Source organism: Chelonoidis abingdonii, chromosome 9, assembly GCF_003597395.2.
Source record: "Chelonoidis abingdonii isolate Lonesome George chromosome 9, CheloAbing_2.0, whole genome shotgun sequence".
Taxonomy (NCBI): Eukaryota; Metazoa; Chordata; order Testudines; family Testudinidae; genus Chelonoidis; species Chelonoidis abingdonii.
Window position 1 is genome coordinate 36,254,396 of NC_133777.1, and position 104,349 is coordinate 36,358,744.

The following is a 104,349-nucleotide window of genomic DNA, read 5'->3' on the forward strand; positions in this document are numbered from 1 at the left end:
GCAGTGGTACCTGGACACCAGCCAGGTCAAGGCTCCATTGTGCTGGGCGCTGTACAAACATATAGAAAATGACAGTTGTCCATGGGGTTTGCTTTAGAACACTGCAGCAGTGAATGTTGATGGTAGGTTCAACCTCTGGCATGGAAACAAATGTGAACTGCTGCTCAGACACTAGGGTGATGGGTGCAGTGTGTAGCAGGAATCAGCATAGATTGATGGATAGATAATTAGTGTAATGCTGATTTCTTTCTAAAAGCTCCAGAGGCGATTTTGGCAATTACAGACTGGTTAGCCAAACTTCAGTACCAGGCAAATTGGTTCAAATTATAGCAAAAAACAGAATTATCAGACACACAGATAAACACAACATATTGGGGAAAAGTCAACATTGCTTTTGTAAAGAGAAATCATGCCTCACCAATCTATTAGAATTCTTTGAGGGAGTCAGCAAGCATATGGACAAGGGGGATCCAGTGAATATAGCGTACTTGGACTGTTAGAAAACCTTTGACAAGGTCCCTCACCAAAGGCTCTTAAGCAAAGTAAGCTGTCCTGGGATTAGAGGGAAGGTCTTCTCCTGGATCAGTAACTGGTTAAAAGATAGGAAACAAATGGTAGGAATAAATGGTTAGTTTTCACCAGGGAGAGAGGTAAATAGTGGGCATCCCAAGCACCTGTACTGGGACCAGTGCTGTGCAACATATTCATAAATGATTTGGAAAAGGGGGTGAACAATGAGGTGGCCAAATTTGCAGATGTCACAAAGTTACTCTGGATAGTTAAGTCCAAAGCTGACTATGAAGAGTTATAAAGGGAACTCGCAAAACTGGGTGACTGGGATACAAAATGGCAGATGAAATTCAGTGTTGATAAGTACGAAGTAGCGCACATTGAAAAAAATAATCCCAACTACACATATAAAATGATGGGCTCTAAATTAGCTCTTACCATGGAAGAAAGGGATCTTGGAGTCATTGTGGATATTTCTCTGAAAACATCCACTCAATGTGCAGCAGCAGTCAAAAAAGGGAACAGAATGTTAGCAAGCATTAGGAAAGGGATAGATAATAAAACTGACAATTTTGTAACACCTGGTACGCCCACAGCCTGATTACTGCATGCAGTTCTGGTCATTCTGGCTCAAAAAAAAAAAGGGCAAAAAAATGATTAGGGGTATGGAACAGCTTCCATATGAGGAGAGGTAAAAAGACTGGAACTGTTTAACTTAGAAAAGAGATGACTAAAGGGGGTTATGATAGAGATCTATAAAAACATGAGTAGTGAGAAGAAAGTGAATAGGAAAATGTTATTTTCCCCTTCTCATAATACAAGAACTAGGGGTCACCTGATTAAATTAATAGGCAGCAGGTTTAAACTCTATATGGGATCTAGACAGCATGGGGAGGGGAGAACTAGAGCCATCCAGCTGGCTGGATGAACAGGAGGTGGCCGGGTGGGTGATAGTGTGTCGTAGGTGGGCTGTGTTGGGAAGGAAGTTGTGTGAATGCCGTGAGCCTGTGATGTGGGACAGCCCTGACCACCCAAAGTCAAGCCAAAGGGGAATAGCCTGTGCTGTAGCTGCTCAGCGCAGCATCTCCTGTGTGAGCAAGGGCTGGGGCTGGCAGCTAAGGAGTTAAACTTTCCGCATGAATCTGGAGCTATTAATACCCGCACACTGGTTTATCTGTCAGAGCGAGCTGGCTGCTCTGTCATCCAGACAAGCCCCGCAGAGCTGTGTCTCGGCAGGTCCAGAACTTTTCTTTGTGCGAGCTCGTGTGTGCCCGCCGGCCTGGGCTGCTCCCCCAGCCCTGGCTCCAAACGCTGCCAAGGAGTTCCACTCCCCCACGCACACTGCTCCCCTCCCGACCCACGGAGCCACAGAGAGCCATGGCTGATGCTGGCTGATGAGGAGATCGGAGGGAAGGGGAAACTTTCCCAAGGGCAGATCGTGCTGCAAAGTCCAGCTGAGGCTGAGTGCTGGGCACGGAGGATCTGCCTTTGAGCACCGGCACCCTCCATGCTGGACCAGCGACAGCAGCTCCACTGATCCAGCCACAGAATGAGATCCAGCACCGGTCCCTGGAGATGGGTGGCCATGCTCTCACACTTTCGCCTTTGAGGAGCAGCGGGATGCTGTGGGGTCTCTGTGCTGGTGCATCCTACCCAAACTCCTCAGCTCAGGTTCTTCCACCTCATGCTACAGACTGGGCCCTCCTTGTCCTTCCCCAGCTGCCTGAGAAGGGAGTCCTTCTGAGGGGACAGCCCCATCTTGCCCCACAGTGAGAGTGCGACAGCAGTGGCCTCAAAGATGGCCATCAATGGGAGCGAGAGTGCAGGGTCCTGTCTGGCTGCTGAGTGAGGACGGCGTGGGATAGGAGTCACAACGGCTGAGTGGGATCGTGCTGTCCCAGTGCGCTCCCAGTCAGACAGGCCGAGGGCACAGGATCACTTCAGAGGGCACGAGGCAGGAGGAGCCGCGACCTCTCCCTGTCAGAAGGAGTGACGGGTAATTTGGGAGACAAAGCACACAATGACGCTTCCTGGAAAATGGTCCAGGAGACCCAGGACCTGCTGACTCTGGCTTCACTGGCCTCCGGGCAGACTGGTGAGGAACAAGAGGATGCCAACACCTATGCGGCGTGCCCAAGCCTGGAACTGCCCCCACTGTGGTGCACTGGCTGTGGGAGCAAGGAAATGGATACCTTCTGCTTCGTTTGCTTCCAGAAAGAGGAGCTACAGCCCTTGCAACTGAACAGGTCAGTTCAATACTGCCTGCTCTCCCTCCCTCCCTCCCCCGCACCCAGGGCCAGCGACCGGGCTGGAGCCATGAGTCACTCAGAGCTTGGGCAGGGAAGGGCTCCTGGGCATTCTCCGAAGGAGGGGTGTGGGCCTACATGTGGGGAAAGCCAATGGAACTGCCCAGCTGATCTAGGGAGGGGATGCGTGAGTGCCCTGGGCGCAGCAAGGCCAGCTCACAGGGTGTTGCCCAGGAACAGGCCCATAAACCTCACTTCGTCAAAAGTTTCTCTCAAGCAAGTGCCCCATCTTCCCTCAGGATGTGGCTTCGAGCAGCTGGGACCTGGGCATCTTTCCAGCTGGAACAGGGGAATCTGCAGCATACGGGAGAGAAGGGAGAGGTGTGTATGTGTACACACAGGTCTGTGCAAGGGCATATCGGAGTTCATGTGTGTGAACATCTCTGTGTGTGTGCACATCCAGGCTGTTTGTACAGAACTGCCTGGGTGGGTGTGTCTCTCTCTGGGTGTGCCCTTCCCAGGCTGTCTGGGGGTGCACATGTGTACATCTGGGGAGCACTCACATTCAGGCATGCGGGAGTGTGTTTGTGGACAGGTACATCTCTGTCTTAGTGCCCGTGTGTCTATCTATGCATCTCCTTGCCATGCATAGGGTCAGATGTTGGAACAGGAGCCCAGCTCTGGGTGTGGCAAACTATGCTGGTCCTATGTGGAATTTATCTAATGCAGTGAGTGTCACCTTTCTTGTGCGTGTCAATGTCTTCCCAAGGCTGGGACAGTGATCCCTGTTCAGGGCCTGATCCTGGGGCATCTCTGGCAAAGTGGCACCTGGGTATTCAGAGGGCCTGAGCCAACACCTTCCTCAACTCAGGACTGTATCAGCTTCTCCTCCTGCCATTCGCAGTGCCCAGGCAGACAGACCTGAAAGTAGGGGAAGGGCTCTGACCTCTGGCCAGCCCCTTCTCCTCCATGCAGGTCCCAGCAGTCTCGCAAGGAAACTTTGCAGGGGTGACTGTGCCCGCTTGTTGATTAGATCCAACCCAGTGTTCCCCCAGCCTCACCCTTCCTCCACACTGAAGCCTATAGTCACTTGCCACCCCCTTTAGGATGTGCCTTTTGCCTGGGGGCAACTCCTGCAAAGCAGTGCCCACTGGGCTGTGCCACGAAACTCTGCTCCTCTGCGCTGCAGCCTGGCTTCAGCACTGTCCCCTCTGCCAGCGATGCAGATGGCATTGTCTGCTCAGCCCCTATGCCACTCTCCAGCCTGCCATGGCTGTCCTGGAAGGTCCTGGCCTCAGACAGGGCCGGGAGGTTACTGAGGGAATGTCTAGGTCTGTGGTGCTGGCTTGCTGACATAGCAGAAGTCAGGATGTGTTTCCCAGGGTACTGCGGTTGCATGTTATCTGCCAGGCTAAGTGTATTCCAGACAGCTCCAGCCTTGGTTTCTCCAAGTATGGTGGTTGCTTACTGTGGATTTACCTGGTGGCAGGTGCAGCTTGGTAGGAGATGGGGGAAATGCAGCCTCCTCCAGGCTGGGATGCAGCAGCAGCTGTTTCACAGAGCATAGCCAGCTAGGACAAGAAGTGGAGAGACCATAATCATTTGCACCAGGCTTTTAGGGAGGCAGAGTGTAATCAGTCCCAATTAGATCTGGGCTAGGTTAACCCTCTCTTCCCTTGTGAAAAGCACCGTGGGACTCTTAACCACTGCATGTGACTGAGGCTGGAGTTTCCCATCCTACCCACAAAGCCCCATAGGTATAGGATCAGTACTGATTCAGGGGCAGGAATCCGCAACCCTTCTGATGCCCCTAGACTTTCCTCTGAGGTCTCCCATCTAAGGGCTGAGCAGGCCTTGACCTCCGTAACAGGGGAGAGGGGCGGAGAGCCCAGCTCAAGGTGGTGAAGATAAAGCACCAAGCAGCAGAATGGAAACAAAGCTGGATTATGGGTAGCAATTAGCATCCTGCCTCTGCAGGGGGTTGGTGTCAGGACCTCGGTTCCATGCCTGCAGGCGCTGTGCTCCAGCAGGCCCCACTCTGTGCAAGGGGTCCCTCTGTGTGCTAGGGAGTGGGGATCCTTCAGCGCACACAGCTGGACCCGAGAGTATAACCTGGCCCATGTCAATACCGCCATGGGAAATTCCCCAGCCCAGGAAACAGCTCCCCCTACAGGCAGGGCCCCGAGATTCATGCCAGACTGGAGGAGCAGGGCAGGGCAGCCCAGGGAGAGGGCTGCTCCTGGCCAAACAGTGCTCAGGGGACAGAGGGAAGCAGGGTTAGCTGACACTGTACTGCTCTGTGGATGGGAGGAGGAATAAGATCCTGCCAGATTCATTGCCTACTCGTGTTGTTAGGGCTTACAGATGACCTGCCCATCAGCCCTTGTGCTGTGGGGCCCAATCAGCGGGCGACAGAGATGTTGGGCAGAGAGGTGTTATCCTGCGGGTGCCACTGCATGTTCACAGGTGGCCTCTAATTACTGAGGCACCAATTTTCAGTGCCTATGCGAGATCCCTGGTTTTCAGAGGTGCTGAGTGCCCACAGTGCACATTGACTTCAGTGTGGGACCTGGAAGCTCAGGCCCTGGCCCCAGCCCCCCAGGCCCTGGGCACCCAGCATGCACAAGGCTGAGCCATCAGAAAGACTGCACAGCCCCTGATGGAGCCAGCACACCGCCCCCCACACCCTCCCTGGCACAGGTACATAGCAAAGCTACAGCAAATGGAGTAACCCCTCTCCTTGGGCAGCTCCAGGCCCCACCCAGCTTTGCCACAGGGTGCATGCTGGGCCCACTGCTCAGGATCTGGAGTGGGCTGGCCACAGCTTTGGGGGGGGGGGTCTGGAGTGAATTAGCTGTAGATTGTATCCCCTCTGCTCCCCCCCCCCAGGACAGAGATTGCACTGCTGGATGATGGCTGCTGTTCATTGTCATTGTCAGATTCCAGCAGTGCCCAGGGGGCTCCAGCTGAGATCAGGGCCGCACTGTGTTTGGGGCTGCAACAGAGTCCCTGCTCTGCCCTTACAATCTCAACAGACAAGCCAAACGGAGGGGGCAGAAAAGAGGGGCTGTTTTTCCCATTTTACACTGGGGACCTGTGGCCCTCAGAGACTGGGGCTGTGCTTCTCTCCAGCCAATGGAATGCAATTAACCTCCCCAGAGCTTCTCCCAATCTACGCCAGTGTGACTGAGTCCTAAGCGACGTGGCCAAGGTCAGGCAGGAAGTCTGGCCCCTGATCCCCCAAGTCCCATTCCCCACTCCTGAGCTGCATCCCCTCCAAAGCACTACCCCAGATCCTTCCCCTCCCTAGGGTTACCTTTCTCTCCCCTGCCAAGGGTCACCGCCCACAGCTTTCCCTTTCCATCTCCAGTTGCTTTGCCACCCCATGGGGCATAGTCAGATCCCCTGCCCACATTGCAATCAGAGGAGTTACTCTGGGTTGATTTCTGTGGCAATGAGATCAGAATCGGGCCCCGTTTGTGTTAAGGAGGTGATAAATGGGGAGTGCAGGGATGGAAAGTAAGCGCATACCTGGCTTTCTGGCCAGAACCTGGTTCTGCTTTCTTTGACACTGCTGTTAACTCAGAATGAGTGAGGCTGCTCCAGACAGACCCGGGTTAGGTGTGTGGTGAACTCCCATGGCTTCCTGGCCTTGCAGAGAGCTAGTCACAGGCTAGGGAGTGGGGGTGGGGCTCCCTGTGAGCAGGCACTGGGCTTGGGGGTATCCGTTTCCCGGAGGATCTGGCGCTCTCCTCCCTTGTACTTTCCACTCTGCTGCTTTGGGAATTGTTTCCTCCCGCCCAACTGGCAGCTAAGCCATGTGCCCCAGCTCCCTAGCCCCCAAATTAGTGAACCAGATGGCGGGGATGCAAGGTGCGAATGCAGGCATATGCCTTCCCCAAGCTGCTTCTCCCAGGCAGCAGGACTCACTGGCTGGCAGGAGCTGAGCAGGACCAGGTGTATGTGGGGTGGGGGCATCCTTCCCTCCCCCCGCCATGGGAGCTGGCCTACAGCCTGCCGTTTCCCCTTAACTCCCCGGCCCCAGCATACCTGCTCCTCCCCACACCGGTCTGTGGAGGGGACAGTCACTGAACCAAGGGCTCACTTCTACCTGGCGGAGGGGGGAGATATGTGCAGCTCCAGTCTTTCTGAGTCCTTCACGTGACATTGGCCCCTCTCCAGTCTGCATGGGGTGGGGGGCTGCATCCCTTTATTTTCATCACTTTGCTGCTCCATTTCCTCAGACTCTTGGCTGTCATTCCCCCCAACACCCCTCCCCCCGCCTGACTAAGAAGGAGACTTTGTGCCCATAATGTTGGGGAGCTATTGGCACTGGCAGGCATCAGCACTTTCCCTCATCCACGCCCCGCTCTGCCAGTGCCCCTCAATCCTGACCCACAGCCCCTGGCTACTCCAGGCCTGCCCTCCCCACCCTCCACTCTGCCAATGCTCCTCACTCCTGAGCTGGAGCCCCCTGCCTATCAACCCAGCACCTTTCACCACCATGACAAGCCCTGGGCCTGGGAGATCTGAGTCTGGGAGATCATCGCTGCATGCCAGTAATACATCTCATGCTGGTCACTTGACTCCGGTGCTGGGGCTCAATGGGGCTAAGCTGAGGGTGGCCAGCTCCCTGCCAGCCCATGCAGGAAAGGGAACAGCAGTGACAGGGCTGAGTCTGGGCTGTTTGCTTGTTTCTGATGAGGCGTCAGGAGAAATGCTGAGCTCTGTGATGCAGGCGAGTGGAAGGGTCACGCGCTGTCCGCTGCAGCCTGGGGTCCAGCGTCCTTGCTCCAGCAGGCAATTACAGCCATCTTCATGCTGCTCGCCCTGGCGCGTCCGCTGGGCCCCAAAAGCTGATGGAGAGTTTCTGAAAGCTCCCCAGGGGCACCACTGTCAAAGGATCTGTTGGGCTCTTTAGACAGCAGGGGATGCAAATAAATGTCTGCCCTTCTCCAGTGGCTCCATGCTGAGATGCTCAGCCCTGCCTGGAGATTCACACTCAGTGCCGGCTACAACCAGCTGGTTCCAACATTGGAAAAGGGTCAGCTAGGCAGAATAATGGTGCTTGGTCCCACTTCCCCCTAATTTTGATGGAGCATCACTGCAGGCAGTGTGCTCAGGGGAAGATCTAGGCAGTCCAGCAGGGTCCCTTGGCAGGGGGCACGAGTGTGGCTCAGCTACACAGAGGGGTGTGTGTGTGTGTGTGTGTGGAGGGGGGGACAGAGCTGTGCAAAAACAGACATGGCCGAGTTGAGAAATCTTTCCATCCCCACTACCAGCACAGGGAGGATTTGTGGGTCACACAGGGGCCTGTGGAGTGGCCCTGCCTCTGGGTTAGGATAGATTCTTCCCCTTCCCTGGCCTGGCTGCTCAGAGCAGGCCAAGGCTCCAGGCTTGGAGCCCAGCGTTGCAGCCCATGAGGTATGCACAGAGGAATTGGGCCATGGGAGGGGCCTGGTGAGGCGTTGGTCCCTAGCAGGCAGCAAGGAACCCCTGGGGGAGCTGAGCTGGGCTTAGCTATTTTCAGTCTTATCTCAGAGTCTCAGCAGCCAGCGCTTCTCACCACCTCATCTGCCACACCACCACATTCAGCAGAACAGGCGCCACTTTCCTCAAGGTCACGAGGCCTAAAATTAGACTTGCCAGCTGCTCATTGGTACATGAACCTGCCTGCCTGCAGCCCCATCCCCTCTGCTCCGATCATGCGAGCCGGGTGTGTGCTTGTGGGGAGGGATGTACAGGCCTCCGTGCCCGCCAGGGCTCTGGTGGCATAGGAAGGAGGTGTATCTACTTGCATACCATGCCTGCTCTGTGTGTGCCAGGGCCAGCAGACCGTGAGGCTCCCTGGGGTTGGGCTAGGGTGACCAGACGTTAAGGGGAAAATATCGGGACTGTCACAGGGAGGGCACTTATTGTTTTTACACTCACCTGTCTGGGAGTTCGGCAGCGATTTGACGGAGAGCCCGTCAGTCGCGGATGGTCTTTGGTGGTATTTCAACGGCGGATGCTTCTGTCTTTGGCAGCAAGATTTATTACCCGCTGCTGAAATACCACCAAAGACCGTTTGCGACTGAAGGACTCTCTGCCAAATTGCCGCTGAAGATCAGGAAACAAAATATCGGGACAAATGGCGCCCCGACCGTACTCTGGTCGGGACGCGGGACAACCTCCTCAAAATCAGGACAGATGTCTGGTCATCCTAGGTTGGGTGGTGGAGCCAAGATGTGGAGGAGGCTTTCATTCTTGGGGAGGTATGTGTGAAATTAATCACAATCGGGGGCTTTTGAAAATCCCCATGGCTGCCCCTTCCACCAAGGAGTCCTGAGCATCTCTCAGCCTTTCATCAATCATCCTCCCATGCATGTGTTCAGTGTAGCTGGGCAAGATCCTGGCCCCCCACTAAGGCTCCTGTATGAAAAGATCTAGAATGCCCTCCAGAGAATTCCTACAGGACAGAGAAAATATAGGCAACCCTATCACTCACTCACTCACTCATGCCCGTCACCCCAATCGGGATATGGGCCGCCAACCACAGATCTCCAGAGTCCTCTATCCTGGGCCATTCGCTCTAGCTGGTTCCAGGTATAGCCCAACCCTATGTCATCTATCAATCCATTCATCCCCACTGCTTATCCGATCGGGTAGGTGGAAGGGCAGGGCCAGGGCGTGTTGGGAACTGGTTGGAGAAGGCAGCTGCCATTCTCTAGCGCAGCATCCAGGCTGCTCTAACTTGCATCCGGCCAACAGAGCAGTCCTGAATTAGGAAGGCATAAAGGTGACACACAGCCCTGCCCTGTTCCACACCTGCTGTGATGTACAACACAGGATCTGGTCCTTGCACCCTAGAGGCACAGACTGGGGAATGGGACCTGTCTGAGCTCACATAGCAGGTCAGGGGCTGAGCCAGGAATAGAACCCAGGCATCCTGTCTCCCAGATACTATGGCAATGAGTGCAGTATAAGAACCTGCACAGAACAGTTCCCTGCAGTATCCACCAGACCAAGCTGTTAGGGCTAGGGGTGCCCAGGGCCTCTTGCCCTCGTGTGCCCACTATCCTTTAGCACTCCATGCGTTGTCAGCACACAATAATCCTGCCTAGACACTGAGAGCTTAGTGGCTTCTTTGCGGTAAAGGGCACAGGTGCCAGCTCGCCCAATAGTGGTGGGCCCATCACACCTTAAGCAGGAAGCCCCTATCCTGTTCTCTGTATCCCAGCATCCCGCTCAGTCAACTTGCCAAGTGATCCAGTATACCAGCCCTCCCTGCTCAGCCAACAGCTGCCTTCCCAAACAGCCCCCATCTTCCTCTGCGCACCCCTTGGTTTCACTGCAAGGAGGGCCTTGTGCCCATCCCATATAATCCTTTGAGCCTGCAGCCCAGGGTATTTTCCCAAGATTGGCAGAGCTATAAGTGGCTCACTGCACATTCCTTGCACCTAGCATCCTCCCTAGGCCCCTGGGAGAGTGGCAAGTCTTGTCAGAGAAGTTACAGCTTCTTTGAAGCAGGTGAAGATGGAAGAGGCTGGGAGAACAGAGCAGCTGAGCATGGAGTCAGCAAGCCTGGGCTGGCTCCCTTCCCAGAATGTAATGACTGATTATTCCAGGTTGGCACTGGGACCACCTCCCATACCTGGCAATGCTTTAAATTTCAACAGGCAGATGGAAGGGAACAGGGCCGGCTCTCGCTATTTCGCAGCCCTGAGCACGGCGGCACGCCATGGGGGGCGCTCTGCCGCTCTCCAGTCCTGCGGCTCTGGTGGACCTCCCGCAGGCATCCCTGCGGAGGGTCCGCTGGTCCCGCGGCTTCGGTGGACCTCCCGCAGGCGTGCCTGCAGATGTTCCACTGGAGCTGCGGGACCAGCGGACCCTCCGCAGGCATGCCTGCGGGAGGTCCAACGGAGCCACCTGCCGCCCTCCCGGCAACTGGCAGAGCGCCCCCCGCGGCATGCTGCCCCAAGCACGCGCTTGGCATGCTGGGGCCTGGAGCTGGCCCTGGAAGGGAAGCAGGGAGCAGCCAAGCCAGACAGCGTTCGAACAGTGCAGGCTGAATGGGAAAGCAGGGCAGCCAGTCCTAGGCTGGCAAACCAGCCTCCCCCAGGTCACAGCCAGACAGGACCTGACTTTCCTCTGAGGGTCTCCATGTGCTATAGGCACTTACTCTTTTAGCCTTCTGCAAGCAGGGCTGCCTGGGGGGGGTGTAAGTGGGGCAATTTGCCCCAGGCCCCGGCCCCACAGGGGCCCTGTGAGCCCTGCCTAGCGGCGGTCCAGGTCTTCAGCTGGCATTTCGGTGGTGGTGGGGCCCTTCAGTGCTGCTGAAGACGTGGAGCGATTGAAGGGCCCCCTGCTGCCGAAATGCCACCAAAAACCCGGACCGCCACCAGGTGAGTACCAACGCCACAGCTCCCCTGCTTTGCTCCAGGCTCCCTGAATCCTCTGGGCGACCCTGTCTGCAAGGAGAGTTGGTATCGTTATCCCCAGAGTACAGATGGGGAAACTGAGGCACCGAGCAGAGGCGTGACCTGGCAAACGTCGTCCAGCAGAGCCAAGAATTCAGAGTTCCCTGCTCTACCCAGTAAACCAAGCCCAGTGAAGGGCCCAATTCCAAACTGCAGTACAGCTGCACTCAATATGGCTTAGGAACTGTAGGGTCCTTCCTTTGTGACTCTGGATTCTGGGGCTACATGGAGATCAGTCCGGTTCCTGGCATTAGTCAGAGCAGCCTCAGGCTCACACCCCTTGCTACTACCCCAGCTCTAGGCCACCTGGAGATTCCCCAGTGGCTGGTTAAGCTGGGTTTCAGGCTTCCTTGCACTAGGGTGACCAGATGTCCTGATAAAATTGGGACTGTCCCGATATTTAACTCTTTGTCCCATGTCCTGACCGATGTACGATCAGGACACCATTTGTCCCGATATTGTAGGGTTGCTTGTCAGGTCTTCGGTTGGTGCAGGGCTGGCAGGCTCCCTACCTGGCTTGGCGCAGCTCCCCAGAAGTGTTGACAGCTCTCTGTGGGTCCTAGGCACAGCGACAGCCAGGGGGCTCTGCGTGCTGCCCCTGCCATGAGCACCTGCTCCGCAGCTCCCATTGGCAAGGAACTGTGGCCAATGGGAGCTGCAGGGGCGGTGCCCACCTGGCTGCACTTCCACCTAGGTCCCAGAGGGAGCTGTCACCACTTCTAGGAAGCCACCTGAGTTAAGCCTCACCCGGAGCCCGCCCCATCTCCCACTCCCCAAAACCTAGCCCTGAGCCCCCTCTTACACCCAAACTCCCTTCCGGAGTCAAGTATCAGAGGGGTAGCCGTGTTAGTCTGAATCTGTAAAAGCAGCAGAGAATCCTGTGGCACCTTATAGACTAACAGACGTTTTGGATCATGAGCTTTCGTGGGTGAATACCCTCCACCGAACGCTCATGATTCCAAAACGTCTGTTAAGATAAGGTGCCACAGGACTCTTGCGCCTTCCGGTAGTCAGCACCCCAAATTCCTGCTGTCACCAACCCCTTAATCCTCCAACCCCTGAGACCGCGCCGCCCTTTCAAAGTGGGCCAAGCCGGGGCATCGCACACCCCAACCAACCCATCAATGTGGTGGTCGGCTTGCAGTGGACTGCACTGGGGCTGCACTGGCGGCCATGACCTCGATTTACCTGTCATTTGTTGGTGGGGCAAAGTCTGGGTATGTACCCCCAACCCACACTTCTATGACTGTGCACCTCCTTGACTCAGTGGGGGCTGTGACCTGGCTGCCCCCCGGATCACCTAGCCAGTTTTTGAATATTTTATTCTTGCAGTCTGGTCACCCTAGTCATTACAGACAGCGCCAGCTGTGTGTTGAGCGATGCCCTGCTCTGTGTGCCAGCCCCACCCTGCTCTTCCTGGGTACTATTTGCTGTTAGGCTTGCTCCTTTGTGTGTCTTCCTCCTAAGCATTAACAGGGATGGGAGGACCCTGTGAACAGAGCTCTTGTGGGGGTCTGTATCCATGCCCTTCTCTCCTAGTCCCCACCTGCAGTCCAGACTCCCTGGGAAGCAGCGTTATTGACTGGGTGTTGTTTACTCCCCAGCTTGCTCCGTCCCCAGTGCTATTAAGGATGCTCAGAGCCCCTGATATCGATAGGCATCTTGGAGCAGCCCAGCTCTGCGGTCGGCCCCATTAGCTCTGTTTGCTTTTGACAGCATGGTAATTATGAGTCTCTTCCTCACCCCCTTCCCCCGCTGCATTATTTACAGCTGTCGCGGTGCCGTTGGGCTGGGTGCATGTGCTCACCCCGCATCGCCTCATCTCCTGGGAGATTTCTGCCTTATTTGTAAAAACAACAACAGAACCTTGGGGCTTCGACTGTACCTTATGTACAGCCGGTCTCATGTTCCGCCCGCATGTCTTTCGCCAGACCCAGGCTTCGATCTGCTGCAGCCGGTCCCCCCGTCCGCTACCCTGCCAAGACCCCACTGCAGGGCTCAGCCCAGCTCAGGAAGCTGGGGGATTCATTCCTTTAGTGTAAATCCTATTTTTTGGCACCTTGATCGCCGTGAGTCACCGTTTGTGATGACAGTCCTGCCCAGGAATAAACACCCAGGTGGCTGTTTGCGTAGGACAGGGGACGGCATCACTCTAGAAGGAGGCAGGTGCTTCCTAAGCGAGGGCAGATCATAAGGACATGTGGATCCCAGCACCTTTGTGTGATCTGGGGCTGAACATTGTGGTTCAGGCCTGCCTCTGATCCTTGCTGCACCTAGAGTTGCCAATCCTCCAGGACTGGCCTGGAGTCTCCTGGAATTGGCAGAGATCTCCCAATGATTATTGAAAGCAAGCTGGGAGATTTTAATAGGATATTTTAAGAAAATGACATTACGTCATGTTGGAAAAAAGTCTCTCGGAATAGCTTCCTTCAGAGTTAGCAACTCTAGCTGCATCCTGGGCCAGACACTTTTACCTGGATGGTTGCTGCCCCTCGGACTCAGATTACACGGTAAACTGACCAGCTTGGATGCTGTGAGCCTGGGGAGGAGAGGACGGCCCGCTTCCATGGAGTTGTGATAGCTAACATGGCCTGTGCTCTGAAGGGCTTAGGAGCCCAGGATCTTCCCTGTAGGGAGGGGGTGGCCTAAATTATTGTTCTCAGCGAATGTCACCTGTTGGCTCCTATCTTTCGTTTCTCTTTTCCCACGCTTTCTCACTCAGAGGCACCAAATCCATGGGTGCTCTGGGGCTGGAGCACCTATGGAAAAAAAAAAGTGAGTGTTCAGCACCCAGCAGCAGCCAGCTCCTCCACAGTACCTCCCTTCCACTGGCAGCCCCACCCATCAATTCCTGCCCCTCAGTGCTTCCCTTCCACTGGCAGCCCTACCCATCAATTACTCCCCCTAAGTGCCTCTCTTCCGCCCGGCAGTGCCGCTGATCAGCTCCTCTCCCTCCCTGCCACCCACCATCATCAACTATTCAGTGTCATGCAGGAGGCGCTGGGAGGGAGGAGCAGGGATGGAAAGGTGGAGTAGGGGCAGGGTCTGGGGCAGAGCAGGGAAGGGGGAGAGAGGTCAAGCACCCTGCAGGATTTGAGTAAGTCAGCACCTATGCTGTCACTCCTGGTGCCTTTCTAGAGGCCTCATGCGGTTCATTTCCCCTACGTGTTTAATTCCAGTAAAACGCAGGCGACAGGCAGATCTTCAGCCTCGCAGCCTCAAATTAGTCATAGCATAGGCTGCCTCAACACGAGCTGCCACTCTGCCATGCCTTGGGCCTTCCATTTCCACGGCCAGTCGCGGTTGTGGCCCTTCCTTTTGGGGACTGCTAGCAAGGGGGCTAATGGTGCAACCTCTGACCTGGACATGGGTCCTCCCAGCCCTGGTGTAAAGCCACCACCAAGGCCAGGATCAGCTGTTGGCTGTAAATGGACTTCACCTGCTACTGGCCTGGGCTGGAGTTGTACTAGTTGTCCTTACACTCCCTCTTATTTAACCCCCCTTTAGCCCATTACCATTCTGGCCCCATCACTGGGGACTTGACCGCGTTTAATGGAGCTGAAGTGGATCCGCTTTTGGCTCCTTCCCTGCGCTAGTCCCCCAGCGGCATCTATGCTGCCATCCCAGCTCTGCAGCCATGCTGCAGCCTGTAGTTAAGTCCTTTCCACAGGACGGCCAGAGAGATTAAGTTTGAAGAGGACCCAGGCTGCCACTGTGATGCTTGGTGAAATGGAGGGCAACAAGGCTCCAGACCAGGGATTATCTGGTGCGTTGGGTTGCTCCTGACAGCATATTCCCTGGGGGTTTGTCCTGCACAGGATGTGTCCTACACACTGATGGTTCTGCGGTTTAATGGATCTCACTGGCAGGTGAAGGTGCTGCTGCAGTTGCATCCATAGAATCCCTGTTGGGATCAGGCCAAGATCCCCACAGGAACAGCCCAGGCACTGAAGATATTTCTCTCCTCTCCTTGCTCTTCGCAGCGTTGCTCTCATGTGAGATAATCCCCTATCTGGGGATTACAGGTCTCTAGGCTGGCCCAAGGCAGAGATTAGCTCCACACAGGCTAATCATTGCCGCCTGTCACGCCTGGATGTTCAATGAGACACAAGCGCACATGCCTTGTCCTGCCACTATCGCAAGTGGGCTTGGCTGTCTACTCAGCAGGCATGGGAGGTTGCATTTCCAGTCCTAGCAGAAGATTTAGCGGAGGGCATCACCCTCTGTTTAGTCCTGGCTCCTCCCTGTAAAGGGATGGTGATCATGTTTCCAAGGCCAGCTGCAAGGAAGCCCTCAGGGAATGGGGATGGATGGCCTTGCAGCTGAGGGTGCAAGAAGTCACTGAGTGACCGACCCTCTCTATGCAGTGGGGCTATTCCTACGGCCTGACCATGGGTGATCCAGCAGCTGACACAATAGGCTACAAATCAGGAAGAGCAGGTTCTAGGCCCCACTCTGCCACTGAGTGGCCTTGGGCCTATCACTTTATGCTCTGTGCTTCGGTTTGCTCACTGGTGGAAGGGGGATTGATTATATCCCTCTGCCCTTGAGCTCCTCTGCCAATAAGTGCTATGTGGGTGTTGTTCGTTAGTGCATCTGTCTCTTTAAGTAGCCAAGGCCAAGCCAGGCTCTGATTGAGCCCCATATGCAGCAAGTAGAATAGAAGCCCAAGACATCATTACACATAATTAGAATTTGTAGATGGCCTGCTGTTTGCTCAGTGCTGTCCAGGACACAGACACACAAGCTCTCTGCCCTGAACACAGTTAAACACACGAAGCCCTGGGCATGGAGCGGTTAGAGAACAATGGATTTTGTTTTGACTAGAATAGATGCTGCAGAAGCAGGGTGAAAGGTGGCACTAGGCATGCTGAGTTAGAGAGGCCCACAGCCAGGAATGGGACAGGATGGGGGCTGGTGAGCCATGCAGTGTAGTAAGCAACTTGTTCCAGGCCAGACCCCAGCTGTGTGGGGTAATTACTGTGAGAGCCACAAGGTCTGTCTGTGTCCTGCAGAACCAGTAACCAATGCTCATTAGTCACCCCAGAGAAGTCCTGTCTCTTCTCCCTCACCAGGGGGCACTGGTGGAGCTAAGGAAATGAGCTGGGGAGTGGGAACAAAGGGGATTGGAGACACAGGCTGTGGCAGAGTCCTGGGGTGAGAGGCTTGAAGGGAGGGGAATAGTAAAGGGATGTAGCCCAAGCAGCAGCAGCAGCTGGATCTGGCAGAAAGCAGAGGCACTCCCTCCACTCTGGGCCCTGCAGCTGGGAAGGTGCAAGTGCCTGGCTATTTCTGGGCTGTGAAGTGATGCTTGCCACCTCTGTTGAAATAAAACACCACTTGTTAATGGGGCTTGAAACTAAGTTAAGCAGCTGTTTTCTCAGATCCTGTAACAGAGCCTCCAGGACCAGGTGACTCACCATCTGCAGTGCCTGCTCACAGCTCCACTCACACTCCAAGAATAGCTGGGGATTCCTGTTAAGCACTAAAAGAGTTAATAGGGCTACCAGCATGAGGCCTCAGGGTGAACACCCCATTGGGATGAACAGGAACAGCTCAGCACTCTCTCAGAGCTATTGTTTCAGGCTGCCTGCAGACTCAGGTCTAGTCTACAATGACAAATTATGACAGCATAGCTACATCACCTGCCCCCCCATGTCAGCCTGACCCCCAGCTTAGGCACAGCTATGGCAAGGGAAGAATGCTTCTGTTGAATTAGCTATTGTTGCTCAGGGAGGTTCCTACCCCACAGGATAGCCCTTCTGTCAGTGCAGGCTCCATCTACACTCCAGTGCTATGCAGGAAGAGCCTCCCTAGTGTAGCCACAGCCTCAGACAGGCAGAGCTGCAGGAGGCCGGCAATGGGACACCACCCTCACAGCCACCCCATGATGACCTTGAAGTTGCATTTTCCCAACCTCCCTCAGTGACTTATTCAGACCCAAGTACTTCAAGCAGAGACCCCCTTTTGTGGGGCTCTGATTTATGAACTCCCAGACAGAGTCTAAGCACCTCTTTTTCAGACCCTCAAGTCCCAGCTCCTCCTTCAGTTCAGCTTCCTCTCCCACATTCAGTAGCTCCTCAGGGTAGTATGCTGTGTACCAGACAGGCAAGTCCCAGTGGCTGGGGTAGTCTGTCTCTCAAGGAGCACCCTCCCTTAGTTGAGCTACAGCATCTTTTTATCAAGCCCAGGTGCTCATTAGTCAATTAGCTGCCAAGCAGACACCTAGGCAGTCAATTACTACAGGCTGGCCAAGATGGGCTTGTTCTCTCTCGTCACCCCCCGGCAGAGTCACATTTGGAACCAGCCAGTCCTGGCCTAGTCTGACCCAAAAGCCTCTGTCACATGAAGTGGGGGAGCCTTCCATGTGCAGAGCTCTGACTGCAGGACTGGGTCACAGTGGGTCATTCCGGTGCCACAAACTCCAACCCCATATGCCCATGAACCCCCTTCCTTCCCCACCTGCCCACCTCCTGTAGGACAGCCCATCACAGAGGGTTAAGCCCCTTGATCCAAGGCTGAACTGGCAGATGGAGGGTTGTGGGCACACAGATCTCACCCCTCCTTCAGAGCTCCGGGGAGCCCATGGACATCTAATCAGGGATAAGGCCCCACCCTTTGCCCTGGGAACCCCTCCATGACTCCTCTGGGACTGGGATGAACTAGGACCCATGCACATGCCTGTGGGGAATCGCCAGAGCCTTTAACCTGAGCTGGGAGGCAGGAATGCTGAGATCCTCCCCAGCCCAGGTGAGTGGAGCCTGGATAGTCTCTGGCTAGTGCTTTCCCCTGCATGCAGCAAAGCCTGCTCTGGGAGGTGCTGCAGTCCCTGACCCAGGGGCATTGCAGAGCCGGAGACGGGCAGGGCTGGAGCTGCCTGGAGCACAGGCAGAGCTCTGTGCATGGTATCCAGGGAGGATGAAGCTTTCCTGTCACCTCTCTGTACTAAGCCTGGCTTTCCTGAGCTGTCGCTCAGTGACCCAAGAGCCAAACTTTCCATAACTTCCCAATTTGTACAGCAAAGAACACGCCGGCTTTTGGCTCCAAACACCAGGAGCGCTGGCTGAGCAGGCTGGGAGCACAAGGCCACATTGCTGCACGGCAGGATGCAGGATGCACACTAGAGGGCGCTTCAACCTCAAATTCCCACAATAGGAGAAGTTGTGTGGAGGAGCTGAGCACGTGTTGCTTTACTGCAGGCATCTCCTCTGCCCACTCATTGGGGAAGGGTCAGTGGGTGCCCCAGCTCACCAGAAAGGGCAGGCTCATACCATGTCCTGGCAGAGGGTGATGAAGGCAAAAGCTCCTCCTGCCAGACCAGGGTGTTCTCCATTTCCAGAGCAACCCTGGCTCTGTGCTGGCATCTGGTGCTTCTTGCCTCTGGTGTTAGGAGCTATCCTGGGGCCAGGGAGCGGCCTGGGCATGGCAGGGGCAGGGCAGTTTGAATGTCCCACATTTTGCACATGCACCATTCCGGCAGATACATCTGCTCTCTAAATGGTGATTGGCCCCTCCAGCTCTCTCCAAGCTCTTCAGAGACACTGACCTCTAGGCTGGAGGTGCAAGGCACATACAGACAAATGCCTCCCTGGAGGCCCAGCAATCGCCCACCTGGCAAGCTCTCCAGGCACTGTGTTCTCTCCCAGATGAGCTGGGGGCTGTAACTGTCAGTGTTATGGCCTGCGGAATTGTAACACATCTAACCCGTTTTATTCTTTGGCTGCTGGGAGTTCTCTTCCTTTGGACCAGATTCTGCCAACAAGATGCAGAGCGTTTGACTCCAGGGTTAGTGTAATAGAAATCAATGGGGCTCGCTGTAGAGTAAGATGCCACTCGAGAGGTGTAAGCATGTCAGGATCTGGCCCTTCATTCATTCTCTAATCCTGGTCTGGAACTAGCCTGTCCATGAGATTCTATTCAGTTGTAAAGTGACCTGGCATCTGAAGAGTTAACACAAGGGCATTTGGCAACTAGAGGGGGCTCTAGCAATGGTAAGTAGCAGGCAAAAGGGCTAGTTTAACCCTTTAAATTCCAAGCAAATGGACCCTTTCCGCCCCCGAAAAAGTGGTTGAGCTCAGCAGTTATTTTCATGGCTAATGAAGTGGTTTAAACCTGAAAAAGGTGACTGGCAGCTGCATGTGGCAGTTCTGTTGGAGTCTGGGGGCTCCACAGACACACTTTCAGGAGGTCTGGGTTCTCTCTCCCTGTGCCCCCTAGACTAGAGGCCCTGACCCCTCCCAGGCCACACAGCTTTAGAGCAGCCAGGGCTCTGAGGGCAGACTGGACTGGCTGGCTGTGCAGAGCACCTGGGGCTAGGTCAGGGCTGAGACATGCATAGCTGGTAACAGGACAATTCCGAGTGAGTGGCTGAACTGGAGCTTCCTGCCGATTATTTGGAACTGAAGATCATGTCACATGTTACTGTGCGGTAAAGTTTTGGATCTGTTCTGCTACCTCAGGATCATGCTGCTAATGGGGCTGGACCAGGGTCCAGCTAGCCCATAGTCTGCCTCAGCAAAAAAAAAGCCAATGTCCATTTAAGCCAGTGATTCTTCAGAGGAAGGCATAACCCTCCCCCCACACACACACACACTCCATAACTATACAGTATACCATGGGCAGGGCCGGTGCAACCATTTAGGAGACCTAGGCAGTCGCCTAGGGTGCTAGGATTTGGGGGGCGGCATTTTCTTCTGCAGCGACCGTGGCAGCCAGATCTTCGGCCACCCCAGTCACTGCCGGCATTTAGGAGGAGGGAGCTGGGGCACTGGAGTGCGGGGAGGGCTGCCTGCAGCAAGTAAGGGGGGGGCCACACAAGAGAATTCCCTGCCCCAGCTCACCCCTGCCTCGCCTCCTCCTTGAGCACGCCATGGCTGCTTCACTTCTGCTGCCTCCCAGGCCTGCTCCGCCTTGGAGGCGGGAGAAGTGAAGCAGCGACGGCATGCTTGGGGTGCTTGTGCTCATGCGCAGAGCAGGGGTGAGCTAGAGTGGCGGGGTGCCTCAGGGCGGAGAGTAGGGGTGAGGAGCTGCCATGGGGGGGCGCCTCAGGGCAGGCGGGGAGCTGCTGCGGGGGGCAAGGGGCACCTTAGGGTGGAGGCTTGGGGACGGGGGAGGGCGCAAGGTGGAAGTTTCGCCTAGGGCGTGAAACATCCTTGCACCAGCCCTGAGCATGGGGATGGGGGTCTTCCTGACTTCAGCCAGGGATCAGCCTATGCCCTGAGGCATGGGGATGAATTTACAGTAACCCTCAGCACTGGCATGGCACCATTCATCTGTAACCATCACAGCACTTTGCAAAGGTGAGAATCCCCATTGTATTGAAGGGAAAACTGACCCAAGAGCGGACACGTGACTTTCCCAAGGTCACATAGGGAGGCTGTGGCAGAGCCAGGCAGAGAACCCAGATCTGTGACTCTCCAGCCACCTAGCCCTATGTCCCATGCACTGAGCCACCCTGCCTTACATCATAACTACCCATCAAGCCCTCTCAGCCTGTTCTCCCTTGAAACACGCAGGTTAGTGCATCGTTGCACTAAAATACCAACCAACCATTTCCCTTTAGCCCTTGGAGATGGGCTGCCTCTTCGTGTGATGGGGAGGGTCGATACTGAGGTGGTGGGGAGGGGCACCCTGGTAGAGATTGGGTGAGTTGGTGGAATTCTGCAAAGGGCCCACTGGCTGTTTGGGGTTGGGTCACTGAAGTGTTTTGCAGGCTTTTCTCAGCTCCCCTCCCCTCCCCACCCCACGTCTGGGGAACAGTGAGCTCAGGTGTGGATCTGGGCTGCAGCATGACCAGGCTGTGCTCGCGTCTGCTGTCCCCCACAGTTCCTATAAACTCCGCTCTGCACCCATCTACCAGTGGGGCTGAGCTGTCATCTGTAAGCCGCTCCCGTGCTGCGGACTCATCACCTGCTGCTGCTTTCTGTGAGCGGGAGGCAGAGAACCAGAGTGAGTAATGGCTGGAATAGCAAAGCAAACCAGCTCAGTGCTGTCCTGGTCAGGAGGCTGCCCACAGCCCACCTGCAGTCACATTCCAGGAGATGCTGGGGTGAATGGTTTGAGACTCCAGCACCAAGACAGGTCAGACTGGTTTCTATCAAAGGGGCATAAACAGCTGCCAGATGGGATTTAAAGTTAGCGCATACAAGTCTCCACTGGTCCCCCAGGGAACATGGCCTCCTGCTGGAGGTCAGTGGCACTGTCCATGGGACACCGCCCTGCTCTGGAGGGTGACTCAGGATTTGCATCCTGCCTCGGCAGTGCTGAGGCCAGGGATAAGGAGGGCAGAGAGGCAGGTGATAATGAGTCAGCCTTAGCGGGGGCACGCCAGGAGACATGGTGATTCAGAGATTCCAAGGCCAGAAGGGTCAGTCTAGCCTGAGCCCTGGAGAACACAGGCCAGAAAACATCTCCAACACGTGCCTTAGAAGTGCTGAGGAGAGGAGGTAGCTAGATCTGACGTGAGCAGGGCCAGAAGGGGGCAGCTGGCTCTGATGCCTCAGGACACAGGATGTGGAGCAAGCGAAAGCCCCCATCATCTGAGTGGGTGGAGCACGTTGGGCTGGCGTCCAGTCACTCTTCTACTTGGTTAGGCTGTGCGGGCTGGGCAGGGGCTGGTTGCCAACACTGTATTTCAGAAACTGTTTGCTTAGCTTCCCTGCTCCACCCCTCCCCTGATATTGCTATTATTATTATCATCGTTATTAGTATTAATTCCAATAGACAGGACTCACCTATGCTCGCCAGGGCTATTTCTTGCTGCTTTCTGCAGCACTCCGCCACTCCTGGTCTTCCTGCATAGAGAGGAAGACATAAGAGACGTCCCTTGTAAGGGGTTGTTGGCTGCCTTAATGCAGGGGGATTGTTCAACTGGAGCTGGGCAGCCTGCAGCTCCTGGTGAGCATCCCTCGCCCAGTGCAGCAGATCAGGGGCCACCACTGGCGGAAAAGGGAATGACCACATCCAAGCCCAGACCCCATCCCAGCAGCACCCTGGCAGGGGGAGTGCCTGGTGCTCAGAGCAGGGGCCTGCCTCCTAACTTCCATTCCTGGGGCTGCCAAGGATGCCCTGGGTGAGGGCAAGTCGCCTGGAGCCTGCTTTGCAGTGGGGAAAGCCCCTGGAGCTTCTGTGAACTCTGACAGATTTAGGGTGCTCAGCACCCATGAAAACCACACCCTCTTCCCCTCTCGATTCCCACATCAGCAAAATGGGGGAAAGACACTCACATCCCAGGGAGGCTGAGAGGTTACTGCAGGTTTGAGATCCTCAGAGAGGAGGTACAGAAAGAAAGGTCGGTGAGCAGTGGGGACTGTTACAAAAGGCTAAGTGTGATGGCTGCCACCTCTGCTGGTATCAGGCACCTCCAGAGCTGAATGCACTGGTCTCTACTGCTTGCCCTGAAGCGCTGGGACCTGTGATATACTCACAAGCTCTACAGATCCAGCAGAGAGTGGGATGCATGACAAACACTGGCCAGCGGGTTCTATAGCTAACATGTTTAATCCCATGCTTGCTCAGAGTGGTGCTCTGACCCCCTCTCGTGATGGCTTGGGCCCCTAGAGCAGGGGTGGGCAAACTATGGCCTTGTGAGCAAACTATGGCCCACCAGCCATTTTAATCCCACCCTCGAGCTCCAGATGGGGAAAAGGGTCAGGGGCCACTCAGCACAGATCCTGGAAGCAGTTGCATAGCCCCACCAGCTCCTATGTGAAGGGGCAGCTCAGGGGCTCCGCTCTGCACACTGCCCCAGCCCCAAGTGCCACCCCTGAAGCTCCCATTGGCCAGAAACCATAGCCAATGGGAGCTGCAGGGGCAGTGCCTGTGGATGGGGCAGCATGCAGAGCCACTTGGCTACACCTCTGCATAGGAGCTGGAGAAGGGACATGTTGCTGCTTCCAGGAGCCACTTGAGGTAAGCACTGCCTGGAGCCTGCACTCCTGAGCCATCCCCCACCCTCCAAATCCCTCAGTCCCAGCCCAGAGCGCCCTTCTACACTCCAAACTCCTCATCCCCACACCCTGAACGCCTCATTTCTGGCCCAACCCTGGAGCCCCTACCCCCAACCATAGCCTTCACCCCTTCCTGGCTTGCACCCCAACCCTAATTTTGTGAGTATTCATGGCCCACAATAGAATTTCTATTCCCAGATGTGGCCCTTGGGCAAAAAGTTTCCCCACCCCTGCTCTAGAGAATGATGAGCCTGCTATAGACTTTGCTAACAGACATGTTCTTTATAGCTCATGTGTTTAGCTCCAGGGGTCCCAGGTTTGATCCCTGCTGCTGACGTACATGTCTGGGTCGGCATTACACATAGTTCTGATGTCTGGGCTGAGTTACATGTAGGGGAAATTCCCACTGAAAATTTCCAACAGGTTCCAGTTGGCCAGCTAAGTTTTGGGATAGAGCAATGAATCTATGGGGCTACTGGGGTTCCTGGTTCCGCTAACAGAGATCCGCCGAAGGACCTTAATGGCACCTACTGGACTTTCCCTTGGGGTGTTCTCTCTCCCATGTGTTTCCCCTCTAATCAGTTTTAGTTTATACAGCCTCTGCCAGCTCCCTTCCCAGCCCCACTCCTGGTCTGTGCCCATCCCCATCTATTTAAGGGGTAGCTATTCCTCAGCCAGGGGTATTGTAATATACCTGGCAGTTTTCAAATTCATTACTAGAACAATGGATAGATTTATTCCAAGAGTAACATGCCTTCTATATTCCTTGGTACAGATTCACTCCGAGGTCATCTGTCTATCTCGTTCCATGTCCCTGGGGTACTGCCTGTGTTATTACCAAGGCTGAGGTCACTACAACAGGTGCCAACTGACTAGCAAGCTACCTTTAGGTTCTGTCCATACCATGTCTTGAACCTTGATCAAAGTTTCAAATACCTGTTTGCTAGTGCACTCCCTAACTATCAACGCCTAGGACCACTATTGCTCCCCCAGTGTGGGCAGGAAGTTTCGTGAATAACTCTACTGGCTGAAACTGCTGAGAGACTGTACTAGAGTCTGGGTTTTATACAATGGTTTAGGGGCAGTCTCAAACTGTGTTAGGTGGAAATGTGTTTGAAACCGTACTGGCTTCATGACCGGGCCCCTTTCATCTCTTTGATCTTAATTAGTTAATGTTGTAAAGTGCTTTGAAGATGGAGCACTCTATGCAAATGTTAAGTGCTGTTATTATTATTATTCAATCTATGCATGACCCACATGCCTGCTCCATAGCAAAGTATGTTGTGCAGGATGACAGCCCCAGCTGCTGCATGAGAGCTGCTCAGGGGAGAAATTGCTAAGCTGGCCAGGGCTGAGCTCCGGTTTAATTGCTCTAAATGAACTGCTTGGCTCTGCAACCAAGAATTAGCCACTTCCTGGAAAGATTCTGGTGCCCAGGAGAGGCAGCCTGCAAGGCCTTTGTCTGTGAAGAGTGAGGAGGGGAACGTGTCACTCAGCATGGGGGTTAGCCAGCCTGAGAGACACCAGGACGGCTGGAGATGCAGGTGCAGTGGATTCACTGTCTTAAACTAGATCAAACCATTAGTCTGGTAGATGCAGGATTACTGGGCAGCTGGCTAGGTGCATGCTTGGCTTTGTTCACCATCCTCTGTGCAGGGGAAAGATGCTTTCCTAACCTCTGTGGGGAGGAGTTTTTGGCTATAATTACTCTGATCTTATCCTTGTTGTGACCAATATCACATGAACCAAGATCAAAGCCTCTTAGTACTCCATGCTGTTCACGCCTAGTAAAGATCACTGCAGGCCCTGGGGAGCTCGCAGGCTGAGTAGAGATAAGGCACAGAGAATCACAACTTGCCCGAGGTCACACAAGAAGCCTGGGCAGAGCAGGAAATGAAATCTGGATTTCCTGAGGGCCATTCTAGTACCTTCACCTCAAGGCTAGCTCCTTTTCCAGCATGCTTGTATACACAGCTACTCAGACCTGAATTAGAAACAGCTAAACACTTCTTGATCTAGAAACAGCTAAACATTTGGTGAAACAATCATAGCCACCCCTTGAAACACACCAGAGGAGGAGGCTTATGGCGGCACAGAATGGGGGAACAATTATACAGAGGTGGCCAAAAAAATAAAAAAGTGGGCCTCTTCCCTCCGACCTAGGGGTGTCTGGCATATTTCTGTGCTGGGTCTAAAATAATTTGATCTTTCAATTTGCTCTCCAGAACTTTATTATTTTCCTTCCAAGTAGCAGACAGGATGATCTTCATTCAAATCAGTGGCTGAGAGGGGACCTGAGAGGCTGGTTATCAGCAGAACATTTATTGTCTTGTGATTAAGAGCAGGTCCTCAACGAAACCATTTTGAAGCACTTGGAGGAGAGGAAGGTGATCAGGAACAGTCAACATGGACTCACCAAGGGCAAGTCATGCTTGACCAACCTGATTGCCTTCTATGATGAGATAACTGGTTCTGTGGATATGGGGAAAGCAGTGAACGTGATATATCTTGACTTTAGCAAAGCTTTTGATACGGTCTCTCAGAGTACTCTGGCAAGCAAGTTAAAATAGTATGGATTGGATGAATGGACTATAAGGTGGATAGAAAGCTGGCTAGATTGTCGGGCTCAGTGGGTAGTGATCAATGGCTCCATGTCTAGTTGCCAGCTGGTATCAAAGGGAGTGCCCCAGGGGTCGGTCTTGGGGCCGGTTTTGTTCAACATCTTTATTAATGATCTGGATGATGGGATAAATTGCACCATCAGCAAGTTTGAGGGTGAAACTAAGCTGGGGGGAGAGGTAAATATTCTGGAGGGTAGGGATAGGGTCTAGAGTGACCTAGACAAATTGGAGGATTGGGCCAAAAGAAATCTGGTGAGGTTCAACAAGGACAAGTGCAGACTCCTGCACTTAGGAAGGAAGAATCTCATGTACTGCTACAGGCTTGGGGCTGACTGGCTAAGCAGCAGTTCTGCAGAAAAGGACCTGGGGATTACCATGGACAAGAAGCTGGATATGAGTCAGCAGTGTGCCCTTGTCGCCAAGAAGGCTAATGGCATATTGGGCTGTATTAGTAGGAGCACTGCCAGCAGATTGAGGGAAGTGATTATTTCCCTCTATTTGGCACTGGTGAGGCCACATCTGGAGTATTGTGTCCAGTTTTGGGATTTCCACTACAGAAAGGATGTGGACAAATTAGAGAGAGTCCAGTGGAGGGCAACGAAAATTATAAGGGGTCTGGGGCACATGACATGAGGCGAGGCTGAGGGAACTGGGCTTGTTTAGTCTGCAGAAGAGTGAAGGGGGATTTAATAGTAGCCTTCAACTACCTGAAGGGGGGTTCCAAAGAGGATGGAGCTCGGCTATTCCAGTGGTGGCAGATGACAGAACAAGGAGCGATGGTCTCAAGTTGCAGTGGGAGTGGTCTAGGTTGGATATTAGGAAACACTATTTTACTAGGAGGGTGGTGAAGCACTGGAATGGATTACCCAGGGCGGTGGTGGAATCTCCATCCTTAGAGGTTTTTAAGGCCTGGCTTGACAAAGCCCCAACTGGGATGATTTAGTTGGTGTTGGTCATGCTTTGAGCAGGGGATTGGACTAGATGACCTCCTGAGGTCTCTTCCAACCCTAATCTTCTATGGAAGATGGTTTAGTGTGTGTGTGTGGGGTCTTTTTGCTTCAAATTGCTTTAGTAGCTCCCTCAGGCAGGATCTGAGCATAGAGAGCATAAGGGAGGCTAGTGTGGTTTTACAAGCCCTTATCTTGTATATATTTAAGTGCAGAGAATGTCTTCAATGCCAAGCTGCCTTGCAATTTTGCCTGTCTCTACAGAGGGATAGAAACAAGCATTTGATCTGCAGGGTGAAGCAAGTGTATGCGTTTGTCTCTGCTTCCGTTTAAGGTGCCTAGTCATTTGCCTGCTGTATGAGTCCGCTCTTCAAGCATGGATGGCACATGAACCTCCTGTTTGGGGAGGCTAGTCCCCAGCCCTGCCCCTTCTGCCCAAGGCCCCTCCCCCTTTCCCCTGCCCTTCCACCTCCCTCTCCTGCCACAGTCCTGAGCCCCACCTCCCGAGGCCACCGGCTCCCCTTGCCCCAGCCCCAGGTAGCCCCAGCACTGGCCCCCACCCTCCAAGTCCTGGACCACAGGCCAGCCAGCCCTAGCGCCAGTCCACTTCGGGGAACAGGAGCAGCCTGCCTGGACTGGGACCTGGAAGCAGGAGCCTCTGGGTGGAGCGTGGGTGGGGGCCACAGGTGGCAGTTTTGGGAGGTTCAGCCTCCCTTGGCCTGCGATACCCTTCGCCTATGGAGTCAGGCCATGGAAATCAGTGGTGTCAGGATTTGGAGTCAAGACACAAATTAGATGTGTTTTATCCTATGGATGAATTCCATTGGTATCCGAGCTAGGCACAGGCTCTGCAGCAATGGGGGGTAATCTTGGCTTGGTTGGAATCAGTTTCCAATGGTTGGAACCAGCTTCCAGTGGTGTGGGCAGAAATTTGGGTCAGAGTCCCAATCCCTATGTCCCCCTATGATCCCAATGCTACAACCGCTGGGCCTAGAGTCACTCATAGTCAAAACAACCAGCTGCTCTTAGTCCAGGTGTGGCAGCCTGTCTATGTGTGGAGGAGGGATAGTGGTGGGGTTGTGGCATTGCTTACACTTACTTTGACAGGGATGGTCCTGAGGCTGAGGAAAAGGCATGGGTGTGAGAAGTGGGTTCTGTCCCTGGCTCTGCCACAGACTTCCTGTGTGACCATGGGCAAGCTGTATAATATCTCTGCCATCTGTGACATTTCCATTGTCCATGTCAACTGTGAGCTCCTCAGGGCTGGGGCGATCTCTGGCTAAGTGTTTATATAGCACCTAGCACAACAGGGCCCTTGATCAGATGCGACTGACATAGAAATAATAACAACAGATGCCCATCAGTGTGGCTTGGAGCAGGGGACTGCACAGTGGAATGGAGTGAAGGGGACTGACTGAACCAGAGAAATCATGAGGCTCCTGACTTCTCAGCTACACGGGGGCCAAACGATTGCAGCTCTTAGTTCACAAGGGCCTGGGCTAGAAGCCTCATCCCAGCACAAGCGCTGCATGGCGATGCCCAAGTGCTGAAAGCGCCGAGTCATCCAAGAAATGGTTGTTTGACAGCGCCTCTTTTGCCTAGTGCAGACAGGCCCTTGGTGTCATATAGCAGCACTTGGCAATAAATTAAAGAGAAGTGTCAGATCTTGATTCAGCCTCTTGGTTTAAAGTCACTCATAAAAAACCTAACTGCTCTGTGCATTAAACGAGATTTGGATTAGAGCTGAGGGAGAGAGCTCCTGCAAGCTTCGGATGCAGGAGGGAGGTCCCAGAATGGAAAAGCACATGCCCCCAGGGTGGAGTTAGGGGGAGAAACTCCCTCCTCCCCTTCTCCAGTAGGGTCCCTCCTCCCCTTCTCCTCTAGTCAGGCTGCTTCCCTTAATTCAGGTATGTCTATGGACATCGCAGGCCTTGCCACAGTGTGTGGAACAGTGAACGATTTGGCTAGGAAATGGCTGAAGGGCCAGACAATGAGAATGACAAAGGAACCATGATTTGCACAATACATGCGCTGGGAGCCATCCGTTTAATTATTCACTGGAATTTGGATAACAGGCGGAGGTCACAAAAAATGTTCTCAAAGCCTGAACATGTCAGCGGATTTTAACACCAGTGATGTTCCCAACACTCCTGTGGCGAAGTGCGTCATTCGTTGTCAGCCATCCTCTTGCTTAAACCATTTCAATCATCCAACTGGGGAGGGAAACAACACTATGCGCATTAGGGGCTGTCATCAACTCACCGTCCTGCAGCATCCCCCATGACATAGTATTTCAGCAATTCTGCCTTGCTCTCGTCTCCAGGACTTCAGTGGTGAGCTTGTCCTCCATCAGGTCACACTGTGGTTCCATCCCATTATCTGTGTCCCAAAATAATGGCAATCAGCACAACATCTTCAAACTCTCTAGGGCCCCTCGTCAGTCCCAAGCTTCTTCCAGGACACTGGCTAGCAGGTCCCTCGCAAAACCCCCAGACCAGACGAAATACAAACTAAGCAACTTTGACCCATCTCAGACTTGAACCTTTCATCCATCTCATGTTCCTCCCAGTTCTCGACTCTTCTACTGAATGCTAACCCACAAGGCTCCCTCCCTGGAACCTCACTCCTTGTTCAGGGCCCATCACAGCAGCTAACACTACTCCTGTACATTTCCCCACAGTTCTTCCTCCAGCTGGCTTCAGTCAGGTCCTTCCCATAGAGAAGGCACTCCAGGCCACCTCACTCCTGGGTCTCCACCACCCCACCACTCTCTGCTCCTTCCTTTTAACTCTACCCTGTGCTTGACACACCCTCCAGGTATAACAAGATGCAGCTAATAGAGCTCTCAGGCCTTCTCAGGTGATGTGGGGTTTATATACCCCACTAAGAGAGACCAACCATTGAATGTGAATAATGAATAGAAAATAGTTGGAATGAAGCACTTGTGGACAACACATGGCGCGAAAATGATTGGTCCAATTTTTTCAGCTAATACTTACAAAGAGTGAGCTTTCAAATGAGTTGCAAACCAAACACAGCTCTGCATTTGTAACAGATCCAGTACCATGTTCTCAGTTGGGGAAAATCCATGCAGCTTGACTGACATCGGAGCAATGCCAGTTTAAACTGGTTGAGGATCTGACCCATTATTTGTAATGAATAGTTTGACCAGATCTGTCAGTTATTCCAAGAATGGTAGAGTGGGAAGGAGATATAAAAGGAAAGAGAGGACTTGTCTAGGGCTTGCTCAGGAAGGACTATCTAACTGCCTTTCATCTAATCTGTTATCTACATTTATAGGCAAACCTTGTACTACCACCTTTAGTTAAGATTACCGTTATAAAAGACCTTCTTGTCGGCTCTTTGAAAACTTTACCAAACTTCAGCTGTTTGGACTGAAATTTTCCATGCTGGGTGTCTGCCTCAAGATGGATTTTCTTTTCAAGGTCCAGCTAAGATGTTACAGTCATTTCTAAGAACAAAATTAGGGGAAAAGGTGTTGTTTTGCTATGTTAAAAAGATCTTTTAGCTGTTTGGTTGAGAAGCTTGAGAGAGTGGGTCATCTTTTTGCCATTCCTGCAAAAATCTGCCCAAATTTGGGCAAATTATAAATGTTTTTAGAAAAAAATCTCTCTTTGCACATGCTATGTAGAGACTTGTCAGACTCTCTGAAGAGTCTGTCTGCATTGAGCATGCTCCAGCCCAGGGATGCAGCTATTGAATAGGTCTCTCCCTGCAGTTGCTGCTCCCAGGTGCTGGGGTATGCTGTGGCACCAGAACTGGGAAACCGTTTTTCCTGTGCTCTCAATGGTCCCCATGCAAAGTATGTCTCTCTTCCCCCTTTTAGTGCAGATCCATATAAAGGATGACAATTTATTACTGCTGCAGATTACGCCTGTAGCTGAACTGGCAGAGGTCTGTTTGGTGGATCTAAAAGTGACCATGTGATGAACCACATGGGAGTGTCAGCATCATTTTACATGATGGAATTTGTTCAGTTTGCTTTTTTAAAAACCTAGGGAATTACACACATAAAACTGTATTGAAAAGTCACAAGTAAGGTGGCAAAGTCAAGCACTCAAAAATTAGGAAATGCCATAATTAAGGAAGTCTGTGCAACCTTAATGCTGCCTCCTTGTGTGTATGCATTATGCTAAAGTCTTTAATGACATAGATTCATAGACTCTAGGACTGGAAGGGACCTCCAGAGGTCATCGAGTCCAGTCCCCTGCCCTCATGGCAGGACCAAATACTGTCTAGACCATCCCTGATAGACGTTTATCCAACCTTCTCTTAAATATCTCCAGAGATGGAGATTCCACAACCTCCCTAGGCAATTTATTCCAGTGTTTAACTACCCTGACAGTTAGGAACTTTTTCCTAATGTCCAACCTAAATCTCCCTTGCTGCAGTTTAAGCCCATTGCTTCTTGTTCTATCATTAGAGGCTAAGGTGAACAAGTTTTCTCCCTCCTCCTGATGACACCCTTTTAGATACCTGAAAACTGCTATCATGTCCCCTCTCAGTCTTCTCTTTTCCAAACTAAATAAACCCAATTCTTTCAGCCTTCCTTCATAGGTCATGTTCTCAAGACCTTAAATCATTCTTGTTGCTCTTCTCTGGACCCTCTCCAATTTCTCCACATCTTTCTTGAAATGCGGTGCCCAGAACTGGACACAATACTCCAGTTGAGGCCTAACCAGCGCAGAGTAGAGTGGAAGAATGACTTCTCGTGTCTTGTTAACAACATGATCAGATACTACTTTTCCTGGGGCCCCTGCCTCATTCAGAGCACAGGATGGACTGTGAATGGATCAGAACTAGGTAGTGTAGGAGGCTGCAATCTGTAGGACTCCTGTTCCTTTGTTGCAGAAGCTGGAAGATGTTTGGTGACTGAGGCAGGAGACTGTAGGAAGAGAAAGGAGGGCCTCATGGTTAAGGAACTTGAATCATAGAAATGTAGGGTTGGAAGGGACCTCAAGAGGTCATCAAGTCCAACTCCCTGCATTGAGGCAGGACCAAGTAACCCTAGACCATCCCTGACAGGTGTTTGTCGAGCCTGTTCTTAAAAAACACCAATGACAGGGAACCTGCCTTGGAAGCCTGTTCCAGAGCTTAACTCCCCTCATGGCTAGAAGGTTTTTCCTAATATCTAACCTACATCTCTCTGGCTGCTTTGCTTCTTGTCCTGCCTTCAATGGACATGGAGAACAATTGATCACTGGTCTCTTCATAATAGCCCTTAGCAGATGTGAAGATTATTATTAGGTCCCCCCTCAGTTGTCTTTTATGAAGACTAAACGTGCCCAGGTATTCAATTTTCCCTCACTGGTCAGGTTTAATAAACCTTGTTATCATTTTTGTTGCTCTCTTCTGGACTCTCTCCAATGTATTGAGTTTCTTTGACTGTGGTGCCCAGAACTGGACACAGTGCTGCAGCTGAGACCTCACCAGAGCTGAGCAGAGCAGGACAATTACCTCCTGTGTCTTACATACAACACTTCTGTTAACACACTGCAGAATATTAGCCATTTTTACAACTGCATCACATTGTTGACTTATATGCAATTTGTGATACATTATAACCCCCAGATCCTTTCCAGCAGTACTATTGTCTAGCCGGTTATTCCCCATTTTGCAGCTATGCAATCAGGGTGGATTTGCTTTAAATCAAATTGATTTAAATCATGATTTAAATTACTAGTCAGGAAGACTCAATTTAATCATGGATTTCTATATAAAAGTGTATTCTTGTTGGTTGGTATAACCTTAATATATTCTTCACAACTCAGAGATAGATGTAGGTTTCATTTTTAGAAGGTACATAATATACATTTTAAAAGTGATTTATTTTGAAAACTTTTCAGATTAGTTTTACAGCTATATCAGAAAATGAATGATTGTTTGGTTGTTTCATTTACCAAAGGTAATTGAAGCAGATATTTATGAAGTCACTGGGAGGTGAACTATCTCCAGTTCAACAGGTTAATCATTAGATATAGCGGAGGATTTCTTGCCAGCTGTATTAGGAGGAGAACATGCACCAGAACGAGACTTTAAATGGTTTTATTTAACTAAAAACAACTGTTATGGTATTGGATTTTTTCTTCAACAGAACACACACATCAAATATTTACCACACAACAGATAAAACAAAATTATTGCAAAATTATTAGATTAAACATCAAGTTTTTTACAACAATCAGGCTCTGTATTCCTGTCTAAACGTATTGCTCTAATAATAGTTAATGAATATTTAAGAAAAAAAATTAAATTGACTATGTCAGCCAGGTCAACATGAGACACTACAAATTAGCGAGACAAAAGGGCAGTGAGTGAAAGTGCTTAAATGTGGCTGTGTACGGCCGGGATATGGTCATCTACCATTCTTATGATACATTGTACGCGCCCGTTACTGGCACACTTGCACACTGCTGCTAGGATGAAATTTCATCAGGACGCCTGATAGATTGAATACATAGTAACTTATTAATAGTTTTAAACTGTTCTTTACTATTTTGGCTGCATTCTTGTCTTATGATTAATGTTTGAGTAATCGTGGTCATACAATCCGGTTATAGTGAAAACTAAAGCAAAATCAACATTAAACAGCCTTAAGCTTAATTACACCAGTCATCAGTTTTAACTTCCCTACTAAGATAGAGGACTTATGACTGTCCAGTCTTATATCTGGCATCACCTAATGAGTTAACACGGACACTCTTTTATGCTCTTTTTGTCCCTTGCCAGCTCTAACTCATTTGGGCGTAGTCTTTCAGATTAGTCGCAGGTGCTATGGGTGTTGCTATTCATCTTCTCCAGCCATTCCTTCTTTTCCACTTTCTCATGGAATATCGAGGTTGGAGGACTCAGAGGTCATCTAGGTCCCAACACGTGCCTCAATAGCGCACATCCAGACAGATTTTTCGCCCACGATCCCTAACATGGCCCCTCAGGCTGAATCTACAACCGTAGGTTTAGAGGCAATGCCTCAAAACCACGAGGTACTCCTGTTTCTTGAATAACTGTCCCCCATACCTTGAGATTCTGCTCCCCTTCCTTTGACGGGGATCTACTGCCTGAGAACCGACCGCTCAACCATATGGCCACTGTCAGACAGCCACTGGGTGGTAGCTCACGCAATCTCTCCATGGGGCGAGGAATGCTGGCGACACCTGCGCCCACCAAGAGGTGTCCTGCAGAGAACAGCCGAAGAGCATTCTAAATCCTTGCTCATTGAGTCTAAAAGAGTGAACCGTCCAGCAGAAACAAACCAGCGCCCGATAACCGCGCCGGTGAGCCAAAGGCGACCGGGATTGGCAGCCGATCCAGGCGCGTTTGTGAACCTAGATCTAGACGGGAGGATGGAGAAGAAGGCGTGCGGAACAGCAGCGCTAGGACCGCGGCGGCTGTCCGCGGGGGCTGGAGTCTGGTGCGGCGAGGAAGCGCGTGTTGAGCTTCTCAGGGAGAGACGGGCGGGGAATCCCCAGACACACGCACCGAGCCAGGAAAAGCGGGAGCTGGCGCCTGGCTGGGCGCACGGCATCCGGGGCGAGGCGGCTCGGGCTGCTGGGGATGTCTAAAGGGGCGGGGGACGCGCGATGGAGCGAGAAGCGGCGGGTGCGGGCTGCGCGGACGGCTGACCGAGTCGCGGGGACACGAGGACGCGCGGGCGGCAGCTGTAGCAGCCCCGGGCGCTCGCCGCGCCTGAGCCGCCCCCTCCATCTCCGGCCCTCCGCGCTCCGGACCCGACCCGGCGGCAGCCCCGTGCACGGGGCCATGAGGACCAGACCCCCCTAGCGGAGCCAGGCGAGCGGCGGAGGGGGCATGTCCCAGCCCCCCAGCGAAACCAGGAGAGGCGGAGACCGAGCCCCGTCCGGGGGCCCCCCAGGGGCACAGGGACAGAGCCCCGCCCGGGCACGCAGGGGCGATCGTCGGCGGGCGAGGACAAGGGAAGGCGAACGTGTGTGAGGGAGCCGGGGGCTCGCCCCAGCCCCCACCCAGGTAAGGCCGCGCTCCGAGTCACCCTGGGGCTCAGATCTCCCCTTCGCGGCGTGGGTGCGGGTCCAGGTGGCGCCCAGCCGGACAATGCAGCGGCAGCCCCTCCCTCCGGGCCTCCGGGAGCCCCCGGCCCGGGCAGGGCCCTGTTAGGGTAAGGAGGTCGCTGGAAGACTGGAGGACCCCCCTCCCCTCGGGCGGTCTGTCTGTCCCCCATTGTGCAGCTGCACGCGGATGCTCCGGCCGGAGGCAGGTGCAGGGAGGGTTGGGCTCCCCTTCCGCAGCTCGCTCCAGCCCCGTTGTTCCTGTGAAGGGCCCTTTCCTTTGTGTGTCTCCTGTGTGCAAAGCCTAGTCCCCCCCTCTCCTCCCCAATCGCTCCCGGGGGGGGGCTGCCTGCGGTCGACGGCACCAGCCCTAGGCCGGCCTTCCATAGGGGCTCTGCATGCACGCCCTAAATGCGCTAGATCAGGGCTTTGCATGGGGACGGCGCGAAGCCTCCCCGCTGATTGTCCTGCTCTGGAAACCGCCCCCCCCCCCCCACTACTGGCATGGAAATTGACATGGTGGAGAGTGGCGGCGAAACAGGGATCCAACCTCTCCTTTTTATCAATGGATGTCGATCCCGCCTAATTCTGATTTCCCCCGTTCACCCCAGGTGTCCCTCCCCCTGCCCTGTAATGGGTACTGGAGTAAATACACAGCAGCATCGGGTATGGCTTGGTTCTGGCTGTGGTTCTGTCAGGCCGTTTAGGATGTCAGTGAGCTGGCAGCAGCACCAGGAGCAAATTCTATTGTCCCTCCACCCCTGAGCTCTCGCAGAGCTGGCACAACCTCAGTGTTTGAATTGGTCTCTTCCATCCACACATTGTAATCTGTTAGTACCTGTGTATCCAGGGGCCAGTGTTTGAGGTGACAAGTTCCCAGCAGTGTCAAGATCCTACATATTATGCACACCCGTCTCCCACAGCAGCTTTCCTCTTTGCCACCTGTACTTCCCCTGTGAGTTTAGGGTCCTTGTAACCAGTTCTTAGGTACAATCTCCCCCCCACCCCCGTACCTCCCCTTGTTGCCTTAAATCCTCACTGCTGTTCTAGGAGGGAATCTTCAGCGCTACCTAGGGCTACTTATTTGATCCCTTGTTTACCTCCCTTCTGTGAATTGCTGAAACTTTCTGTCAGATTGCTGCATGGATTTCAGGGCTTGGCTTTAGGCAGTATGGGGGGGGGGAGGTGAAGAGCAGGAGGAGGGATTATATTTGGAAGTACCATATATCATGCACTGCCTCCTCTGAGGCTTTCTAATGCTTCCAGAAGTGCTCCAATGCCAGAAGTGCTCCAATGTTTGTGCTGTGAAACCCTCCTGGAAGAATCTTCTGCCATAGGCAACCCTGCTTTAAACACTGTCCCAAAGATGGCCTGTCCTCCACCCCCAGGTAGGTAAGTCAAAGTGCTGAGCTTGCAATCTCTCTTGGGGGAGGAGTGCTGATTTTCAGAAGGTGGCATATCCCCTCTATAGGTGCAGAGCAATATCTCCATCATTACACACCTTGAGAACTGGCCAGGGCTGTTTTCTCCTGGCAAACAACATGCTGTAAATACTAGTTTATGGAGCCATTTAACAGCAGCGGTCCTTGTGAGCTGAGCAGATAATATCTTGTCCTGGTGACATCTGATGTCATTGGCCTTAAGGGGAGGTGTGGGGGGTGGCGTGACTCACCTGCCCTTTGGGCCTCCCAGCACCTTTTTTAAGCATGGCAGGGTGATCACCTCCTGGGACATGTGTTGTAGAGCTAGATAGTTCTTGGTTTCCTCTCACTTGGTTCTTGGGCTCAGCCTTTCCAGGTGGCCCAGCTATTCGGTTGCTTGGGGTAGCTGGTGAGACAGGGAATGCAGCTGGTGTGGCTGTGACGTGCGTGGCCATTTATTTTCATTTCTGCCTGATGATCCTGCTGTTGCTGGAGTCTTCTCTTCCAGCCTGAGTGTGCTGCTTGTCATTCAGCATTGCCTGTACCCTAGGGATGGCATCCCAGGTTGGGAGGGGACTAGAGCCCAGTTGCTTGATTGTGCTGTATTGTTAAGGAACCAAATGATCTCAGCAGGGATCAGTTCCTGTTGGTAGCTTATAGAAACTCTGAACCAGAGATGGAAACAGAGTGAGTCATGCTTGAAAGGAGTTGGAGCCTGAGTGGCAATGGAAATCCAGGGGTAAGGACTGGTGAAGTTTAGTGGGCTTTAGTTTTCTAAATGTGCCTTTTGAATAGTCACTGTGCAGCGGAGCCACAAGGGAGAGCGTGGCTGTAATGGCGCCTGAGGACAGGAGAGTGATTTTGCTCTGGAGTGATTGGTTGAGGACTGTGAATAGAGGTGACTCTGTTGACTTGACGAAATTGATTGCTGGGATGGAGCTGATGGATTGGGCTAGAAAAGGCAGGAAAAATAAAAAGAGAAAGGGTAGCAAGAGGCCATCTCCAGTGGCGAGATCAGAAGCTAGGTAGTGGCAGTCCAAGTGGCAGGCAGTGAAGGGGTGAGCTGCCCACCTGAACTGGACAAACAGAGGGGTGTGGCAGGAAAGGTGAGAGCTGATTGGGTTTTGTTCTTTATCTTCCTTCTGTGGAAAGAACCTGTCATTGCACTAGGGTCTAGCTCAAGAATCAGCTATGCTTTAGGAAGGGTGAGAGTGACCCAGTTAAATACCCATTGACCACCTACTCACCATATGGCCAAACTGTGTCTGCAGAGGGTAGAAGCAACTCAAGGTGCTCAGAGGCCAGGGTTGCTGACCTACCAGATAGACAGCAGGGTGCATGATGTGCCTGTATGGGGCTGGATCCTCAGCTGCTATAAATTGGCATAAGGCTTTTGTTCTGATTGCTGTACTAGCTGAGAATCTGGTTCATGGCATCTAGAGACCTGCTGGAATGGGCCTGCCAATTACCTTCAGTTGAAACCAGTGTTGGGATGGAAGGAGATGAAAGAAGCATGACAAGATGGGTCCAGGGAGCCACCATCTGGCATAGGCTGAGGAGGATAATAATTCCTCCTAGACTGAGCAAATCCCTCTGGGCAAAAGAGAGACGGTGCATTGGATGGATGTTGCTTTTACCAGGCATAGAGAGAGCTGGGTGTGGGGTGATCAGAGAGGGGATGATGGATCTCATGAGCTGTGTAAAGTCTCTTACAGAGACTTTGGGCATTGGTGGGCATGGTAAATGGCAGCACTAGTGGCAGGCACTAGTAGGACATGGCACCTGGGATCTGCCTGTAGATGCTTAGAAACAAGGCTGAGGTTAGGGACTTTGTGCGCTGAGATTCTTGTAGTCTCACATGCAGGAGGATAGAAGAGCCACAGTTTGTGGCTCAGGGGAGGGACCGAGTTTATTAGGTTGTGGGGAAAGGAGGGCTTTTAATCACTGCTGGCAATGACAGCAAAGAAGAGTTTGGAGGCTGTTTAAATTGGGCAGAAGAGGGTAGGGGGAGGGGGAAAGCTGGCAGGTATAGAGAAGCTCTCTAGTCAGACAATGGACATCATCAGCTGGGGACATCAGAGGTACAAGTTCCACTGCAGTATGTATCCAGTAGAATGGGCTAGGATTGCCCTGCAGGAAGGGTAGGGTGAGGACAAGGAGGAATAATCCAATAAGGTATAACAAGAGTTTTGGCAAAATGGGCTGTCCTGTTACAAATCACAGCTACTATCAGCTGTAGATCAGCTGGGATGTTTGAGACATACTTGGGTGAGCTGGAAAGGCTGGGATTGGGGTAAGATCTCGTCACCACTGGCATTTCAGTGGTGGGAAGGGAATGATTAGCAAGATGCTCTGATGAACTATACATGGGGAGCAGGGCTATAGCCAAAGGATCCATGCCACAGAGACTGCTTGAGTGATAAGAGTAGGAGACCCAAACCCATGATGCAGGTCACAAGAATACACATCTGGTAGTCAGCCTCCACATCAGAAGAGTTCTGGTGAGGTGTCCTGGTCATCAGTGCATATAAAGAAGAGGTCAGCTACCCTGATGCTCCATCACAGAAGATGATGGGCGAATACCTATCATGGGGATATTCTTCACGGGTGGTGAAAGTGAGACATTGCCAGAGAAGGTGGAAGAATTGGGGGTGGTGGGGTTGAAAGAAGACTAAATGATTGAGTTCCCATAAATCACCAGCACTGGAAGTCACTCTTCAGAGTGTGCTAAAGAATGGAGAACTGAGCTAGTAACAAAGATTCGTAATTTATCATTAAAAAGTGCTGAGAAGCTGGAGGACTGGAAGGCAGCCAATGCTGTGTCATCTCTGTAAAAAGGTTCCACACTAAGAGTGTGCTTGAAAATAATAGGCCAGGGAAAACAGTAGAGAAAAGCTATGGAAGAGAGAATTGCAAAGCATTGAAATGAGTGTAATGGTTTAGGGATGGCTTCCATAAGAAGAAAGGTGTTTGCCTCACCTGTTAGCACTGAATGATCAAACTAATGGGTAGAGCAGAAATGGTGGAGCTCAGTTATTTTCTCTTTCCAAAAGCTTCTGGGGAAGAGCCTCATAAGATGCTATTCAAGATCCCTGATAACCATGCGGAGAATGATGAAGTCCTGTTGCTGATTAAAAGCTGACATGAGACATGAAGGGATCTCATTGGGGGGAAACATTACATATGGATGCCCTAAGGGTCTGTACCAGGACCCGTGTCCAATATATTTATTAACCTAGAAAGGGGGGCTGGGTTCCAAAGTGGAAAAAATTGCTCCCAACACAGAGAGCAGGACGGAGAGCTCACATATACCACTATAATTGCATTAACTACAAAGGAGTCACACCAGATTTACAGCGGTATATGAACTGAATCAGGCCCTATATGATTTAACTTAGTTCAGAGGCATTATGAGGCTGGCTCCCCAGAAGAATCTGGAAAAATCAGGTGACTTGAAATTCAGCATAGAAAAATGCCAAAGTTGTGCCCATTGGAAGGAACATAGGACAGTGCCCTGCTATCACAGGCAACCTGTGATTCCTGTCAAGGGATCATTGAAACTACTCATCCACTCCTTGAGGATCTGAATTGGTTGTAACTTCTACAGAGAATTATCTAGGTATCATTGTGGACAACACAATGAAGCTGCCTGCTCAGTGTGCAGTAGCCATGAAAATGGAGTGGAATAGGTGTTAGCATGACATAGGAAGGGGATGGAGAATGATGCAGAAAACATTATAACATCATTACCTTGAACAGCGTCACATTCAGATTTAGTTTTGTCTAGTGAGTGCCACGTGCATGCTCCTAGTTCATCATCACATGAGAACAAAAGGTCACTGGAAATTAAAAGGCAGTGTACTTAAAGTGGATGAAGAGAGCTGCTTTTTGAGGGGAAGTTGTAGAACTTCCTGCTGCAGGATATCACTGAGGTAAACAGGCTAGAAAGATTAAGGCATGATTAGACCTTCATACAGGGTGAGGAAGATGGTCTTAGAATGAGACTCAGTCACCGAATAGCCAGTCAAGCTATCTAACTTCTGTTTCTGGCTCTGCCACATGCTTCCTGTGTGACCTTAGTGAAGTCACTTAATATTTTGGTGCCTCAATTTCCCATTTGTAAAATGGGCATAATACTTCCCTGCCTCCCAGGGGTTTTTTGAGGATAAATCTTTTGAGTTGCTCGGATATGAGTGACAGGAGCCGTATATGCACCAAGGCAGATAGAATAAGAATAGCAAAGTTTGTGACACTGATTATGAGGAGACTCAATCTAAATGCCTCATGACATCAGCTTGGGTCAGGAAGAAATATTGCACTATGGGATATTGCGTCTGTAGATGCTCTCTTTGGGCAATGATGGTTATACCATCCTCTGAGTTACCTGATATTAGTGATATGGACTATTTGTCTGCTCCAGTGTGGCAATTCCTATGAATCAGCCTCTGTACAAATATTGAGTCTCTGCTGAGATGCAGTCTAGTCATGTTATCTGTATAACATGACCTGTCCTGGTGAGTTACTCTGCTGCCCACTGTACTGCTCATGGCCAGCCAAGCTGGCCATTAGGATCCATGACATCTTAGTGACCGGGCTTTCATGATACCATAATTATGAACTGAAGGGTTTTTTTCTCCTATGCTCCTAATCAGTTAATTAAGTACAATATCCACTGAATGCCTATGTTTTCCAGAGGCTATACTGCAATATTTATGCTTATGATTGTTTACATTGCACACATTCTAATCTGTGAGGGTCTATTATGTGGCTGTTAATTTTTGCTTTTGGGATGAATCCTATGGTACAAAAGCCTTATCGGAAATTACTTACGCTGATTCCAAGTTACCAGAAGAAGCGGTGTAGAAAATGGTATTGGCAAATGACAGGTAGAGATCCCATAATCCATGAGCAGGAATTGAACCCAGATCCAGTGGCCAGGGAGCTAGCCTAGAACTCAAGGCATGTGGGTTAAATACCCTGCTCTGCCACAGACTTCCTGTGTGACCTTGGGGAGGACACTTAATCTCTCTGTGACTCAGCTGTTATCTATAAAATGATGGCACTTCCCTCCTTGGAGGGGTGCTGTGAGCATAAATATATTTAAAAATCGTGAGATGCTCAGGTAAGGGGCCGGATCGGTACAACAGACAGTTGGCGTGGCCTACCCAGGGGTGGGTTAGAGCAGGATCTTTGAAATCAGGCTTGCTGGTGGCCCCAGAGAGACCATCATGGTTGGGAGTCAGTGAGAAACCAAGGGCCAAATATCCTGCTGGTTTAAATTGGTGGAGCTCCATTAACTCCCACCAAATTGTGACAGATGACAGCAGCTGAGACTTGCCCCCAGGAATCTGTCAGCATGGAGATGGGGCTGGAAGGTTCAGATCAACATGTCCGTTGGATAAGGATTTAGGGACAGAGAGGGACAGTCTTGGGGGTTTGGTGGCAGGACATAGTATGCTGAATCTGTGCCTTAATTCCCTCCAGGAATTGCTGTCATGTAATTTTTGCAGATTACCAGATTATTATTGTCTGTATTACAATATTGCCTCGAGGTCTGCACTGAGATCAGGGCCCTGTCGTGTCGACTGCTGTACAAACATTTAGGCTATGGCTACAGGCCGCTGAAAGCATAGAGTACATACTCTGCAAACCCAGCTAGCACGGGTGTAAAGAGCAGTGTGGAGGGTGAGGGATGGCTTAGGCGAGTTAAGCAGAGGTCCTACTTGCCTGAAGCCAAGGATATATACCCCACATGGCTCTCTGCATGCCCAAGCAATGCTTCCCTTGTCTACACTACTAGTTTTAGCTACGCAGTGCCCCACTGTCTCAGCCTCTCCCTGCTGTAGTGAAAGACTCCAGCAGTGGGGAAAGGCTCCGGCAGCTCCCCGCTGCTGGAGTCTTTCACTGCCGTGTATACCCATAACAGTGAGTGTGGACTCAGCCTGCCTTTCACTGCAGAGCATAGCTCTATGTACCCTACCTGTCACCACATGTAGACAAGGCCTTATGGAGGGACAGTTCTTGCCTCATGGACTTGCAGTCTAAATAGACAAGGACAAGAGCAAGAGGGGGATATAGAGGCGCAGAAGTGATGCGACTTTCTCAAGGTCAGACAGCAGGTCAGCAGTCCCAGTACTCTAGTCACACCACACTGCCTCCCTGATATAGGCATATAGTCCTTTTCTTCCCCACATTGTAACAACAAAATAAAGTTGTTTTTATTAACAAAGCAATCAACACTAAAGGTTATAGCTGCATCCATGGAAAAAAGAGGATGAAGGAAAAACACAAATCATTATACAAAGAACAGATATGCTGAGGTGACCTATAGTGAAGGTTGCTGCTGAAAAGGAAGGAAGGAGGGGATGTGATTTAACAAATGGAGTGGCACAGCAGGACTCCTGGGCTCTGCTTCTGTTTCAGCTTGTGACATTTGTGAATGACTTTGCCACTCTGGGCCTCAGTTTCCCCATCTGCAAAATTTAACCTAGCTGTTGTGAGATAGAATTAATTATTATGTGTAATGAGCTGTCAGATGGAATTTGCTAGGGAAGTGCAAAGTATAATTATTTATTTGTGTGTGTCTGTGGGGCGGGGGGGCGGGGGGGACGGGACCCATCTTTGTGGAGGGCTACGTCAATTATCCATGTACAAACCTACCTAGCTACTGACTGCCTCTTAAGACAGAAAAGAGCTCAAGAACATCCAGCAGTAAGAATATGAATGTAACTAGTATTTACATGGAAAAATTAATAGAGCTAGTTGGAAATTTTTCATCAAAGTAGTTTTTTGACCAAAATATGTGTTTTTTGGTTTGAAATCGAAACATTTAGAAAACTCTATTAATTTCAGTGAAATATTGTTTAGAAAACAAAACAAAGCATTTTGATAATATCAAAACGCCTGTCCCATCCTTTTTTGGACCATTTTGGGTTTTTTTGTTACAAAACAAAATCAAGGGGGTTTTTAATATAAAAAGATTTTTAAAAGTTGAAATTGCAGTGAAATGTGTGGATCAGCCTGAAATAATTGTTTTTTTTTTTTTTCCAAAATTTTGTTTTGCAGGAAATTTTGAATTTTTGAAATATGTTGTTTTGGAACTTAAATATATATATTTACAAAGAACATTTCTCCCAGGAACACTTTCCCTAGATGAATTGTTGACACTCCCCATAACAGCAACAGTCACTTAGGAGGAACATAGCAAAAGGGCACAGATATGTTGCTACTAATGAGGGTCTACTGCAGGGGTTCCCAATGCGGTGCCTGCGGGCACCATGGCGCCCGCGTGGACATCTTAATGCGCCCGCGTCCTGGCCCCCAGGAGAGCACCTGCCGAAATGCCGACAAGTGATGTCATCGAGAGGTGTCGCGGCCGAAATGCTGCCGAAATTCAGCGGCATTTCGGCGGGTGCTCCACCACCACAGTGGTCCTTCGGCTGGCGCCTGCCAGCCAAAAAGGTTGGGGACCACTGGTCTACTGTATTTCCCATATTTCAGAGTAGCAGCCGAGTTAGTTTGTATCAGCAAAAAGAACGAGGAGTACTTGAGCACCTTAGAGACTAACAAGTTTATTTGGGTATAAGCTTTTGTGGGCTAAAGCCCACTTCATCGGATGCATGTAATGGAAAATACACTAGGAATATATACGCCTCTACCTCGATATAATGCAACCTGATATAACATGAATTCGGATATAACATGGTAAAGCAGTGCTCCAGGAGGGCGGGGCTGCGCACTCCAGTGTATCAAAGCAAGTTCAATATAACACATTTTCGCCTATAATATGGTAAGATTTTTTGGCTCCTGAGGACAGCATTCTGTCAAGGTAGAGGTGTATATATATATCTAATGGTATGGCAAAGGCTTACTCACCTGCACATTTACTAATATGATGTATGCCATCATGTGCCAGCAATGTCCCTCTGCCATGTACATTGGCCAAACTGAACAGTCTCTATGCAAAAGAATAAGTGGACACAAATCAGACTTCAAGAATCATAACATTCAAAAACCAGTCGGAGAACACTTTAATCTCCCTGATCAGTCAATTAAAAGTCACAAATCTTCAACAGAAAAACTTCAAAAACAGACTCCAACGAGAAACTGCAGAACTGGAATTAATTTGCAGACTGGACACCATTAAATTAGGCTTGAATAAGGACTGGGAGTGGATGGGTCATTACACAGAGTGAAAACTATATTTCCCCATGCTCATTTTGCCTCTACTGTTACTCGCACCTTCTTGTCAACTGTTTGAAATGGGCCATCCTGATTATCACTACAAAAGTTTTTTTTTACTCCTGCTGATAATAGTCCATCTTAATTGATTAGTCTCTTTAGAGTTGGTATGATAACTGCCATTTTTTCATATTCTCTCTGTGTGTGTATCTCTCTCTCTCTCTCTCTCGATATATCTTCCTACTGTATTTTCCACTGCATGCATCCGATGAAGTGGACTTTAGCCCACAAAAGCTTATGCCCAAATAAATTTGTTAGACTCTAAGGTGCCACAAGGACTCTTCATTCTTTTTATGTGTCCCATATGCAACTGTTGCTGTTATGGGGAGTGTCGACAGTTCATCTAGGGGAAAGTGTTCCTTGGGGAAATGTTACTTGTAAGTGTTGGTTGCACTTACAAAGTGTTGCTGCAAATAAGTGTCAACTGTAATGGTATTTCCCACAAAGTGGAATATCCAGTTTTCACCCATCTTTCAAAATTAATGGTGGACTAACTGATTTGGATCAAACAAAGCTAAACTGAGGCAGGGCGATTGGAATTGGAGTCAGGAAAGCTGAGTTCTAATCCCACTTGTGCCTCAGATCTACAGTGTAGCTTTGGGTAGATCACTTTGCCTGGTCCACCTTTCCATCATTTGTTTCTCTTGGTGGTTTAAACTGCAAGATCTTTGGCTCAGGAACCATCTCTTGTTATTTGTTTGTCTGGTGTCTAGTGCTGTGGAGCCCTAATCGCATCTCAGACCTCTAGGAGCTTCTGTAATACAAACATATATATTGATTATATGTACTGTGATGGAACCCAGGAATTTCAGAGGCCTGCGATCCCCATTGTGCTAGGTGCTGTATGGACACAGAACAGACAGACAGTCCCTGCCCAGATAACTGAATCTGCTTGGAGGTTTGACATGGGTTATATTTTTTCCTTATTGTTTCGTTTGTGCAGTTCTTGGTTCCAGTCAAGACCGAAATCTGGAATCTAATCTGGTCTCTTTGTCTAATCTCTCTATGGTCTGACTTCACCGGTTCCAATCCTGTTCCATATAGACAAGCAGTTCCATAACTAAAACCAACATGCAGGCATTGGTACTGCTGAGCAGCTTTAAAGGAGCCCAAGAATGCTGTGGCTAATGGGATGAGAAGGGCTCATTCTCCAACCTCTGGGTCCCTCTAGGTCAGGACTGAGGCACTGGCAGATGCTGGTGTTGTGTGAAACATGCCCTGCATGTGTTGAGAGAGACTTCTCCAGACACTCCAGGGTGTTGTTCTGGCAGCTTTCCTGAACACTCAGCTCACACAGACACCCAAATTAAATACTGATTTACACAGCCCTGCTACCCTACAGAACAAGGACTCGTGCTCCAGGAGGTGAGCTGTGTGATAAACTGCCCTCGGTCTTTCTCGTTTCAGCAGGAAGCAAAGGGAAATGTGCAGACAGCGCCAGGTGGGGAAGCACAGCTGGGAAGCTGGAAGGGCTGCCTGCTTTGCCTGTTATTTCTGGGCTCTGAGCACTAGGAGCTGTCCAACCCCAGCATGAGAGACAGCCCTAAATAGACAAAACAGAGGAGCAAAGCAACTTGCTTCAGATCATGCAGTGGGTCAGGGATCAAACTGGGACTAGAACTCACATCTGCGGAGTTCTAATCTAGTGTCCAACCCCCTAGGCTAGGCTATGCACTCCCTTCCCTGTCCCAGTGGGATCTGAAGTTGTGCAGCAAATACCTTGTAGGTTCCCAGCTTTTGTTGGACTGGGTTCAGGTCAGTCACTACAAGCAGATGCCCTGCCCGTGAGTAATCAGTGGTGGGGCAGCTCTGAGAAGGTGCGTGAGGCTTGTATGCACCTATCTCAGGTTTGCTAAGAGGGTTGGATCGCTTTACATAATCCGCTGCCTTTCAGATCCACCAGGTGGGGCTGCAGACCAGCACCTCTGGGGGTCACGCTGATGGAGGAAAGCTTCTATCTAAGCCATGATCATGGAGCAGCCTGATGCACAGCTGGTCTTAAACAACAGGCAGGTGCTTTGTTTAGATACCCCACAGGGAGTGAAATTCACCTGTGCAGAGGGCCAGCACCAGGCTGGCCATTTGGAAGCTACCCAGACACTTCAGTGAGTACAGAATGGAGCTGCCCACTTCTGCCACTATTCCACTGTCCAGGCCCCAGAATGGTGCCATCATTTCCACTTGCATTTAAATAAAAACTAATGGGGGACAATTTCAAAAGCGCCCTGGAGAGGTGTGGCACTGACCCACTGAAAGCCAAGGGGAGTTAGGCACCTGGCTCTAGTTTTCCACAGAACTCATCCCCGACAGCTGTCACTGCTCACCTTCAGAGCTTTCCTGCAGGCAACTTTCTATACTCCCTCCTCTGTTCTCAGGCAGCTCTCTCCTGATGCTCTCTCAGCCTGTCTGTCTCACTTCTGGATGCCCAGATGAGATCTCTTAAGTCCAGTTAGGGGACAGATGATGAATCACAGGTGTACTGGTCCCTCCTGCCTTTTACAAGGGGTTAGTGACCCTAGCCAACAGGGCCATCTGCAAACATCACAAGAGCCAGCAAACCAGTTTAATGATGGTGAGGAACTCTGGGGTTCTGCTGTGGGGTCTGATCAACAAGACTCCACCTACAGGCAGTGTAATCAGGGACACAGCTCATTACACCAGCGTCCAGGACTATGGACTAGCCAGAGAATCTGGTGGCTCTTCATAGAGCAGCAGGTGCTCCAAGGTCCATTGATCTCAGGGACCCCTCACTCTGCCATGGCTGTATCCGAACGAGGGTCTGTTTGCCATTCAGCTCCAGGGGTGGGAGTGTTGTCTAAAGAGGGCTCAAGGCAAGGCTACACAACACAGTGCCTAAAACACCAGCTGCCGTCCAGAGCTCTGTCCACTAGGACTCCCACCACTGCAGCTCCACTCATGTTGTCAACAGAGGGTGGTGGGAGCAAAGGGGTGCTGGTGCAGATGGAGCCTCATTTCCCTCCTCTCCCCCCAGCCTCTGCAGTTAGCGATGGCACTTCTGCCATCAGCTCCCCCAGCGGACACGTGCGGTGCTCTAGAACTTGCACCTGCTGATGGGTCATCAGAGCCCAAGTCTTCAGCAGTAGCTCTAGCATGGAGACAGGGGTTGCTGGCAGCAGAAGGCTTAGAAGTGAGAAGCTGTGGGAGCAGAGCTTTGCCTGGGGCTGCGGGCCCCCTGGAGCCGGCATAAGAGAGTCCGTCTTTGGTCAGACTGGCCCCTGATACAGCTGCTGCTATCCTTTGGGCCAATGGTGTCTTTCTAGCTGAAGTTTCCCTGGCTTTGGGTGGGGTGACAAGGGATTGTGCTGCATGATCTGGTGTCTCCTAGCCAGGCCTAGGTAGACAGTGGACATGGTAGATCTCTTCATCATGTGATCAGCGGGGAGCAATAGCCTACCTGTAAAATAATTTCACCAGAGAGAAAGGAGGAGGAGGCCAAAGCATGGGACAAGCAACTGAGACCTCTGGTTCTATTCCTGGCTCACTGTTCTATTCACTGCCTCACTGTGTGGCACTGAGCCCATCACTTCTGCTCTCTGTACTCAGTTTTCTCCATGTGTACTAGAGGATAATGCTCTCTCCCAGAAGATGCAGTCAGGGACATTGCTAAAGTGCTTTGAGATCCCCAGGCGGAAGGTGCGTGAGAATCAGATTATTTCATTATTGTTATTGCTTTGGGGATGGGCACCTAATAAGTGGGTGTAACAGAGACAGACCGTGAGGTGAGAGTTCAGGGATGAAACCAAAACTCCGCAGATGTTAAACAGAACGGGCCTGATCCTAGTGTAACCCACCCTCTATTGACCCATTGGAGCTGCTGCCGTTCACACCAGCTAGGGCTCTGGCCCAGTTTCTGCCCTCTCCCATGGCACAAGCTGTAATTCACATCGTCTGTAGCAGGTTTCCAAAGCAGGTGTTTTTTTCCTTTCATTCCCTTCCCCAGGGAGCTCTCACCTCAGACACAACGTCTGGTTTAAGCAATCAGGTTGCTGCCTTTTACCCAGTTTTCTGACTGGATTGAGTGAGGGCCGAAGAGCTCAGGCAACGTGGTGGTTGATTTATTTCCCCTGGCCCAAGGTCACCTGGCCAGGGTCTGGGCAGTGCCACTCTCATACAGCCAAGCCTCGCTGAGATGTTTCCATTAGCATTTGCCTGCTCTGCTCATGTTAGATCCAGCTCTGAACCCATTGACTTCGACTCCATTTAATAATCAGATTGTTTCCTGGCCTGTAATTTTTTGATTGGTGCTGAGGTTTCCCACCCTGTAATTGACAAACAGACGCTCCGCACCTCCCTGCTCGTGTCCTGGGGGGAGCTTTTGTCATGGGGTCTCCAGGGCTGTTAACGAGTTGCCAGTTACTTACTGGCAGAGCTGAAATATTGCTGCACCTAGAAGTAAAAACCTGTCGCCTCTGAATGCTGGGGAAGTGTTGGGATTTAATGTCTGTCTCTAACGCACTGCCTCATCCTTCACACGAGCACCTTCTGTGGGAGCCAAGCTGCTGTCCCCTGAAATGGAAAAGCCTATTAAGGAGTCCAGGCCATCTCTGTGGAAGGGATAACTCTCAGCCTGTGCCTCTGAGCTATTGGGGATCTGAGCCTGTGGGGGGTAGGTGGCCTTGCTGCCCAGGAGCAGGCTCCTAAATCCTGTTAAGTATCACAACAGCCTTCCTCGCAGCCCTCTTTCCCAGGGCATCGGGAGGTGGGTGAGATGAATACAAAAAGTGCACTGATGATAATGCAACAGGTGACAAAGGTGCATCTGGTGCTGGACAGAAGTAGGTCAGCCCCAGACAGGTATCAAGTCTCAAGGCACAGATGAGCACAAACAGGGCAAGACAAGGCAGAGAGTGGCCTATGCAGGAGGTGGCAGGAGTCTTGATTTGTCCTTTGGCAGCCATAGGTGTAGTTCTATGTCTGTGTTTGTGGGGGCAGCTACAGCCAGGCCAATAGGACCGGGGTGGAGATGGGGAGGGAAATTCTGTGCCTCCCCAAGGCTTGCAGGGCTGGGCCCACTGTGGGGTCACTGGTGGCCCGTTGGGCCAGGCACCTGCCCCGGTGTTTGGGTCTCACACAGAGACCTGTTTTTTGTTGTTGTTGGTGTCATTTTTCTGCCCCTGTGGCTTTGCGCCCTGAGTAGCTGCCCCGCTCGCCCTGCCCTGGTTGCAGCCTTGTGCTTTCTCATCCTCCCTCACTCTGGGTCTGGAGAACAAAAGGCCTCATTTGTGTCTTCTTCACTCCATTTGTTTATGAATACGTAACTGGAGTCTTACAAAATGTGGAAGGTGGGCAAGGGAGGTGGATCCACATGGGTGAGTTATTGTTGTTCTTCCCACCATTCCTCATGTGAATCCCCCTTAGCAAATTAGCAAGCACTAGTGACCCTCTGGAGCTGCTGCTGACTAGAGGTTGCGGGGAGTGGACTTTTTTCAGAGCGAGGAGCCCTATGGAGAATTTTCAAAGGAGAGTTTGTTTTTTCTAACACACAAGAAGACTGATTCAACACCACAGAATGGCAGGGAGAGATGAAGGGGCTTGTGGGAAAAGATTTGGTACTAACAAATGCAAAGCCAGGGCTTCTAGCTTTCCCATTATGTTCATTTCCACTGCTACCACAGAGCTCTGTACTGCATCAGTGAAAGCAACCAGTCTTCCAAGTTTCATTTGCTGCTGCTTGGGAAAACTCTGAGCAGCAGCAGCTGGGGCTGTGATGCTCTCTGCAAACCCGGCATGACACCACTGCCTCACGTTTATATTTAGAACACTCCTCGCAACTGTAAAGGCTAGAAACATTTTAAAATTAAACAGCTGACAGGCAGAAACCATGTGGCCCCAGCTACTGAATTAAAGCAAGCTGATTCAGATCCTGTATCTTCGCCTTCCCCTGCAGCATGAGGCGTGGGTCACTTGCTGGTGGATTCTCTGCTTGAGGTCTTCAAACTACAATTTGAAGACTTCAATAAATCGGACATAGGTTAGGGGTTTTTATAGAAGTGGATGGGTAGGGTTCTGTGGCCTGCTTTGTGCAGGAGGTCAGACTAGATGATCATGTTGGTCCCTTCTGACCTATGAGTCTATAATGCCTTTCCATGACTACTTTGTGTAACCAAACAGTGCACAGTTGCTGCAGGGAATGAGTGGCGAGCGATCTGGGAGGGGATGTGTATGTGAGAGGCTTTCTCAAGCAGTCTACAATGTAGACATGTTTGAAAACCATTTAAAGGTCACCTGTAGTCGGCAAATTTTATTTTTTTCCCTGGGCCCTTGGGAGACAGTTCAGAAAAGAACCACTTTGTGTCTGGATCTCAATTCTAATGCTATTACTTGCACTTAAATAGGACTTTTCATCAAGAGAGATCCCAGATCTTGACAAATTTCACGTGTTATTCCCCTATTGCAAATGGGGTAACTGAGGTAGAGTTTCAGACAAAGCTTTAAAGAGTGATCAGCAGGGATCCTAGAAATCTGTTTGCCACAGAAAAACATGGAATTAGCTTTTTTTTTTTTTTTTTTTTTAATAGGGGTTTGGTTAATGCGGAAAGTCAAATAATGGAGGCTCAGATAAACGGGGTTCTGCTGTATATCAGTAAAACATGTTCAACTGATACCCTAGCCACAATATCTAGAGGTATCCAAAGTTCAGCATTTCATTTTAATTGTGGAAAAATGCAGAATGTTGTTGGTTTTTTAATTGAAGAATTTTGGATTTTTTTATCATGGAAAACTGATCCCCGGTGATCAGCTTAGAACTGCGCGGGACACAGACACCAGGAGAGACAGCGCGTGTAACTGCTCCCATAGCTTTGTGCCCTGGGCTGCTGCCTCACTTGCCACCCCGCAGTTGGGGCGGGGAGCAATGCCCCCCCGGCTCTCCAGACTATGCCCATGTTGGCAGTCCCAGCTCAGTAACCAGCAGGGCTATGGAATAACCCCATAAAATGTACCTTTTGCAGATCCTCTGGAGAATTTGTAAGGAGAAATCTGGCTATGGAGCAAATAAAACTCCATTTCTTTGGGGGTGAATTTGGCTTCCACTCCAGGCAAACAGAAACACAGGCTGCGATGTCTTCTACCAGAGGACATGCCAGCCAGGTAGCAGGACTGGGCACCGATCACTGCTAACAAGGGCTTTAGCTGGGTGAAAGAACACATGAACGGCCACACTAGATCAGACCAAAGGTCCATCTAGTCCAGTATCCTGTCTTCCAATAGTGGCCAATGCTAGATGCCACAGAGGGAACGAAGAGAACAGCTAATCATCAAGTGATCCATCCCCTGTGGCCCATTCCCAGCTTTTGGCAAAAGTTTTTCAACTGAACTTTTTGCTTTGGTGAAAAATGCAGATTTGGCCTCACTGACATGGTTTGCAAATTTGTGGCAGCTTTGTCAGATGGTTTCGGTTGAGGGGGAAAAAAACAACAAAACAATCTGAAAAAAAATTCAAAATGTTTTGTGACATTTTTTGAATAAGCCTTTGATTTTTCTCAGTTGAAAATGATTTTTTATTTTGAAATTTCCTTTAATGCTGGTTAATTTTTTTGTAAAACGTTAAACAGTCAGAACGGATATAAAATGTTTTGTTTGACCTGAAAAAGATTTTTTTTATTGTTTTGATTCACTAGATTTTAATTTTTTTAAAATTCATTTTGGGGATGACCCCAAACAATATTTTTTTCCGGTTCTTCAGAATTGCCAGTGACCTGGAAAATCTGTTGTTTGCCCAGGTGTGCTCAGTGCCCATTCTCAGAAGCTCTGTGGGCTCTCCAGCCTGAGATTAGCAAGCTGCAGGGTGGGTATGCAGGAATGTCTGTGCAGGAGGCCCAGCATGGAGCTAGGAATGGGGAAGCCCAAAGTCCCACCAATTTTCTAGTATCAATCTTGGCCACTGTGTAGAGGTTGGGACCAGGGATATCACTCATTTGATTGACCTGTATGTAGCTTTTCTCTGGGGGTGCTCAGAGGAGTCAAAACTTGCCTCTGGCCCCTGCAGTTGGGGGTTGCTCTGATGCACCGTGTACCCATCCCTCATTACCCAGCTATATTCCCTTCCATCTCACACAGGCCCACTGTGTTCTGTCTCCATCATGCACGTGCCTGGCTGTGATACTAAAATAGGGAGAACACTCTGTTAGCTAGCAGTGGGCAGGCTGCCATGGGGTAAAGTCAGGCACTACCGGAGAGCCGGATAACAGGGACAAAGCCAAAGCAGCATTGGGAAATGTGGCTCTTGGAGAGAAGAGCCGCCTGCTTACAGGAGACAGTCACTGTCTATAAATACATACAGCAGCCATGGAGTGAGGAAGAAGTGGGTGGATTATCCTCCCTAGTCAATGAGATAAATGATTCCTGTGCTTAAACAGAGAACAATTTCAGTCTGACTAGTAGGAAGCACCAATCAAGCCATTGAGCCCACAGAGGGAGCTGCCACATGGGAGTTATAGGATCACCATCGTTGGAGAGCGTGAAGGGGGTTAGCTACAGGCGTCAGAGCTGGGCTTTAAGGGTGACGTACAGCATTTGTCACTCGTGTTCTGTGTACATTGCTAGCTGCGCACTCTCTGCTGAGCTGGGATGGTGTACCCTGCACTAATTGTGAGAGACTTTGCTTTTGGTGAATGGTTCCCCTCAATCTAAGAGAAACCCCTTCAGGCTGACCCGGGAGGGTTGACGTTTGCGCGTGGAGCAAAACTCAGGAGGAGGGATCGTTTTGTGGTTAAGACACTGGACAGGCACTTGGAGTTGGGTTCAATTTCTGGCTCTGCTGCACATCCTCTGTGCACCCTTGCAAACCGCTTACTCTCCACCGCTCTTGGTTCCCCCTCGGTAAAGCGAGGCTGCACTTCTTATTTCCACTGAGAGCTCTTTGGAGCAGGCAGTATCTAGTGGCCAGACTCTAGCAAAAGCTTCCCAAGCAGAAGCTGTCTGGCTCTCAGCAGGCACAGGCACTCAGTCCTGCCCCTTTTTGAGTCTGCTCCTGTGTTCCTTGCATCCCAGTGAATGTGTCCGTGGCGCGCTCGTTTCGCCAGCTAGAACCATGGCACTGGCTCCAGCTGGTGAACAGTTCTCTCCATGTGTAGAACTCATTGCACCAGGGCCATGCTTTTTAGATGCGGTCTGCGATGTTGAGGGGCCTTATTTCCTGGGGGCTGGCAGCTAGTGCACTGGGCTCAGACTCGGCAGAACTGAGAACAGAACCTGGTCTCTGGTCAGATGTGGATTGGGGCAAGTCACTTCATCTTCCTGGGCCTCAGTTTCCTCATCTGTAAAACAGGGACAATGATTCTTCCATCCTTGGTAAAGCACTTTGAGGTCTGATGATGACAAATGATGAGCCTGGGGCATTACCATTACATCCGAGGACTGCTCTGGAGTTGTCCTGAGGCTGGTTGGTGCAGTATCGATTCTGTCCCAGAATCCAGGCTCTTGGGCTTTCTTGGCAGGTTAGCCCTGGCTCCATTTCCCCCATGTGCACCTCTGGCAGGTGATATAGAAGATTGCAGATGCCTCTAGCCACAGTGGAAAGTTGAGCATGGAGCTTTCCCACCAGGAGGTATTGCAAGAGGATGGGAGTGCTGCCTGGAAGCTACTGTAGTTCCCGCTACATCCCACAGGAGGTGCTGCAGGCAATGGTGCAGAAGCAGCATAGCTGAGAGGACGCTCCAAGCTGCTGTTTCACGTCTCCCAGCAGGAGGTGCTGTAAGGTCAGCAGTGCTGCGGTAGTGCTGGCCCCACTTGTGATCTCAGAGAAGGTACAACAGCGAGGATTCTGGGAACAGCAGGAACGGATGGAGCTTGTGCTATTTTTGCCAAAGGACATGGGGACCGTAGACAGGTGCAGCGTTGCAGGCAGCCGCCTGGGCTGACGTATCCAGAGCACGGAGATGGATGGGGCTCGTTCGCTCTGCTCACCTTGCTTTATGGAAAGTCATCAATTGTTGCGTGGCACCAGCACAGCACAGCCCCCTCCTCGCTCCCCTCCCCCAGCAGGAGATTCAGAAGGGGTATTTGGAAGGGCCAGGTGAGCGGATCCTGATCCGACCCAAGGTCTGGGTCCATTTGGAAACACCACCTTCCCTAGCTGGGCTGGGGCTGTTGGATTTACACCTAGTCATTCACCTAGTCCTGCTGTGCTGCAGCTGCCGAGGGGGCAACTCCTAGCTAGACAGGGAGCCTGCAAGCTAATCCAGAACTCCCTGCAACCCCCCCATGACAACTGAATGGGGACCACTGGGACCCACTGCTCCCCATAGCTCAATATCCACATTCTCCCCACCCTACAAATGGGAGTGATGCATAGTGGTTAGAGCAGGGGACTGGGAGTCAGGACCAACTTTTTTTTTGATCCCAACTGTTTTTCAATGAAAAACTCAGATTGGTGACACTGAAACAGTTTGTGGCTTCATGTTGCTTTCATCAAGCCGGTTCATTCAAACCCCCCAAAAACATTCTGACAAAATAGAACCTTTCAGTTTGACTTTTTGTTTGAGATTTCCTTTTAATTTTATTTTGTAAAAATTGCTCAAGAATAAAAAAAAAAAAAAAAATTTTGATCTAAGACAATTCTCCCCCCTTTTTTCCCTCTAAGCCACGTTTTCTGAGATCATTCGAGTGTGAGACTTCAGCTGGGGTCGAGTAAAACCAGGGAAAGCACATTCCTTCCGCACATTAATAACTCAAAACTGGCACAGCTTCCAAACTGCCCTCCACAATCCACCCATGGGCTCCCAGCCTGCAGTCGGGTCCTTGTGGGCGGATTCCTGCCCTGCCTGCAAGTACGTTTGGGCATCCGGGTTAAGTAGTGCAGCTCTGACTGCAGGATTGGGACCTCAAGCTGCAGCCAAGTTCCATGCAGTGCTGCAGCACACAAGGCAGCTTGTGGATAATGTGACAAATAAGGACCCACAATCAGTGGCAGAGCTAATAGCAGGGGGCAGCAGCACCATCTCCTCAGTGGCCTTTAGGTGCATGTGTGGCACCTTTTCAGTCCAACAGACATAATTGAAAATAGCACCACCAGTGACTCGTTGCCCTTCCGCCTGCACCCCTGCTCAAAACCTGACTCTGTTGCTGCCCACAATGGTGGCCATCCTCTGACTTGAGGGATGGTTGTGCAGAACCTGGTTCGCCAGTGTGTTTCAGGGATCAGTCCCGGGAGAAAAGGCCTGCAGGCCCTGGTTGAACCACTGCAGAACAGTGTCAGAGTGTTTACAGTGGATCTAGAGGCAAAGATCTAATGAAAGTGTGTTCCCGAGTCTTCGGCCAAACCACGTTTCTCTCCCTTTTGTAGGAGAGTCAGTTCTGGGCTGCACCTGCACAAGTCAGTGCAGCAGGCATGGGGCAAAGCCATCTTTGCAGGCCTCCAATTTTGGGCTGCTCCAGCAGTGGTGTTCCCAGTGTAACCTAGCCCTTGTCTACATGCAAACTTGACTGGAAAACACACCTTTGGTAAACCAGTGCAAGACTGTGTATAGGTAAGACCTTGATCATCCCCGGGGCTGCTCTAAGTTTTATGGCAGCCTTCCCAGGGCAGCCCATGTGCTCTGGTCCCCACTTCTCCCACTCTTCACCCCACCCCAATATGACCCCTATACTGGGGCTTGTGGGAGAGCAGCCTAGACACCCTGGATCCAGTGAGTTCTCCCCCATCCTCTAGGGGCTTGAAGAACCCACAAGTGTTTCTGCAGTAGCACATAAGAGGTGGAATCTCTTGCCAACCTGCCAAATGTCATGCATCTAATGTGACACTCATGCATGATGAAGGCCTCTGCCGCGTTCCTGCAGAACCAATGAACTGTCCACACAATTCCTGTAAACAGGAGAGAGATGGTATTGTGATTTCATGGGTGGGGGAGAGGGGTAAATATCTCCCCATGGCTCCTCTGGTCTGTGTCACTGCAGGCACTGCTGCGCTCCTGTGTTCTGCCACCAGGGAGCCCATGGTGTGTCCCTTGTCACTTCACTGAGAGCTGCATTGTATCCATCCATTTAGCCATCCATCACTTGTGGGGAGCGTGGGATTCAAACACCTGGAGAGAGAGGCTTTGCAGAATTCGTAGTGAACTTTGTATGGCTCTTGTCTCGTCACCCTTCCACAGACGAAATACCATCGGGGACACAGCAACAATCCAGAAGTCACCCCATGTGTCTCTTGTCCATACTATTTTCTCTTTGCCTTTTCACTGACCTGGCAGAGCGAAGCAATGGCAGGAGACGAGTGTTTTATAACAGAAAATCACTTTTATTCACCTGATGGTAGTGCCCTAAATGAGATCAGGGCCCCATTGTGCCAGGTGTGGTACAGACACCTACCGAGAGAGAGGCCTTGCCCCAAGGAGCTTACAATCTAACAGACAAGGCAGACAAAAGGATTGTTACCTCTGTTTTACAGATGGGGAAACTGAGGCACAGAGCAAGATTGGGGGGCTTTGCCAAGGTCACACAGAAAGTCAGTGGCAGAGCCAGGACTGACTCCAGATATGGATCAACCCAATCTTCTCAGAAAGAAAGAAAAGTGTGAAGAGAGGAGGCTTGTGGGAGAGAAAAGAATTCTTTGCTCTCTCCTCAGTTTTCTGTTCCAGCGTGACTCTGAGTCTTTGCTGGGAGACAAGACAGTTCAAACACAGCTTAAAGCAGCCAGCCAATTTATGCTCATATTAGTGCTGGGCAGTCCAAAGAGCAAGCATCAACAGTATTTCTGCATTAAGTTTCCTGCTTGTCAGATCTGAACTTCAGTGTGTTTAGATCATTGGTGTTTATCACTTTGGAGTGGTATATCCCTCTTCCCCTGGCCTCAAGGCCCTCGCATGGCAGCTGCCATCTTTCCACCCCAGTGAAGACTGGGCACAGCTGTACAGTGAATGTGCAAGCATAATGGCTGCCTCTTGGCCAGCATGCTGCCGATTGAATGAGGGATTGATTGTCAATGCAAAAAGGACGAGTTGCTAAAGGTCTCCAGCTGGAGACTCAGATCCTCTGTGGGTCAGACACCGAGGGGGATCATAACACACACTGACCAGCGGGTGACACCAGCACCACTGCTTCACCTGGCATGCCCCCGCTCAATAAAACACAGCACTTCACCTGCGTCTCAGGATCTCAAAGTACTCCTCATGCTTCCACCAGGAGTTGGGAGCCAGTTCCCAGCTCCCCTTCAGCTCACCCAACTGGCTGTCCTGGAGCCATGGCCCTGGAGGCTGGACTCCCAGGCTCCACAGCAGCAAAGCAAAGCAGGCAGGTTTCTGTCAGAACCTGGTCTGCTAGGTGAGGCAAACGTGGCAGAGCCGGGATTAGAACTCTGACTGCTCAATGCCCTGCCCAGGATTTAACCACTGTAAGGGACCTACTGTCTCTGCATGCAAAGCGGTTATGGGCACTGTCATCTGGGCCATTCCTAGGGCCCAGCCTGAGTGGGCCTGCTCGGGGCCCTGCAGAGCGTGGCTAGTTGGAGTCCTTGCACGTCAGCAGCTTCACTCAGAGGCATCCCTATAGCTGGGTAAGGAGGGAGCCCAGCTTGACAGCCAGACCCCAGCTTGAGCTGGCAGTGATGGGAGACTGTCCTGGCTTGGGGAGAGGGGGTTGCGCTGGTCCTGGGTCGGGGGAAGGGGAGGTGGACTAAATGCCATATTGTTGTTGTTGCAATAGATTGCCCACTGTAAGTGTGCACTGCTGCCTTCTCCTGGGTGGAATCAGCTTAGCAATGTGGCTTTGCTACGCATGCGCTATCAGCTAAGGGAGATTCGCCTTCCGCTTTTGCGGCAGGAGATCTTGAGTTCTCACTGTGCTGTCGCTGACACAGGGTGAGCAGAATAGCACAAGGTGAGCTATGAGGGAGTGAGAGACTGGTCCAGGGCCCTAGCCTAGGCCTTAGGAGACCTGGGTTCAATTCTCTGCTCTGACACAGACTTTCTATATGACCCTGGGCAAGTCACTTAGCATCTATGTGCCTCAGTTTTCCAGCTGTACAATGGGGTTGATTGCCATGCCTCCCAGGGATGTGTGAGGCTAAATCCACTGAAGACTGAGAAGAGTCCAGTTACTGTGATGTACAAGAATCTAGACTTGGTCCAGGTGAGAAATGAAGAGGCAGGACAATGCAGCTCTTGCCTATGGAGATGAGGAGGGGCAGAGCTCCCCAAGGCCCAGGAAAGGTTCCAGTGCTGGGGCTGGCGGAAACGAGTGACAGGACTTGCTGAGAGCCTCTGACTCCCCAAGCCCCCAGTGCCCCCCAGCCCTGTCTGTTTCATGTCCCCAGGTGCAGGTGAGCTGCCATGCCAGGCAGAGCATTCTGGACGAGACCCACATACTGCATAACTAAATACACTCCAGATGAGCAGGCTGGGGCTGCAGCGAAAAGGCCCAGTTCCTAAGGGAAGCGCTTTCCCTCTCACACCAGCACCAGGCTTTAATATGTAGTGACAAGGAGCTGGCCGCTGCTGAGACAAGTGGAGCTGTTAACCCTGTCAGCTCCGGCAGCCACCAGCCCTCGGAGGGGAGTGCAGCCCAGCAGGCATCCTGCCATGCAAGCAGTTAATGAGGCATGGCCAGGCTGCTTGGGGCCCCAGCAACTCACAAGGGTTTGTTGTGCAAGATCCTCCCCCCCCGCACACACACACAAGGGGAGGGGACAGGGTAGGAGACTGAAGCCCTTTGTTCCCCCCACGAGCTAGGTCAGCTATCTTGCTCTCCATTGTCCTGTGGGGCAGATCCCTCTTTCCACTGAATTGCCAAAGGGAGCGACTCATAGGCACTGACTTCCCCTCTGCTTGGTGGGTGCTCAACCTCCCCTAAATGCGTCTCTTCCCTTCCCTGCACCACTCTCGCTCCACCCCTTTCCCCCAAGGCCACACCCCTGCCCTGCCTCTTCCCCTCCTGAGTGCATCTCCTCTCCTGAGTGCGGCGCAGAGGCCCTGCTCCTCAGCCTTCCTCCCAGAAAGTCCTAAGCACAGTTTGGGGGGGTGGGGGGCAGGAAGCGCTGGGAGAGGGGGGAGAAGGAGGTGAGGAGGGGGGAGCTTGGCTGCCAGTGGGTGTGGAGCACCCACTAACTTTTTCCCATGGGTGCTCCAGCCCTGGAGCACGCACAGAGTTGGCGCCTATGGCACAATTCTGCAGGGCTTCTGACATCAGTGCAGCCCCCAGCCCTGCTCCGCACCTCAGCACTGGGTGAGCTGAGGCAGGGGGACTTAGAGAGCCCTGTGCTGCCTTGCTGAAAACCAGTGACCTGGGGAACTGCTTGCCAGCAGCTAGCAGGTTAACCCTTTCCTGCTGGCTCTTCTCCCTTGGCAGGCTTCTTTGCCCTTAGCGATGGCAGGCCTGGTGGGGGTCTGCCACAGACTTGCTGGGGAGTGGGGCTCAGGCCCTCATTTAGTCTCTGGCTCCGTGTTCTGTTGGTAGAACAGGGATGCTCCCTTCGTCTTATCTGTTTCGAAGGCCAGCTCTGGGCAGGGGCTGGCTCACTCTGCGTCTCTGCAGCACTTTGTGCGAGGGGGCCCCGACTTCAGTCATAGCCCAAACTATAAATAATGGGGGTAACATTTGCGTAGATAACTGGACTTACCACTGTAGCATTGCCTTGTGGCTGGGCACGGCATACCAGTTTCATCTTCTCTAGGGCCCCCTGCTGACGGGTGCTCAAGGCTGATGTGCTGCTCCTCATCTTGCGGCTTGGCCCTCCGGCCAGGTGGTGTTTAAACCCTGCCCCTTCTGGCTGGGCTAACAGAGTCCAACCCAACATGAAGTCCAATGTCCTTACGTCAGGTTTTCTGGGTCTCGTGGTCCTCACACCCCTCTCCCAGAGTTCGGTCATTGTCATCCCTGTCCTTTTGGGGGGATCTCTCAGCCCCTTCCTTAGTGACAGAGCCCAGGACCTTTCTCTCCTCTGGATTCCAGCCCAGGGACCCTGAAGCAAGCAGGAAAGGTCTGCCCATATTCAGACCATCCCTTGCTTCTTCCCTAGGCTTCTGCCCCCCTGAGCCTGGCAGCAGGTCTCTCCAGAGCCTCCATCAGCTCACTCGTCTTGCAGGGCTAGGACTCCCAGAGCTCTCCTGGGATCTCCTCACTAAATCCCAGTGGGACACTACGAATTCAACCCCCCTTCTCCCTCCTCAGCCTTGAGCTTTCATCCCTCTTGTGGGCCTCAGGTGACCACTTCCAGGCCCTTTTCCAGCCTCCCATCCTAGAGAATTCCTCCCTCTTCTGCAACTCCCCGTTCCTCTCTTTATGCTCACCCCCAGCTGGGATTTATCAGCCATTGGGGCTGGCCCAGCCTCCAGGTGTAGCCAGGTAGCTTCGCTGATCTCCTATTCATGCTGGTGTGGGCTGGACACCCCACCATACCCATGATGCACAGCAATACAATGGGGTCTTCTCATCAGATGTGCCTGTGACCACAGCCTGAAGGCACCTGAGGTGCTAGGGTGGCAGTAGTCAGTCTAGGGTCTGACTCAGCCCTCTCTGGGGTGGTCAGTGGCTGGGTGGGAGCATCCTCAGCAGTGCAGGGGTTAATCAGGAGCAAGCTGAGGGCTCAGACAGTGGAGTGTCCTTTCAATGTTACATGTGCCCTGCACTTCAGGCCACTGTCACCAGCAGGAGGAGATGCAGTGAGCTGCTTCTCCTCACGGGGGTCTTTGCACTGTGGCACTGAATGAGCTGGTGCCAGTCCCTCCCCCTGGCTTGTAACCTTTCTCAAATTGCTCCCTTACAAGGGCCACAAAGCACTTTGCAAACAATGAATCCTGCTCCCCTCTGGGGGTAGGTCAGTGTCATTTATCCCCATCACAGAGATGGGTAAACTGAAGTCCAGAGAATTAAGTGATTTGCCCAAGGTCACCCAGCTGGCCAGCAGCAGAGGTGGGAGCAGAACCCAGGTCTCCTGGCTCCCAGCCTCCTTCTGTAACTACTAGGTGGCACTCCCTCTCTTCTTTGCCATGTGACCACTGCTGTTTCCACCATGTGGTCAGGGCAGAAAGAGCCAGTTGTCCTGTGGATGAAGGGAGGCTTTATTGCACCCAGTCCTGGTGTCTCTCGCTGCCATGGATTCCACGTATGATGCAGTGTCTCAGAGGGCCTGGGTTAGCTGTTGGCAGGATGATTAGTCACTTTTTAAAATCCCAGACTAAAGTCCTTCTGGATCACTGTCCAGCAACTGTCGGTTCTAAATCTCTGGCTCTGTTAAGTCCATTATTAGCATTAGACCTAATTTTTGGAACTCCCTGCTGCAGGATAACTCTTAGAATCACTCCTGGGCTAACACTAAGGGCTCATATCTTGTAAAGTGTACTTGGCTGGGCATTTGTATTTTTCTTGGAAAAACAAAGATTTAGAGAATGTGAAATTGGGCTCTGTAGTGGTGTGAAAACAGCTCTGTATGATTGTGACATCCCAGAAAAATCTTACCCTGGGATGGGATGGAGCATGAGACATTTCAGGAAGATCAGTTTCATTCTGAGGAAGCTACTGCAGCCCTATCTCTAGTAGTAAAGGAGAACATTTTGGATTCATAGATTCCAAGGCCGGAAGGGACCACTGTGATCTTCTAATCTGACCTGGGTAACGCAGACCAGAGAACTGTCTTCAAATAATTCCTGGAGCAGATCTTTCAGAAGGAGCCAGGGTCTGTGGTTATCCTTGCTAGAAGGCACCTGACAAGGGCTCCAAACCATGCCTTCGGGCATGAGCTGATCTCCAGATGGGATCAGGTGGAAGTATTCCCCCGGGGTGGAGCACTGCACACTTACGTGCATTATGAGTGTTTAGTGTCTTCCTCTGAACTGTCTGACATTGGCTTCTGTTGAAGACAGGCTGGGCGCAGATGGACCATTGGTCTGTGCCAGGGTGGTAATTCCTGCAGAAATGGAAACATCCTATTAGATCAGAGCCTCCTGCCAATGCAGGATTTTCCCCTACGTGGTATAATTACTAATGCTTCACCCAGTCTAGTTTGACCTGGGCCAAGCCGAGGGGTCTCCACCCGTTCCCTTGCCAAGCTTCATAGATCTCAGTCGGGACAGATTCTTGATCTTCAGCCTAAATGTCCCACTATTCCTCCCTATACCCCTTTGCTGTACTGTCCCATTCTTGACGTCTGCACCCTCTGTTTGTCCCCCTGCTTAGCCATGCAATATGCGCTTAACTCTCATCAGCTTTCCTCATGTCAGTCCCTCTAGAATCTGGATGGTTTGTATTGTTCATCAGTTTATTGATGTCTTTCTGATAACCCACAACCAAACCCAGGATTTCAGGTGAGGTTGTGCCAGGTCCCATTGAGATAGATGGCTATCTACTTGTCCTGGGTGTGCAACCCTAAAATTGCACTGATTGGCCGCTCCTTTTGCCATAACACTTATGCCTAAATTGCTATCTGATATTGCCCCTAATTCTCTTTCACTGATCCCGGCTTCCTCCCTCTCATCCAGGATCCTGGACTTTTCACAATTTTAGGACATTAGCTGCATTTTTACAAGTGTGATTGCCTGCCCATGGCCCTGATCCCAGGATGGGATCCACGTGGACAGACCCTTGTGTCAGACTGGATTCACTGCAGGATCAGGCCCATATCAATAACCTCTCCAGGTCCCTCTGTATTTATCAGCCCTCGCTTATAGTCACAGCACCTCCTACTTCAGTATCAGCTGCAGTTCATCCCTAGAGAGGAAGGATAGGCCAGTGGTAAAGGTAGAAGCCTAAAATGACTCTGAAGACATAGGTTCAGTTCCCTGAATTGCTGAAGGCTTTCTCTGTGACCTTGGGCAAGTCACTTAGCAGCTCCATGCCTCAGTTTCCCCCTCTGTACAATGGGGACAATAGGCTTGCCTCACAGGAGTGTAGTGAGGGTAAATACATTAAGGACTGGGAAGAGCTCAGATGTGGTGAGTGCCATGGAAGTGCCTTAGGTATGTGGATTACTATGTGGTGTCAGTGTGTGGCTTGCTGCCAGAGTGCCCCCTTGTGGCTGGGCATTGCAAGACAGTCCCCACAGCCAGGTGGGATATTTCTTCTTGTGGCTCAGCCCTTGGGCAGGTGACATACAGCCCCATGCTTTCTGGGCTAAACCAAGAGTCCAACAAACAATAGACCATCGACCTCTGCTTGGGACATCAGCCTGACTCCAGACTCACTCGTCCTTGCCCCGGTATCAGGGGGTGCAAGGGTACTTACCCTGGTGCCTCAGTGGCCTTTCCTGTCCTCTGGTATCGAGTCCAGGGATGCTCTAATAAGCAGCCAAGGCCTATCTGCGCAGACTTCCACTGCCTCCCAGGACCACTTCCTGCCTCCACTTTTTGCACAGGCTTGGGGTGTGTTGGCAGCTCTCTCTCTCCTCAGGCTCACTGCAGAGCTTCAGAGCACTTTCCGCTGCCCAGCTGGTTCTGCTGCAGGAGAGTTTTCTCTGCTCCCCTGGCAGGCCCGTCCCTGACACAACTGGACTCTTCCTGCTCCCTGCAGGCCCTTCTACCAGCACAGAGAACCCAGGGCCAGTTGTCTTCCCTCCAGCCTGTGTATCTACACTGCAATTTTATAGCTCCACAAATCCAAGTCAGCTCTCCTGGGCCGGCCATGGGTCTTCTGTTGCAGTGTAGATGCGCGCGCCTGTAGCTTCCCACTTTTCGCTCGGCTTCTCTCACTGAGTGAGAACCAGTATCAGCTCTTCTCCCTCCCCGCCCTCCCAGGACTGACTGTGATTTTCTAATCTGACCTGGGTAACGCAGGCCAGAGAACTGTTTTCAAATAATTCCTGGAGCAGATCTTTCAGAAAGAGCCAGGGTCTGTGGTTACCCTTGCTAGAAGGCACCTGACAAGGGCTCCCAACCATGCCTTCGGGCATGAGCTGATCTCCAGATGGGATCAGGTGGAAGTATTCTTCTTCTTCTTGCCCATTGTGGGCTTTGTCTACCCCATCACATGTGGTTTATCCCTGGGGCACGGCAGCAGACACCTCTCCCCGCCATCTGTAGTTTTGCTATTTGTTACCCTAGGCTGCTGGGATAACGTAAACCTTGGTGTAAGGCCCTGCAGACCATTTTCATCTACAAGACGTTGTTTATATGCAAGCTAATTGGAATTAATGTTGAGAGATGTCATAAGCCACTGTATTCACATCTAACTATAGAACAGCAACTGCTCTCCTCTTGCCCAGTGATTTTGGAAAACTTGCAAAAGAAAAGCCTTCAGCTTTATCTGGGCAGATCTGTTCTTTGCAAACACCCAGTGCTAGTTGATGCTCGTGTTTCCATCCTGCCTTTGGAGTCTGATTGGCCATTGCACTAGTGAGACCATTTACAGCCATGCAGAATCCAAAGTGGATGTGAAGCTGTACTGTTCAGAGTTGGGTAGCATTGTACACCCACTTGGGGACGACACGTGGTGCAGGTCAGTAGGGAGGGAGGCCTTGGCAGCTTTACTATTTTAGTTTCATTATTTTACTTGAAAGCCAGGTGAGATGTAGGGGCCAGTTATAGTCAGGATTGCTCTTCTTTGTGTTCCAATGATTGCTCCAGCTTCTGCTTTTCTGCAGTACTCTGTCACTGCCCTGGTTTCTCCCACCTGCTCTGCACACAGGTTTTATGCCAGTCTAATTGCATGTTATGGTTTGTGATTTTTGTTACTGCTATAATTATACCGATTACAACTCCAAGTAGGGCTGCAGTTGTACCAGTATAAAGCTGCTGTATATCAATATAACTTATTCCCCTTCCTATGTGAGAATCAGCTATAAGCCCCTTGATACTAATATAAGTACGTCCACACATGGGATTGGTACTACTTGAGCTGTATCTGTTTCTAAACCAATATGGTGAAAGCAGTGCAAAAACTGTGTGTAGACCAAGCCCATCCATATTTTTGTTAATAGCTCTCCATCAGGGCTGTGTGGTAGTCCTGTCTTTCTGGGGTCTCTATTGCCGTGATATGGACTCAGCAGGAAGCACCAATGAAGAAACAGTCCCCAGCAATCTATCTCAGGTTTTCTTTAAGAGCAAGTCAGCGTTGGTAGGAGACTTTGGGATGGCCATGTTGGATGGATCCATCCAGTGGGGTTTCATGTAGATGTTGGCTTGGTCTTAAGGCAGCATTACAACTGCATGCCTTTCGAAGTGGTGCTTGGAAAGTCTTCCCTACCCCAGCTGTGCATGAGATCCTCTTGCTGCATGGATGCCTGATGGGCTTTCGTATCTTTCACATTCCAAGGCTGGCCTCCTATTGCCTGGTTGTATGGCTGGGACCAAGCCAATTAGATCCAAGTGGCCAGGAGGAAGGATGGGACTTAATTCCCTATTGTATTTGGCATCGTTTCTTGAGATTGCCCTGCACTATGCATGTGGGGCTGCTGGGTGCCTATGTCACCCCAGGGAGTGGCCAAGACTGTGTGGAATCCTGCTGTCCCATCACAGTCGGTGATATAATAGTGCGACTGTAATCATGCTGTAGTTGCATTACAGTCACAATGTAGTGGTGTGGTATTTATGCTGCAATGACAACATAGTTACCTGTAGTTCTGCTGCAGTCACTGTGAAGCCGTACTATACCTACGCTGTCAACACAGTGAAGTTCTGCCACAGTTATGCAGCAATCACTGAAGTTCTGCGGTGGTTGTGCTTTTATCGCCAGTTCCTGTAACTGGAAGGCAGCTGCTACATGACAGAGTAATTCCAGTGTAAACACTATGTAATCTAAAAATACATGTATTATGTATGAACAAGTGTAAGGTGGTCACTCTTAGCACTCCTTGTGGCCAGGCATGGTAGAGCGGCTGTGTCCCCATGTGGCGCCCCCTGCTGTTGCTTCATTGCTGTGGTGGTCTCTCCTCTGGGCTCATGCCACTTTCTCAGTGGGTGGTAGGGGAACCCAAGCCCTACGTTTACACTGGTGTCCAGTCCAGGGACCCTGCAGCTGGCAGCCAAGGTCTGCACAGTCCAACTCCTAGATGCTGTTTCCCTGGGCTTCTTTGTACTCAACCTCTCACAGGCCTTCTTCCCCATAGCTTCTCTGGCTTGGCCCTTCTTTCAAGGCTAGGCTCCCAGGGCTTATTCTCTTCCCAGGTTTCCTCCTCACCAGCTGTCCATTCCCAGACAGTGACTGCAGATTCTCTCCTTGCAGCCCCCTTCTGCTCTCAACTTCCTGGCTTTTTACTAACCAGCATGTGGTTAAGGCGAAGGAAGGAAGGGAGGGGGAAATCCCTTGGTGCTAGATTGACTAAGCTTGAATTTGCATAGCCTCTGGGTGAGGGGGAGAGACACTTAATCTCTCTGGGTTTGTGTTTCAAGGAATGGAAGCAGGGAAATCTCCTAGTGTACCCAGGGCNAGGGAAGTGGGTTATTTCCCTTTGTAAGACTCAGGGCATCTGAGTCTTGGGGTCCCCCAGGGAAGGTTTGGGGAGACCAGAGTGAGGCAGGCACTAATTCTGTCTGGTGGCAGCACTATAAGATCCAAGCTGGTAATTAAGCTTGGAGGTTTCATGCTAGCAACTTATTTTCTGAACTCTAAGGTTCAGATCTGAGTAGGAAAGCTATGATACAGCCTGCTCCTTCCCAGTTGGGCATCAAGATCAGTTAAACCTGTCTCCCCCTCTGTGTGCAGCCACATAACATCATTGGCCTCCCAGGCCTCATTAACCCCTTCTGGGTGTGTGTGGGATACAAACCCCATCATGATCAGAAATTAAGTCCTGGTGTTCACCTGCCTGTTGTGTGAATGAGTAGCAATGGTAACTAGTATTAGACAGCACAATCACAGCATGATAACCGTCCCCGTGAGATAACAGGGAAACTCGCTATGGGGTGGGGAAAAGGGGGGGGTAGTGAGAGGTGTAAGCTCCTCTCCCTGCACCCTTCCCTCCTGTCCCAGTACAAGTGCTGTCTAGTTTAGCTGGGCTGCCAAAGCAGGAGGTTTGGCTGGAGACAGATGTGCTGGGGTGGATTATAATTGTGGTCACCTATGTTCTGGAAGTGCCTAGAGGCCTTGGTTATAGATTGACACCCATTGTGCTTGGCACTGTACACACACCTCATTAGGCTTGGGAGGATTGGATTTTTAGTGGTAAATGTCCATTTCACTGTACACACCCAAACCGACTAAAAATATTGCCATGGATAATAATTGAAATGTACAGGGAGGCACAGTAAGAAAAACACAGCTTGAAAACTTATTAAAGTTTGATTGAAGGATATTTATTCTGATATGTGATGTTGACAATGTGTTTTAAGGGTTATAAAACTTTAACTTTTTGAATCTCAGCATCTCCGATCCTTAAATAATTATTGTCTGACCCCTCTCATCCCCAATTTCCCACGACTGAGAAAATTTAAATTGATTAAAAAAATTTTTAATGCTTAAAAATTCACATCCCTGGCATCTGTGGAAAGGGTAAAAAAATAAAATTGAATTCTGCCCAGTCTGTATAATGAAAAGACAGCCCCCGCACAAAGAGCACTCGGGGAGAGGCACCTGGCTGCAGTGAGACCTGATGTACTCCAGCATTCAGAGTACTCAGCAGTGACAAGGGCAGAGGAGAAAGTCATTGCAGAGTTACACAAGGCATGTCGGTGCCTGGTGATGGAATCTCACTCGGTTGTTATGGAATGAGCCAGCTTGGACACTTCATTCCAACTCAGTTAACATCCCCTGCCCCTTTGAGGCAGCTAGGCAGTGGTTTTGGTACTAGGCAACAGTGGCCGAGTGGCTGTCAAGGTGGAATGGTCTGTGTTTGCCCATTGGGGACCAGCATGTCTGCCTCACCTGCACCAGCAGTCCCAGAATGCTGATGTCCCAGAGGGGTGCTCATGCCAGGCTGGCAAAGTGCAGGAGAGTCCAGTCTGAGGGGTCCAACATCACTCGACAACCCCAAGTGATCCCACCATGTTTATTATTTAGTATGTGTTATGTGGGTGCACCTAAGAGCCCTAGTCATGGACCAGGCCCTCCTAGCGCCAGGCGCTGTACATTATTTATTAGGTGTATGACAGTGGCACGCAGGAGCCCTCAACATGGCTCAGGACCCCGCTGTGCCAAGTGCTGCACAAACACAGAACAACCAGCGGGTCCTTGCCCCAAAGAGCTGACGGTCTAATCTCAGCATCCAGCCTGAATTTCTCCTCTGCCCATGCCCCTCTGTGCCCTGGACAATCCCCACCACCACCTCAAAGCAGCATCAGAGCCTGGGAAGAGCAAGAAACAGCCTTGCAAACACTTCAGCACAGTGAAGGTTCCCAAGGCTTGATTCTCTTCCTGCGGAATACCAGTACTTCCTGCTGATGTCATTCCCTGGGGGCGAATTGGCCCCCTGTTTGCCAATTGGACTTGGCCACTTCCTAGCCTCTTCTTGCTCCACAGAGCTCTAGAACGGCAGGGGCCATACAGTACTACAGCAATCACAGGCTGTCCAGCCACTTAGGTCAAAGTGGCCACTGAGCTTGGGCACCTGACTTGTGACCGCTTGGGTCTTGATTTCCCAGGGGCTGAGCACTTCCTTCCTCTCCCCTTGACTCCGATGGGAACTGCCTGGAGCTCAGCACTGATGGGAACCAGCCCCTGGTGTCCCAAGTCAGGCGCTTCCAAAAATGGAGGTCTCCAACCTCAGTGGCATTTTGTAAAACGGCCTCTCAGCCTTGCCTTGGGGGCTCTGGCTATCCAGTGCTCTCAGGGGCTCCCCTTTGCACTCCCCAACGAGAACCCCCAGAGCCAGTTTGGGAAATGCAGAATGAGCAGGGCTAGTGCATGGGGGAAAGCTCAGCTGCCTCTAAAGCCAGAAGCTGAGCACCTGGGGCACTTTACCCCTGAGTATCCAGTACTTGGGAGCTTACACTCCCTTCAGGGCCCTTCAGAAGAAAACGTTGTGGGAGAAGATGAGCAGAGACTCAGTTGTCTACATGCTTCTGGACCTGCCCAAGAAGAGAACAGCTCAAGGGGAAGTGCAGTAGAGCACAACTTAAACCAAGGTGCACCGTGCTTCTGCGCCAGGGAGTGGGGAAAGGCACACCAGGAAGATCTCACACGTGTGCCCCCCTCTCTTGCTCACCCCGCTCAGGCATTCTGCAACACACACTTCTCATGCACTTAAACACATCCCCCTCACACTCCCCTCCCCTGTTCTTGAATTTGTACATACCTGTGCACTCCCTGGCAGTCACACGCCTCTCTTGCACAGTGGCCGGGAAGGACATTAGCTGCAGCATGTCAGAACATGACTTGAGACAGGGACATGTCTGTTTTCATTTCACTGTCTTCCCTTGGTGGAGGGTAGCAACGGGCTCTGGTCACAGTTTGTGCATGCTGGGCTTGTTGCTTCTTACTCATAGTAGGAACAGCAGGAGCCATATCAGCCTGCTCAGGAAGCTGGGATCTCTGGGATTGTTTTACTGCAGCGTTGGTTTCTTCTGCCCAAATGCTCTTAACTAAAGTGATTTCCAGAGTGAATTGTGTGCAGTTGATGGGCACCCGCTCACAGAACAGTCCTGGAACATGGAACGCTTGGATTGTCCTCAGCAGCTGTACAACCCTCTTCGCAAACCACCCTGTACCTGCTGCTCGGGCCAGGCAGTACCTCCCTCTTCAGTCCTCATTTAACCTTTGGAAACAACCAAGAAAGGGGCTATCGGTGGCATTTTTGTGATACAGGAGGAAGTGGCAGAGACCCCTCCTCAACCATTTCATGGGATAAACACAGATCTGGGCTGGATTTGAACCAGTAACCCAGTGAAAAATTCTACAGCCGATTACCAAATCCCTAAGCCAGCCTGCAAACTGAGAAAGCAGCTTTGTCACATTGTATACAGATGGGCCATAAGCTACACAGCTGGCCCTGCAGTGGCTGATTGATGTCTCCTGTAGCAGTAGCAGCACCATATGTGTGGAGAGGGAAGGGGCACAGACTATTTTCCTTTATAGGAAGCACACCATGGCATCCAGAGTCTGCAGTACATCAACCTAGTCCTTGCTACACTCAGGCTGGTGAGAAAATCATGGTAGGTGATTTGAGTATTGAGTGCTGTGAGGCAGGATGGTCTAGTGGTGTGAGCACAGGCCTGGAAGCTGGGCGATCTGATTCTCTGCCTCACCCTTGCTATGTGAATCCAGGCAGTTTACATCACTGCTCTGTGCCTCAGTTTCACCATGTGCAGAATGGGGATAAAAGATCCCATCCTGCTTCGGAGGGGTGATGTGAGGCTTAATTAGTGTCTCTCTGTCCGGTGCTGTGAGATCATAGGCAGTACCAGCTATCTTAGGGGAAGGGATTAGGATTGTGTTGGAGGCAGTTCTCTACATAATCAGGTCCTATCTTTCTGTGAATGAAAACCCATTGGCATAGCAGGGGAGGTTTGCTCTTTAAAACTCCACGCACCAGCTGGCCTTCATCGTGCATTTGCTGCTGCGCAAAGGCTCCCCGTTTATAACCCAGGATCTCCTAAATTTCAGATCCTGGCCAGCACCAACTGCATTTGCCTGAATCCTGCCTAAACCAGCCCCCCTCAGAAATCGTCTGTGAGTGTGAATGGGGGGGAGAGAGTGGGCAGCTTGGGCCTCCGTGCCCTGACTTGCTTTCAGAACAGAAATGACACTAGTTTCATGGGGATAAGTAACTGCATCTTGTTTTTTTGCTGTGTGCTGCTGGCATCTGGATCCTCTCTGCCGGAGTGTGGGTAATGCGGTGTTATGGGAAGACTAAAGAATTGGCAATGACAGCTAACCCAAATGATAAGCAGCAGAGCTGTAACTTTCTCCTGGTGCCTAGATCCTCTGGTATGTGGGCCCCTTAGAAATCCACCTTGCTAGCCTGCCCTCCTCCTCAGCACCGGGCATCTCCCCCCCACCCCCCGCCTCGCCCTAACAGAGATTGTATAGCAAATGCTAGAATGATACTTAGCTCTTCTTCCACACACAGATCTCCTAGTGCTCAGGATGTACAATTCCCCCTTCGACAGCCGGGGAAGTGAGGTGAAGAGACATGCTCAGTCACGCAGCAAGTCCGTGGCAGTGAAGGACACAGCTCAGGCCCCTTCAGCCCCACTCCAGCAAGCTTTCCCCTGGATCAGGGTGTCAGAGCGTGAGCCCGTACAGCTACACAGTTCTTTCTAGTGCCACTGCACAGGCCTGAAAACCTAGGCTCTGAAACTCTCTGTTGTAGGCTGCTCCTTGCTTTACAGCCCTACCCTGTTTGGGTGGAGAACCGAGACAGAGAGGGGTCAAAGTTTCTGCCCAAGATCACACAGGGAGCCCATGGCAGAGCAGGGAATTGAACTGCAATCTCCTGAGACCTAGTACCAGACCTTAGCCACAAGAGCATCCATCCTGCTGGACAAGACCATGGATGTGGGCATGCACCACTGTCCCCTGCTAGATGGACTCGTACCTGCTCAGATAGCTGCTCTTTGTACCCTTAGTAAAGCTGCTCCTCCAGTGCTTACACCAAATGCCTTTCCAGACAGCCTCATTGTGGTATTCCAACATTCACTGTTTGGTAAGCAGCCATCTCTTTCTCCCTGCTCTCTGTCCCACCTCAGCACAGTGAGTGTGACTTCAACCAAATTCTGCAGTAGAGCATTGTGGGAGATGCTATGGAAATCCCAAGCCAGCTGACACATTGCCGCTGGTTGGAATCCTGCTCTCCCCTCTGCTACCAAGCTCTCCCTGATCCTCTGAGTTCCCCGCTATCTATGGCGTGGTTCACAGCCAGCCCCAGGGAGGAGGAGATGTGTGCAGAGTGGAACCACACTTTGCAGACCCCAGGAGAAAGCCCTGTCACAGGGCGCTTGCAACATAGTCCACACTTCCAAACACCGCCGGGGAGGAGCTAACAGATTGAAAAGCTGAGGGGAGAGGGAAAGGGGTACAACATGCAGGTCAAGTGATCCCAGGACATGGCCACTCACTTACAAGGGTTGGGAGCTCTATAAAGTCAAACACACTGAGCTTTTTGGGAGAAGGGACCACTGCTTTTTTCTGTGTTTGTACAGCACCTTAGCACAATGGAGCCAGGGCTCCTTGGTGCTACCGTAATACCCCTAATAAATAATGTAAAGCGCCCAGTGCAATGGGGCCAGGGCTCCTCGGTGCTGCCATCACACCCCTAATAAATAACATAAAGTGCCTAGTACAATGGGCCCTGATCCATGACTGGGGCTCCTCGGTGCTACTGTAATACCCCTAATAAATAACGTACAGCACCTAGCACAACAGGGTCCAAGGCACTACCTCAATACACATCATATTAAACGCTTCAGCCCTCCTGTGCCCCCCACCCACCAGGAATTCCCTGCATCAGTCCTAGAGTCCTGACTTCTCTCCCCGTGCTTGACATTTCCCTCTGTGGAGGTGAGCGGTTGACTCACGAGGTAGACAAATGTTTTGGATATTGGCTACAGCTATGGCAGGCCTTGTGGGAGGAAGGGGGACCACTGGAAGGATTTAGAGAAGCCGTCCAGCCTTGATGCAGGGGGTGCTCCATGTATAGGAGGTGGCCTGGAAGGAAGCACAGCCACAGGGGACGCAGACGAAGAGGGCAATGGGGCACCATGGACAGAGCTGATGAGATGGTGCCTGGGCAGATGAGCAGGGAGGATAGAGGTCTGAAGCTCTGGAGCTGGTGATAGAGAAGGGGGAGCCAGCAAAGGGATTAGAGGGGTGAGAGTGATGGCAAAGACCAGGACTGCCATGGAGGGAGTGGGTGGGAATTTAGACAGGAGGGGTTGTTTCTGTACAACGTGGGTGGGGAATTATCCAGCACAGTGGGTCTCTTGCCCCTGCAACCCTCCCCAGACCCCAAAGGACTCCCCACACATGACAGCGAGTGCTTGGCTGGGGGCCAGGCAGTGTGTGTGACAGACCCCCAGGTGTGACAGCATATGGCGATGCCCCTGACCACATCTCTGCCTTGCAGTGCAACAATGAGTGCTGGCTCGATCGAGCAGGAGCCGTCGCGCAAGCTGGCCTGCTGCAGCGTGCCCCTGATCACCGAGGACATGCAATCGCTGGCCATCCGCACCCTCTCCGGCACCGACATCAACAAGCACTATGACCTCATCCGTGAGCTCGGCAAGGGCACCTACGGCAAGGTGGACCTGGTGTCCCACAAAAGCACAGGTGAGGCCAGCTTGGCTCCTAGCGGCCAGGCCTGGACATTTGGGCAGGCAGGGCTTGTTGGCAACTCAGCAAGCCATGGACTGGGAGCAGCTGGACGGGGAGGGGAGAGACAGCTGGGGTGGAGGAACCGAGCAGCTATCTGAGGTTCAGCCCAGACCTGTTAGCAGGTTGAGGAGCACTAAGATTCTTGTCCCTCTTGTTTGGCTTGGTGCCTGTCTGCTGCAGACTGACTGATGCCCACTGGGAATGGCTGATCTCTTGGTATTTCCAGCCACGCCAGCTGTAGGAAGTGTCAGGCTCCTGTACCCCGGCTTGGGTTCAGCTCATGGGGGAGTCAGGAGTTGCTCAGACAGGGACTCCTGAAGCAGTCTGGGTCTCGGCTTGTTATCGCCACATCCCCAGCCTAAGTCAAAGGGTTTTGCTAGCAGAAACTGCACTGGCATGAGGGGTGCACTCCCCAACCCACAGCCAGGGGGCATCCAGCTACTGGGAGAGTAGCAGGCATGGCCTGTTGCTTGCCTCTTACCAGGGCCTGTGGCCACAGGGATCCATTCCGTGTGCCATTCCACTGGCTATTCTCTGGCACACCCACAGTCCTCTGCCCCCAGTGAGCTGGCAGGATAGATGTGGAGGTCTCCATGGTGTGCTGAGGCTGTGGCGATCCCTTCTGTACAGCTCCAAATGGACCAGACTTGCTGCTTTGAGGCTGTTTTGTAGTTCTGGGGGGGGGCGAAGCCCTTTGGGGAGGGTGTCAGATGCTCCTGTTAGTGTACCTGCCCAGCTACTGGCTCCAGCAGATCTGGTCAGGAATTTTTCAGTGAAATGTTTTTCATCCAAATGGATACATTTCCTGGGAAAGGGGCGTCGTCGATGAACTTCTCCACTCAAAACGTTTTTGGAAAACAGAGTTTAAAATTCGAAAATTCCACTTTTCTGGTTCAAAATGACTTTTTGTTTAGAAATTTAAGCTAATGAGAGTTAAACAAATGTTGAAAAAATGGAGCAAATGGAAATGAAACAATTCCACTGACCTGAATCAATTTTTTCCCCAGATTTTCAGTTTGCACATTTTTTTGAAATTTCAACTCTTTGTTCTGATTTGGGATGGGAATATTTTTTAAAATCTTGAAAATGGTCAAGGCACAGGAAAATCTCAGTCCTTGTGCTCAAAGGCCAGTGTCTCCTGCACATGCCTCTCCAGAGGTCTAGTGGATGTGGGCCAGGCCCTGACAAGAGCCATGTAGAGCTGGGTTGGTACGGAGAGCAGCACCTGCTGGGACCACAATGCTAGGATGGGTGGTGCCTGAGCCGGGGGCCATGACTTTGGGAGCTCTCGGGGGAGCGTTGTGTCTGCTGCAACCTCCCCACTGGTCTGGGAGGAGTCTTATGTTGCTGAGCCTTCTCCTGAGCCTTTTGCCCTGTAGGCACTAAAATGGCATTGAAGTTCGTGAACAAGAGCAAGACGAAGCTGAAGAACTTCTTGCGGGAGTTCAGCATCACCAACACGCTCTCCTCCAGCCCCTTCATCATCAAGGTCTTTGACGTGGTCTTTGAGACTGAGGATTGCTACGTCTTCGCTCAGGAGTACGCACCTGGCGGGGACCTCTTTGACATCATCCCTCCACAGGTACCGACTGGGAAGCTTCCCTGGACCGTCTCTCTCCTGCCCCCCAGAGTCTGAGCTTTAACACCCGTGGCCCTTAACTGGGGCTGCCCCAGCTCCCCTGCACAATAAACCCCTTTCCTACATGAGACCCCTGTCCCACTTCTGCTACTCTGAGACCTAAAGGCAGACTCTGTCCTCCAGCTGTGATCTTGTGTGCTAAGCAAGGGTGCTGACTGGAGTCAGCATACCAGGCTCAGGCCTGGCAGGTGCCTGAGTGTGATACCTCCACAGGAAAGCCCTGACATTCCTGTATGAGAGCGCCTGGGTCTGACTCTCCTCTTGCTAGCACCTTGTGGGTTCCTGTACACCTGAGCAAGGTAAGAGTGAGTGGAGAGCTCTGACTTGGTAGCATCCCGGGTGTTAGTGGCTCCCGCATGTACAGGGTGTTCAGTACGTGGTGCCCTTCCCCCCGACTCTGCAATCAGACCTCACCCCTGGGGACAGCATGCCTTCAGATGAGACAATTGTGTCCTGTTAATGAGCCTGTAGCAATTTTCACAAGAGCAGAGCTGGGGTCACTACAACCTTCCTGCTTATGTTTGCCATGCAGTTGCAACTGGGTGCATTATGCATCACTTCCTGTCCTAAATCTTTGCCTAGTGACGCTGTGCACTGTTACACTGCTGGCATGTCCCAGCCCAGAGGGGGCTGCATTTCAGTGGTGGGTGAAGTGATTCTTGTCTCCACCATTTGCAAAGTGCTTTGGGATTCTGAAAGATGCTAGATGAAAACAAGAAATTAATGACTATGATTCATTATCCTTACAAAAGCAGTGGGGGGTTCAACAGTGACCAGGGGTTCATAGCCATCTCCTAGGGCGAGCTAGCCCAAAGGGACACACACTGCTGCTTGCTCTGATCATAAAACATTTCCCCTCTCTGCACTGAATGAACACGGCGAGGGGGAAGGGGAGGAATAAGCAGACATAACTGAGAGAGAACCAAGGAGAAAGGATGACCAAAGAGAAGAAAGAGTTCTCCCTAAATATAATTAGACGTAATTGAATTGGAAGTGTAATGAAATCGTAATGTAAAGCGGATAAAGGAAAATGTGATTATACAGCTTCAGCAGGTGCTGTAGCAAAGACAAGAGACAGGGTGTATGTGTGTCTGGGGAGGTGAGTCCTTGAAATGCCCTCTCCTTTGTGACCCAGGAAATTCTAGCCCCTGTGTGCCCCTCACCAGTTTGATCTTTGGAAGGCTGGCGTTGGTGTCTGCCATTGGCCCAGGGATTCAGACTAGCCTGGGCTCTGGCTAAGATCTCTTCTGGGGGATGGGTTCAGGACTGGTTCCACAAGGCCTGCTCTGGTCTCCAAGGTGGTGGTGAGGGGTAAGGACCTTGCCCCCTGGAAAAGAAGGGGAACTGTATCCCCACCCCTGCTAAACTCCAACAGCCCTGTCCGGTGGCTGGCAGTTCTCACCCAGCTGCCTGATTGCCCCCTCAAACCCTTGGTGTGTGGGAGGGAGGGAGGGAGACAGTTTGCTGGCTGACATTTCAGGATGGTGTCGGTTTCCAAATTTCCACCCAGCTTCTGTGCTGCATGTGGATAGGTACCCAAGGCAATGCTGCCATCAGAGATGCTAGAGGTGGAGAAGGCCTTTTAGATCACCTAGTACATCCTCTCCCCTCCCAGGGGCCAGTGTTGGGTTGTTCTCCAGGACCTTGGCCCATGCTAAGTGGAGCTGCCACTGCTTCCTGTGGGAGCTTATTGTATGTCCCCCTGGACCTCTCCGCCTTAGATATTTCTCCTTAAGCTCAGCCTAGACTTCCCTTTTGTCTGTCTCCTTCCTCTTACCCTGCCCAACCCCAGAAGCAATTCCTTTCCCTGCTCCCACATGGACACCACGACCTCCTCTCCTCCCTTTCACACTGCCTCAGCCAAGCACCCTTCATCTCGCCTCCTCAACCAGCCCCTCTAGCTCCATCGCTCTTCTCAGCCAGCTTCCTCCGGGTCCGGGGGATGCTCAACCCCCTGCTCCAACCCAGACCCTGCTCCCACCCCACCCCTTCCCCCAAGCCTCCACCGCTACTCCACCTCCTCCCACCCCTGTCCCTTCCCACCTCTTCCCACCCAGTTCCACCCTCTCCCTCCAGCATGCCCCATCCCTACTCCAGCCCCTCCCTCCCAGCACCTCCTGTACCAGGCGATTCTGTGAAACAGCTGATTGGAGCTGGGAGGGAGGGGGAGGTGTTGATTGGAGGGGCAGCAGGCAGATGGGAGGTGGTGCAGAGGGGAGCTGGCTGCCAGTGGGTGCTGATCACCCACTCATTTTTTTCCATGGGTGCTCCAGCCTTGGAGCATCCATGGAATCTGCGCCTATGCCCCCACCTAGGGTGTCGCGGTCTGTTTGGGGATTAACAGACCCTAGAGAGAGACCCAGGAGGAGGAGAGGCTGAGGTGGATCTCCAGACTCACTTGCACTGGACTTGGCCTCTCTCAGGGAGAAGGTCCTCAACTGAGATCCTGCTGCCAATTGACTTCTGGGTCCAGCACTGGGAGCAGGGAACTGTACCTGGGATTGAAGGGTGACGGTGGATAGGTTATGTGTCCTCAAAGGAGAGCCACGGCTCCATGTCATGGAGCATGATGGGGCCAGGTCTGGGCAGCTTGTTACCAGATACTGACCAGAGAAGAGAGACATAGTGTGGCCAGGTCTGAGACAGAGCTCGGAGTGGGCGGTGATCCCCGCAGTGACCAGGAGCATGGGGCATGTGCCATTTCGGAGTGGCACACTTCCATCTGTATGTGGGCACATGGAGGTCTGGGGAAGGAGAAGCTTAAGCTCTGATAAAGGAATTATAGTAGGACCTCCTTAATTCAAGCTCCTAAGGGGAGAGTCTTTGTGTGACCTGAAATGTGCCAACAGGACGTGTCTGTGATGGGTCCCGTACACCTTGTGAGCAGCCTGGCAGTCAGGGACAGTCCCCAGGAGAGCCAACCTGTGTTAATCCATTCGCTTCTGTTGTTCTGTGGCTTAACCCCCCAGTGCCTGCCTGTCTGAGTCCACGTGTGACCCCCCACCCCTCATCCCCGTGCCCAATGCTAATGTGCTGTGTCTACCTTTATAGGTGGGCCTCCCCGAGGACATGGTGAAGCGCTGTGTGCAGCAGCTGGGCCTGGCCCTGGACTATATGCACAGCAAGAACTTGGTGCACCGGGACATCAAGCCGGAGAACGTGCTGCTCTTTGACCGCGACTGCCGCCGGGTGAAGCTGGCCGATTTTGGCATGACCCGCAAGGTGGGCTGCCGAGTGAAGCGCATCAGTGGCACCATACCCTACACAGCGCCTGAGGTGTGCCAGGCTGGCCGGGCCGAAGGCTTCGCCGTGGACACCAGCATTGATGTGTGGGCCTTTGGGGTGCTCATCTTCTGCGTCCTGACTGGCAACTTCCCCTGGGAGGCAGCCTCTGCCTCGGACACCTTCTTCGAGGAGTTTGTGCGGTGGCAGAAGGGGCGCCTGGCAGGCCTGCCATCCCAGTGGCGGCGCTTCACGGACAGCGCCCTGCGCATGTTCCAGCGTCTCCTGGCCCTGGACCCTGAGAAGCGCTGCCCTGTCAAGGAGGTCTTCTACTTCATCAAGTATGACCTGATGTCAGAGGTGCGCCGCCGGCCCTCCTACCGCTCCCGCAAGCATGCCGGAGATAAGCTCTCTGCCGGCCCCCACCGCCATGAGACGCCCAGCTCCTGCACCCCCACCCCGCTCAAGAGAACCATCCTGACAGAAGGCAGTGGCCCCCGGCTCTCTGCCTCTGAGCCAGGCCTGCCCTCCCCCGGGGGAGCTAGCCGGACGGATGGGCGGCAGGACAAAGGCAAAGGGCAGATGGTCCTGGCCACAGCAATAGAGATTTGCGTCTGATGAGGGCTCAGTGGGAATGAGGGGACAGCTGGTCCTCGCGACACGGCTCTGCTCCATACAGCCTGCAACAATGATGTCAGCACCCCCGCCTCCCTGCCCCACTGGTGAATGGGGGTCAAGGGGGGGCGGAGGGGATTCCTTTTTGTGTGAAAAGGGACCAGGAGCCATGTCTCCCGAAGCAAAAAATACTCACACTGCTAGTACTCACTGATACCGAGGATGCGACATACAGCTAAAACCCTGGAGGAAAGGCCAGAGTGCAGACACAAAGCCAGGCAGAAAGGCCCTAGCTTGGTGGCTGGGAAGAACCATGTGTGGCATGGCGGCCCCTCCCCCTCACGTCTTCCATGATTGGGGTTGGAGGCTGTTTCCCCTGACAGTCTGCACTGTGCCCCTGCTTTGTCAGTGGGGCCTGGGAGGAGTGCTGAGGCTCTTCCCATTGTTGGGGGTGGGCAGGGACTTTCACAGGGATGAGAGCGGGAAGCCACAGGGGTGCAGGAAGAATGAAATTGGCACACACGGATGGGTGGCCATCTTGCGGGCAGCAGGGACTCAGCAGGGATGTCACAGCCATCAGGTTTGTCAGGGGATTGGGGGATTGGGTGGGGTGGGGCTGCCAGTGATGGGTGGTTTGGAGTTAATAAGCAACAAGGCTGCAGCCGGTATGGGGCTCTAGGGGTCATCGAGGGCCGTATCACTGTCAAGGCTTGGTATGCAAACTGGTGCATTGTTCGCTGGGGCTCTAGATCTTGCTAGAGAATCCCTGTGAGAGAGCGTGGGGCCAGCACCGTCCCAGCAGGCACTGCAGCAGCATTGCCCTCCAACACTGCCCGCTGTCACTTTTTTGTTGGCTCTTTGTGTCCATGCTCAGGCCCAGCGACTCTCCTGTGATTTCCCTGGAGGGAGGGCTGGCGGGGCGGACTCCAGGGGTTTGGGTGGAAGGCTCATGAGCCCAGTCTGTGGAGGAGGCCTTTGGAGATATTGGGGGGGCAGCGTGCACCAGCCTATTTAATACCAAGCAGGCTGTGGTTTTGCCCCATCCCCCACTGCCATCCTGCTTGGAGGGCTGTCTGTGATGGGGAGCAGGAGATAAAGCAGAAGCCAGTAAGCCTGGTTGAGCCACTGGCCTGGCTGTAAAGGGGGTGTCCTCAAAGCCAGTTCTCTGACAGCCTGAGCCTAGCCATGTCCAGGGCACGTCCCCCAGGGGCAGCCCCAGCTCCTGCGGCTCCCCTCCTTGCTGAGAGATCCTGAGGACACTCCTCTCTGTGCCAGTGGGGGAAGCAAGCGCTAAATGTAGCAAATGTCGATGTGTTTCATGTGTCAGTGTGTGTCAAGCCGGCTGGGCCTGGCTGTTGTTATGATCACCTTTCCCAGGGAACAGCCTCCCCCGTCCCTGACCCCAATGGGCCAGCTGGGCACTGGGACCCATATGGGGAGCAAGGAGGCATAGAGCATGATGCCTTGTGAGGAGCAGAGACCTATCCAATTTGGTCTTAGCTGGAGGAATGTGGGCAGCAGGAGAGCTGCTGTCAGGCTCCGGATCCCCTGCTCCGTGGAGTTTCTGGTGGCTGCAGTGGTTAGGCTCTCATCAGCATGTAGTGCTGGGCCATATGGGGCTGGAGCTTGGATGGCAGGCAGGGGCCTGGGAAGGGGTGCTCACAGATACCTCTGATGGGCTTGGCTTGGCACCTACTTCCTGGCCTGGATGGCTCTTGCTTGCATCTGTCCCTGGGGAGGAGGTGCACACCAGTGGAAGGCACAGGGGACAGGTGAGGCCAACCCGAAACAGAGCCAGCTGGTGGGGTTGTCCAAGGCAAGCCAGTAGGCATTGGCATGGGGGTTGGCACAGCACCCACCCCTTAGATGGGAGCGTTGGAGCCAAACCCCCAAGTGGTGGCCAGAAGGCAAAGCTATTAACTGCCCCCAAAGTCTGGCCAGTTTCCATGACAAGCTGGAGGCAGCCGGGGGTGCTGCGGAGAAGAGATGGAAGGTGGTGGCACTGTCAGGGCAGGCGAGAGCCCTGTGTCCAGGGTGCTCTGGATGACTCACCATGCACTGCTCTAGGAGCAGTGTGAAGGGCTGAGTGAAACTGCAGGGAGGCAATATCCTTGGTATGCCAGGCGCTGCTGCACCATGGGCCCCTGGGGAGATGGGCTGAGCTGCCCTGGCCTCTAGAATGCATCCACTTAGACCCAGTCCACACCCAAGCTGCTGGCCAGCTCCCAGCCCTAACCCTCCGTGCCCCACCAGTGCCATGGTGAGCCCTGTTCAGCCACTGTCACATCCTGCAGCTAGCTCTCCCCTAGCCAGGGCTCTGCTGGGAGTCCACTCACTGCCAACAGATGCCCATGGCAAGGCTGTTTGATGGAGGCACAGACACCTCTAGGGCAGTAGCTTCAGTGGCTTGGGAACAGGCAGGTGGAAATGACCTCCCCCCCCCTGACATGGTCCCCTCTTAATGTGAGCCTTCCACAGCCACAGGCTGAGTGGGGCAGGCAGCTGGGTTTCCCTGGCATGCCGGAGCCCGCTAGCACCCCAGCCGCCCCAAAGCTTGTATATAGCCCAGTGATAGCAGCAGGGCTTCATCTCCCGGCTGTGCTCAGCTGTTCGCTAGCTGTGAGATCAGCCCCCCCACGTACCTGCATTACTGGGCTGTGTTGTGACAGCTGCAGGAGGCTGACTGGCATCTGCTGACTCAGCTGGTCCCATCTCGGTCACTGGCAGGCAAGGTTTGCAAACCCCGGTGTGGCCAAAGGATGGTGGGACGTCCCCAGCCCTGAGGTAGCAGCAGGGTGCCACAGGCGGGCCCATGGCGACTGCACTGCCAGAGAGTACTGGGAGACTGACATGTGACAAGCAGGGCTGTACCGAGACGGGAGGGCACAGGGAAAGGGGGCAGGGGGTGAGAGCTGGGAGATATATGTGTGTTTGTGCGTGTAATGGGCAAGGCCGGCTCCAGGCACCAGCGCTGCAAGCAGGTGCTTGGGACAGCCAACGGAAAGGGGCGGCACATCCAGCTCTTCTGCAGCAATTTGGCGGCAGGTCCCTCAGTCCCTCTTGGAGGGAAGGACCTGCTGCTGAATTGCTGCGGAAGGATGAAGAGGTGGTGGTAACGCTGCCGCCAAAGTGCCACTGATGGCTTGGGGCGGCAAACACGCTGGAGCTGGCCCTGGTAATGAGAGAGAGAGGTGGGAAGGTGTGTGTGAGTGAGAAAGAGATGGGTGTGTATGTGTGTGTGAGAGAGGTGGGAGTCTGTGTGAGAGCGACTGGAGGGTGTGTGAAGGGGAGGGGTGGATATAAGCTCTTCTCTGGTCTCCTGTTGAATCAGACCTGGAGTCCAGAGTTGCTTTCTCCATGGGCAAGTTGGGGAAGGACCTTAGCAGGTCCAATCAGTAACTAACACCCCCCCGCCCCCGGGATGCACAGGACGCCTGCCTGGCTGGCTCTGGAACAAGGGGGCTGAACACCCAGCCCAGGGCCATGGTGGGGGATCGAATTAACACATGGGTGCTTCAGAGCCAGAGAGGGTCCTGTGGGCATTGGGGGTGGGGGGCTGGGCAAGCAGTTCATTGCAGAGCCTGAGACCATGCACAAACATTGGACCCAGGCCCTGAGGGTTTGTCTGGGGCTCTGGCTTCTGCCAGGAGGTGCCCACAGGGTTGGCTCAGCTGCCTTCTGCAGACTGTCTTCTGCTGCCTCTCAGCTCTGGCCCTGAGCAGAGGGTATCCAGGGTACTGGAAGAGCAAGGCATATGGGCTCTTTCCCAATCAAGGGCATGCACCAAAGGGACTGCCTCCTGAGATCAGGGACGACAGGTCCCTGCCATCCCACAGGGGGCTTCACTTACCCCCATGATCTGCCATGTGCCTACCCCACCTGCACCTCAGGGCAGATCTTCACTGCAGAGCTAACACTGGTGACATGTGGGGTGTTCTCAGTTCCCAGATTCTAGGCTGATGTGAACAGCCACTGTGCAAAGCCAGATGCAGCTGCATCTGGTGTTGTGCTCACTGTGTGTGTTGCTAGGACTTCTGGGGTGGCCCATCCCCTCGTGCTTTGCACTGCAGCGAGCTGAGCCACTGTCTGTGATGCGTTCGCAGTGAACTGTTGGGAACCTATCTGCCCTTTTGGGATTGTGGGAAGGTTGTCAGAGGACTAGCAGAACATGAGTGGTTTAGCTGGCGTCCTCACTGCAAAGTGGGCAGGTTACCAGTCCGAGCATAATCAGCACCCAGGTTTTAGCTTATAGCCCAGGCCAGCTAGTGCAAGTATTAAGCACTGTCAGGCTTGTGTGGGGATGGGAAAGGAGGATGAAGTGAGTAGACGCTTGGGTTAGCACTGCCGCAAAGGCAGATCCCTGTCGAGCATCTGGCTTGGCCCCCTTGCCTGTGGCTTGCAGTGTGGGCACAGACAGGGTCAGTCCTGCCATCCGTTGGTGCTTTAGTGGCACAGAACTGTGCTATCCACTCTTCTGTGCCCTCCCCTTCCCCACCCTCTCCCAGACTCCCCAGGGCTGGCTGCACTCCCCAGGGGCCATAGCAGGGACCATTTCAGGGGAGGGGAGTTGGGCTGGCCGAGTGGAGCTGTCGCACTGGCCAGCAGCTCCCGCCCCCTGAACCCCAGCCTCTGGGCATGGCCCAACTCACTCACTACTGCGCAAAGGGCTATCACGCTATTAAGCAGCAACAGCAGTTTACAAATAGACACCAGGCAGGTGGGCACGGTCTGAGCCCTGCACCCGACAGCCAGTGCCACTGGACTTCAGCAGAAAGCAAGGGTGTGTCTTCTGTATAACCATTGCTGACCATAGCACACACCCAGCCCTGCCCTCCTTCCCTACCACTGCCAGAGCACCAGTGGTGACTCTCCAGCACCTCTGGGTACAATATCCGAGGGGCACCATGTCTGATAGCCCATTGCTCCATCCCTTGGCAGGACTGATCCACCCAAACGACTACCTATCCATGGTGAGGAAGGGACAGCATCTGAGAGGCTTCCCCCACCCTTCAGACAAGCAGCTTGCTGACCCCTGAATCTCCTGCCATTCCTTGGCGTCACCAATCCCATCCATTGGGCCTGTCCTCCCATCTCAACACCCCGTGTCGCTGCCACCTTCTCAGCAGTCCACGTTTTGGGTGAACGCAATCTGTTTGCCCTCTTGTTTAGGTGTCACCCTGTGCTCTGGGGAAGACCAGGGCTTGAGTATTTTTTAGAGGTAGCATTGCACAGATTTAGATAATAGAGCCGCAATTTCTCCTTTTTGCCTTAGGTCCCTCAACGTCCTTGATCTTTCGTGCAATAATGTAGATAAGGAATAAGAACACCACATAGAACTTTTTTTATTTTTCCGGTTGGTTTGTTGATTTTTCAGGGTGTGTGTATGTGTGTGTGAGATATTTTTTCTGTTGCATTGTTGTTATTAGGTTGTTGAGGCGGGGTGGTAATTCCTTTGGCTGTCAGGTTGTGGATATTCTTCCTGTAGGAGAGGTTATAGTGTCACAGATGTTACCTCAGTTCCTGTCACTGTTAAAAAGAAAAAACACAAAAATTAAAAATGACAAAAAAAAAAAAAAAAACGCATTTAAGTCTAAATAAAACATTTAAAAAAAAAAAAAAAAAAACAAAAACTCTGTGGATGTGAAGGCCTTTAAAAAACAAACAAAAAAAGAAATAAAGTGATTCTCTGTTGTAACAATGCAGTGATGTTTCCCCCCGGGCTGTCCTATTTGAAGGGAGGGGACTGAGTCTTTGCCAGCACAAAAAGCGCTGAGTGTATTGGCTGCTTTCTGGAAGGGCTGGAGCCTGTGTTTTGACTCTTGGTCCAAAAAAAGGGCTGTTATTTTTATTTATTTAGCAAACATTTTGCCCTGGGTTTTTTTTCATTGGAAGTTGAAATGTCAGCCAAAAAAGTTGAATTTTCCAACCAGCTCTTCTGACAACCTCCCTGAGTCTCGTTGTGGCATCACTTAGAGGAGAATGGAATGAACGCATGTGCTGCAGAGAACAGACACTCTTACTACATATATTACACACCTGCCCATGCAGCCCCTGGACTAGAATCCAATTCCTCAACTCCACTGCACAGACCTCACTTGAGTTAGAGGTCTCCCATGACTGGCAAAGGACCAGCCGCTTAGCCAGACTGGTCAGTGTCTGACCATCCAGCTAGACGTGTCCCTGAAACAGTCTTTCTGGTCAGATTCCCAGTCCAGCCCAAAATATCCCAAGAAGAGTTTGTCCTTTGGCTCCCTTGCAGACTGAGTCCAGTACATGAGGCTGGCAGCCAGTGATTGGCCTGGTCTCACGCCAGAGCAGCTCAATGGCCCATCCAGCCCTGCATCCTGGCTGCTAAAGTTCCAGATGCTTTGAAGCAAGGTGTCAGTCCCCTCTTCCATAATACACCTAGCTACGCAGTCCTATTGCACTGGGGGAAATTCTTCCTGACCCAAACAGTTGTCCTAGAGCATAAGGATTGAGAGCCCTCATCATTTCATGTGGGGGAAGAGTTTGTAGGGAGAAGGCAGCTTCTGACAGGCCAGTCCATTTCTCCCCATATACGGGTTTCTCCAAGTTAGTGCCCATTATCCCCCCTGCTGTAAAGGTGGCCAAGCAGAGAACCAATCATGCCCTTCCCTGACCCTGCTGCAGCCCTTATTGCAGTGCTCTGATTGGTGGGGTGACAACAATCCAGAGGCCTTTGCTTCTTGTTTAGGCAACACCCAGATGAAGAAGGCGTCCCTTGCTCTTCTCCCAGTCAGTGGGATAGTTCCTAAGAGCTTGGATGTGCTCCGAGCTGAACCATCTTTGGAGCAGAAACCAGGCTGGGAATCTCCCACAGGCAGGCTGCCCCTGGTGAGAACCCCATTCCATCTGGTTGAGACTATGTTAGAGTGTCCAATTGGGATGGGGATGGGGGGTAATGGGTGCCTCTATAAGACAAAGCCCTGAATATTGGGACTGTCCCTATAAAACTGGGACATCTGGTCACCCTAGACTATATGGATGCCATGGATATTTCCTTGGTGGGGGATGACTTAGCTCTCACTTGGGCAGCGAGCCTTGGAAAGTTGAGGAATTTTGGGCAAGGGTTCATGACATTATTTGATTTGAACCTGTGAAAGAAATCCATGCACTGAACCCCGCAAACCCCTCCAGACATTCAGCATGCCAGCAACCACACCAGGAAACTCAGAGCAGGTAGGACAGTGACCTTGCTCCTTTTGAAGCCAACTGGTATTTGGTCATTGGCTTCCATGGGAGTTGGATAAGGCCCTTGCATGTGTTAAATGGACACAACTTACTGAGCAAGACTGACAGATACAGCTGGATGGATCAGGAGATGGTGAGAGTAGATGTGACAGGCTGGACATCCCATTTTCCCCAACTGAATCTGATCTGTACAGCAGTGTGGGCATCTCCTCCATCAGCTGTTTTTGTTGATCTCCCCATGAAGCATCACTGCATCCTGTTAGTTGTGTTTTGACTTAGCCTTGTGAACTGGTTGGGTGTATATACTCCGTTCTTGCACTGTGCGCCTGGAGAGGGGCAGTCACAGAATGAAAATGAGCAGACACGGTGCTGTTGTTGGATTTCTCCCGCCCCCTCCTGGAAAAGGGAAAACAAACAAATAATCAAAAGAGAACACGTGGCTGTAAATTCTTTGGAGTTCTTTGACTTGTGAGCAGGAGGTTTTTAAATGTGTTATTTAATTCTATATTGAGGACAATTGCTATAAAATAAAGCCAAGGGGAAAACGCACCAACAATCCTTCCCAATAAGTGTTTTGAGTTTTTCCTGGGTCAGGCGGGTTCCGTGGGGAGTGGGTGCATTCTGAGGGCATGGGGGATGCATATGTGTATGTATTGGACACATGAGCATATCGGAATGGACCATTTTAAAGGGTCAAATTGAAGGAAGAGGTTTTCTATGAATGAGAGTGTTTCCTCTCTAGTGGAATCATCATTTATATTACAGCTGTGCCTAGAGGCCTCACCACTCCAGATGCTGCTTGAATACAGGCTGAGAGATGGCCCTTTCAGTCTAAACACACCTGGCAGGTTGGTTATCCCCATTAGTATTGCCTCTGGAGGCCCAGAGAGATGCTGTGACCCACCCAAGGTCATCCAGGGACTGGGAAGTGAAACTATATCTCCCACTTCCCAGTCCAGTCCGAGCACAAGACCATCTTTCCTCCCGCATGAGGCGACTGTGGCCCAGACCTTCCCAGGTAAGCAGGGAGTTGGGCACCTAAATACCTTCTAGAATCTGGGCTCATATTTCTTCCTGCACCTCCCCCTCACATCTAGCTCTATTCCCAGAGCAGGTACAGGGCAGACAGTGGCTATGTAAAGCATCCCTGCTGGACTTTTACCTTTGGCACCATGGAACCCTTGGCCTCCCTGCTGACTCGGCCAACCAGTCGCAGTGGGGATTCAGAAGGGAATGGACACCTGGACCATCGTCAAGCCAGACTGAGTCCAGCAGCCCATCTCACATAGGCCCTAGAGGGAGCTGCTGTCAGCCAGTCCCACCCTGAGCTGGGATCTGACCCAGCAGTGAAAGTTTCAGACCATCAGCCCCCCGTCATACGCGGCACAGGTAACTCTGGCCCATGACAGAAAGGAGCAGTGAGGGGTGGAGACAGAAGGCAGTGAGGCAGGAAGGCCTTGCAGCCAGTAGTTTATATTGTAGCTGGGACAATGTAGCAATGGCAATATAAGTTGCTGCCACACATTCATGCCAGCAAAGCCAGAGACTATTGGGTACCCGGGTCGTTTCCCATTACCACCCGAGACCCTGGCATCAGGATTGTCCCATGGGAGAAATCACCCAAACCACAGGGAAGGCATCACCCAGCAGCTTGTCAGGCTCATTTGCCGTTCGCCACTTCCTGTTTCATTCAAGTACATAGCAACAGAGACGAGTTCCTGCTCTGTGCAAGTCAAAATAGGCCAGGACCACAGCGCCAGAGGCACCTGGCTCACATCCTGGGGCAGGTGGGTTCCCAAGCTGTGACATGCAGCACACTGGAAGAAGGGGACAGATGTGGCTGCAGCTTAGGGGATGCTGTCTACAAAGCTGAAAGCCTGGTTTGAAAGCGCATCCTGCAATTTATTAATAAATAACGGGCCCAATGAATGATGACTGCTTGGAGCACCTATCATGCCTTTCATCCTGGATCTCACACAGCCTTACCACCATTGATGAATTAACCACTACTCCCAGAGGCCTGGCATGTGACAGGATCATTACAAAGAGGGAAATTGAGGCAGAGAGCAGGGAAGTGTGTCGCCCAAAGAAAAGCCAGGGGCAAAGAAGCAGGAGTAGGATCCTGGAGTCCTGCCCATAGCTCCAAGACTTGATACCTCAATGCAGAGATGGCAGCTCTGTCTGAGCACTCAACAACTTTCAGCAGCAATAAAAGACTTCACATTCAGGAGGCAATAGCATGAAGCACACAGCATATGAGCTCAGTTATCCTTCTGGTAACCTGAGCAGCCCCCTAGGCCTGCTATCGGGGGCGGGGGTGCTACCCAGCTTTAGATAAATGGAGTAACCATAGTTGGGGACGGAACCAGGCTGGCATGGGGCTGGTCTTGTGGAATCATAGAAAACCAGGGTTGGAAGGGACCTCAGGAGGTCATCTAGTCCCACCCCCTGCTCAAAGCAGGACCCAACCTCAACTAAAGCAGGCTTGAGAGGGCAGACACACCTCCCATCTGGTTCCTTGCAGCTCCTTTCTCTGGCTACTTCTGCCCAATTTGGGGAGTAGAGCTGTGGCTTTGAGGTCTGGATTCAGGGCCTAGCCCTCAAAGTCCTGTACAGCTACCCTGATTACGCCAGTGCTCCTCCAGGCAGATGGCATTTGCACTGCTGTTTGGGTCCTATTTTCTCAGGAAGCGGGGTAGGAGGGGGACTCATGGGATTCTTGTGGCTTTTCAAAGTATGTGTCCCTGTGGAGATTATTGGTCCTTGCCGGGGGGTGGGAGAGGTTTGAGCTGAGATACTAGCTATCCCAGAACCAATGATCCAAACAGCCTCTGCCAGCAGATTGCCAGTCACACCAATCCATTCAAACCCCCACACCGCCCCCAGAAGTTGCTTTTCACATTGCCCCTACAGAGAAAGCAAACATTCGCATTCGGCACCGTGCTGCTCAGCAGCATAGAGCTAATCATTCTTGTTGGGGTGCATGCATGGCTGCCATGCAGTGGCTGGACCGCAGTGCAAGAGTTTCTGGGTCAGAGCGGAAGTGGGGCAAGGAGGAATCCCTGGAGGATATTAGTTGCCCAGACTGCCATGGAGATGCATGGCACGTGCTGTCCATTGGCCACGCAGCCATAGTGCCAGCTGAACCAGTTCTGCTGAGCACTTGAGCACTGCCAGGTGCCTTGGGGTACACTGGAGGTTAATAAAAAGCAGGAACATACCACCACCACAAGGCTAGGACAAGTGCCAACATAAAAGACCACAAAGGGGGTGCACATTGGGAGTGCGGGGCACCAGCAGAGAGCTGTGGGAAGCCCAGGACCACAGGGAGGATGTAAATCAGGAATGAAGGCCACAGGCAGAGCTGGGGGGGATCCAGGGCTGGAGGAGCAGGGGGGCTGCAGGTTGGGACTGATTGGTATTGGCAGAGCAGTATGGGGAGCCCAGCACTGGGATAGCAGGGGGCCTGTGGGCCAGGACTGAGGGGGACTGACACAGTTGTTGGGGGTCCCAGGGCACCTCCATACACAGCTACCCTATCACAAACCAGTGGAGTGTGTCTGCCATGACTCAGCCCCACATCATAGCCCTCTGCCCTGCATAATGGGAATGACTGATAAAGCCTAAATCTATTCCAGCCACGTCCACGGGCTAATTTCAATTTCCTAGTAATTATGCAAATGAATGTGGATTTAATTAAGGGCAGATTTCATTAAAGGCTTCTTGGGCAAATAGAAACAGAGAAGAGGAGAGGGGAAGGAGAGAGACAAAGGCTGTGTCAGCCCCAGAAGATAAGTGATGGCAGGCATAATAAAGGGGACTGGCCAATCCCACACTCCAATTTGTGCTCACTTAATTGGGGGGAGGGGGCTTCTTCCTAGGGGGGCATTCAGCTGAGGCTGAGATAGCATCGCAGCAGGTGACAAGATAAAGAGAAGCCTGAATTCCAATGAAGGCACCTGCACTCTTTTTTGTATCTATCTCATTCCTGTCTTCCTTCAAAACGCCTCCCTTCTTCTCTAGCATAAATGCAGGCACCTGCTGTCTGTCCCTCTCTCCCCCCATCTCCCTGACAGGCATTTCCTGGGACCATTCTGTACCCGCCCCTCTTCTGCTCTAGCAGGATCCATAAAGCGCAGCCTTGATGCTACTCTGGCATCACATCATGGCTCTCGGATGCCAGGGCTCTGCCATTGCCTGTGTTAGAGCCTTCTGTCATGTGCACTATAGATCTGCCTCCATGCACAAGCATGCTATGCATTAAATGTATATTATATACCTGACACTATTGTAGTGTGTGCACAGAAGTGTACATGTGTTACAGGCTCAATCCACAGAGGGCATGGGTATTACAATGCCTAGGTACCCTGCTGCCTAGTGGAATTCTCAGCCCTGAGTTAGCCACCCAGGCTCCCCCTATGCATAGGGAGACTGAGCCAGGGAAAGGCATTCTCAGGGGCTGCTAGGGCTGGGCAGGAGTGAAATGCAGAGAAAAGGGGTAGGGCTTAGGACCCAGATTCACAAAAGTGTTTAGGTGTCTAAGTCCCACTGATCTGGGCCTTGGGCACCTAATTGGCAGGCAGAAGGGATATGCTCTCTCTGCTCTGGCTTCCTGGCCAAGAAACCTCTCCTGGGGTTAGAGCTAACCAGCAAAAAAAAAATAAATCGAGAACAAGACCCCATTATACCCAATAGGCCAGTGGCTGGGAAAGTCATCTGGGATGTGAGAGACCCAGATTCCAATCCCTGCTCTACTGGATTGGGAGCAAGGACTTGAAGCCAGGTTCCACCCCCCAGGTGAGCATGGTGACCACCTGGGCATGTGGGTAAGGGCATCTCCTGCTGGAGCCACTCCAGTTTGTCTAAATAAATTCAATGTTCACCAGGAGAAAGAGCACGGCTAGCCCAGTTCTCACAGGGGCTGTGGGACGGTTAGGTTCATGGGCCAGCTCACTGCTCCACTAACTATTTAATTAGCTCTGCCAAGTGCGATAGCTCCAACACTCCACATATGCATGTCTTTTATGGGGCCTGGTCCCTGCCGGGAGACGGGCGAGGGAACACCTTGTTTGAGAATCCCCCTTCATGTCCGCTGGTCCTGCAGCTCGCACTGGGGCTGAGCAGCTCATTCCCTGGGGGCCAGGCAGCTGTGCACATGCCTGCCAGCAGAGGGCTAGGCAGTACCTGAGAGGTGGCTTTGAAAATGTCATTGGAATTAGATGTTGGGGCAGTGAGGCACCAAAGTCGCTTTGTAGATCTGCCTCCATATTAACCCCCCCAACCCCCACCCTCAGACACGCTATGTTAAGAGAACATTAAGGTTGCAAGTCAAGTGCTCAGCTTAGGAAATGCATGGGTCTGATGGGAAACCTTCATTCTGGCATCAGCTTTCTGTAGAATGCTTACAGCTCCTGGCCCACGGTTCAGTACCCTGGAGGTTGTGTTCTAACCAGCCCTCAGCTCCTGCCCCCTGCTGGATATGCTGCTGACTTGTCCTTCTGGCTCCACGGGCTTCCTGTTCTAACTAACGGAATAACCGATGCTTCTGTTCTCTCCTACTACCCACAGCTGTGCAGATAGGGCTTGCAAGCCCAGCCTTCTATCACTTCACTGCCTGCCCCGAACATCTCTGAAACCTGCAGCCAACCTTGAATGACAAGGCTCCAGCTTAAACAGAGCAGCCACACACCACGTCTTGTTCACAGCATGGTATCCCACAGATGCTTAGGTATGTCTAAGGCACCCATCACCACAGGGCCACCCACAAACTGGCACTGACCCAATGAAATTGGGTTTAATTCCCACCCCTAGCCATTCTGGTGCAATGTGATGGCCATTTGGGCTGACACACCAGTAACTGAACTCAATGCATGAGCTACCAAGGCTCTGTAGGTGGGGGCCATCACAACTCCTGTTCTCTGTGAATCAACACAGAGGGGGAACTGGTCACACACAGTCACCAGAAGGTTCCACAAGGGCGCGTGGACACTTTTGCTTCAGATTAAGCGAGTGATTTCATTCAATTACATTTAAACCACTTGTAAAATGAAAAAGCCATCTGCGCCCAGGTTTGTGCTGAAAGAATGCCAGGGGTGAGTTCAAGCCACGTTAGTTATTTCAGTGCTTGTCTGGGTGAAAACAAATCGTAAAGGAGTGATTAGGCAAAGAAATTAGATAGGTAGAAATTAAACAGAGAGAGAGAGATTAAGTAAAAGGGAGGGAGATCAGAGAGAGCAATTAGATACAGTGATCAGATAGCAAGAGACTAGAAAGTGCGAGACAGGACACAACCCAATTTCCCATTTGCCTGTTTGGTGGCAGCTCTGCCTGGTTGACTGATTCCATTTATCATCTGCATCAAGCACTGAGAGGGGCTAGGTGATCACAACAGCCTGGCTTTGTAATCTATGACTTCATTTCTCCATCCCATGATTTATGCCATTAGAGGCACCCCACCCCCATGCACTGCTCTCTCCAACCATCTTGTTTTCCTGATTGCTCATGAGCCCCCATAGGTTTTAATTATTGCCCAGCTCCCTAGCACACACGGCACTGTCTAATGCATGAGAAAAGGCACAGGCTCTGCCCTGAGGTGACTGACTAAATCAGACAAGCCCCCTGGGTAATTTTCAAGCTACTCGGATCTCTCCCAGCTTCCCAGAGTCCACAAATTTGATTAGCCCCATGGTTTGAAATGCAAGTGTTAAACCCATCTCAGCCCATAGCTCATGCATAGAATCAGCTGAGTGAGCCTGGCTCAGCCACCACATTGCATATTAAGTGTTGGATATAAATGAAAGGGGTCAAGGCACCAGGGACCCATGATCAAAACTCTCTTCCATTCTACAGTACAAGAACCTGCAAGAAACCCTGAAGCCAGCTGCTAGGGTGTTCCCACAGGACTAGAAAACCCTGCATATTCTTCATCTCATTTTGTGCTTTCCTGTAATCTTTCCATCAGCTTCCCCCTCCCTAAATTGACTGGGTTACAAGTGTCACTTGGACCTTTGGTAACACTGTGATCATCCAGCTGGCTCTTAATCATACTCAGCCAATGCTTGTTCCAGGGTGGCTGCAGCTGTGCAGTTACTATCCCTGCCTCTCCCTTTGCAGGGGTGCAGGAGTGTGATAGGTACCTCCCAGCTGTCCCTTTGGAAGGCATCTCCTCCATTGCAGGCAGAATGGTGGCCGTGACCTGGTCTGGATGAAATAAATAACAATGTCCTTAAATTTCTTACCCTAGGGAGAAGAGAAACAGAGAATACATCTCCCTCAAGGCAACCTTTACCCATGGCTTTGTGCCTGTCATTTGCTTCTTTGTGATGAAGGGAGAAAGCCTGTAAGGTTTAAGAGAGTAGGTTTTTATTAGAAATTCATATCTTGTCTCCTCTGGGAGACTCTGTGGACAACCAGCAAGCTTGTGGCATCAGGGATTATTATTTGTATTCCCAGGGCAGCTAAAGGGCTCAGCCAAATTGAGGTCCCATTGTACTAGGCCCTGTATAAACACCTGGCAAGGTGCAGTTCCTGCCCACAAAAGTTTACAATTTAACTAGACAAGGCCATCAAAGGATGGCAGGGAAACAGAAGGGGCCAAGTGGGGAGATTTTCCAAGGCACAGAGGGCATTTAGGCACCCAATTCCTACTGAAAGTCAAGGGGAGATGGGCACCTCCCTCCTTTAAGAATTCTTTCTGAAGCAAGATGGCCAAGGTCACAAGGCTGGGAGTAGAATGCAGGTCTGCTGAGCTGCAGTCCATTACTCTACCCACCGCACCATGCAGTCCCCAGGGAAGCACAGTTTCATTAACTGAAATGGGATCTGATTTTAAAACTCTCTGGACCAGATCCTCAGCAGAGCTATGCCCGTCACAGCAGCTGAGGAGCTGGCTCTGTGGAGGACATCTTTTATTTATGCTGGCCACTTAGCTCAAACACTTGGGTGAAAAGCATTCTTCATTGAAGAGTCAAAGCCTCCACCCCTTCAATGAAGGGCCAAGAAAGATTGTGATTCACATCTGAGTCAACCAGAGAGCTCTCCAGCAAAGAGCACAGACCAGAGATGACATTCCCAAGGTTTCTAAGGTTAAAAATAAATGAACCAAGCAGAACAATTCTGTGTTTCTGTGCTTAACAGGGTTCACAACTCACCAATGGGGCACCTCCTCGTGGCTCTTCTTTGTGACCTGGTCTTTCAGTGAGTCACTTCAGTTCTACACTTCCAGGGATCTGTCAATATTTCTCTAGACAAGCTGTTCCTCAGTCAGTCATACATTCTACTGCCAAGGCTGTCTCACTTCCCCTACCAGCTGCTGGGGACCTGGGCCCACCCTCTACTCTGGGAGCCCACACAGGGACCCTATGCTACGGTCTACTGAGTCCCAGACAGGGTTGCTGTGTCCCTGGACTCTGTCCTGCTTCCTTCTTCCATCCTCAGGGTTTACCACCTGTCTGAGCTGCCTCCACTCCTCATGGCTACTTCCCCCCTGTGGCTTCTTGCCAGACTTTATAATCTCTAACAACCCTCCCTTTGGTCAGGAAGTGGCTTTAGCCTATTGCTCCTGTACCATCCCCCTTCTATGCTCAGCTTCTTAGTTTTATAGGAGCCCTGCCTGTTCCTGCTCACGTGAGTTTCATCCCTAATTAAGCATTATTGAGCCTTGGTTCCCCTCCAGGTGCAGCCTATGCAGTTAATTGGCCCCTCTAGCCTGCCTTCACCCCTTCAGGCCTGGTGTGTGTGGGAGGGACACCCCATCACAGTGTGTTTGAAAAACTTGTCAAGCTTTTGTCAGACACACTCAAGGAGTGAAAAATGGCACAAGCTCCTTTTTGTCCCCCTTGGGAGGTCACCTGTAATCTAGCTGGTGCTAACTCTTGGCCTGCGGTGCTCTGACGTCTGCTGACTTTTGCCCACAGGCGAGGGGTGAGAGCTGACAGTGCCAGAACTAGCAGGTCCATTTCCCAAGCCTGCCTGTGCACTAGATGCTGAGGAGCTCTGTCCACACTGGCACATATAATTATTACTGCAAATACATCATGCACTCTCTGGGGCTTACATGTTTTATTACATCAGAGGCACCCTGACTCCTAGCATTAGCCACTCTTAATGTGCCAGGCAAATTCGTACTTACTGTGTGGCACCAATGGGGCAGTCAACTCCAAACGACAAGGGATGAATTCCTGGGCTGTCCCACTCCTTGCTGGGAGGTGAGCCAGGTCAGTAGCAGAACAGGCCTGTGTTTGCACTATGCACAGATTAGCTGTGCACGTCTCCCTCTCCCAGGAGGACTGCGAAGCAAGAGCACAGCCTCAGTGATTAGTGTGTGTTTGTATGGATAGGTGCGTGTGGCTGGTTAAGTCTCTGAGTGTGTGTCTGTGGGTGTGCACTTGTGTGTATGTATGGGCTGAGATGAAGCCTGCTGAATGCCTTCATTCAGAGATAGGAGAATGAAACCCTGAGCTACCCCAGAGGCTAATGGCAAGCAGGGGCTATGTGCTGGCCCAAACAGGCAGGCCAATGGGTAAGCAGTCCACATGCTGGGTCAGGAGCCATCCAGCTAGTATGGGTTTCCAAGGGCAGTTTGGTTGCTCCAATCACTGCTCCAGCACCAGAATCCTACAAGCTTTGACATTGAATGATTTGGGTGCCTTTGCAGATTCCCAATTCCCCCTGGATACTGCTCGCACCACATTGACCCTGTGCTTGAATCTAAAGCTCAGGGCTAAGTGCGATCTCCCTAGCTCACTAGGGTAACGTGTGAAGGTACTTCCAGGGTGCTTAGGATACTGTTGTACAGAGGCCTGAGCAAGAAGCGATCTAAGGTAAGAGTCCAACTCAGTCCGTTACACACCATGGTTCAGGCAAATCAGTCAAATTTAGAGACAGTTACTGGCTTAGTCTGACCACAAAGAGCTCCTGGTACCTCCAAAGGCCTGTTGACATCATGACTGAGGAGAATGGAACCAGACATGAATGGAACCAAAACTGGTGGGTTGGAAATGAGGCCTAATGGGTGGACCAAATCATAAGGGGAGGAGCTGTTGTGCTCATCACCCCTTTTGGGGTCTTTAAACAGACTTTGGTGGGGAACCATGATGCCAGGCCAAGGACAGCTAGAAGGAGAGCTTTTCACCATCATGGTTACCATCCCAATCACCCAGAACACTGCTGGACCTTCACTCAGGGCCGCCCAGAGGATTCAGGGGGCCTGGGGCAAAGCAGTTTCGGGGGCCCCTTCCATAAAAAAAGTTGCAATACTATAGGAGGCCCCAGTGGGGCCTGGGGCAAATTGCCCCACTTGCCCCCCCTCTCGGCGGCCCTGCCACTTACACTTGATTATCAGTGATTTCAGTGGTCACTTAACAAAACAAAAGACTATCTATGGAGCGTAATCAGCTCTGTCTTTAAACAGTGAAAAGGGGCAGGTCAAATAGTACCTGTGACTCAGGCAGACCAGCAAGCAAAACACCTGTCCCCACCCTCTCTCTTGATGTAGCCTGGGTTTGGGTCTGTATCAGAACTAAAGTTGGGAATCATGAACAAGTAATGTAACCCAGGAAAAAGTCTGCAATATGGCACGCAGGACTGAGAACTTTTATCTCCCCCTATCCTCCTGCAGAAGGAAACTGAGGCACAGCGTGATCTAATTTCCTTTCCAAATTATTTGAAAAGAAGGGGACTTGGGGCTCCTATCCATTAACCAGTTCCCTTCACCATCACTCTGTTTCCCTGCTGCAAGACCGCTGTAGGGCTGAAAATATTCCATTAAAATATGGCTCCTTCATTTGCCCTGCAACAATAAAATACGACCAGTCGTGCGGGGGGCAGGGGGCAGTGGTTGCAAAAACAGTGTGAATTTAGCCAAGAGGGTTGAGGGCTGTGATATGGGACTGTTCTTAATGTTTGCTCTGAATACTGTGTTGGTGCCCTCCAGTGTCCTATGCAAATGGTTCTTAAGTAATCTAGGTTAGTGGGATAAGGAATGTGTGATAATTTATTGCAGATGCAAAAGGGCCAGTGACCGAGCCTAAATGGCTGGCACTCTGTCTCCTAGCAACTGAATGGCCTGGCTGGGCCCCTCTTCATGCAAAAAGGTGCCAACTGTCTGAAGGTGTGGGAGACAAAAGGGATCAGGTTGACCACCTGGCCCCGGGAAAAAGGAGCTGAGCAGAGAGGAGGGGCTGGAAGGGGGTTTTGTCAATCTGGAGCTGCCTGGGGATAAGGACTAAAGTGCAGACCTAGGGGTCTGGCTCACTGCCCACCAAAATGGACCGCAGCCGAGGGTCAGGTTCGCTGTATCTACAAGCTCTGGTATTTTGACCCTGTTCATGTCATCGAATAAACCTCTGTTTTAACTGGCTAAGAGTCACATCTGACTGCAAAGTGGGGGTGCAGGACCCTTGGCTACCCAGGACCCCGCCTGGGTGGGGCTCGCTGGTGGGAAGCAACTGGAGGGGCAGAGGATGCTGAATGACTCGCAAGGAGAGACCCAGGAGGTGAAGACGATGTGAGCTTCTTGCCCTGAACAAGTTCGCTCCAAGGGAGAGAGGCTCCCGCAAAGTCGCTGAACTGGCCTTAGTTGGGGAGCACTTCAGAGCATCGCCCGGGGACTCCGTGACAGGGGTCCACTTGAAATCCCACCTGAATGCAGCCACACAGATCACTAGCAGTTGCTGGGAGAGGTCAGGAGTGGAAGCCAGGTGGCCTGGGGGTATGGCACATTGCTTCAGTCTGGGCTCTGGGATGGACTAGGCTGGGTGGGTGGGTTCAGTCTAGTCTTCCAGACCTGCTGTTCTCACTGGGTCCCTCCCCGTGCCCAGCCTAGAGACTGCACCCAGCACCCCATCGACTCCGTCCACTCAGCCCTAAGGCAAAGCTCCTTGGTCTGGGGGTCTGGCTCCCAGTCCTCTCCAAAGGTTGCAGCTGTCTGGAGGTGCCTGCCTTCCACACCTTCCTCATATCAAACCTCATTCATTCAATAGGGCAATTGATTTACAAAGTGGAGGAAAAGATCTGATTCCACTTCTAGCAATGAACATTTTCTTTTATTTTAAAATTATACTATTTTACTTTTGGGGCCCACTATAACATAATTACCAAGGTTTCAATACAAAGGTGCATGTAAAAGTTTACAAAAGTGCATAATCAGAGAATTTACCTACAACTGCACTGATTTGATTGGTGTGTGCAGTAATACTAGTGACCCCCTGGGTCTTTGAATGAGTTATATACGACTTGGGAGGGGGGGTGCAGCGGCAAGTCGGAGGGCGCAGCGGCGTGGGTCAAGTGGCAGGATGAACAAAGAGGCAAGCAGTGACCAGCAAAGGGGTTTAGGGCAGGCATGAGGGTTTTCTGGCAGGGGAGGGAGAAAGTGAAAGAGGTGAAGTTGTTGGGGTGGGGACTGCTAGGAGGGACGCAGTTTCCAGTGTTGAGACTCATTTACAGACCATGTCAATTATGTTTTTACAGCACCCAGCACAAGGTCTTTTAGTTTGCTTGGGGCCTCTGGTACCTTAGTAAAGTAATAAAATAATAATATATGGTTCATTAATGCTTTAATTGACCACATGTTGTAACTTAATTTTTCAAAGCTTGCTTTTTTAAAGATAATTTTACAAACTCACTCTATAAAGCTTCCGGAAGTTTTAGGCCTTTATTTTATTATATGCCCCCTCATTCCCCCTAGCACGCCCGGCCCTGTGGAAACACTGCCCCCGGGCCCCCAGCGCCACCCGCCTTGCAGAAACAGACTCTCCTTCCTCAGCGCCACCCTGTCGAAACAGCTGTGGGCCAAAGAGGAAGGTTTGGGGGGGGGGAGAAACAGCACACATAGGCAAAAGAAATATTCCATTCTATGCATGCGAAAGAAGTGGGCTGTAGCCCATGAAGGCTTATGTTGAAATAAATTTGTTAGTCTCTAAAGTGCCACAAGTACTCCTGTTCTTTTTGCAGATACAGACTAACCCGGCTGCTACTCTGAAACCTGCGCACAAATAGGGTGGCCAGATCAGAGCAGTAAAATAGGACCCCCCCCTCCCCACTCGAGCCCCACCATCACACCCTCTTCACGCCCTAGTCCTCCACTGACTTCTGCGTCCCTCCAGTCAGTTCCCCCACCCAACAACTTCACCTCCTTTCACTTTTCCCTCCTGCCAGAAAACCTCATGCCTGCCCTAGAACCCCTTTGCTGGTCACTGCTTGCCTCTTTGTTCACCTGCCACTTGCCCACCCGCTCGCCCCCGACTTGCCGCTTGCACCCCCCCTCCCAAGGTATATAACTCATTCAAAGACCCAGGGGGTCACTAGTATTACTGCACACACCAATCAAATCAGTGCAGTTGTAGGTAAATTCTCTGATTATGCACTTTTGTAAACTTTTACATGCACCTTTGTATTGAAACCTTGGTAATTATGTTATAGTGGGCCCCAAAAGTAAAATAGTATAATTTTAAAATAAAAGAAAATGTTCATTGCTAGAAGTGGAATCAGATCTTTTCCTCCACTTTGTAAATCAATTGCCCTATTGAATGAATGAGGTTTGATATGAGGAAGGTGTGGAAGGCAGGCACCTCCAGACAGCTGCAACCTTTGGAGAGGACTGGGAGCCAGACCCCCAGACCAAGGAGCTTTGCCTTAGGGCTGAGTGGACGGAGTCGATGGGGTGCTGGGTGCAGTCTCTAGGCTGGGCACGGGGAGGGACCCAGTGAGAACAGCAGGTCTGGAAGACTAGACTGAACCCACCCACCCAGCCTAGTCCATCCCAGAGCCCAGACTGAAGCAATGTGCCATACCCCCAGGCCACCTGGCTTCCACTCCTGACCTCTCCCAGCAACTGCTAGTGATCTGTGTGGCTGCATTCAGGTGGGATTTCAAGTGGACCCCTGTCACGGAGTCCCCGGGCGATGCTCTGAAGTGCTCCCCAACTAAGGCCAGTTCAGCGACTTTGCGGGAGCCTCTCTCCCTTGGAGCGAACTTGTTCAGGGCAAGAAGCTCACATCGTCTTCACCTCCTGGGTCTCTCCTTGCGAGTCATTCAGCATCCTCTGCCCCTCCAGTTGCTTCCCACCAGCGAGCCCCACCCAGGCGGGGTCCTGGGTAGCCAAGGGTCCTGCACCCCCACTTTGCAGTCAGATGTGACTCTTAGCCAGTTAAAACAGAGGTTTATTCGATGACATGAACAGGGTCAAAATACCAGAGCTTGTAGATACAGCGAACCTGACCCTCGGCTGCGGTCCATTTTGGTGGGCAGTGAGCCAGACCCCTAGGTCTGCACTTTAGTCCTTATCCCCAGGCAGCTCCAGATTGACAAAACCCCCTTCCAGCCCCTCCTCTCTGCTCAGCTCCTTTTTCCCGGGGCCAGGTGGTCAACCTGATCCCTTTTGTCTCCCACACCTTCAGACAGTTGGCACCTTTTTGCATGAAGAGGGGCCCAGCCAGGCCATTCAGTTGCTAGGAGACAGAGTGCCAGCCATTTAGGCTCGGTCACTGGCCCTTTTGCATCTGCAATAAATTATCACACATTCCTTATCCCACTAACCTAGATTACTTAAGAACCATTTGCATAGGACACTGGAGGGCACCAACACAGTATTCAGAGCAAACATTAAGAACAGTCCCATTCTCACAGCCCCTCAACCCTCTGGCTAAATCCCACACTGGTTTGGCAACCACTGCCCCCTGCCCCGCCAGCTGGTCGTATTTTATTGTTGCAGGGCAAATGAAGGAGCCATAACTTTAATGGAATTTTCAGCCCTACAGCGGTCTTGCAGCAGGGTAAACAGATGTGATGGGAAGGGAACTGGTTATGGATAGGAGCCCCAAGTCCCCTTCCTTTTCAAATAATTTGGAAAGGAAATTAGATCACGCTGTGCCTCAGTTTTCCCTTCTGCAGGAGAGATAGGGGGAGATAAAAGTCTCAGTCTGCCGTGCCATATTGCAGACTTTTCCTGGGTTAACATTACTTGTTCATGATTCCCAACTTTAGTTCTGATACAGACCCAAACCCAGGCTAGGCACAAACTCACCCTCAAATAGCAACACCCTGAAAACCACAACACCACCCCAATATTACAAACCTAGGGGGAATCACAGGGTCAAACACTCACGGTTGGAAGACCCAGCAGCTGTTCAGGTGAGTGAGGTCACTGAGAGATTATTCCATCCTGTCAAAGTCTCCCACCTGACCAGAAGAAGCTGTCTCCTCCAGGTGAGCAGGTAGCTTTCTCCTCCCTCCCCTCCTCCCCACTCCTCTCCCCCAGCGGCTGGCTCTGCCTCCCCTCAGCGTCTCGGGTTGCCTCGCTGCTGATTCCGAGAGACAGAGGTTAGAGCTGCCGTCAGCCAGCCGGGCCCCGTCAGGGGACTATCAGACACAGTCACACAGTCGCGGCCGGGGGCCCCTGCGGGGCCCGGGGCAAATTGCTCCACTTGCCCCCACCTCTGGGCGGCCCTGCCTTCACTGTCCTGGTCCTGAAAGGCTTCCTGACCAGGCCAGGCCAGTGAGAGGGACCTGATGACATTGACCCCTCCACCAGCTTTGGCTAAATCCTGAACAGCCTCTGGGACATGAGACTTGGGTTCCTGCTCTCAGCTCCCCACCTACCTGCATTATTTCCCTCCCAGTCTGATCTCTTCTCATCCTTGTCTTACAGATTCATAGATTCTAAGGCCAGAAAGGGACCACTGTGATCATCCAGTCTGACTTGCATGGCACAGGCCAGAGGACTTCCCTGAATTAATTCCTGTTAGAACTTCAACAGATCTTTCAGAAAACCATCTGATCATGACTGAAAAATTGCCAGTGCTGGAGAATCCTGGGTAAATTGTTCCAATGGTTGATTATCCACTTTGTTAAAAATTTACACCTTATTTCCAGTCTAAATTTATCTAGCTTCAGTCTCCAGCTATCGGATAGTGTTAAACCTTTCTCTGCTGGACTGAAGAGCCCTCTCTTATCATATTTTTGTTCTCTATGTAGGTACTTACAAACTGTGATCAAGTCACCCCTTAATTTTCTCTTTGTTAAACTAAATAGATTGAGCTCTTTGAGTCTATCACTATACGGCATGTTTTCTATTCCTTTAATCATTCTCTCATGGCTCTTCTTTGAACCCTCTTGAATTTATCAACATACTCTTTGAATTGTGGGCACCAGACTTGGACACAGGATTCCAGCAGTGGTCACACCAGTGCCAGATACAGAGATGAAGTAACATCTCTACTCCTATTTGAGATTCCCCTGTTTATGCATGTCATGGACCAACGCACGGGCAGCCAGGCCTAGTGGCAGGAGCCAGAGCTAGGAACCAGAAATCAAAGCTGGGGTCAGGACCCAGGACCAGAGCAGAGGAGCAGGTGTGGAGTCCTGGAGCAGGACTGGGAACCAGGCCCAGTTTACCAACTGATCCAGATCGCTCAGTATCAGTGACCTGTCCTCGTCATTATTTACCACTTCCCCAGTGTTTGGGTTAGTGATGATTTTATGTTTTTTTGCAGGTCACTGATGAAAAGGTTAAATAAAGTGTAGGGCCAAGAACTGATCCTTGTAGGACCCCACTAGAAACAAACCCATTTGACAATGATTTCTCATGTTCAGTTACATTTTGTGACCCATCAGCCAGACAGTTTTTAATCCATTTAATGTGGGGAATATTAATTTTGTGTCATTCTAGTTTTTTAATAAAAATGTCAAGTGGCACCAAGTCAAATCCGTTACAGAGATCTGTCTATTACATTAACCCTCTTACCTTTATCAACCAAACTTTTAATCTCATCAAAAAAAAATCAAGTTAGTTTGACAGAATTTATTTTCCATATGCCCATGTTGAGTGGCATTAATTATATTACCCGCCTTTAAGTCTTGATGAATAAAGTCCCATGTCAGCTGCTCCATTATCTTGCCTGGGATCAGTAACAGGCTTACAGGCCTAGAATTACTTGGGTCACCCTGTTTACCCTTTTTAAATATAAACACAACACTAGCTTTCTTCTAGTCCTTTGGAACTTCCCTCATGCTCCAAGAGTTATTGAAAATCAGCATTGACTCTCCAGCTGTCTCTTTTTATCTTCTGTTTAGTAATAGCTGGGCTTAGCTGGCCAAAACAACTACACCTTTTGCAACTCTGCTGTGAGTCTGTGGCCAAAGAGGCAGCCAAAAGCAATAACCAATCCAGCCCACTGCTGCTGGTACAAGTTTGCGAGGTCTTGGAGTGGCTGATCAGACCATGAGCTGGGCTGTGTTTCTCCAGCGCTGAGGCTGTAAGTCAGAGCCAGCACTCAAGACAGAAGCTACATGTTCTGTCTTTGCTGTTCTTTTCTCTCCTCTTTTGGGTGCGTTTGCCATGTTTTGTCTTAAAGGAAGCCGGATCAGACTTAAACAACAGCTCCAGACCATCTTGTCTAGTTTTTTCCTTCTCTCCCAGCCCCAAAGGACAGTTATTATGTCTTTAATACCATCTAAATTACTGTCCAATGGCAGGGGGAGGAGGGATCTCTATAAACACTTGCTGCTCTTAAAAGGAAGATTGTTAAAATGAAAGACTTAATACTTGTTTGCAGTGTTGTTGTAGCCATGTTGGTCCCAGGATATGATAGAGATGAGGTGGGTGAGGTAATATCCTTATTGGACCAACTTCTGTCGTGAAAGAGGCAAGCTTGTGAGCTCCATAGAGCTCTTCTTCAGCTCCGTGGGGCTCAAAAGCTTGTCTTTCGTCAACAGAAGTTGGTCCAATAATCTCTCACCCTCCTTGCCTCTTTACATTTCCAAGTCTTTAGCTGTTTTGCCTTCTTTTTCTGTATCTTTAATAAAAGGTTTCAAAAATTTTGAAGGATGCGTTTGCCAAGGGACTGTGCAGGCTGAGGTCTTCGTACTGGAAACTCTGAACCAGTGCTTTGTATTGTACAGTGACAGATGGCAGCCTCCATTTTCCACTCAGGAGGATCCAGTCAATTAACAAGGATGCCAGAAACTTCTTCTAACCCTAGGAGCTGAACTGCGCCGGGAACAGCTGAGTTTAAACTGTTCTTATGCAGGCAGCAGCAGCCGGCATCTCAGCCAGTGTCCCTACTGCAAGCTAGAGCCTAGAGGAGAACCCCTGCGGGGGGG

The 104,349-nt window shown here is 51.6% G+C and overlaps 1 protein-coding gene across 2 annotated transcripts; it reads left to right on the plus strand.

The window, feature by feature from the left end:
- Positions 1-1,686: 1,686 nt before the first annotated feature.
- On the plus strand, positions 1,687-86,811 carry SBK1 (SH3 domain binding kinase 1). 2 transcript variants are annotated; one of them, XM_032799391.2, is made up of 4 exons: positions 1,687-2,756; positions 73,315-73,517; positions 74,942-75,144; positions 78,253-86,811. In XM_032799391.2, exons 1-4 carry the CDS (start codon positions 2,548-2,550, stop codon positions 79,039-79,041), a joined length of 1,404 nt encoding a protein of 467 aa, XP_032655282.1. In that variant the 5' UTR covers positions 1,687-2,547; the 3' UTR covers positions 79,042-86,811. The 2 variants fall into 2 exon arrangements, with proteins under 2 accessions (XP_032655282.1, XP_032655283.1); XM_032799392.2 differs by lacking the exon at positions 1,687-2,756 and adding an exon at positions 34,494-34,735 and having other exon boundaries at positions 78,253-82,223.
- Positions 86,812-104,349: the final 17,538 nt, after the last annotated feature.

What these genes read in the sequence shown, in the direction of transcription:
- SBK1 (XM_032799391.2), top strand. Translation starts at nt 2,548, where the DNA reads ATGGTCCAGGAGACCCAGGACCTGCTGACTCTGGCTTCACTGGCCTCC. An exon ending in CAGCCCTTGCAACTGAACAG is followed by an intron (nt 2,757 to 73,314) that starts GTCAGTTCAATA and finishes TCTGCCTTGCAG; the next exon opens with TGCAACAATGAGTGCTGGCT. An exon ending in TTGACATCATCCCTCCACAG is followed by an intron (nt 75,145 to 78,252) that starts GTACCGACTGGG and finishes CTACCTTTATAG; the next exon opens with GTGGGCCTCCCCGAGGACAT.